Below are 142,132 nucleotides of genomic sequence, written 5' to 3'. Positions count from 1 at the left end.
ATTTGTTTATGGTTTTGAATCATAGCAAGAGCCACTTATGATAAATATGGTTTGGGACTATAAAAGGTGTACTCAAACCCCAGGAGGGGGTGGAAGGGTGTAGACTTGAGCCTACCCTTGGCCCACCAGCTGGTGTATCCGGACTGCCAACTGTGAATACATGTTCCATCTCCTGCTTAAAGATTGACTCGGTGATTTATTGCAATCTCTCCTTAATGCCTTAAAAGAACCATGGAAGATAAGTCATGAGCTAATCTGATATAAATGAGTAAAGGCAAACAAATATGGAACACAGTTATAGAAAAATAACTACAAAAACACTAGAAATGGGAAAAATTGTAAGACTTACCTTTTAAGTATAATGTAGAAAATTAGAGATGGAAAATTTTTTTTTAAAGTGAGAGAGGGAGAGAGAGAGAGAGAGAGAGAGAGAGAGAGAGAGAGAGAGAATTTTTAATATTTTTATTTATTTATTTTTAGTTCTCGGCGGATACAACATCTTTGTTGGTATGCGGTGCTGAGGATCGAACCCGGGCCGCACGCATGCCAGGTGAGTGCGCTACCGCTTGAGCCACATCCCCAGCCCCAGAGATGGAAAATTTTATAAGGAATTATGATTTATCAAAACTGACCAAGTAAAGGTAGAAAATATAAACAGAATATTTCCAGAGAAGACCCAGAGAAAGTTGTCAAGGCACTGCCTCCCCAAAACTCTGGGGCCAGAGAGTTTCTAAAAGGAATTCTACCAGATTTTTAGAGTAGACAACTCCATACCGACAGCCTGGGAGAAAAGGTTAACATCCAAATTCTTTTTGTAAAATGAGCACAACATTGATAGCAACACTCCAAGCCTGCCCAGAAGAAGAAACTAAAGACTGACTAAATTTGCAAATATAGTTAGAAGAATGCTATCTAAAATACGGGCAAACCTAATCCAAAGCACATTAAAAGACACCATGAGCAAAAGATTATTTCAGAGATGAAAATTATTCAATATACTTAATAACATAACTCACTATGTTCTTAAATCTATGGCAATAGATCACAATATCCTCCATAGACAATGAAAAGATGTCTAACAAAATTATAAAAAAAGTTTTTCATGAAATTCCCAATAAAATAGAAATAAGAGGATGCTTCTTCAGCATAATAAATTATATCTCTTTCAAAAACTAGTATCAGTTGTTTAAAATTTTTTTAGTTGTAAATGGATATAATACCTGTATTTTATTTATTAATTTTTAAGTGGTGCTGAGGATCAAACCCAGTGCCTCACACATGCTAGGCAAGTATTCTACCACTGAGCTACAACCACAGCCACACTAGTGTCCATTTTTAGAGTTAGGAACAAAATAAGAAAGCCCATTACTACTAAGCACTACACTAGGGTAGTGGACAATGTAATCAGGAAAAAAAAATAAAGGCTTCAAATTCAAAATACTATCACTATTCGTGCAAGGTACAATTGTATACCTTCAAACCCAATCTCAAACAAGGAATTCACCAGAAAAGCATGATACAAAGTTAGTAATTAGAAATCATCAGCTTTCATATTCACAAACAATAATTAGAAGATTTTCTGGAAGAAAAGGCTCTATTTGCAATGACAACAAAAAAGAATAAATACCTAGACACAAATTTAATAAGAGACAAACAAGATCAATATGCAGGAAACTTGAAAATGTTCTTAAGAAGTACAAAAGAAGAAATTAGCAAGTGGAAATACATTTCCTCTTCTTAGATAGGACAATTCCACTTCAGAAAGCCATCAAGGCTCCCTAACATAAATTATAAATTTCTGTGATCCCAATAAAAATTCCAATCAGACTATATTTGTGGGAGGAATTCTATAATATGGGGGAAAAAAAAGAATAGCCATGATGAAAACTTTGAGAAAAAAAAAAGGTGGAAATATAAAGAAGTACTCATGATGGCTCTTAGGACAGAATAAATCTGTTCTGAAACAACACGGTAGAGCTTGGACAGAGTAATGGAAGAGAAATAAAATGCAAAAAGAAACCCCAGAAAGAGGCCCAAGTGCATGCAGAGGTTCAGAATGTGATAAAGGTCATCGAAAGCCACTGGAAAGGAGGACTCTTCAGTGAATGGAGTTGACACAGCAGGGGACCATCCAACCCCGAGTGACAGCAGTGGCTGGAGTATTTCCCCAGGGCTTAGAGGGCTAAATGTCAGACCTTAAGCCATTGGTGTACTAGAGGACAGCATGGAGCATTTCCTTAGAAACCTGGAGTTGGGATGGCCTTTCTAATCGACCCAAATCCATGACAGTGTTTAGTAGATTTGAGCTTGTGTGTATGAGTCTGTTTTTCACAAAGAAAAAAATTAGAAAATAAACACAATATATATATATATATACACACACACACACATACACACACACACACACACACACACACACACACTACCAAAGTCAAAAGACATGACAAACTGGGAAAAATAATGCAAATTATAATCTCTATTTAAAATATTTTAACCATCGCATGTGTGCTTCCAACGAGCCCAGCATTACAGCCAAGCACTTTATGAAAATTAGGTCAGCTAATTGTATGCCAACCCTGTGACATGCCACTCTCATTAACACCAACTCCAGCTGGAAAGGGAAGCAGGAAGAGGTTAAGTAACACGCCCTGAACATGCTGGAACAAGCCTAAGAGGTAAAAAGGCGTGCCACTCAAAATGACAGCAGGTCATTCGAAACCCAAGCTCTAGGCACAGATCTGCAGGGAATGAATTCTATCAAGGGACACATGAGGCGTGAATAAGACAGGAGAACATCATTTATTGAATCGGAGGCTCAGCGTTGTGAAGATACAAATTCTCTTTGAGTTCATCTTTACATAGAGTTGAATAAAAAAATTAACAGGACATTGAAGGATGTCACTCAGTATTTATAAATATTTTATAGTATTACTTACATGAGATGTTAACTGGGGGGATTTGTTTTGAAGGAAACTCTTCAGATTTCTTTATCAACTCAGCTACTGTCCCAGTAGCCACCAGAGGCCCAGGCAGAAGAGCACAGCAGGACCTGGTGGGGTCATGTACCACCTGCACCTGTAGCAACCAGGGAGAACTCCAGAGAAGGGTGGTGATGGTTCAAGCCCGGCAGAGGGCTGCATGGGACGTGTGGTCAGGATAAACGGAGCATGTGCTCAGAGATGGCAAGGCACGGGGAAATACTTCAAGGCAGAAGAAAGAGGACTGCACAGGCTTTTGACAATTAGCCTTGGCCACAGGACAGAGGGGTGGCGTCAGTCTAGAATGGAACACGCGGCTGGGCGGATGTCCTCGCAGGAGTTTTCTGGTAAGGTGGCCGTGGCTGTGTGCAAGGCTGCGGTCCCGGCAGTCTTCAACAGTTAGTTCTTGTCATCGGGCACTCGTGCCTGAGACCCCCTCCTTCCAACTTCTGGGCTTTATCTATTTGTTTTGATTAGGGCTTGGCACAAGGGACTCCATTTTGATTCTGACCCCTTGCACCCACATAGGACTCAGTGTCCCCTGACAGCCCATCAGGGCGCCTGCCAGGGTGCAGAGAGATGACCTTGAGCTCTCTGACACTGCACCCGAGCCAGGCGCACCCAGGCCTGGGAGCCACCTGGACGTGGCGTGAGCAGAATGGGCACTGAGGGCACAGGAGGAGCAGGCTTTACCCCAGACGGTCCCTCCTGGGCTCCTGGAGGGGTGTCTGAGGGACGCCAGTTACATATTAACACTCACGGCCATCCTCCTGCTCCTCTTGGTGAGGGAAAGAGAGATTAATAAGAAATACTGAACTCAAGAAGCTAGCTGGCCAGTGGATGTGTCCACAGGTGGCCTAGCTGTCTGCTGTCCCTGCAGGGCAGTCCCAGGACCACCTTGTGTCTTCCAAGGTGGACGGTATTAGGTGGTGAGGGGCTGGGAACAATGGGGTTGGAGACAAAGTGTCTCCCAGTCTCAAGGAGGCCCAGGTGCAGGGGAGGGAGAGGAAGCCCAGGAAGCCGCCCAGCTTTGCTCGTTGTCCCTTGCTCTTATCCCCACTTTCAGAGGTCACATAGAAGGTCACACGCAGGGCCTCCCGTTAGCTCTGGCACAGCCAGTGCCTGTGACACACGAGTCACTATGGTAGAGGGTGAAACCACGGACCCTCCTCTTGGGCCTGCGTGGGTGTCCCGTGGGTGACCTGATGCCAGAGGGCCACCACCCGCGAGCACCCTGACACTGCCATGTTCTGCACACATGTCCCAGGAAGGGTCCCAGCACTCAGTTATGCATGGGCAGCCCATTGCTTGCCCTGGTCGTTTATCCTATAAGTCTCCCCAAACCCTGTCCCTGGGAGGTGGACCTGATGCATGGGGCTCCCACCTCCCCGTGCTGGATGTCCTGAATAAACTCTTCTTCTTTTGTAAAACTCTCGTTAGGATGGTCGACACCTGGCCCGGTGGGCAGCACAGGCTCCACTCAGTAGCAGGCCATCTCCAGTCTGGACAGCAGTGGCTGTGGAAGCCAGACTGTACCTCCAGGGGCCGGTGAGGTCCAGTGGTGTGGCAGGACCAGCCGCAGTGCACGAGGAAGCCCGCAGTGGTCTCCGCCTTGCACCTGCATGATCCGGGGTTTTGGGCCACAGGGACCAGGTGATGGTTTTAGGTTCCAGGGCTTTCGAAGTTGCTGAGGGGCCCCACAGGAAGGGAGGAAGTGAAGCCAAAGGTGTGCATGTGGGGAGCCCTGGGGTGCGGGACCCTCCGGTGGCCAGCTCCCTCTCTTGATGTGCAAACATCCCTGTGACAGGCTTGCAAGGCAGACAGGGGTCTGTAAAAAGAGTCATTTCTTCTTATACTTTGAAGCTTTCTGAACTCTGTAGGATGTATGACGTCACTGAATTGCTAGGCCAGTTAACTGCTGTCTAAACTCCAGCCTGGTGGGCTTACTTCTTAGAACTATGGCTCTTAGGGAGGGGAACTCAAGTCAGCTGGAGCTGCTGCCTGTGGTGCAGGACGTGATGGCCTGCTGAGAACACTCACAGGTGTCTCACTGCCTCGATTCTAACACCTGTGAACTACTTACCATGAATTCCCTGTGCAGGTCTTTAGTTACGAAGGCCAGGAATTCTAACCCACCAATGTCGTAATGGCTAAGAAATGATGTCATAGTTCCTATAAAAGCCCCAGGTAACCTCAGCTCAGGGCCCAGAACTTCCGAGCACTGGCTCATCTGGGTCCACCAGTGTAACAAACCTGAGTTCTCCAACCCTCCAATTGGTGCTTGGTCTCTTATTAAGTGTAATTTCTTTTTTCTTTCTTTCTTTTTAAAATAAATGACAGCAGAATGTGTTATAATTCATATTATACATATAGAGCACAATTCTTCATATCTCTGTATATAAAATACATTCACACCAATTCGTGTCTTCATACATGTACTTTGGATCATGATGACCAGTGCATTCCACCATCATTGCTAACTGCATGCCCCCTCCCTTCCCCTCTCACCCCTCTGCCCTATCTAGAGTTCATCTATTCCTCCCATGCTCCCCCTCCCTATCCCACTATAAGTCAATCTCTTTGTATCAGAGGAAACATTCAGCATTTGTTTTTTGGGGATTGGCTAACTTAGCATTATCTTCTCCAATTCCATCCATTTACCTGCAAATGCCATGATTTTATTCTCTTTTATTGCTGAGTAATAGTCCATTGTATGTATATGTCACCTTTGTTTTGTCCAGTTATCCACTGAAGGGCCTCTAGGTTGGTTCCACAATTTAGCTATTGTGAATTGTGCTGCTATAAACATTGATGTGGCTGTGTCCCTGTAGTATGCTGTTTTTAAGTCCTTTGGGTATAGACCGAGAAGAGGGATAGCTGGGTCAAATGGTGGTTCCATTCCAAGTTTTCCAGGAATCTTTATACCGTTACCAAGCGTGATTTCTATAACACAGCAACAATCATAAAAAGGCCCATTGCTATGGAGGCCATGGCCTGTGCCCTGGAGAGGCCCAGGAGGCCATCCTTCCAACAGGCCTTCCAACAGCTCCCCTGCTTGCTGCCCACTCGCAGCCCTCCACTCAGCCAGGAAGAACCCTGTGACACGAGAATCTGTGAGCCCAGGCCACAGGGTCACTGGCTAAACCTCTGCATGAGAGGGGTCCTTTGATCGGCTTACAGCTCAGCCTTCCCCAGGAGCCCTGTCTGTCTGCCTCCAGGGGTCTCCAGCAGGATCCCTTCTAAAGCGAGGAGTCCTGCCCTCAAATCCCGTGCCCAGAAGCACACCTGTGCCTAGTGTGCCGTGTTCACCGAGAGCATGTGCTCGTGTGTGTGCTAGTGTGAGTGTGTTTATGTGTAAGCGTGTGTTACTACAAGTGTGGTTAGTGTACCTGTCAGTGTGTGTTTTTGCATGTTATGTGTCTAATGGTGCATGTTTATGTGTGTTAGCGTGTGTTCATGCGGAAGTGTTAACGTGTGTAGGTCTTAGTCATCTGAGTGCAAAGTAGAAGATTCACATATTGTCTGGGGCAAGGATTTATGCACCTTATGGTCATAAACTTTGTACCCACCAGTACAGGTCACCTAGTGCCACGTACCAAGATACCCATGACTTGGCTCTGAGGCAGTTTAAGACAGCCCCTGTTCTCTCTGACATTTGGGGGTTGGGACTCGGCAGGTGGCCCCGCCACAGGGTCTGTCATGGAGCTGCGTCATCTGAGAGCTCCCCAGGGCCAAGGAACTGCTCCCAGGGGCTCCTTCCTGCAAGGCATGGCAGGAGGCTGTGGCTCCTGACCTGTGACCTCCTCAGAGCTCAGGCATGTCCCTCTGACAGGGCCCGCATGTCCCCCAGGGTGAGCTATCCAAGAGGAAGCAAGAGGAGGCCGCCTCCCCTGGAGCTGGGCTCACACTGTCCCCTCCACTGTCTACGCACTGGAAGCCTGTCCTGTGTCCAGCCCTTGCTCAGGCCTCCACTGTAAGAGAAGGAAACTGAAGAAACTGTGCCCAGGGTTCAAAACCAGCACAAGACCCACCAGGAAACACCGAGCACGGAAGGAGGATGTGGGCCATCCCTGGTCCCCTGTGACACTGCAGTTTGGTTTCCTGCAGGCACTGGAGAGCATGTGTGCCTGCCACCTGCATGTCCTGTTGCTGACTCCGTGGCTTTTGAGGGCTCTCTGCAGGGTCTGTGAAGGCTTGCTCGACCCTGGGCTCCTCTGTGGCACCTGTACCCTGGAGACAAGCAGGTGTATGCTTGGACAGCTGCTTCCTCTGCGATGGGCATGGACTCCGAGTCTCTGTCCTCTGGGCCTCCAAAACCCAGGGTACCACACTGGGAATGGCCCTGGCATCATCCACAAGGCACTAGTGTGTGAGCCATCTCCACTGAGGTTCTGGATCTTCCTGGCGCTGGGAGGGTGGCCATGGGAAGCGAGCACCGGGAATGGGCTGGTAGGGGAGATGGCTGCTGGTGAGAATGAGAATGAGCATCACTGCACCTTGGCGACAGGAAGACTGCAGTGGGGTGACTTCTGAGGTCCTGCAGTGCTTGTGGGTCCCTGCTCCTCCTATCCCCAACTGGCACGGGGCCTTTTAGGCCTCTCCTTGACCTACAGCCCTCCAGGACTCCCCTTGCCCCCTTCCCATCTGGTTTCTGCCCCAACACTGGGTCCTCAGGGCCGCCCTCCCTGACACCTGTGCCCTGCCTGCCCTTCCCAGCCTACTGCCCTCCTCTGTGTTTCTCTGCATTGAGAGCTACAGCTCTGTCCCCTTGCTGGGACAGAAAGCCCTGGGGGTGTTGCCAGATGTCAGTGCGGCCAGGACCTGGGCCCCAGTGACTGTTGGCAGCACAGACAGAACAGCGGTGGTGGCGCCTCCCCTACAGCCAGCATCAGGGAGCGGCGGCCACTCACAGGATCCCGGGAAAGTGTGCGAGTGAGTGTGGGTTTAATACGGGTTAGAGCAAGGCTGTTTACCCCCAGGGCGTCAGCAAGGTCTGGGGACAGTTTTGGTCCTCAGGACCTGGGTGGAGATGGGGTCTCCTCCTGGGATCCAGCCGGAAGAGGCCACAGAGGTCTGAGTCGCTCTGCATCTCACATGACTAGCACAGCCCACAACAGCGTCATCTTCCACAGTGCCAAGGCAGAGAGTGCTGGACGGGGACATTCCCCTGCAGACATGAGCCTGAGGGTCACTTGGAGGAGGCAAAGGGAGAATGATCCAATAAAAAGGTAAGTTCAGCCTAAAGCCATCCACGGTGACACTGCTCAGGAAGGTTGCTTGTGGCTCGACCCAGTTGTCTTTCCTCAGCTGTGGACTCTAGGGACCGGTTACCGTTGTCTGTCTCGTTGACTCCAGTGCTGAAGTCCCCCCAGGGGTGGGTTGTGCTGGTCCACGCAGCGCTGCAGTATGATCTTCTGGGAGAGATTAAGACCGTTACAGGGGACATCATCTGAGTGCACCTGTGTGTGAATGGCACCAGCTACAGAAAGCACGCCCCTGAGTACCAGCCCTTTCCATGTGGTCCACACCTCTCTGTTCCCTTCAAATTCTAAGAAATTTTATCGGATTTCTCTGACTTGAATGAGTTAGACCTCTTCTAAGAATAAACTTTAGATAAAAATAATTAATATGAGGAATGAATGTGTAGAGCTATTACCAAGGTCAGACACTTGAGGACCCTACTGTTAGGAATACGAGGTGGGGAGCCACCACTGCTGTCCTGTTGGGGGCACTGTTCTGGGCTCTCACGGGGACACTCAGATGAATCAGATGTCACCTACAGCCTCGAGGGCACCTCTGGGCCTTCTGGGGAGGAGTCCACAAATCCTCTAGTCAATGCAGAATTTCTGGAGCATCCATAACCAAATTTGGAGGGACAGGAGGGGTGGCCCCTGGCCACAGGAACCAGAGATTGTTCCAGAAGGAAGAAATGCCAGCAAGAGATTTTGCAAGATAGGGAGAAAATCCACAGAAAGCAGTGCAGAGAAAGTGGGGTGTCCTTCCAGGAGAAGGAGACAGGCCAGCAAAACCTTAGGGGTTCTGCCCTGGGCCGCCATTGTTCCCACACTGCGTGTATCCCCTTGGCTGTGCTCATGGGTAACCAGGTGATTCAGGGGTTCTTTCTGTGAGTTTCTATGGCCTCAGATCAAGGCACTCCTCAGGAAGTACATCCAGAGGCAGCAGACCATCAACTGCACGTGGGTCCTGTGCAACAGACTCGTTGCCACCACGGAGGTGTAGAGCATGGTGCAGGAGGTGGACCCTGATGGAGACAGTTTATAGAACAGAAGAAAGACCCAGGCTTCCAGGGGATGGTAGGGGAGGAAGGATGCCCCGTCTCCGTAGAAGCTCCTGGAATATAGCATTCTCAGGAGTGCTCTGCACCCTGCTGTGAATCCAAGTGCTGTCCCATGTTTTCAACAGGGATGTCCTATTAATGACTGACACCATCTGTCCAGTAGACAAATCTATTTGTACACTAACTTTGCTACAGAAATTTAGTACTCCTTCTTTTTAACAGTCAGTTTTCTGGTCTTCTCGTCTTCAACAAAGTTAGAGAGGCTAAAGTTCTCAACAAATATTAACCATAATTATTATATATTTAGTTCATCAATAACGTCACAGAGTATATATAACTTGATCTCAGTATAGCTAAAACAATACTGCAACATAAATGATAATTTTCTAAGCATTCTAGGTCATGTACAGGAATAGAGAAACTTGTGCTAGGTATAAAATAAAAATGGGCTATTTTCATATTCTTTGCAGCACAGCTCACAATACCCAAAGGAAGAAGGAACCCAAGTGTATGTCATGGATATATGAATAAATAAAATATAGAATACCCATAAAATGGAATGTCATTCAGCCTTTAAATGGGAGAAGATTTTGAAACAATACAACATGGATGAACCTCCAAGACATTCAGCTAAATGAAATAAGGACAAGTCCCATATGACTCATTCACATGAGGCAGGTAAAGTAGTCAAACTCATAGGCACAGAAATTTGGATAGTGGGTGCTAGGGGCTGGCAGGGAGGATGGGGATTAGTGTTCATGGGCACAGAGTTTCAGTTTCTGGAGAAGGATAGCAGTGATGGTTGTACATAATATAAATGTGCTTAATACACTGAACTATAAACTTTAAAACAGTTAAAATGGTAACTTTTATGTTCTATATACTTTACCACCATTTTTAAAATAAATATTTTGGAACAGAAGGTTCCTGAAGGCAGAGTGGCAGGAGCAACATGTTTTCATTAGGTGGGTTATTCTCTGCCACAGACAGAGCCTGCCCTTGTCAAGGTCACCACTCTTCACCACACTGAGGGATGGAAAGTCACTTCTTAGTGTTCATCTTGTCTTTATTCTCAGTGGCAGGCCAGGCTGCCCGCTCCCTCTCTTGGCAAACCCTCCCTCTACCCACCCTGCGGCTGAGCTCAGACCAGAGCTCCTTCTCCCCACTGGCTGCATGGAGGGACACCCTCAGCCTCCATGTCTGCTGCCCCTTCAATATGCTGGCCTCTAAGCAGTGGAACCTTGGTCTGGGTTCCCTCCTCTGTCGACACCTTCTCCTCGAGTCATTTTACTCACCCAGGCTTTGGAATCCTGTCTGTGTGCCAGCGACTCCCAGATCTGCACCTTTACCCTGACCTGTCCTAGACCTGACGTCTCCCTGCGGCTGACTGGTGTCCATCTCCATGACCCCTGATTCCCCACTTCATCCCGCTCTCCTCCTCCCCCAGGCTTCCCAGGCGGTGCACAGGAACATGGCCCAGTTCTAAATCCACATCTGAGTCACACCATGGGCTCCCTCCCACCTTTCCTCTGTGTCTCATTTATCTGTAGTCCTGGGACTCTGCCTCCAAAATCATCACCATGTCCACCGTCCCCTGTGTACCCCACAACTGCTCCCGAGTCTCTCTCACCTCCTTCCAGAACAAAGGCCTCAGACCTGCTGCTCTGCAGACCTTTGCCTTGACCACAAAACTCACTCTCCATTGTTCTGTAAATGTGCCTCCCTGTTCCTATCCTTTACTGCTTCTTCTCTCCCGCATGAAACCCCAGACTCCTCTACCTGTCCAGCAAGCCCTGGCTACCTGTCCCTGAGTGCCTCTCCCATCACAGTTCCCAGAGCCCTCTGCCTGGCCCACCCCTAGCGAGGGAGCTCAGTTCAGAAGCTTCTTCTCATCCTACGGCCCAGAGTTCTCTCCCTCTCATTCAGGTCTCTGTCCACCCAGCACACCCAAGGGAACCCCTCTGTCCACCCAGTGGAGACCAACAGCCAGCGCATGCCTCATTTCTCTCACTCCCTGCAGCCCGCTGTTGACACCAGGTCTGCATCTTTGTTCTTGTGTTTCACTTTGCCTGGCTTCTTCCCCTGAGAGGTGGGATGCTCACGAGACCAGGGGCTTCACAGTCTGGCTCCCACCAGCTCTTCCACACCCAGAACAGCGTGCTCCACAAGTATTTGTTTAGCAATAAGGATACAGAATGAAACCATGGATTAATTGAAAAAAAGAGGAGAAATGAAAGGATCTAATGTTTGGGGACAGTGCCCAACACTGGACAGTGGTGGTCCAGTCCAAAGCTGGCCTTATAAGACAGTGCTGCATGACTGATGGTGCAGAGGGAGCCTGGCTGCCTTCTGGGTTGAGTCCTCATTTCAGACAGAAGCACAAGAAGTGCAGAACACTCTCTTCCTGGCCAAGGCGAACCCTAATTGGAAGCTTTGATTTTATGATCCTCTCTTTTTCCCCTTCGAATAACGGGCAGTGATCTAGGGTCTCATGGGTGATGGATGGTCCCAGGAAAGAGACCTCAGGGAGCTTTCTCCCCTCCCAGGGCAAGGTCCTCTCTTTCACTCATGCAAGATGCACAGAGACCTGGTTTCCTTCAGAACTTGTGTGTCTGTGCACATAAAAACCTTCCTGGAGAGTAGGAAGATTTGCTCTCAAATGACAACATTGGGAACAGGAAGAAGAAAGCAGTAAGACCCGAGATAGGCAGGTGGACAGATGGATAGATATATAGACAGATACCACTGTTTAACTAGGTAGCTAGAAAATTTCAAAAAATGTGAGACCAAAGGCCAGGTTTGAAAATTTAAAAAAAGGATCAAAATAGAGAAGACAATATGTTCAATAGGGCCAATATGTTCAATAGGGGTATCTTATTATCAATTAATATCATCAGTCATTAATAACAGTCATTAATGACAAAGAATCTGTCAGAATTCAGACTTCAATCCCATGGGATTGGGAAGCTGTGGGGACAGACAGTGGGAGAAGACAGAGAGGGGAGGTCAGAGCAGCTGTAGGAGGGTCACCCAGCACAGCAGAGCCCGGGCAGGAACCGGGGCTCTCCCCCTGTGGGCCACACGGAGTTCTTCAAACACGGTGGACAGAGCAGCGCTGTGACAACCAGCGCCCTGGTGCCTGGCACCCAGTGGGCACTCAAGACAGTGTGAACTAAACTGTGGGTGGGTGAACGAGGGAGGGTGAGTGGGAGGCGCTGGCCAGGCTCCATCAGGAACCGCAGAGGAAGGCTGCAGTGACCTGGGGTCCCGCCAGAGAAGCTGGTCCTTCCTCGGGAAGTTCTGAACACTCCACCAGCCAGACACGTGCCCGGCCCCGAGGGTAAGAAGTCAGGTTGTGAGACAAGACTCTCTTCTTACCATCTCAAACCCCCGCAGAGTGTCCTGCCAGCACTGTCTGCAGGGCAGGGGCCTCAGGCCGATTGGCAGGAGGGTTCCAGTGCTCGCCTGGACCTTGACAGAGGAAGTGGAGCCCTGGGAAGATTTCAGGGGACCTCAAGCAGAGGTGATCCTGGGCCTGGTGGTGCTGACGGGTGACAGTCACACAGCGTGTGTCCTTGAGGGAGAAACGCTCCTTAAAGGACACTGGGGCCTGTGTCCTTCAGCTCCGTCATTAAGACAGAACACTGGTGCTGAGCCATGTGGAGGGTGAGCCCCACCAGGGACTGATAACATGTTCTTCCTGTGGGGTGAGGGTTCCCTGGAGTCCCAGGAGTCCTCAAACCACTCCTGGGTCACCTGGCCCCTTAGGTGGCCATGTCCTGCCTGGGTGGCCCAACATACCCTTAAGGTGGCCTTCTGTCCCCAGGGCCAGTTCTGCCCTCAGCTACCTTCCTCTCACCGTAAGAGGAGGTGATTGGTGGCATCTCCTTGCAGTCCTGGCCACAAGCACACGGCTGGCCCAGGCCCTGTCTCCTGAGGTGAGGACAGCACAGTGGGTGACTTTCCCTTCTCAGGATTTTCAGGTGGTGGCAGCACACTGAGAAGGTAGTCAGTGCTGGTGCAGGGACACCTGGAGGAAGCAGGGGCTGGTCCCATGCACAGAAGACAAGAGGAAGCCAGCGTGGAAACCAGACCTGGATCCAGCCTAGGAGGGACAGAGGTGGTGCTGGCGGGGCCTCTCCCGAGCCAGGGCAGCTCCAAGGAGGACTCACACTCGGGGGCCCAGAGGAGGATCCAGGTGTGCCCTGCAGTCCCTTGAGCCCCTGGGCATCCACAAAGCACGTCCAAGCCCAGGGCAGCACAGGCAGAGAGCCCGGCTGAGGAGGCTGCCTGGGCTGATCCTTATTGAGGGGGGGACAGGGGGTGGCCTTCCCACCACACCACCCACTCCCTGGTCCCTCCCCCCCCTGGGACTTTGGCTCCTGGCATTTCCCTTGCAGCTGGCTCTTCTTTCTCACAACCAAAGAGGAGAAAGGAAACTGAAAGGGAATGAGAGTTGGGCAAGAAATGGGATGTTGGCGGGGAGCGGGGGACCCAGTGGCTTCCAGTCACCCTGGAGGGCCCAGGAGGAGCACGCTGCTGCTGTTGTCCAGCCTTCCCTTGCCACCCTTCACACCAGGGACACTAGGACTCTTAGGGGCAGGGTGTGCTTTATGCCAAGGACAAGAGCCAACAGCAAGGACCTGGTGGTGTCCCCTGAGGGGGTCCTCAGCCTGGGAGCAGAGGTCAAGATGCTGTGATAGGGCCATGCTGCCTGGGGTGAGGGGCACCTGGCCCCGTGCCGTGCCTGCTCACTGGGCATGTCCTGTGGGAAAGCCTCCATCAGCAAGTGCACTGGGCCTGGAGGAGGACGGCTGAGGTGTCCCGGGCTCAGGGCCTGGGAGAAGGAGTGCCCCTGGGCTAGACCAAGTTCATGTGTGTGTGTGTGGGGGGGGGAGAGGGTGCAGTGAGGAAGTGTGTGGGGGCCCATGGGACCAGCACAGTCAGGGCCTTGTGCACCATGCTGAGCAGAGTGCAGGGGAGCTCTCCCCAGGAGTGGGACACCCTGTGCCGTTTGAACAAGGGCCACCAGCTTGCCACAGGGGTTGGAAGAGTGCATGGGCTTGGAGGAAGGGGGCTGACTTCACAGAGCCCCCTCGAAGGGCTTCCCTGAGTAGCTCCGCTCTCCCCTGTCCCTGGTGAGCCCAGCGCAGCCCAGGCTGAGCAGCCTGTGGAGGGCAAAGGAGGAGCAGAGGAACCACTGCCTCACACCCAGGGCTGCATGGGCTGGAGGATGGCAGAGGGCCAGTGGAGGGTTTGGCCACTACTAAGGTTCCCCTGCAGAGACTGGACAGGCCAGATGTGTTTTACAGGAGGTAGGCAAGCTCCTCAGAGGGCAGGACCCAGCCTGTGCCAGGGTGGAGCCACAGGTCCACACAAGGGAGCATCAAGACAGTAGAGTCACCCGTGACCACGGAGCACCTGCTGCAGGTGTGCCAGGCTCAAGGTAGTCTCTGGGAAATGCAAGTGTGACCAGACCTTGCCCTGTCTCCACAGAGGTGACACCTCATGAAGGAGGTGGGCATATCCCCCACTCTCACCATTGTTCCTCGAGATACAACAGAATCTTGGCCTGAGTTTAGGCCGCTAGGGGCCCAGAAGACACCTGAGCCAGCTTTGGAAGGGCTTCGAGGGACAGCTGCACAGCCAGGCAGACTTTGCATGGGTCTTGCAGGGAGGGGACTTTCCAGGAGTCTGTGAGCCCAGGGCAGCCCAGAAGGAGGACCTTCCTAAACAGATCACAGGAGGCAGAAGCTTATGTGGTGGGCAGTGGGTACTGGGAAAGGAACAGAAGTTCCCGCATGGGCAGGGAGCAGCTCTCCAGGGCTGGGGGTTTGAAGTTCTGTTGATGGAAAAGAGAGACCTGGCATTTATTTAGGAGGGAACACCTCCACAGCAACTTGGGTGGGAGGTGCTGGGGCTCCTGAGGGCAGGCGCTGCCTCTTGATCTGAGCAAAGGGGCAAAGGTGCAGAAGGATGCAGGTGTGGGGGCCACAGCCCTCCCTCCCAGCTAGGGGCCGGCTCCATGGACCTCAGTCTTCTCCTGTGTGAAATGGGAGTGAGAATCTTCCCACTGGGAGTGTGCTCCTGGGGGGAGTGACGGACTCCTATTCCTCTCTGAGGCTGCTGCCTAACATGCTGAGTCAGTACCCATGATCTGGGTCCAGGTGGCGGCCACTTCCCACTCTCTGGCAGGCCCTAAGGTCACTGTCATGGTGTGCTTATACAAGTGATGAGGTTCCCGCACCAGAGACCTGGAGGGACCAGGGCAGTGGGGGAAGCTCAGGGCACAGACTGAAGGAGGCCTGCAGCACCCGCCAGAGGGGGGTTCCTTCAGTTTGGACCCGGGCTCCGTGTGGCCCTCCCTCTCACAGTCCTGGCTCAGCTGAGACTCAGCCCAGCTGTCAGTCGGGGGCTTTGATGAACTTTCCTAAAAACAGTCACTGTGGTTTGTAGGAGCACTGCTGCCCAGCTGCCCAGAGTGAGATCTGGGGATGTCCCAAGGCCTGCATGTTGGCACCTATGTCCTGCAGAGACCTCTGTCACTGTGCTCATGGCCAGAAGAAGGTGAGTCTCTCTTAAGTCTGACTGGAGGTAAGCAGCTCCGTGGGCTGGCAGGCTTCCTGGGTGACCCTGGGAGAGGGAGAGCTTGGGGTCTACCACCTAACACCTAGCACGGGTGGACCCTGGGTAGCCAAAGGACTTCAGCCCAAGCAGATGTGGGCTGCAGAGCTCCCCTGGTTTCCACAGTCATTTGAGTTTCTGGGAACCCCATAAGGAGCAGGGGAAGGTGGTGTGGAGGGGTAGAGGAGTGATGATCCCTAATCACAGCAGACTTTGGGGGACTTGTGGTATGGAACCCTCAGCTGAACTAAGGGGTGTGGAAGAGGGGTTCCTCAGTTCCCCGAGGGAAACGTCATTCCCCTGCACCGGGAGCAGGAACCCCAGAAGGAGGGCCAAGCTTGCTGGGTGCCAGCCCAGGTTCTTCCATCCTTTTCCCACCTGGAGAAGTCAGGGGACAGAGCTGCAGGGAGGCCTCCCAGCCTCCAGAGAGTAAAGGGGCAGGAGGAGATGCACTGGGAGATGCCCAAGGGTCCCGCTACCTGGAACACAGAAAGCTGGACTCCCTGCTGCAGTGGAGTGGCCCCAGGGAGTCTAGTCAAAGGACCATCCATGCTGCCATCAGTGCCGCAGGCAGCTCAGAGCATCAAGGAACAGACAGACATCAGTGGTGGGAACACGAGGTTCAGGGACTAATTCTATGAAACGGATCCACTGTGCTGACCCCCACTGCGCTGACCCCCACGTGCTTTCTTTTCCAAGAAGCCATTTACCTGCAGCCCTGCCTGGCCTCAGTGGACAGGATATGTCACCTTCCTCAGTAAACTACTCTTAACTGTAGGAGAAATGCAGGCCCCAAATAGTGTGGATAAGAGGAACGAAGGTAACCCAAAGGAGGGGACACATGTGACCAGATCCTGAAACTCTGAGAGACAAAGGCAGTTCCTCCTAATCATAAAATCTGTAAGAACGTACCGTTAAGAATCCAATTAGAACCTAGAGTTCCATGACAGTGGGGATCTTGGAGTCACCTTGCTGTCCTATGATTAGTCAAAAGTCAAGAGGAGGACCTGTGCAGGGCTTTTGGAACTCCCCTGGGACGCCCAAACTGAAGTGCAGGAGAGGACCCTTGTCTCTCTCCTCTCTGAGAGCACCCATTCTCTCTCTTGAGAGTGTTCTCTTCTTTCCCCTTCAATATTTGTCCTGTTATTCTAAGGGACACTTAGGAAATCTTTGGGACTTGATCGGTAAGAATCAGGGTTTGAAGAGGGGTTTTTGCAGCTGCCTGTATAGCAAGCCTCCAGCTTCTCCTAAAGATCAAGCTGCCTATCAAGATCCCCACAAGTTTTTCTGAGACACAGCAGGGTGGCCTGGCTGGAGCATCTCCTTTCAGCAAGATGCAGGAGGAGGAGCTCTGCAGGGCAGCAGCCTGATCTGGGTAGGAATCAGTTTCATTTCTGAGCCTGGCTCCACCTCCAGCTCCACCTCCAAGGCTGGGCTGCAGAGGGACTATCTCCCTTGGTTTTCCGGTAAGCAGGCGGGGTTTGTGGGAACCACATAAAGCCTCCCAGCTGGACATCGCCTGCACTGTAGCTGCACAGGGACAGGTAAGTGTCCAGAGAGGCACAGGACAAGCACAGTGCATTCCTGCTGTGGACTGGCGCCCAGGGGAGGCACTGTGGGGACATTGCTGCCTGCAGGGACTTTGCTGCCTGCAGGAATCAGTGATACTGACAGGCGCTGCAGGTGAGCTCAGACCCCCTTTCATTCTAGTTCCCACCAACTAACTCCTGCTGAGGCTCTTGGGTGGAGCTTGAGAAACTGTCCCCTAGGCAGCAGTGGCTTTTCTGCTGGTGTTGGTGGGCAGGCAGAAGGATGGGGAGTGCAGGGATCACAGAGGGACTCAAGATAAGGCTGAGCCCTGAGAAAGTTTCAGACCCAGGGCTGCTGGGGTGCGAGCCCACCCCAGCTGCTGACTATGGTCTCGATGGGTTGTGTTTCCCCACTAAGGAGGTGCAGCCAGCAAGGCCAAGACCAGGAGATCCCTGGAAGGGCAGAGGAGTCCTCAGGATCCTGCAGGAGGTTCCCAGGAAGGGGTGGCAGGGACTGGCTTGTGCACAATGCCCCTGCTCCAGGTCCTCCCCAGCCGAGGACTTGGACTTGGAATCCCTAGGATCGTGGGGTCTTGGGGGTACAGAAGGGTGTCAGTGGCTGGGGCAGACTCAGGTTCAGGGGTCTGACTCAGTTTGCAGAGATGCCTTGGGTGGGCCTGGAGGGGTGGAGAGTGGCAGGAGTCGTGCAGACTGATAGAGGACCCTAGGGGCCTGGGAATCCTGTCCCCCAGGAGGTTGGTGACCACCCACTGCTCAGATGGGGTACTAGGAATGAGTGGTCACATTGTAAGTCAAGGTTTTTCCTGGGAAGCCCATCAAGTGCTGGTAGCCACTAACTGTCAGTCCCAGAGGGTTCTAGAAGAAAAACAAAAAGGGGAAAGTAGCCCTGGGAGGGCTGTTTTCAAGCCTAGACTGACCACCTTGGGAAGGTGGCGGGTTCTCAGTGCCCTAGGCTGTCCCTAGAACTGCTGGGCAGGTGGTCCCTTTAGGCTCCTGAGGGAGGAAGGCTCTGAATCCTCCCTGCGTTCCCTGCTCGCCTTTGGGCTCTGAGCTGAGGATGCTGCCCCACATGGATGAGCACAGCCAGCAGGCTGGATGGCCCCTCACCTGCTGGGGCACTGTGCCCAGCAATGCTGGAAGCTGGCACCTTGGTCTGGGCGATATGTGCAGGCTCCCACAGCCTGAAATCTGGAGTGGAGAGGCAGCAGCCTCCCACCCAACCTCACAGGACAGTCGGTGGCCACAAGGCAGGAACCTGCCCTAGAAAGGAACACAAAGAGCCCTCAGCACCTGGACAGTCGCCCCTCCCTGACCCTGAAGTGTGATGACAACAGAAGTCCAGGCAAAACCCAGTCCTCTGCACAATGTGACCACACTACCCTCGTGGGCCCTGCCCAGTGGGGTCTGCAGTAGTGAGGGAGGAGAGCTAGGGAGGAGAGGGAGGCGGCCCAGCTCCCTTTCAGTCTCCCCCCAAACACAGGGTGCAGTACGTGCACCTCACAAGCAAACGTGGGCTGAGAGCTGCGGGTGATGACCAGGGGACTCTACCAAGACCCATGGTGCTGGGTTTGCTTGGTCCATGTGCACATGGCAGCTGGAGGCCCAGAGCAGAGAGAGTAGAAACAGGTGGAATGACTGAGATTTCCTTTCTGTGAATCCACCCTGATGATCAAATGATCCTAGAAAGGTACAACGTTTGTGGCTTGCAGACAAAACACACAGGACTTAGCTCTCAGGAATCTCCATAGGAAACAAACAGAGGGAGGGAGGATATACCCAACGACCTGCTTTGGTTGCTCAAAGTGAGTCCGTGGTCATGGAGAGCAGGCCAGGGACCCATGATGTCACCTGATGGTGTACTAAGGCCCACTGAGGCCATCCTGGCCCAGTAACATGGTGATCCAGGGGGCAGATGGAGGGGGTCTTCTCTGTGGATCCAGGGACACCACAGGAACCCAAGCTCTCAGCCCACATTTGCTCGTGAGGTGCAGATCCTGTTTCCAAAATAGGTGGAGGGAGGTTGTTTCAAGAAGAGTTCTGTGGATGGACAGACTCCCTAAGTGGCCTCTGACTCCATGACCTTCCTTATCACCCCACTCCCACATACAAAAGGAGCCACCCTCCCTTTCCAGAGGGCCAGGGGTGACTAGATGCTGCTTAGAGGCACACAGTCATGGGCTGGGCAGAGGCTGATGTTCTACAGAGGCCTGGGCTGTGTTCTTTACCAAGGGCCAGGGCTTCTACCTTCCCTGACTGGCACATCTCCTGTGAAGTTCAAGGTGGACAGGAGACAAGGAAGAAGATGATTCCTCCATCAGAAGTCAATTGTGCTAATCCTGCTGCTGTGGAATCCAACCATCTCTTCCCAAATGGAGATGCTTCCACGGCAGAGAGAAATGAGGCATTGGTGAGTGGCTCTGTTCAGAGGGATGCTTTATTTGGGGAATTTTGACACAGTAACAGGGAGATGGCTGTCACAGTGGGTGTGAGTCCTTCCCATCCCCACCCTAAGACTTATCACCCAGCAGGAGGGCCGTCTGGGAGGGAACCCTAAGCAGGTGCTGTAAGGAGAGGAGGCGTCAGGTGGCCTTCTCCTTTGCCTGTGACTTCCACACTGCTGCTGACACCACGGGACAACTGTTGAGTACTGCTGAGAAATGGAGTCCACCAGAGCAGGCGAGAGGCCAGCATTTCAAACCCGGGGTAGCAAAGACCCCAGCCCCTCCCAGGGACTTGGCTTGAGCTGCCCTGACTGCTCCCCAGGGCCTCTAGAGCCAGTCCTGTTGTGATTCCTCCTTAGAGCTGGGAAGCCAGCTCCCGAGGGAGGAGAACCTGTCACATCACCCGGCTGAAAGGGCCAGTGTTGGGATCAGTCTCCAGGGCACCTCAGTCCTCACCCCGTGTCTGCTTCGTCCCCAAACGCTCTCCGTTCTACACTGTGGAGACCACGTGGCTTCCCTAGGGATGGAGTGTCCTGGTGAGACCTCCACACTGAGCCATGGTGACACAGGGGGCAGCACAGTGCGCCCCGGGTGTAGATCCCAGCCCTGTCCCTACACCAGCCCATCTCATCCCCCTGGTCTCCCAGAACAACATGGAGCCCAGCCACATTGAGCTAACCCACTTGGTTGCACCTGGGCCCCAACAGAGCGTGCAGGACCCAGTTGTGCTGCTCCAGGAGGGACAAGACTGACTCAGTTCATGGTGTCAGAGGTTTCAGTTCACGACAACTTACTGTGACCTTGAGATGTGGTGTCAGAGCATGGCAGGGAGCCTTGCCACACACGGTGCTTCCCCCAAAGGCTGGGAGACCAAAGAGAGAGGAAGGACTGCCCCACGTCTCCCAGGCCGCACCTGTTACACTACACACTAGCTCCCAGTCATTCCAAGCTGGGAACTCAGGCTTCAGCACATGTGCCTCCGGGAGACAGGTCCAGATTGTAACCTCTGCTCTCCCCACCTGCCTGGGAAGCATCTGGTCTTTTCTAGTCTGGGTGAGGGTGTATGTCTGTGAACCCCACGTCCACTTCAAGGTAAGAGTGACGCTGGTTCTCAAATGCGTCCCCTGCCACAGCATCCGCAGAGCCTGGAAGGTGCTGAAACTGCAGGTACTCAGGCCCTCTGCAGCTGAGACCTGGAGAATTAGAGACGTAGCATGGGGCCAGGATCAGGTTGATGGCCCGGGGGTTGTCTCTCGCCCTTTGGAACCGTGTGCTCCCGGAGGCCACCTGCACAGCAGTGTTTATCACTTTCCATGGAACCAGCTCAGGGGAGAGTGCAGAGCAGGACGAGGTTGCCTCGTCGGAATCCCACACTGGCCATAACATCCTGGCCAAGACATGCAACTTCTAAAAAAAAAAAAAAAAAAAAAAATAGCATCCTAATGAATCCTCCTTAAAATAGAACAGAGTCACCGGCCTGGTTCCTGCCTGCTTCCAGATGAAGGCCAGGTGTGCTGGCGGGAGCTACGCTGCCCAGCTGTCCCTGGGTCATGGCCACCACCCAAGCCATGCTCATCCCGCTTCTTTTCAAATAGAGGATTTGGTGGGTCTAGAATCCCACGTTCCTGGGGTTTTCTGAGTGTGTTAAGCCTGTCAGAGAAGGAAGGTACAGCCCAGGGGTAGGGCTGTGCTCAGCAGAGTGGGAAGCCTTGGACTGAAACCCAGCACCAAATAAACCAACCCGCACCAAATAAACCAACCCGCACCAGAAGCAGTGTCTCCCCACCTGGTTGGTGGGTGGTAGGAAGCCGCTGTCTAGACCATATTTGGTCCTCTGTAGAGAGTGTTTCATGTGGTGGCCACTTTTAGCATTTTCTCTTTGGCCCTGTGCTACAACAAGTTGACTCTAAGGTGCATGGATGTAGTTTGTTTTGTATTTCCTGTTTTGGGGTCTTCATGAGGGTTTTGGATCTTTGGTTTATGTTTTGCATCCCATTGAGGGGTGCGTGCACGAGTGCTTCAGGTATTTCCCCCTCCCCTTGGTGGGATTCCAGGGACCCTGTATTACTCCTGTCCACAGTGCCACCTTTGGTGGAGCGTGACCTGCACATAACAGAGTGTCCTCTTGGCCTTCTCCAGGGGTCCGAGTTCAACCTCTGCAGGCAGTACGAGGAGAAGGTGCGCCCCTGCATCGACCTCATCGACTCCCTGCGGGCCCTGGGCGTGGAGCGGGATTTGGCCCTGCCTGCCATCGCCGTCATTGGGGACCAGAGCTCGGGCAAGAGCTCTGTGCTGGAGGCTCTGTCGGGAGTGGCTCTCCCCAGGGGCAGTGGTGAGAACTCATTTCTAACTATTGTCCTCGGGCACCTGGTGGCTCCCAGAGCAGTTCTGTATTCTCCAGTCTGGAGGCTGCAGGTGGAAGGTGAACGTGGGTTCTCCTGAGGTCCTTCTGGGCTTGCAGGTGGCCATCTCTTCACTGTGCCCTAACCTCACATGGCCTTTTCTCTGTGCAAGATTCCTGGGGTCTCCACCTACTTTTACAAAGATGCCAATCATATGGGTCAGGACTTTCCTGTTGTGAGCCCTGATGACATCTGTCAACTCTAATTGCGTCTTCAGTGGCCCCATCTGCAAACACAGCCACATCGGGGTGATTGGCTCAGGCTTTTCATTTGGGGTGAAGAGCTCTCTGTCTCTTGCACCGTCTGGTTGCACGCTTTTCTGGATTGTATGGGGTCTGCAGTTGGTGGAGAGTCTGAATGGATAGTGTCCCTGCCCAGAACACTTGAGTGTCTTTCCTGAGCTCAACACACCAGGTTACTGGCCAGCTGGGGGACAGTAATGGGCACTCTGTAGAGTGATGCGTTTGACTTGCATGGACAGGGGTGCCTGTGAGAGCTCAGAGGCTGAGCTCTTAGACAGCCAGGATTCAGAGAGGGCTTATAGAAGCCCCTTCTGTATGGGAATGTGGCCTGGGGGAGCAGTGAGTGGTGGGTGGCTCAGGAGCAGGCAGGGCTCTTTGCCAGTGTTTGGGAGTTTGTCACCTGAGCTGAAGGCAGTACATTGGGTTGAAACCCGAAGTGTTCATGGGTTTAGATAAATGAGAGAAAGTCGCTGGGAGGACTGTTCCAAAGCTCATGTCTGAGGTCACCACAGACCCGGTGCCCAGGTGCACGAGAGGTCACTGCAGGGTTTTGAGACCAGAGGCTTCTGCCTGGGCATCTCCCCTGAGGATGGCATAAACCTTGGAGATCTGTTGGTGCATGGCCCCTCCAGCCTCAAGAGCAGAGCAGAGGACTGACATTAGCGTGGTCTCCTAGGTATCGTCACCAGGTGCCCTCTTGTGCTGAGGATGAAGAAGCTGGGGCAGGAGGATGAGTGGAGGGGCAAGGTCAGTTACCTGGACATGGAGTTGGAGCTCTCAGAGGCTTCACAGGTGGAAGAGGAAATCAAAAAAGGTGAGTGCCATGGTCTTGCCTGGACACCAGGCCCAGCTAGTGCAGAGGGTCCCCGTCTCCCCTGCCTTGGGCCTGCTCCCTCGGGAGCCCTCCCTTCACCCACCCCAGAGCTACTGCACTTCCTCTGCCTCATGTTAGGGTCACCCACACGACTTGGGGACCTGGGTACTGCAGGAGCAGGGAGCTGCCTAGGCCTTGCATGCGGACGTCATTATTTGCAGCCATGTTCTAGACTGTAACAGACATTCCAGAGAGATGGTGTCTATGCTGAGAAGCGCCTGGTGGCCCCCAGGAACCTTGTCCCATTCTAAATGTGTCAATACCGAGAGGGTCCAGAGAAGAGCAGGCTCCTAACAGAACCCACCAGTTCCTGGTGCCCTAACAAGTTTCCAGCTCTGGCCTGGGTCCCCTGTGTCCTCACATTACTCTCTGTGACTCTCCTCCCACACCCAGGGGAGGGTCACGGCATGCCATCAGGAAGGGCTCCAGGCTGGCCCAGTGGAGATGTCCCAGGTGCCTCTATAGACCATCCTGGGCACAGCAGGGAAAGAACCCAGAACCTCTTGAGGAAACATGGGGTCCAATCTCCAAAGGGACGGTGCTCCAAACCTGCTGCCCCAGGACCCCCGAGTCAGAGCTGCTGTGGCAGGCTCCCTAGATGGGCACCGCCCTTCAGCTGCAACCCGGGTCCTCTCCTCTGCACAGCCCAGAACCTCATCGCCGGGACAGGGCTGGGCATCAGCGACGAGCTCATCAGCCTGGAGGTCAGCTCCCCCAGCGTCCCGGATCTGACCCTCATCGACCTTCCTGGCATCACCAGGGTGGCTGTTGGCAATCAGCCCACTGACATCGGGCGCCAGGTGAGACTCCAGCCTCCGTCTGCCTGTGCCCGGGATGAGGGGGCGCTGCATGAGTGCAGCCGGGAGTCCAGGTCCTGGTTGAAGGGGGCGTGTGGAGGTGAGTGGCAGTGGAGAGCCAGTGTCACGATCCCCAGTGGACGGAGATGACCGTGCAGACAGGCAGCTCTGTCCTTCCTGCCTGTGGGAGCACAGCCTGCACTTCTGTAGCCTCCACAGAGAGTGGTCAGGAGCTCTGGACGCTCCTTGAGTATTTCAGACATTGGAGCGTCACCTCGTCCCCTTCCTTAGAGAAGAAGGGACTTTGGGCCTCAAAATGCAGAAAGGCATCATTTCTGTGTGTTCGGCCGAGCCTTGGTTGGGTCACGGTGACGTTTTGTGTGGCACGCACCCTGCCATCTCTTAGAGGGCTCCTAGTGGGCAGAGAGGGTGAAGGCGCAGGGGAGGTCACATCTGGCCTCCGGGGCTCTCACCCCAGGAAGGAAGACTCAGGAAGTGAGTCAGGCACTGGGTCTGACGTCTTGCTCTCCACTGGGACCCTCAGATCTGAGGCCCCAGGGACAGTAGGCAGCCACAGCCTCACGGCCTTCCCTGACCTGGGGCTCCACAGTCTGCAGGCACCACGGCCCTGAGTCTGGCTTGGCAGAGCCATGGGGTTGTGTTTGCTGGTTCACTTGCCCACGGGTCCTCCATTGAGGAACCGGTTGCAGACACTGAGTGCCTCAGTGCAAGTGCATGGTCTGGGCCTGTCCCCTGCTTGTCCACCCCAGTGTGTCCCCTGCTTGTCCACCCCAGTGTGTCCCCTGCTTGTCCACCCCAGTGTGTCTCCTGCTTGTCCACCCCAGTGTGTCTCCTGCTTGTCCACCCCAGTGTGTCTCCTGCTTGTCCACCCCAGTGCTGGGAAGTCACGGCCTCTTGTTTCCTATAGATCAAGCGACTCATCAGGAAGTATATCCAAAAGCAGGAGACCATCAACCTGGTGGTGGTCCCCAGCAACGTGGACATCGCCACCACTGAGGCGCTGAGCATGGCGCAGGAGGAGGACCCTGACGGAGACAGGACCATAGGTGAGAAGCAGGGAGCTGATGGTGGGACCATATCCCTGAGTCCAGGGGAGAGGCTGGATGGCCAAGGGTACCTGCACATGGCTCAGGAACTCCCCCAGGTGTAGGTTACGTGTCCGCTGGGTCTGGAGCAAGGGAGCCACGTTGATCGTTATTGGCCACCTCATGGCCTCCTGACCCATGTCCCTTTTGGAAGGTGCCCTGGGCTCCAAGGGCTGGGCAGGAACAGGAAGGAGAAGCTCCCAGTTGAGATCTCTGGAGGGAAGCCAGGCTGGTCTGTGCATGGTGAAGGATGGACAGAACATGGCCTGTCTTTCCATGGGCCTGGGTGCAGGAGCTGGGGAAGGGCCACCCCTCTAGCATGGCCCCTGTCTCCCTGAGGCCTTCCCTGCAAGTCTTTGTGGACTGGGACTCCAGCTGGCACGTGGGTTCTGTAGGGGCCCTGGTCTGCTGTCACCTGGGCTGGGAGGAGGCCTGGGGGCTGGTTCTTCCCCTCTGCCGTGGGACACTGCACGGTCTCTGATCCCAGTCCCTGGCGGGCAGGAATTCTGACGAAGCCCGACCTGGTGGACAAAGGCACCGAAGACACCGTGGTGGACGTGGTGAGGAACCTCGTGTGCCACCTGAAGAAGGGCTACATGATGGTCAAGTGCCGCGGCCAGCAGGACATCCAGTCGCGGCTGAGCCTGGCTGAGGCCCTGCAGAAGGAGAAGGCCTTCTTCGAGGACCACCCTCAGTTCAGGTTGGTCAGCTGCACTTCCCCAAGGCCAGCCCAAGCAAGGCGGCCGTCCCTGCCGGGGAGAGTGGCTGGGCTAAAGCAGGTGTTGGCAGTGTGTGTGTGTGTGTGTGTGTGTGTGTGTGCATGCACACACACATGGGAGTGAGTGTGCGTCAGCCTGTGTGCCCCCGGCACTGACTGCAGAGCTGTCCTGAGAGGAAAGGGACGCAGAGAGCGTTGCCCCCTAATTTAAGGGAATAAGGAGGCTGCTTGCTGCACTCATCTAAGCAGATGGTGCTGGAACCAGAGTAGAAACATGGATAGAACAGCAGAGAAAAACGGAGAGCCCAGGTCGGACACAGGTGCCCGCTTGTTTGACACTGACCAACGTACAATTCACGGCAAGGAGCCAGAGAGGTCGCTGCCATTCAGGGGCATGGGGTTGTGTTGAACATCTGGGAAGCCTGAGTGGGGTCTTCCCTAACTAGCAGACCAAAACGGACATCAGCTGTAGTTAACTTAGCCATGAAAGGTGGCCTCACAGGTCCCCGAGGACCTCGGCCCTGGCATGTGCAGTCGCAGGTGCAGAAGTGCCCGTGTCCAGTGAGGCCTCTTCAGAAGGCAGGACTGACTGACCCGCTGGTGGGATCTCAAGGAAGAGCCAGGTGGAGTCTCAGCCTTATGGCCTTCAGTTCCTGGGAGGCTTCAGGGCGTCCCATGGAGTGACATGATGCCCCAGGTGCATGCACAGAGTGGCAGCTGCAGTGAGTTCCACAGCAGCCAGAGGGTGAGAGAAACCCAACATCCGAGGAGCAAGGAGCGCAGAAGCCGGTAGCTGTGGGCAGGAGGTGGACGCTCCTGTCCAGGCTCAGAAAGGCAGGAAGCCCCCTCCTGCTGCCACATGGCTGGACCTTGAAGACACTGTGCCAAGGGAAAGACTGTGACACCAGACCAGGCCATGTGTCTGCACTGGACGAGGTCCCTGGAGCCAGGAAACTTACAGCCACAGGAGAGGAACTGGCCAGGCCTTGGAGGAGGTGGGAACGGGGCTTGGCGATTAATGGAGCAACCTTCCAAGACAGAAAAGTTCTGGAGGTGGCCGAGCTGAGCCACAGTGTCAAAGTCTTGGTGTCTCTGAAGTGTGCACTGTAAATAGCTAAAAGTCAAACAACATGGCATGTTTCATACACGTTGGGAAAAATGGATGCTTGTGGACAGTCAGGCTTGGTGAGGGTCTCCAGCCCCTGCCGCCTGCCACCCTCAGGGGCTACAAATGTCAGGGACCTGCAGTACCTCACCCTGTGGGCCCAAGTTTGGCATTACAAGGAGACTCTGTGGCCTCCCCCCTCCACGTGAACATGGTTGCAGTTCTCATCCCAGGGCAGCTGTGTCTCTCGGTTCCCCAGTTGTCATGTGTGTATGAAAATAGGCATCATGTTTGTGTGCAGTCCTGTCCCCAGAGGTGCTGTGTGGTCACGCCTGTTACACACGGAAGGGTGTGTGTGTGCCACGGAAGCGTGTCTGAGGTGAGCATGTGTATGTTTTGGAGACCAAATCTGTAGACACATTTATTTGATGAGCTGGAAGGGACAGTTCCAGCCCCTGCGGACATACCCGAGCTGCCCACAGGTAACCAGGTCTGATCCAGCTCTGAACATTGCTTGGGTACCAGCTGTATGCCCTTGTGTTTGGTTGGAAGTGCCTGAGTCTGTCCCGGCCTCCCATCTGCACATGCAGACTCTGATGTGCTATCCACGTGACCACAGATGTCCCTCTTGCTCTCTCCCAGGGCTCTGCTGGACGAAGGAAAGGCCACGATTCCCTGCCTGGCGGAGAGACTGACCACTGAGCTCATTGCACACATCTGTGTAAGCAGACCCCATGTCCTCTCTGAGGGGTCCCTGGCACCCAGCCGTCCACAGTGCTGGGCAGGTCCTGTACCCAGACCTCTCAAGGCTTCTCGGCACACATCGTGCTGTCTTTGCCGTTGGTGACTCCAGCACGAGAAGCCTTGGTGTGGGGACTCTGCTGCCTCACACAGCAGATGTGGGTGGCACCCTGGCTGTGGGTCCATCTGTCCTGGGGTTTGATGGTGGGTATCCTTAGGAGCTGGGTTCCCAGTGGGTCTCCAGGGAGAAGAGTGTTGGCTGCTGTGGGACCTGGCAGAGTGTCCCGCTCACACCACTGTGATTCTCAGCAGTGGGGGCCCTCAGCCAGTGTGGACCGGGGCAGCAGCCCTGTTGGAGAGCTGCCTCCCGTGTGGGCACAGATTCTCAGTAGAGATCTTGCCATGCTGCCCAGCACCAGCGTTCAAGGTCTTTCCCAAAGTCTCAGGGTGCAGGTGGAGAGCAGGGTGATGTCTGGTGGACCTGGTCAGGAGGGTGGCGCTCTCTGGGCCAGCGTCATGCAGAAAGAGCCCATCCCTTAGCTGACTGCCCACTTAGAGCTGCCTGGGACTTATCTTGGCCCCTGCACTGGGTCACACTCCTAAACCCAAGCTCATTTTTCTTAGCTAGGTCACCGCCCGGGAGGCCCCAGGTGAGTCTGAGGCCCATCAGCTGGCTTCGGACTCTGAGTCTCCCTCCTCACATTGCCAGTCAGGGACGCGTGTGAGGGAGGCTGCTGAGGGCCTGGCTGCACCCTCCAAGCTGCAGGGGCGGGGACCTGGGGGCAGCAGGGCACCTTGTATTTTATTGTATTTATTTTTTATTTTTAAATAGGACTTTTGCATTTATTTCTGATTTTGCTTCAGACGTGAGGTGATTTCTTTACATATGAAGTATATCAAGTATATAGAAAACAGTTAATAGACACTTATGTACAAACTTGGTAGATTTTTTGGTATTTGCTACAGATTCCCCCCCATTTTTAACCAGTCCATTTTTTATGTGTTGTTTTTACATATATATATATGAGGGTGGAGTGCGTTTTGATATATTTTACATACGTGAAGTACAACTTCCCATCCCTGTGGTTGTGATGATGTGGAATTGCACTGGTCGTGTATTTATGTGTATGAATGTAGTAAATTATGTCTGATTCTCTCTAAAGTCGTCCCTATTCTCATCTTTCATTTCTTCCCTTGATTCCCTTTTGTTTAAATCAATGAACTTCTCTTTCCCCCTCCCTCCTCATTTTTTGGGTGTTAGCATCCACATATCAGAATGTTTGGCCTCTGTTTTGTTTTGCTATTTTTTGGATTGCCTTATTTCACTTAGTAGGATAATCTCCAGTTCCATTTCTTTAGTGGTCAATGCCCTGATTGACTCTTCGCTAGGGCTGAGTAATGTTCCACTGTGTACATACACCACATTTTCTTTATCCATTCATCTGTTGAAGGGCACCTGGGTTGATTCATAGTTTAGCTATTGTGAATTGAGCTGCTCCAAACATTGATGTGGCTGTGTCCCTGTAGTGTGCTGATTTTATGTCCCTTGGGTATATACCGGGTAGTGGGATAACTAGCCACCTGTTAGGAACAGAAGTCCCTGCTAGCTTCTCCCTGCTGAGAACAACATCTAAATGTTGAGGAATCTCAAGTTGTTCCAACTGCAGACAGTGGATCTGTCTGCACCCCTGCACCACCAGAGCTGGTGGAACATGATGCAGAAACAGTGGCACCTTGTTGGCTCCTAGGTGGCCAGGAATCACGCTGAGTGGGCGTCTCTGTGCGGCTCCTGGGCTTGTGTGCAGGAGCAGGCTGTGGGCAGCCCTGGTGGAAGGGGATGCCCAGAGTGTCTCTCTGCACAGGAAAGTCTTTAGAGGACATCAGGATGTCACATGTACCTTGCAGCTACTCTGGTGAGCAGGCCTGTGGCCTCATATTTTTTTTCCTAGTCCATATTTGTATATCCCATCGTTTTCCCAGAAATCCCTGCCACTGCTGGAAAATCAAATAAAGGAAAATATCCAGAAAGTAACCGAGGAGTTGAAAAACTTTGGCGTGGACGTCCCAGAGGAGGAGAGCTTGAAAACTTTCTTCCTGATAGACGTGAGTATTGCCCAGGGCCTCGTGGGACAGATTCCCCTGTTGTCCACACGGGGATGCTGAGCCTCCTCTGCTTCTGTCCTCACTCCCATGAGGCTATCCACGGCCCTCTGCCCACTTGGTCCTAACAGGGACAGGGTTGAGGCAGTGGCAGGGAGTGGAGGGTGTGTGCAGGCTGGGTAGCAGGGAGGAGGTCTCAGTCCTCTCCTCCACTGAAGGTGACAAGGGAAAGGTGGGACTTCCTGGTACCTGAAATGCCTCACCCCCTTTAATCCAGAGTCGCCCAGGAGGGGGAAAGGCTCATCCAAGCCCAGCACCAACAGGCCTGCAAACACCCTGGCGTCTGTTATTTGAAGATCTGCTCACACTGATGTTGTCCTTATTTGCAGAAAATCAATGAGTTCAATCAGGAGATCAATGCTATAGTACAAGCCGAGGAAGTTGTAGGGCCGGAAGAAATGCGGCTGTTTACCAGGATGCGAAAAGAGTTCCACAAATGGAGTAATGTGATTGAAGAGAACTTCCAAAAAGGTGAGTGTGCTGGGTGTGTAAAAGCAGTGGAAACCCGCGGCTCACTGTTCTGGGTGTGTGAATGCCAGATCCAGGCGCCAGCTGACTGGGTGTCTGGTTCCAAGATGGCGCTGTCCAGCTGTGTCCTCAGAGGGAAGCAGAGGCCAAGCTCCCCTGACCCTGTTTCTAAGCACAGGCCTCCAGATGTTGGGGTAGAGCCCTCAGGACCTGAAGTCGCACTTTTAATGCCACCACATTGGAGAGCTTCAGCATGAACTGGGGACACGTTTGGCCATGTCAGTGAGCCAAGGCCTGGTCATAGCAGGAGCCTTGGGCTGAGTCTGGGGGGAGGTTCCAGTGGTGGGGATGCTGGAGAGGCAGCTAGGAGACCGCAGCTCATCTGCTCTGCTCCATGCTGCAGGACGAGGCTGTGAGCCTTCATGTCCAAGGTTACCATAGAATAGGGGAAGATCTATTGGCCCCAACACTTCTTAGCCTCTAGAAGAGACGCTGCTCCCCAATAGTGAGTGGAGGGACATGGTGCATCTGGTGTCCTAGAACCCCGTGAGGGTACTGCTGGCACAAGCCTGGCCTCCTGTGGCAGCAGAGAATGAAGATAAACAGCCCACTGGACACCACCAGGAATCCGGGGAGGGAGAGGGCAGTTCTAGAATGATCTACCCAGATTTCAAGAGGCTGAAGGAAGTCATAGATGAGTTGACCAGGGTGTAGCAGCCAAGCACATTCCAAGTGACCTGCTGTCCCTCGAGGACCTTGATGTGGGTCCACTATTCACCTCCACCTTCCAGAGCTTCAGAGCAACAGATTTCCTTGGCTTTGAGTCTCAAGCTGGGAAAGTGGTGCTCCCCTCTGGGTAGGCCACCTGTGGAATCCACGGGCCGACGGCATGGAGGGGGTGGGGACTTGGGGCAGTGCTCTTTGGAGAAGCCCGTGGAAGGCTCATTAGGGGACAGTGACTTACCTCCTCACTGTGTTCTCTGTTCCTACACTGCTCAGCCCTGCCATTCCAGGGAGCAGAGGCTGTCCCCTGCTGTGGGTGCATCGGGGTTAGGGAGGGACACCTGCCCATTTCCCACAGGGAATCCTTTGCACTCTCACGGGGGTGAAACGTGGTGCATGGAGTGTAGAAGACAGAGCTCTTGAGACTCCATAGTAACACCCGAATAACCCAGTGGGAAAATGGGAAGAGACCCGACTTCAGGAAGAAGACCAGAAATGCCCAGGCACCTGAAAACCACAGGGTGACCGCTTCACAGCCAGAGACGGACAAGACCCTCACGAGCTGCTGGTGGAGAGGGAGGTGGCACAGCTGCTTTGGATGATGGCCAGCAGCTCCACCCCTAGGTCCACACTCCAGGGCCCTGAGACCCATGTCCACACAGGAACTGCAGAGCAGGGGTCCCCACAGCAGCCCAGGTGTCCTCACATGGTGGCCTTGGCCCATGTCCTGGTCTCGTCTATGGTGCTCACAGGAGCACCCCTATTTAAATCCCTTGCCTCTTACAGACCCTGCCCACACCACGGTCGCACCATGAGGCCTTAGGTGGTGGGACCCCCACCTGCATTTCCAGGAATTTCCCCAAACCACACACAACTGTGCGACGTGAAATTCTCAGTCCCGGGCCCAACGCGTGACCCATTCTGAACATGGCTGGACCTTGGACACACCCTGTAGGTGCAGGAAGTAGTCCCAACAGGCCACATGCACCTGTGTCAACACCTATGACGTGTCCACAGTGGGCAGAGCTGTCGGTCAGCCAGCAGAGTGGTGGTCGCAGGGACTGGAGAGAGGGACCAACTGGCAGGACAGTGACGGCCTGTGGCGTCTTCCAGGGGGGACTTGTCAGCCTCTAGAAGACATAGTGGTGGGGTCCCAGATCAGGGAGACACGCCGAGAACCAAGGACTGTCCACTTGGCAGAGTGAGTGGTATTGCCTGAGAACTGATCTCAAAAACAATTTCCTGCCAGGAAAATCCCTGAGCAAACAGCCCCCAGAGACCATCCTTCCAGGTGGGAAGCTGGACCCCTCTGAGGATGCACCCGGAACGTCCCCACGGTCAGGCACCCTGGGCACACAGTGTGAAGAGAAGCTGAGCCTTCTGCCTAGTGGACAGTGTCACTGAGCCTCGTTACAGCACCTGAGGTGCCTGTGCCCTCTTGTCCCCTCTATGACGGACACACCTCTGTCACCACAGCCCAAGAACACCTGGTGGGCAGGTGGCTGCAGCTGATGTCAGGGTCCTTGCTGCCCCCAGAGGCCCTGTGGTCCTGGTTGGGGAGGAGAGGTGTCGTCCTCTCTCTGGCAGAAGTGGGGCAGGGGGACACAACGACACAGGCCAGTGCTTTGTCCAGTAGGCCTTCCCTGAGACCCTGCGCCTGCTGTTCCTCTATGTGACCCCTGGGGGGGCCTAGGGACACCACAATGGCCATCTCCTTACTACAGACCAGAGGGTCATCCATTCCCAAATTGAGGTTCCTGGGAATTCGCTTCTCCCACTGAGGTCTGCAGAAGACCAGGAAGGTGGTGTCGCCCACCCGCGGGGGCTTACCCACAGCCCCTTTCCTCCTGTAGGGCATGGAGTTCTGCGTACAGAGATCAGGAAGTTTGAAAACCAGTACCGTGGCCGGGAGCTGCCAGGCTTTGTGAATTACAGGACGTTTGAGACGATCATAAAGGAGCAGCTCAGGTCCCTGGAGGAGCCGGCCGTGGACATGCTGCACACGGTGACAGGTGAGCACCATGTCACTTTCTGGCCTTCACTTCTCAGGCAGGAGGGGGATCGGAGCCGGGCTCGGGTTCACAGCTGTTCCCGGGGTTTTCTCCCAGCAGCCCTCTCTGCTGCCCAGACCCCAGCCTGCTGTGGGGCTCCATTCTGACACTGCCACCCACTGGCTAAGGGCACACTCCCCCAAACTGTCCCCAAGAGTATGCGCCCATCAGGAGCACATCCCTGCCTGTCCCTCAGGCCCTGCCCCGTCCTCAGGTTGGGGCGTCACAGGTGGTCCCAGGAACATGCTGCCTGGCCCCTGCTGTGCCCACATGGTGAGGGTGTGAGGACCCAGGGCTTGTGCCATGGCGGGTGGCCTGGGTCTCAGCTCAGACGCCCAGAGGTTTTCTGGAGGCCTCCCCCCAGGGCCTGGTGATGACTGGAGCCCAGCCCCACTTCCCTCCCCAGAGGATGGGGTGGGGTGGACATTGCAGCTTCTACAGCTGGCTGTCCTCCTGGTGACCCACCTCATCCTGAATCTGTCCGCGCCCACAGAAATGTTTAGTGGGGAGAGACACTCCTATCAGGCAGGAGGTCCCCATGCTCCCAACAGGCATGTCAGGGCTGGAGGCCTGGCTGGGGTGCCCTCTGCCACCCTGCCCCTTGCCCACGGCCCTGAGCGCAGCCCTGGCAAAGCTCTGTGTGTTGGCTCCTCTGAGAAGCGGGGTTGGGGGAACGGCCATGCACCCAGTGAGGGCCTGGCAGTGCGGTGGCATGGCTGTGGTCAGGGAACCAGGTCGGAGCCCTGAGGGCAGACCCGACTTTGTCCTCTCTCACCCCTTCCTGAAACCCTCTCCCCGAGGTTTGGAGAAGGCCTGGTGTCTCCCCTCCTCCGTCCCCGCACACCCTGCCTCTTCATGAAGAGTGGTCAAGAGGTAGCCAGGGGCCAGCTGCTGGGGCAGCCTCCCCGGGCTCAGCAGAGTGAGTCCCAGGAACCTGGCCTGCTGGGTGGCGTCCCCACCAGCATCCTCGTCACTGCAGAGCTCTGGCCTCTGGTGATCCTGTGGTCCTTGCCGCAGACCCCACAGTTACCCAAGAGAAGTGCAGTCAGTCAGCATCTGGGGAGCTACTTGGGTTTCACAAAGCTGAGGTTTGGGGTCAGCTCAGACTATTCAAGGGTGATGATCTGGTGCTCTGGGATCAAGGACGATCCCAGGAATAGGAAGAACGGGAATATGTGCTCCTCACAGGAGAGCAATGGCGGGAATTTCTGTGTAGTGAGAATCGGCTCTTGCATTTCGTTTCAAATGAATATCGTGGTCCTGCAGATTCTCGGGACAACCTTCAGGCTAATGTGACCGTTTTATCATTAAGGATGACTAGAATCCTGGTCCCCACAAGCCACATTCTTTGAAACTGAGCTCAATGAGTGTCTGTGGAGTGGTGGCCAGGGCTACTGAGCGAGGAGACCCTCCAAGGACCTGAGGGCCCACTTCTGCAGGTGCAGGGCGGGGAGCAGGCCTGGCCCCTGGCCTGTCCTGTGTCCTGGGCTCTGTGCAGGCTGCGTGGGCCACCAGGGCCGCCACCACTGTGGAACCTCTTTTCTCTTTGGTCAGATATGGTGCGAGTCGCCTTCACAAATGCTTCAGAAAAGAACTTTGCTGAATTTTTCAACCTCCACAAAACTGCCAAGGTGAGAAGGAGCCGTGGTTTCAAAGGCTGACCCCAGGCTGGCGGGGGACCCTACCTGTTTCCTCAGGCCCTTCCTGGCCTCTCTTGGCTCTGGGAGAAGCAGTTCCTCCATCCAGCGGGTGGATCCTCTGATGAGGCCCCCAGGTCGGGTTGGAGCCAGAGCAGGGCTGGGGAGGGAGAGAGCAGGCAGAATCGCAACCTGTGACTCTCAGGAGAGAGGCCGCCTGGGTCAGGTGGGAGGTCACCAGGTGGGGGTCACCAGCTGTGGCTCTCAGTGAGAAGCTGAATACAGAAATAGCATCTGTGGAGAGTGCGCAGAGAGCCAGGAGTGAAGGAGACCCTCGTGCCCAGAGGACAGGCGTGGCCCAGAGCCCAGCAGGGCCACCTGGGGAGAGGGCTGCTCAGTGGACTCAGGACCCCAGGGCTCTGACCTCAGCTGGGGTCAGGCCTGCATGAGCAGGGGGTGGCCCAGGCTGCCCAGGCAGTGCCTCCTCACCTTGGTGACCCAGGCTGTGGGCATGCTGATGACCTACTACTGCCCGGGTGACTTGGTGGAGGGAGGTTGAGCGTGTCTCTGTCCCCGCAGTCCAAGATTGAGGACATCAGGCTGGAGCAAGAGCAAGGAGCGGAGAGGTGCATCCGGCTGCACTTCCAGATGGAGCAGATCGTGTACTGCCAGGACCAGGTCTACCGGGGCACGCTGCAGGGCGTCAGGGAGAAGGAGGCAGAGGAGGAGAAGAGGAAATCCCATGGCCAGAGCCAGCCTGTCTCTGCAGAGGAGTCGTCCATGGCTGAGATCTTCCAGCACCTCGATGCCTATCACAAGGTGCGTGTGCAGGGTCTCCATCCTCGGGGTTCTGTGGTTTCCCTGCTGCCTGAGCACCTCTCTGTCTATGGCACGGTGGCTGTGAGGTGACCATCAGCCAGCTCCACCTCTCAGCCCTGGGTGAGCCTCCCTGGGGGCAGCTCCACCTCAGGTAGACAGAAGTGGTTGTGGCTTAGAGCACTTGGTAATCTGGCTGCCACTGGCTGTGTGGCTCTGGCCAAGCTGCTTACCCTCTCTGAGACTTGGATTCTTCTCTGTGCAGTGCTGTCTCATGGAGAATGTTCCGTGAGAAGCGTGTGGTCCAGCTCCCTAGCACAGGGTTGGGATGGCTTGGCAGCTCCACAGGGACCCATGTCCTGGAGACGCCTGCTTGGCCTGGCGCGGCCTTTGCTCCCCACGTGAAGTCACAGGTGCAGCTCAGGCAGAGCTTCTGGGGCCTGAGCATCTGCAGAGTGAGGCACTGGCCCTCCTGGTTTCCAGACCCAGCCCTCTCCACTCTGGGCTGCAGTGGGCAGAGTGTCTCTGTGTGCACCTTGTACAGCCTTCAGCTCTGCCTGGATGCCCTGTGCCTGGGGGGCCCAGGGGCACTGTGGCTCATGGCCTGGCGCAGCGCATGGGTCTGGATGGAGAGCACCCACGTAGCACAGGGCTGGCATCCAGGTCCCAGCCCCAGTCCCTGCAGACCCAGGGCTGCAGACCCGGAGTGAGCCAATTGGGGGTGGCAGGAGTGCAGGGCCCATCCCGCAGCCCCTGGCACCTGTGTACTCAGGCTGCCCCAGGGGGCACAGGAGATTTTGGGAGAGGGCAAGGTGTGACAGAGCAGAATGGCTGACCCTGCAAATGCGTGGCCACCACCCACTGGGGGCCTGCAGCCTGCCCCAGGTGCAGCCCTTCTCCAGGGTCTTGTGGCTGCTCCCAGGTAACTTGGTACACTGCAGAGCTGCACTGCACCTGCGCGTTCTCCTCTTCTGCACAAGGGCTCGCAGGCTGCCCACGGCCCTGCACCTGGTCCCTGGCACTGCTCCCTGGAGATGGGTCCACCCAGATGCCAAGAGCAACCTGGCTCCCCCAGTGACTGCCCAGTGTCCCACATTAGGGTGGAGCACAGGAGTCCGTCACCTCTTGACAGCACCATCTCTTTGCAGCCTCTGCTACCACAGGGATGTTGCAGAGGTGACCCTGTCCACAGCCCATGCCTGTGGAAGCCTGCAGTGCCCGAGCCAGGTTCTGCAGGCAGGCAGGACCAGAGGGATATGTCTCAGAAGTCAAAAATTGGCCAATGACTGTGGCCAGTGACTGTGGAGCTGGAAACTGGGGCCAAGTGAGCCGAGCCCACGGCTGGGTTTCCTCTTGCCCTGGGATGTAGGTTTGCCCTGAAGGCCTCTCCCTGACTGGACCAGGCCCACCCACAATGTAGAGAGTCATCTCCTTACTTAGGGCCAGCTGACCCTTGCATGCCCAGGTCCCAGCATGTCCCCCAAGGGCCCCTTGGCCCTCAGCCGTCCCTCCTGCACAGCAGCTGAGGCTCCCCCCGCTCACCCCAGGCGCCCCATGCTCCGCTCCCTCTCAGCCTCCCCTGAGGCAGCCACTGGGTGCTCCTCGCCTGCCTGGCATCTTCTTTGCTGGCATCTGACACACACTTCATCTCCTGGGCCATCCCAGAGGGTCCTGCCCTGCACCCTGCCTCCCAGGGAGGGAGACTGAGCCCCAGAGAGGTCGCAGGACTTGCCAGCTCCAGCACCTGCCGATTTCCTGAGGTCGGCCTGTGCAGAGGAGCCGTCGGGGATGTGGAGATGTGGTTTTGTGCCGAGTGTGTTGCTGCCTGGTTAGGAATGTCTGCCTCTTCCACGAGGACGAGCCGATGGTCAGGGAGGCTGGGAACACTCGCTCCAGCTGGGTCTTGGACACCTGTGGGGTGGTTCTCTGCCCCGTGCAGGGCTACCCCCGTTACCCAGCACAGAAGCCTCTGTCGGGACTGAGCCCAGGCCAGGGCCTGCACCCCTAGTCTGGGTCCATCCAGGGTTCCTGTGGGGAGGTCAGCGTGCCCTGCTGGCCTGGCCCTCGCCTCCTGTGACCTGTCCCTTCCTCCCAGGAAGCTCACAACCGCATCTCCAGCCTCGTACCCTTGATCGTCCAGTTCTTCGTCCTGAAGAAGTTCGGCCAGAAGCTGCAGACGGCCATGCTCCTGCTCCTGCAGGACAAGGACGCCTGTGGCTGGCTGCTGAAGGAGCGCAGCGACACCAGCGACAAGAGGAAGTTCCTGAAGGAGCGGCTCTCGCGCCTGACCCAGGCTCGGCACCGGCTGGCCAAGTTCCCTGGCTAAGGCTGTGTGCACCAGGTCCACGGCACAGGGAGGTGGCCCTGGCCTTTCCTGGTGGCTCTGTGACCACTGTCCCCCAGCAGAGAGGGAGCATGAGCCCGGCTGCCCAGGCAGGGGCTCTGCTGGCCCCTGGATGAGGGTTGGGGCTCTGGGAGCCTGTGATTCCCAGTGGTCAGAGGAGAGCCCCCTGAGCTCGGCCAGAGGGCTCAGCGGCCTGCCAGTTTCCTTCCTGAGTTGTCACGTCCTGTCAGGAGCCTTGTCTTGCTGTCGGGGTGAGGGCTCGTGGTGGGTGTCCACCTGTCCCTAATAAACCCTGCTGCCCGGCACTTCTCGGACAGGCTTTGTACCTGGGGATCCCTGGGTATGGCAGGAGGAGGGGCCTTGTGCCCGACCTGCCCTGAAGCTGCCCTCCCCAGGGTCTGGGAGGACAGAGGACAGCAGCGTCCTGCTGATTCCTAGAGATGGCCGGGGCGGGGCAAGCTTGGGGAGACAGTGACCCCAGGTTGTCACTGGTGCCTGCTGGGCGCCTGGCCTGCAGGTGAGGCTCTCTGGGTCCTGGTGGAGAAGACGCTCTGCCAGTTCTGGCGAGAGGTCCTGGCCGAGAGGGCGGCTGGTGGGGTGTGCAGGACGGAGAGGCCCTGTGTGGCCAGCAGGGAGACCCATGGGCAGCCACCAGCCCCACCCACACCCGAGCCTCCATGCTGCTGCTTGACCTTCATCCCCTGGGGCCACCAGGTTGGAGGGCAGCCGTGCAGCAGTGCCCCAGGGACGGGGCACCAGTGGCCTTGGCCCTCAGAGGAGCAGGGCAGCTCTTGCCTTCAGGAATGCCTGAGCCCACACAGAAGGCAGGGACCACCCCAGGCACGAGGGGCAAGGACCAACTAGCAGAGGGACATGGTCTAGGACACTCAGGCCGACCAGTCCTGCTGTCCTGGGGTCCCTGTGCAGCCACAGCCGAGTGATCTCCTCTAACTCTGCTACCCATTGACAGGGAGGGACTCAGGCCACACTGGACGCTGCCTGTCGGGGGCAGGGTAGGTCTGGGTTATGCCCCTGCCCCTCCCCTGCACACCCCCACCCAGATCTCTTCTGACCATGAAGCTTCTTAATCCCTGGACGGTGTCGGGTTCGCCTCCAAGACGGGATGCAGGAGGACTGTGGGCTGGGCATAGTCCACAGCTATGGCAGGTGTCGCCACGAGGTGGGGGCTGCCTGTGCCCGGGAGCTCCAGAGCTGACCGCCGGCTGCAGTTGGGGAAAGGACTACGCCAGTTCATGAGGCTGGGCAGGCACGGCCACTCCTTGTTTGGCTTTTTGATTTGGTGCTGGGGATTGAACCCAGGGCCTTGTGCATGCGAGACCAGCACGCTACCATCTGACCTGTGTCCCCATCCCAGTGCCACTTCCTAATGGCCCCAAGTCTCTCCCTCCAAAGACACCACTTATCCTCTCCCTCCAGAGACACCCCTGGTCTCTCCCTCCAGAGACACCCCTGGCCTCTCCCTCCAGAGACACCCCCAGCCTCTCCCTCCAGGCACCCCAGGCCTCTCCCCATTCTGCCTGGGATCAGCCCTAAGGCTGACGAGTTCCCAGTGGCTGCTGTCCTCTGGTGGCTACCGCCCTCTGGTGGCTGCTAGAGTCATTGCCCATGGCCAGGTCCCTTGCTGGGCTCTGCCCAATCTTGCAGGGACTTGCAGTTCTGTGGGACAGAAATGGAATCTGAGGTTTCCAACCTGACATGGACTCTGCTCTGCTGAGTGCAGTTTTCCTGGAGATCCCTGGAGGGTCTGGGGGAGGGGAAGTGGAGTCTGGCTCCAGGGAAGGGCAATTTATCTGGAAGCTAAGCCTGCTGGGCCCCCCCATGTCCAAGATGTGCCATAACACACCAGAGTCCCCAGACTTTCCTGACAGGTCATAGGCGGCCAGGGGTAATGTCCTGACCCTTCCCCTGACTCCTCACTGGGTGGGGCCTGTGCTCAGTCCAGGGCTGGACTGTCCTCTGCCACCCCACACGGGGGTGACCCCAGCTGCTGCCCACTCCATGGCAGCTACCTGACGTCCATCTCCTGGGCAGAACATACTAGAACATCAAGGATGCGTCCTCATGCCCTCCCTGAGGGCAGCTCTGGAATGGGCCCCACAGGGTGAGCAGAGGCAGGAAGGGCCAGAGAGAGCTGGACAGAGGAGAGCGGAGCACCTGGTCTCTGGAACCTGGCTGCCCGCTGGAGCTGGACCAGGCTGGGGAGGAGCTGGGGCTGGCGTGACCCTTGCTCCCTGACGCTCTGGACTCGGCTGTCCTCTCCCATGCCAGGGCCTCCGCCCTCAGGACAGTCCTCCTGTGGCACAGAGCTGGTCCCCTACCAGCATGGGGAAGCCCCAGGGCAGGCTCAGTCCCTTGAGGAAGGAATGGATCCCAGGGGCAGACCCTCCCCCAGGCGGCCATGAGCCCCAGAGGCCTGAGGTTGGTCTGCTTCCCCTTTATCCTCCCCCAGACACAGCGCTCCTGGGAGTGCAGGGGTTTCACATGGTCTGAGTCCCCGTCCCAGCGGGGGGCTCCAAGTGGTCTGTGGCTCTTGGGGCTCAAACACCGACCGTGGGTTTGTTACCCCTGAGCGGGTGGCTATGCTAGGGGTGTTCTCCGTGTGACTTTCCAAGTAGTGAAAGTCCCTGCTCCTGCCTCAAACACTGGGCGCAGCCGGTGAGCTTGGTCCCAGCCATGCCATGCTGTCCAGCCCTGTGTGGGCTTGTGGGGCCGTGCAGGGCAGCTCTAGGTCAGCTCTGGTCACAGCCTTGGTTCTGGAATCAGAGCTGGATCCACTGAGCCACGGCAGAACTAGAGCAAAAGGCTCCAAGCTTGCCAGGGACCTGAGCTTTGGGTGACTGTCCCCAGGGACTCTGCCAGAGGTGGACCCAGCCCTCATGCCCAGGCTGGGCTCAGCGCTCAGCCAGCTGCAAGCTGCAGCACCAGCTCAGTCCGCTCCAGCTCCCTGATGGGCAGCTGGGTGGTTCAGGCCAGGCCACTTCCTGTGGGGGAGCAGCGTTCCTATACAGGAAGTCACTCTCCCTTGTCTCTGGCTATTTGTGAGTGTGTGTGACCAAGAGTCTGAGAGCCCTGCCCCTTTGGAAAAAAGTGTGGATCAGTGGCCTCTGAGCTGCTGGATGGCCTGAAAAAATCACAGAAGGCTGGCAGGGACCTCAGGGGTCAGGGAGTGTCACCTGGAGGATGGGATCGCGGGCGCCTTGCCACCTAGCTTTTAGGTGGCTGATCATATCTAGTGACTTCTCAGCGTGCAGAGTGGACCCTGGCTTGGAATACAAGAACCAGCCCTCCACAGGGCACAGTGATGCTGGCCACTTGTAAGGACAGCAGAAACCTCTTCCTTTTTGAGTCTGAGTACGTTGGCAGAGGCCTCAGAGCAGGGGCTGAACACAAACCCAGCCCTCTGACCACTCCAGCCTGGCCTGCCCTTGGCTGGACTCATGTGGGGACGCTCAGCCTGGCTTCTGGCCCCTCTCTACCCTCCCCTGACCCTTCAGATTCTGTTCTAGCCCCATGGCTGGCAACGGGCTGAGCTGGGCACCTCAGGGACACTCTCCAGGTCATCTCCTCCTGTGAATGCTGATGTCCGCAGCTAAGGCCCTGGGCCTAGGTCGGGCCTTCTGAGCACTGCCCCTGGTCCTGGCCCTCCTTCAGCCCCTAGACCTTGGGGACACGAGGAGAGGAAGAGCAGGTCTCTCCCCAGTGCCAGCCTGGAAGGAGTCAGGACCTGAGACTATGGGCGGCCTGCTGCCCCTGAGCTGGGGACACTCAGGGCTCTGCCAGCAGAGGGGCTCAGGATGGCAGGGCAGGATGGCAGGGGCCTGGGGTCACCCTCTCCATGCTCCTTACCCTGCTGCAGGGTCTGGGGACCCAAGGCCCCCAGACACTCCTGCACCCCTTGAGTGTGGGGGCTGCCCGGGGCCCTGGGGAGGTCCCCATGAGGGGGGCGCCCCATCCGACTCTTCCCTCTGCTCCCTGCCCCTCACCACAGGGTTCAGTTGATGTGGGCGGTGGTGACTGGCCAGCTGAGCCGGCTCCAGTGCAGAGGGCAGAGCCCCGAGGAGGGTCCTGCTGGCTTCTGCCACTAGCACCTGCGGGCACCAAGCCTGTAGCAGGAGACATCTGGCCTCGGCTCAGGGAATCAGAGAACTCAGTGGGAAGGGGGTTGACTCCCTTGGGGCCTGGCCCTGCCCACCATCATGGACATCAGGGACCGAGTTCAGGCAAGGGCTCCAGACTGAACGGTCTGTTGGAACCCCAGAGATCCCTCTGGGTGCCAAGTGGCTTCAGAGATGGGTGGCCAGGGATGCCCTGGGGTGGGAGCAGATAACATCCCTGAATGGCTGAAAGGCCATGGCACTACATGCAGGGCCACTCAGGGAACGGGAGAGACAGCAAGGGGGAGGGGAAGGGGCAGGGCAAATGGACTGTGGTTTCCATGGTGGGTGGGGGACAGAGGTGAGGTCAGCAGGCTGAGGACGGGCCGGCTCTGGGGCAGAGGCTGTGCTCATTGTCCAGTACTTGACCTGTGTGTCCAGGGCAGGGCTAGACAGGGGCCTGAGTGTGAGAGCCCACAGAGGTGGTGGCTGTGTTAGGGTTTGTGTTTGAAAGGGAGGCTCCCGGGGGTAGCGTACCATCTCTAGGTATTAGCTAGACTCCAGACCCAGCGTGGCCCAGCTGTCAAGGCAGTTCATACAACCTGCTTATCTGGATGAGATGTGTGTGGTGGGCTGGACGCCTTTTGCTTTCGTGCTTGGTACCTTGGTGTCATGCTTAGGGTCTTGGCTTATGGAAGGTCACCTTGCAGGGTGGCCTCCTCCCAGTCCCTCCTGTTTACCTGGGTCTGCTTCTCTGTGCCCCTGTCTTCTACCCTGCATTAAAAAAAAAAAAAAAAAAAAAAGATTTTTGGTAACAGTGTGACCAACAGGGTTTGTTCTGAAGGTGAAATGTCACAGCATGTGGTCAGAATTTGCTGCTCTCGAACTCTGTTTTTATCTATTCATTTGTTGCAAATATTTTCTCCAGTATTCGAGTCTTGTAGCATTATGGTGTTTGCAAATCTTCAGTTTTTAAAAACAATCTTCCTTTTGATTTCTCACTTTTAATCTTATAAAGGCCCCGAGGAGGGTTGTGATCATGGGTCTGGTCATCAACTGGGCCATCCCAGGAAGGGCCTGGAGACTTTCTGTCGCCACTCTGTGCTTCAGTTTCCCTCAGCCAAGCAGATGCTTCCAGAGAGCATTTGGAGAGTTTGGTCTAAACACCTAGGGACCTTTTGGGAATAGAGATGAGTAATTGGGGGTAACTTTGAAGATTGACTACTTAGCTAGCCAGCTTACTTTTCAGATTCTCTGGTAGCAGAGTTAAAAGCTTGGCATCCTCAGGCACTTTTGGAATATAGCTTACACATACACACACTTGATAAAACCTGCCTGTGAAAACTGTAAAAAAAAAAAAAAAAAAAAAAAAAGAAGGAATTTTAGGAGCACAAACCTGGACCACCACACTTCCCAACAGCGCCACCTCGTGGCAGACATGTGGGATCACGCCTGTGAAGCCGCCTAAGGTTCCACGTTGTATAGAATTCCATGCCTGCGAGGGCAGCTTAGAGAGGGATAGGAAACCCAGCGATCTTCATGGCTCTTAGAAAGTACGTGTCCTATTCGTTTTCTCCAGTAACTCTAGCGACGCCTTCCAATCAGGCCTGAATAGTTTGAAATTGCTTTCCCCCTTTCCCTTGGGCACACAAAGGTGAATAGTGACCCTATTTTGAAGAGCGGTCTTGCAGCGGAATCATAGCTCTGGATGAGGTGGCCTCACTCACCAAGTGTCTCTGCTGTGTCTGAGAGACTAGATCACTAAGCAGGATCCTCATGGCACAAACGAGGCCTCAGGCTCTAGGGGTGGGGTTCAGGGGGCAAGTGTGGGGTGCAGAGGGAGTATGGCTTTGGAGGGGGACAGAGCTGGCTTCTACTCCTGGGGCACACGCTTTTCTAGCTGTTTTCCTGGACAAGTGCCTGAGGGCTGGTTTCCCATTGGTGACCAGGAGAATGCCACCTCCCTGCAGGGGGTTGTGGGAGTAACACCTGCCCAGACATCCCCAGTCCCATCACACCAGCCTCAAGACTAGGTAGGACCATCCTGCCCAATCCCTGAGACCAGTGAGTGGTGTGTCCTCCATTTCTTTTCTGCAGGCACGCCCCCTCCACTCCCTGTGTGGTCTTCGGATCCTAAAGGACCTGATTCTTTCCCCATTTGGGCATGTTCTGCATCTTAGTCATTGAACCTGTGACCGCCCCTCCACTCAGCTCTGTCTTTGCTTTGCAGAAGCCCACGTGGAAGCAGTGGCCATAACAGCCCATGACACACCAGTGATCTCAGAAGTGTGGCCTGAACAACTGAAGTCCGTAAAGAAACAAACCCAAAACACCCCAACCAACCCACCAACCAAACAAACAAAAAACACACACCCAACAAGTTAAAGTATTATTTATTCAAATAAACCAATATATTCTATTTCCTTGTCAATGGTCTATATCTTAAATCAGTGCAGCATAAGTATAAAAATAAGGTCATTTTAGAAAACTCCATGTTTTGCACAGCAATCATTTCTACATTTGTCCACGGCCGCTGAGCCCCTTCAAAGATGGAATGAATATCTTCTTGTTCAAATCACAACTATAATTAAAGTCAGTGTACTGGAAATGGAGGAAAATTCCAAAAGGGAAATATAAAATCATTTTAAGCATTGCCAGAAATACAAGTTACACTTAGGAATCATGTGTTAAAAGATATAAATCTGAGATATGCATAAAATACATTTTGCCAGGCTCTACTTTTGGCATCTGCTTAGAATTCAGTGCAGGCTGGAAGCTCTTCCGCCAGAACCCTAACAGCCACTGCCCACGTGGCAGTGAGCCCGTCACTTTAAGGAGAGATGAGTGGCCCCTCCCAATGCCCCCACACCGGCATTTTAAACCTCAAGAATGGTCAACAGTAAAGATGAACAGAAATGGTAGAAAATACGTCATTTTAGATCCCATGAATCTGTCATTAGCACGTGACAGATCCCGTTCATTCTCCAAGTGCTCACGTGTACCGAGCAATTGCTACACCAAACAGAACTTCCGCCCTTGCTGATGACCATGTGTGACATCGCATCCACAATTAGGAAACTGTGGCGGGGGGAGGTGACCCCCAGTTCCATACCCCTAGCAACAAAGAACACAAAATTGCAAACAATTTGTTAATAAATTTTATTGTGATTTTTAATATTGATTAACAGATCCTTGATTAGCAGTTCCCCCCACCCCCTTGATCTCAAAAGAAGACAGCCTTTGAATGCCCTCTGAACACTTTGCTCTGAGAGCCCAGCTCAGAGACGTGAAACCTGTGGAATTTCTCTTCCGTGGAGCCCCACTATGTAACAGGTGGAAACCCGCTCACATCAGGAGACAGCTCAGAGTCCGCAGCTGGCCTCTACCAGAAAGAAAGAGGCCTGGTCATGGGGGGACACTGGGCTCCTCGTGACACGCCTGTCTGTGCCTGTATTGTGAACAAAAACTTGTCTCCCAGCTCGTTGGAGACCCCGGACACACATCAATGTCAAAGTGGGGCTGGTGGCAAGAGAGGCCCAGGTTGCTGGTCTCCTTCTAGAGGCCCCGCTGTGAGCAGTGCCATGTCACCTGAAACCAAGTCTGCAGCCCACACCCAGCACCTGGGAGGACACAGCAGAGTCACAGATCCACACCAGCAAGGTTCTGTTCGGGCTGTGACGTGTGGGGCTCTGTGGGTGCGTCCTGTGTCCCGGCCACCCTGGCCCCACTCATCCTAAACACGCACACCTGTACCAAGGGAAGGGCCTGGCCCATTCTCAGTGTGGCCCTGCCCCATGCTGATTCTGGATAGGACTGAGGTTCCCTTTGGGGCCTCCTGGACCTGCTAGGGCTGCTGAGGCTGGGGGCCACCCTGGGGGCAGGGCTCGGAGGCGGACAGCAGTGACCTGAGGAAGGATCTGGCTTCCCTCAAGTTCTTCTTTTTGGAAGTGTCTGGGAAAGGAGTGTGGTCAGAGTGGCTGGGCTGGCCCGAGTGACTCTGTTCTCGGGAAGACTATCCAGGCAGCAGCTGCCAGGAGCCCTTCCCAGGAGCTCAGACCCCATAGGTAACCTGGCAAGGTCCCCTGGCCTCAGTCTCTTGACCCTGCCTTCCAAAGTCCTCCGTCGTAGCCCTGGACCTGCAGGCTGAGGCCTGGGTCCTGCTGGGCAGTTTGGGCCTCTCTATTCACTAGAACAGGGTTCTAAATATGGCTATAAAGCCAGTTCCTTCAGTCTCATGGCTCCTCTCCTGCAGTGACCAGTCTGAGAGGACCCTCTGGGACAGTAGCCCACAGTGTCTTGGCACAAATGCAGACTGTGGGTCCACCTCTCTTCTGGCTCCTTCCTGTCCTGCCCTCTTCCCGGAGTCCACCAAACACGGATGACCCTGCACTCTGTCTCTGGAGTGGACATCCCTCCCCAGTGGGCAGCTCCCAGGCTACCAGCCCACCTTGTCTCAGGCCATTAATGCTGATAGGGACACGATCGTGAGTATTCTTGCCATCTGGGGCCTGGATCTCTAAAACAGATCACATCTCCACAGACCCAGCAACTGTGAGAAAGAAACCTGAGGTGGCCAGAATGACAGCACGTTTCCTGAAGGCGTCAAACCTGCTTCCCCGTCAGTCGGTACACTGGGAATACCATCATCCCCTCCCCCACCCCCAAAGAATGTTTCCCGATGGCTTTTGAATTGATAAAGAATCACAAGTTCAAGTCTAAAAAATGTTAAGCCTAACAGAGATTTGTGGAGTTTATCTAGTACTAAAAATCTAGTCTCTCCCTTGGCAGACCCCACCACTGTACCTTTTATGGTGTTGGGCAGTTTTTCTTTAAAAAAAGAAAAAAAATCTTAGGGTAAGTTTTTTTTCCCTGAATGGTTCCATAATCAATTCTAAATAGTTTGTGCAAGAGAAAACATATTGGGTTTCTACCTAATTATCTGATTTCCACTAATAAGGATAAAGGCCGTGAAACCCAATTACTCCTGGTTATGAAATACAGTTTGGCACTGACTTATTCCTGGGGACATGGAGCGGCAGGAAGCCAGAACTCAGGATGGGACCCTGTGTGGCAGATCCACCAAATGGGATGTGGCATGAAGAATTCAACAAACCCCCATTTTTGACTAAATAATTAAATGATTCCTTTTCTTTCTCCTCTTAAGGGAGAGAATGAATCCCCTAATTGCAGCTGAATCCCCAAATCTATGGCCCCAAGCTCCATGGCGTCCTTACTGCTGTCTTGCTGGGAATGGCTCCACAGTTCTGATCACTGACCCCAAGGCTATCTCCAACTCAAACCTCTGGGCTTCAGGATGCGCCGGGAGACGTCCTTCTCCGGGCTCAGAAGCACAGTGTTGAGCTGGAGCAGCCGGGGTGGTGCACAGAGCATGGCTTCTTCAGTGCTAGGCACTTGTTTTGGGCTCAGAAGAAAGGCAATAGGGCGTGGGACATGAGCCAGCGGATCAGATACCAGGCACTCATGGTTCCTTTAAATTCCCAAGGGGGAAACAGACTCAACCCCCACCTCGCTTCTTGCTGTATTTTATAAATAGTTCCAGTTTCTGAATGCCTTCAGGGCTTCACTTCAGACTTCTGAGTAAGTTATCAAGAAGGAAGCAGAACGCTACTTAAAATAAGCTGGTTCATGGAGAACCTGCTCCACCCTGAAGCTGAGGAGGCTTCTAACATGCACTCGCTCAGTTGCTCCTTTCAGGCCAGGGCTATTTTCCAGAACCTTCCATGGTGAATTGCAAGGTAAAAAATGACACCCTCAAAGGGCTGCAGCCTCCCTTGCTGTTCAAAGCAAATCTCTCTGCGGGTGTGTCAGGCAGTCTCAATTTACATAACTTGAGGAGGTGGGTGTCACTATTACAGTTTGGACTCAAAGTCCAATTTTCAGCTGCAATGCATGCCAGGAAAGTGTCCTAAATTCAATTGTCTGTTCCACTCTTGTTGCTAAATTATGCTTTTGTAATTTAAGCATTCCCATTAAAATGTCACATCCAATGGCATCGGAGATGCAAAGGTAGGGAAATTAGATGCGCAGCAAAGAGCATTATTGCAAACTCCATCCAGGGCCTCCGGGGAACCTGATTTGTTAGGCTCCTGTATTCTGAGAGCTGTGCCTGCTGATCTGCCGCGGCAGAACCATCCCCACTCAGAAACCAGGAGAGCAAAGAGGAACAGACGGCACCTGCCCCAGGACCCACAGCCCAGCTGCCGGCCACACCCCGCACCCCTCCTGTTATTTCAGGGGTCAGGTTTTTTTTCAGCAAAGAGGAGGTGCAGTCTAGGATAACTGGCTTCATTTTGATACAAAGAGGCCCACAAAACAGGAATCCATGGAGAAGTCATCGGGATAAGAAGTGAAATCCACTGCCAGAGATGTCTAGCTCTGCAACACATTTTGAAATGGTTAGCAGAGGCCAGCCAAGACCAGAGCAGGCCAGGACACTCCTCTCTTCCCTCTGTGTGCTCAGCGTCCTCTCAGATCCAGCTCAGCTCTCCCCCCTCGGGAATCTCACAGAAGATTCTTTAGCCAGCATCTACGAGCTCACCGTGACCTGCCTGGGTGGCCTGAACGTCCACACGCACAACAAGAACACTCCTGCCGGGGAGGGGGCTGCTTAGCACTGCTGATAGGAATCCTATAATACCCCGAACCCGCCCCAGGAGCACTGCAAAGTGAAGAGAGAAGGGAGACTGGCTCGGGACCTTCTGATTGCATCAGGTCATGTAAGCCGGCTGCAGCGAGTTAAGGCTCCACTTCTCTTTGGCAAAGGCCTCAAATGAGCGACAGCAAGTGGGGATTTCCCCCCAAACAAGGACTCCGCTAAACACCTGCCACCAAAGGCCAAATGCACAAAGGCCGACGGCCAAACAGCTCTGGTTGAGCGCATCCGGGCAGTCACCCTGAGCCCCGCGGTTCTCAGAGGGAAGCACATGGCTTGAGAGCTCAGGGAGAGTCAGAGCTCCTGCGCGTCCCTCCCCTGGCTTCCCCGCAGTGGGTCAGAGCGTGGGCCTTTAGCCACTTCTCTGTTTCCCAGAGAGGGCCAACCCACCCACTGCCAGAGAAGACCTAGAAACAGAAACAACTCTGCCATCAGAGTCGCATTTGTCTAGCTCCTGAAGGCCCTGCTGACTGAGCTGCGCAGGAGGAAGGGTGTGTGGTCCCAGCCAGCGTGGCCGCAGAACCAAGCTCAGAGGACCCTTCTCACCTGGTGGGATGAGGACTCTGGTGGGTGAGGACACAGCTGGCGTCAAGCTGCCCCACCCCACCCAGTCTCAGGACCCTGGGCAAAGTCATAGAGGTAGTACTTTAACTTTCCACCAACAATAGCACAGCGTCATTGGGTACAAAAGAGCAGGTCCCCCTCACCTGTGCCTCAACGGGAAGGAAACTCCGCGTCTCAGGAGAGGCTGGTGAGGGCTGGGGCCACGGCTCCTCCTGCACCATGTTGCAAAGTCTTCCAGTGCCACCCAACCCACGCCAAAGCCTGGTGCAAAATACCCTTAGATACTATTAATACAAAGGCTCCCAGGAAGCTCACAGGGTTATGAGCCCTCTGCACACACATTTTTCAAGAGGTTAGAGAAAGAAAGCCAGTCATGGCTTGCCATTTTTTTTTCTATTTTTTTTTTTTTTTGATGGCACACCTGGTCAGTTTGTAGCTCCGTAAAGCCTGAAGCCCGATCCACTCCATTTTGGTTTAGAATGAGGTGTTTTTTTATTACCATTTTTCTTGGAAGTAGGAAAGAAGAACCGGAAGCTTTAAGATCAAGAATAATCAAGGTACAGTGAATCTGGAAGGCATGTGGGAGCAGGACGAGATTCCCCACCAACGCACAGAGGAAGGAGCCTGGCCCGACCCACGCGGCACCCTGGACGCCGAGTCCTGTGGAGAGCCAAGGTCAAGGTCAGAGAGTCAGACGTGGCTCTTCATTTCCAGCGATGCCTGACGAGAGAGGACTCATCGTTGACGACCTCGGGGTCCCGGGGCGTGTGCCGGCACTGGAAGGGGATGAGCAGCAGGAGGATCAGGATGAGGAGGATGACTCCGCACACGCTCATGAGGGTGTAGGAGACGATCCACAGAATGGGGTCATTCAAAGCCTGGGCGGGGACACAGTTGCTGGCTATGTCTTCGGTGGAGAAGGGCCCCGCGATCTCAGACACTGGAGCACCTGCCATCTCTGAGGAGACAGAAGGGGAGAGATGCACGGCTCTGAGCTCAGCGGTCCCCTCCAGCAGAAAGCGCCCGGAGGACCCCGGCTGCCACCCCTCTGCAGCACATTGGGGTCCCAAAGGCTGGGATGTCCTAGTGCTGGGAGGAGGGAGGCTTTGGGACAGTGAGCCTTCAGGGATCCAGGCCCGCACAGCAAGGGCAGCACCTTCCAAGGTCTGCAGGGGCTAGGGCCACGGAGGGGAGGGGAGCCTGCAGAAGGGCACGCACAGCCACAGCCTACAGTGCCACTGAGGGGACAACACCTGGGCCTGGGCCTGGGAGCCAGCTAAGTGGCGTTGCTGTGTGTCCTCAGAGGAAGAGGAAGGGGGCGGGAATCCTAGTGGAATCTACTCGTGCCTGCCTGGCCCACGGCTGTGTCCTCTGCAGCGCCAGCCGGAGCTCACGTCCCACCCTGGGGTCCGCCTGGCTCAGCACACCCTCCCTGCCCCACTCATGTCCCACGGGTGGATCTTCAGCATCTGGGGGACCCCAACCCAAAGGATGCAGCATCTAATTCACGACACGTGGTGACAAGGAGAACCACAGGGAAGGACACTGCTGTCAAGACTCAGTGACAGAGAGAGTGCCGGAGCCCCGCAGGCGGGTCGGGGCTTGGGAGGCTCTCATCTACCTGTGCTCGGCCACCTCCCCTGTCAGCAGCGCCAGCCCTGAGCTCCACCCTGAGAACGACGAAGGAACAGGCCTTGCTGTCCCTCTTTCCTGTCTAACTGCAGAAACGACTACTCAGCCCCCCAAATAACACCGCCAAGCATCTAATTTTCCTGTGATTAGAGCCCCAAGATCCTGGGGCCGAATATGATCCTCTCAATTGAGGAAAGAACAAATCAAAATAATAATGGAGTAACGGTCTGAAAGAGTGGTTTTAAACAAGGGAAACAGCCCTGGGTCCTTTGTAAAGAAGGTACATTTTCTGCCTAGTGGACTTTTAAGGGCCCAGGCAAAGATGGGCAATGAGGAAGGCCTGTGGGCACGGCCCTCGGTCACCCCAAGGCCTGGGTGCCCACAGCAGCTGTCAGCCAGGACATCCTTGGGCCAATCCCCTGCCACTTCCTTTTGGACATCAAGTTTCACTGGAACACGGCCACATCTGCTCATGTATGAGGTCCACGACCACGGGGTGCTCCGGTGGCTGGGCAGCCACGTGCACCATGAATCAGCAACGCCTAAGGTCATCAGCACCTGGCCCTTCCTGGAGGAGGCTGCCGGTCGTGGCTTGTACCGCCATCAAGACACATATTTACTAAACATTTTAAATAACTGAAAAATAACCCTACTCTTTACTATGAAGACAATATATGTTTATGATAGAAAGATCTGAAAACATAGGGAGATAAAAGCACACTCATCAATTCACCAGTTAGAAATAGCGCTGATATCGTAGGGCGCCATCGTTTTCTACACACTGATTTTTTAAAACCAGGATGGGACTATGTGGTACTTGTTGTTTTGTAAACTCTATTTTTACTTTACATATGATATATATATGTTTAATATATACATTACCTATATTAAAATCACATCTTTTACTTTTTATCCAGGCTATCCTGCTGACCACACACACACAAAAGCTATGGGTGTCTCAGATGGTTGACCAGTTTCCCACTGCGGCCTTCCCTGTGCCCTCAGCATTTGCAGCAGTGTAGACAGGATGCAGGAAAGGTGGAGCCTAAACCGTTGTCCATATTCTCAACTTCAGAAAGAGCGCCTAGAAGTAGACTTGGGGCCGGCAAGCTCACTTTCAAGCCTCTTTATACCTGTTGGCAGAGCGTCCACGGGGAGCCCAGTGGCATGAATGCCTACCTGCGTGGAGTGGAGAGCCCACTCCTCTCCCCACCCAGCACAGGAAACAAGGACGACGGTTCCCACCTGGCTTCACAACACCCACAGCCCTTGGCTTGTGAGGGGTCGCTGTTGGACAAAAACGATCGACCTTTTATGTTTTATCATCGTGGATTTGTAGGAATCCTCCTCCAGTTGCCCGTGTCTTCCTACAGCAGGTCGCCGTGGTGTGTGTGTATGTGTGTGTGTGTGTGTGCGTGCGCGCACACGCGTGTGCTTACTTTACAGATGGAGGAGCTTGGCTAGTAAGATGATGGAAAGGGAACAGGCTCAGTGCAAAGATGAGAGCATCTGAAAACAGTAAAGCATGGAGAGACGAAGGCAGGCTGGAGCCATCTCTGCCTCCAGTGAGAGGTGGAGAGAGTGCGGGCAGCTGTGTTCCTGGACCTGGAACAACCAAAACATTGGGCAAAATAGATGGAAAAAGATGGGTAACAAAGAGCACCCTGAGACTGCCCCAGCACACCCCCTGGTGGCCGCAGGATGGGGATGCAGGCAGAGGCCACTGCCTCCAAAGAGGCCCAGGAAGCCCAGGCCTTAGGAGTTCAGGGCAGAGTCACGTTGAGGGGACAGTATGCCTCGTGGGCCCCCCTTGGGCCTCTGGCTGAGCATAGAGGCCATCCGTGTCTGTGGGTTCTGTCTCCACAGGGACATCCTGCTGCAGACCAAAAGTATTGGGGAAAAAACAGTGTCTGTACTAGGCACATGCAGGCTTTTTTCCTGTTGTTATCCCCAAACGATACAGAACAACATCTATCTACGTGGCATTTATGTTGTCGCAGGTGATTCAAGTCATCTACAGATGATGGAAGTTCATGAGAAGATGTGTGTAGGTTCCATGCAAATCCGCGTCGGAGCTGAGCATCCTTGGGCTTGGTACCAGTGGGGTCCTAGACCAGCCCCTGTGGGCTGAGGGACTGTACTGGTCAGAGAACACAGAAAGTCCATGAAAGAGCCTCTAAAAGGACGTGAAGGAAAGGCCTGGGGTCCAGACCGGGCTGGGAAGAGTGCCTTCTCCCCAGCTTTCTGTTTCCTGTTTGCTCCTTCTTCCCCCGAGTGAAGGGAAAAGCAGCAAGCAGTTCGCAGGATGTTAGCTACAGCACGCAGAATGGCCGTCCTAAAATTCACTCTGATCTCCCTGAGGAAATCAAAGAAGCAAGACAAGAAAGCGCAGGCTGGAGGAGTTTCAAGATGGTGGAAAAGAGGAGGCCGCTTTCCCGGCTGCTCTGTGGAGTGAAACCAAGAAAGCAGACAGGCAGCTCCTCTGCAAGGTGGGTGAACCAAAAAGAAAGGTGGGGGGGACTCCCCTGGAATTTAAAACTGGACATTCAAAGCAGAACGGGAACTCAGGGTGCTGGCAGCTGAGGAAGCCGATTCCTGGCAAACCCGAGTTTGACCCAAAATACAACCAATAAACACACACTGCATGACACAGAGTGTGCTGACGTGACAGCAGAAAACCAAACATGGACAGAAGCTTACACAGGGGACAACTGGTCCTGGAAACCCACCCAGCTCTCCCACTCCCCCACCCTCTGGCTGCTTGCTGACTGGCTGGGAGAGGTGCATCTGGCAGGGAACTTAGAAGGGTAGGAATGGGAGAGATTGAATTTAGAGATTGAACCCAAGACCAGGAAACACAGGGCTGCAGGTGACATAGGTAACTAAGAATTAGGTCCCCCACTATATGTTCACAGGGCATTTGCTACAGCACGCAGAAGGGCCGTCCTAAAAATCATACAGTGTTTCCCTACTATATGAGTGGAACCCAGGGGAGATCTTGGGCTACAGTCTTCCAGCATAGACTGGCAATTACTGGGCCCTGGTGGCCCACAGATTTAAAATCTCCAGACCAATTGGCCCACCTAAGCCTAAACGTTGCCTCCAGGAATTCTGCCTATGAGATTACCTCTCTCACTCCAGCAACCCAGAGGGTGGATCATCACGCTCCAGAGGACCCCACCTAAGACTGCTGAGAAGCTGAGAAACTTCTGAACTCCAACAGAAAGAATTCTTCAACTTTTCATTGGGTTTTTTTCTCTTCTCTTCTCTTCTCTTCTCTTCTCTCTCTCTCTCTCTCTCTCTCTCTCTCTCTCTCTCTCTCTCTCTCTCTCTCTCTCTCTCTTCCCCTTTTCTCTGTTTAATTGTGACCTTAATGGTACATGGACATTCATACATACTGACATTTGTTTTCTTTAAATCTTTCTAGCATTTTTGAAGTCAGTTATTTTCATTGTTTGAGGACTAGGATATTTCATTAGTATAGTTTAGTTTTGTTTTGTATTATTTTATTTTTATTTAAAAAAATTTTAATATATATATATATATATATATATATATATATATATATATTCTCTTAGCTATTTCCTTTGATTCTATTTTTGTCTTCTGCTAATGCTAACAGTCAATCTCTATTGTTCTTTCACTCTTCCTTTAACTTTTTACTTCTTCTTTTCTCCTCCTCCCTCATAATCATCACATCCTGTATCACTTCTGTTCTCTCCTTGTCCACCATTTGAAATTATAAAATCTTTTGCAAACTTGCCATTTTTATTGTAGACAATAACTGAACACATCATTTCTGTGTATTGCAATAATTAACACTGTAGACTTCATATTAGGAACTATTTGGTTTAATGCTATAAAATTGTTTGCATTGGTTGTTATTACTTGTCTTCCTCTAAACAGTGAGGTACTGGAAACCTTCAGGGACAATACAAGTCCACAGGGTAGAAACTCTACTACCTCAGATCTATACTGCTAGATGGGTAGACACAAAAATAACATGAAAAAACAAGGGAACAAACTGCCCCAAACAAAACAAGATACTTCAATAACAGACTCTAACTATATCATAGTGGAAAAAAAATATTAGAGAAGGAATTTAACCAAACTCATCTGTGAAGTAAAGGACAATGTAAGGAGTGAAATCAGAAAGAAAATTCAGGAAGTGAAAGATCACTTTAATAAAGAGAGAGATTCTGAAAATAATCAAGCAGAAATCCTTGAAATGAAGGAATCAATAAACCAAATTAAGAATTCAATGGAAAGCACTGTCAACAGACTAGATCACTTGGAAGACAGCCTATACTACAAAACAGAACTTCCAAGAAATAAGGGATAACCTGAAAAGACCAAATTTAGGATTTATTGGGATAGATGAAGGCATAGAGACACAAACCAAAGGAATGTACAATCTTGTCAATGAAATAATATCAGAAAATTTCCCAAACCTAAAGAATGAAATGGAAAATCAAATACAGGAGGCTTATAGGATCCCAAACATATAAAATTACAATAGACCCAAACCAAGGTACATTATTATGAAAATACCTTACAGAATAAGAAAAAAAAAGTTTAAAGGCTGCCAGAGTTTAAAAAAGGCAGGTAACATTTGAAGGGAAACTAATCCAGATCTCAGCCTTCTCAACCTCAGAGCTAGGAGGTCGTGGAAAAATGTATATCAAGCTCTGAAAGAAAATGAATGCCAGCCAACAACACTGGCTGGCAAAATTACACTTCAGAATTAATGAGGAAATTAAAACCTTCCATGATAAACAAAATTTAAGGGTTTACAACTAGAAAGCCAGCACTATAAAACATGCTCAATAAAAAATTTTGTGAAGAAGAAATGAAAACCAGCAAAGGGAAGAACTACATTACAAGAATAGTCGATCAAATGAGAAACTAATTCAAAGTAAAAACCAGAAAAAATCAAAATAGAAGGGAATAAAAATAATTTCTCAATAATAACATTAAATGTAAATGGCCTAAACCTATCAATCAAAGGACAAAGATTGGCATATTGAATTAAAAAAGAAGACCCAAAAATATGCTGTCTCCAAGAGCATATTGTACTCATAGGCAAAGACATCCACAGACTGAAGATGAAAGGATGGGAAAAACATATCACTCACATGGATTGCATAAACAAGCAGGGATTTCTATCCTCGTATCAGATAATGTGGACTTTAAGCCAAAAGTTAATCAGAAGGGACAGAAGGACATTTCAGAGTCCTTAAGGGAACTATATATCAACAAGATATAACAATTGTAAATATTTAGCCACAAACAATGGAGCATCTACATGCATCAAACAAACCCTTTTTAGTTTCCAGAGTCAAATAGACCACAATACAATGATACTGGGTGACTTTAACATGACTCTGTCACCACTGGATAGATCCTCCAAACAAAAACTAAATAAAGAAGCTATAGAACTAAAAAATACAGTTGATAATTTAGACTTAACAGACATATATAGAATATTTCATCCATCAATGACTGAGTACACTTTCTTCTCAACAGCGCACAAATCCTTCTCTAATATAGACCATGTTGGCATACAATGGTAATATCACCTTAATATATTCTTAGCATCTATGGGGTTATTTTGAGAGCTCCCTTTCCATTGATACTAATTTTGGGATTCTTGCTTTTTTCTTGATTAGACTTGTTTTATTTTTATCAACTTTTAGCAGTACTATTTCTTCTCTATTTCATATATTTATGCTCCTACTTTTATCTTTTCATTCCTACTAATTTCAAAATAATTTGTTATTCTAGCTTCTTTCTGATACAAGTACTTTAAGTAATAAATGTTCATCTGATTACTGTTTCATCCCAGAGATCCTGATATTTTGAGCTTTTATTATCATTTAGTTCAAAGCACTTCTTATTTACTTTTCTTGCACTTTCTTCCTTGACCTCTGAGACATTTATAAGTGTGCCATTTAATTTTGAAATAGTTGACAGGGGGTGGGGGTTCTATATTTCTTTTTTTTTTTTTTAAGAGAGAGTGAGAGAGGAGAGAGAGAGAGAATTTTTTTTTAATATTTATTTTTTAGTTCTCGGCGGACACAACATCTTTGTTGGTATGTGGTGCTGAGGATTGAACCCGGGCCGCACGCATGCCAGGCGAGCGCGCTACCACTTGAGCCACATCCCCAGCCCTCTATATATCTTAAGGTGACTGATTTCTAATGTAACAAAAGATGTAAGAAATACAGTCTGCATGATTTCAAATTTTAAAAAAGTAAAGGAAATGCTTTTTATATGGATTATATTGGTTATATATATGTCAAAACATGTCAAAACTGATCAAATTGCATACTTCACATATGTGCACTTTGATTACTTTAATTTTACCTAAATAAAACTATGGGGGAAAAAAAGAAAGCACAGATTTGTTCTAAGTAACTTAATCACACCCCAGGACAAGTCTTAAGAATATTTTCAAGAATATAAAAACATTTAGCACCCAGCAAGGTAAAAGTCCACCATATCCAGCATCCAACAAATACTGCCAAGTGTCTGAGTCCATTCAGGCTGCTGTACTAGGTATCAGAGACTGGGGGCAGGCTTTCCAACAACAGACATTTATTTCTCACCCTTCTAGATGGGAGAGTCCAAGGTCAAGGCCCCAGCAGACTCTGTGTCAGGTGAGGGCTTCTTGGTCCACACCCAGCTCTGCCTCCTGATTGTGTCCTCATATGCTGGGGGGTCAGGGGCCTCTTTGGGATCACGTTAGCAAGGACATGAGTCTCATCCCCAGGGTCCCCGCCTTCAAGGACCATCATATTGGGAATGAGGTTTCAGCATATGAACTTTGGAAGGTCACATGCAGTCTATGCCACCGAGTATGCAAAGAAGCAGGAAACACCACTTAGAGTTCACAAAAAGAAGCAAGAAAACAATTTATAACCAGAAAACCAATCAGCTGAAATTTAGTAAGAAATGATACAGACGACAGCATCAGAGGACACCACAGCAGTTACTGTCACTGTACCTCCTGGGGAGGCTGGGGAAGCCAGCGACACACCAGAGAGTCCTGAGCCACCTAGCCAGGTGCAGTGAGGATCTGCTTCAGAGGAGACCTACCCACTTAACGACATCACCACGGAAACTAGGCAAAACAAAACACAGAGGACACCGAAAGCTAAATAGAACATCAGTTCACGGGGAGAATTCCAAGGCACTAAATCACATCAGCAGAGAATTCATAGGAAAAGAAGGGATGGGAGACAGAAAAAAATAACTGAAGAAATAATAATAAATAATAATAAAAAGAAATAATAACCAAGAATTTTCCAAATTTGGTGGAAAAAACCATAAACCACCAACAGAAGAGGCTCAAGGAACCCCAAGCCTAAGAACAAGGAAAGAGGACCCTAGTGAATTGCCAAAAACAAGAGATAAGCAGAATATCTTAAAAATGGAAAGAAAATAAATGATACAAGCAAAAAAACAGGATAAGAATGAGAGAAGACTTCAGGTCAGAAACCTGCTGGAAGACCGTGGAGCAGCATCTTTGAAGGACTGGGTGAAAATCAATTCTATTCCCAGCAAAGGAAAAAAAAAAAAAAAAAACTTCCAAAATGAAATGCAATAAGGATGCTGTCAGGTTCACACGAGCTGAAAGAGCTGATCACGAGCAGATCTGCTCCAAGTCCTTCAAGCAGAAGAGAAGGGCACTGGGTGGGAAGCAGGCTCTGTGCGAGGGGATGAAGAAAACCCAAAGTGGTCACTCTCTAGCGTGTTACAAGAATCCTCATTTCTTACTTGGTTTTTGTAATTAGTTGATTTATTTATTGTTGTACTGGGGACAGAACATGTTAGGCAGGTCCTCCACCACTGAGCCACATGCCCCAGCCTGATTTTTATTTTGAGATGGGTCTCACTAAGTTGCCCAGCCTGGCCTCAAACTTGCTATTCTCCTGCCTTGACCTCCAGAGTCGCACACCATCACTCCTGGCTCACTTTAAATATGGAATACTTGAAGATCGTTGGCCCATTAAAGCAAAAACAATGACAATGTCCTGAGTGGTATACAACACACAATAAGAGGGAGGACAGGAGGGGAAGTGGGTCTTAGATCACACGAGGGTTGCACTGTGAGGAGCCAGGGGTGCACCCTGTGAACCTCGGAGCAACTCCTCAAAGAACTTTGGAAGGTCACACGCAGTCTATGCCACGGAGGATGCTAGCACAGGAGCCCGGGAGATACAAAGAAACAAACGACTTGATACAAAGGGCTGTAGCCACATCATAAGAGGGGGAACAAAGATCCAATGACACAGAAAAAACAAATCCAGGTTGAGCACTCCCACTGTGAAGACTAAAAATCTGCAATGCTACAAAATCTGAACCTTTTCAAGTCCCAACATAAAGCCACAGTGGAAATGTGTACACTTGTGCTCACGTGAGAGGTGCGATCCAAAAGCAGGCGCAACAAATACACTGCACATAATGGCCTTTGAGGCGTGCAAATAAGGGGCAGAGGAAATGTGAGTGGATGTCGACTTTAGACTTGGGTCCCATCCTCTGCAGACACTCGAGGTATTCAGAGTATCTTCATATTCCAGAGTATGAAGACCCTAAAATCTGAAGTCCTTCTGGTCTCATGCATTTTGGATATGGAATACTCAGCCTGTAGCAAGAAAGTAGACTGAAACAGCCCTGTCCATCATCCGCGTTACAGAAACAGTCGAAACAGGAGACTGGCAACCTTTTTTCTGTCATGGGCCAGACAGAAAATATGTTAGAGTTTTTTGGGCTACATGTTCTTTTTAATTTTTTTCCCCCTAACTCTTTAAAAATGTAAAAACCATTCTCACACAACAAGCTCCACGTCAGATCTGGCCCACAGGCTGTCATCTGCCAATCTCTTGTCTGAATGCCCCAGTTAAAAAACGGGGAGGTTGTCAAATTAGGTAAAAAGCAAGGCCCAGCCGTACACTGCCAATAAGGAACCACTGTCCATGTAGAAACCCAAATGTGTTAACAGGGAAAGGGTCGAGAAAGAAGGGTGTCCCCTGTGGATGTCACCGAAGGAAGCCCAGAGGGGCTCTGCCTGCCTCAGGCAGCTGGAGCCAGGGAACTGCAGGAGGGAACACAGTGACTCCATGAGTCCTAGCAAAGGTCCTGCTCGTGCACAGGACAGAATCACCCGGAACATTTTTGGACCTAATAACAGAGCTTCGAAGCCCCTGGAACAAGATCGACAGGTCCACAAAAGCAGTCAGAAATGGCAAGGCCCCTTTCTTAGAGGCAGAGCAAGGACATGGAGGTGACAAGTGGTACAGAGGACCTGGGCCACCACCAGCTGAGAGGACCAGCTTGGGACTATGCAAGGGTACAGTCGCAGCAGCAGCATGCGCCTGTTTCCAACAGCACACAGGCACTGACTGTCATGGACCGAGTCCTCAGTCACAAGACAAGCTCCAGAACATTTAAAAGGGTCAATCCATGTAAACCATGTTGTCTGACCACAGTACAATTGAGTGAGATGTCAATGACAGAAAGCTCTCTGGGAAATCTCCAAACATTTGGAAACAAAATGACACATTCCTCAAACTATAAAAACTCCAGAAGGAAACACAGGAGGAATTCTTTGTTTGAGCAAAAATAAATTTCTTACAACACCAAAAAATACAATCGATGAAAGAACTTCTCTTCCAAAGACAGTACTATGAGACTGAAAGGGAATATCTGCAAGTCACATTTCTGATAAAGGACTCATAGCCTCAAAATATAAAGATCTCTGAATAACAAGGAAAAGTACAGAAACGGACAAGAGGATTTTTAAAAACTCTGTATCACAGAAGCTGAGTGAATGGTCAGCAGCACATGAAAAGATGTTCAAGACTATTCTTCATTAGGAAAATGCAAATTAAAACCTCAATAAGATGATGCTAAAGACCTATTAAAATTAAAAAAAAATGGCAATATCTGATGTGGGCCAGGAAGAACGGGGGCCTGCAGGGGGAATGTACTGCGATAAAGCCAGACTTTGGAGACCAGCTGGGCAGGCTCTCAGGAAGTGAGACGCACCTGTCCTGTGGACGACCGCTCTCCTCCTAGGTGTTCCTACAGGAGAAAGGAGATGCACACGCAGGGTTTGCACACAGCCGGTTGAGTCGTTGTCCTTCCAATAAGACTGATGTGTTGGGATTGTGATTGTCCCCATTTTACAGATGAGGACGCTGAGGGTCACACAGACCACAGTTAGGCCAAGGTGCCCGGCTCACAGTGCGGGCTAGGGTCTTTTCCTGGACTGAGCAGGGGTGTGAGGCTCTCCTGACATGCAGGCAGCAGCAGACCACGGCTCCAGTCAGCTCTGGGTCAGGAGGGGACCCTCCGGGCACCCTATGGTGTGCCTGCCACTGAGCTGTGGGGGGTGGGGGGCCAGGTGGGCTCAATGCACTTTTTTTTTAATATTCATTTTTCAGTTGTCATCGGACACGAGACCTTCATGTTATTTATTATTTTCATGTGGTGCTGAGGATCGAAGCCAGGGCCTCGCACTTGCTAGGCGAGTGCTCTACTGCTGAGCCCCGGCCCCAGGCCTCAATGCACTTTTTCTGTATGCTAGTTTCAACTTATTACAGTTTCCTGGGATGTGACCCCTGCCAGTGAGGGGCACAGGCACTGGACATTTTTAACTGAATACCCCAGTTAAAAAACGGAGGTAGTCAAATGAGGTAAAAAAGCAAGGCCCAGCCTGGTCCCAGGCAGCTTTGTTTATAAAGTGAAAACACTCGCACTGGAAACAACTCAGAAGCTCACCAGCAGGTGAAAGGAGGTAAACAAATCGTCGTACATCTCCATAACCCAGCTCTGCTCAGGAATAAGAACGCGTGAGCGGCTGGTGCACTGAGCAACGGGGGCTCGAAGTAACCGCGGAGCGCAGGAGCCAGGCGGAGGGACGCATGCTGTGATTCCATTTATAAAAGGTTCTAGCAAGTGGAAAGTAATCTCCAGAGACAGAAGGTAGGGCCGGGAGGCAGGGAGCACAACCCGGCACCTGGCAGCCTCCTCCACAGGTGACAGTGTGGGGCACACACGCGTGCAGGGCTCATGGAGCTGTACCTGTCAACAGGACCTGTTTTGTTTATACGAATCATGTCTCAATAAGATGGCTGAAAAATCACAAGAAAAAAAGGCAGTCAAAAAATAGATCTTCCGTATGATCAGCCATCACACTTCTGGGATACGTCCCAAGGAGATGGAGTGGGCGTGTCGAGGACGCTCCTGCCTGTGTGGGCTGGCGGCTGCACTGTCCACAGAGCTGGGATGTGGGGCGAACCCCGATGCCCATCCACAGAGCAGCAGATAAAGGACATGCGGGCACAGACGCCAGGGAGCATGACTCAGCCACAAAGGGCAAGGACGTCCTGCTGTCCACAGAAGAAAGACGTCCCGTCAGGTGGAACCAGCCAGGCACAGAAGGACCCGCTCACATGTGCTCTCTCGGGTGGAAGCTAAAACATGTCCACCTGAAGCAAAATAGTGGTCGTTGGGGACTGGGGTGGGTGCAGGGCGGGGCAGGGTGGGAAAGGGAGGCTGTATTTGATCAGCACCTGCTGTAGGCAGGATGGAAATGTTGCACAAACCCCATTAATAGGTACAAACTTTTATAAAAATCATGTCAAAAAATGACACATGGGACCTGATCACATCTGGGTTAAAGAAACAGAACCAGCCTCAGCCAGGCCAGGTCGGGAAGACAGACTTTAGTATCGTTCTTCAAGCTGAAGGCCTGAGTCACACTTTTTGTACATGACGGGTGTGTATAAGAGAAACAAGAAGATCCCAACATGCACTTTTCATCAACACACACACTGTTACTTTTATAGTAGTCATAATGGTTTTGGAAACAGCCCCTGTTTAAGGTTGTCAGACATCAAGCCTCAGCTGCAGACAACCGTCTTCTGCCCTTTGCCACAGAAAGCACAGCCAGGAAGAAGTGGATTTCAAGTCACTTCTAGGGGCAGTTTCTGGAAATGCCGTCACTGATGGTCTGCATATTTCCTACACACCTGCCGATTCTACAACCAAGAGACAGATTTTAACCCTGTCTGTGGGTTTACAGACCAGAGATCCAGGCACACAGTGGGCAGGAGGGCCATGGGCTCTGGGGTTGGCCTTCCGTGATGCAGACCCGAGCTCCCACTGTGAGCTGGGCAGTCCTGGCTTAACTGTGGTCTGTGGGATCTGAACTACCTCCTTCACCCTGTTTCCTCATCTGTAAAACAGGGACAATCACAGCCCCTGCAGGTCAGTGTTGTTGGGAGGAAAACCTTATCAACTGATGCTCAGCGTTGAGCACAAGGTGTGGGGCAGGGTGGGGCTAGGCCACTGCCCGCTGTTACTATTTTGTCATTTTTAATGTCTTGGGTAGAAATTTTGATTCGGGCCCTTTTGTCTGTCATTCCCCAAAGGTCAGGACTGGGTTGATAAGCAGCTCCTGGGAAAGTTCTGTGTCACCAAGCACAGAGATTACAATGGTCAGATGTCCCCCGTAACATGCAGCACCAAGTGAACCGCCCCACGGGGGGGCAGAGAGGGCATGTGCATGGACCTGGTTTACTTGGAAGAATAGGCTGGAATTACCGGGGTTCTGGACCCAGGACCAATTTCCTTTGCCACCATGTGAAAGCCAGGTATCCTCTGCTACAAAATGAGGAACCAGTGTTGCCCCACCTGTCCTTGGGGTCCCCTGGTCTTGGTGCCTTTTGATTACATTCTGTGTGGATTAGCAGAGGCTTAGCTCTGAAACTCTGCTCTTAGCCACTAAGTTCCCTATTTTTAATCACAGGACTGTACCAGACGAGCCACTCCGACCTGCGGCAAGAAAACCTTGCCGTGAAATGACTGCCGCAATCCATGATGCGTTTCAAGCTGGACAAGCTGAAAGCTACACAGTTCTTGGGTGTGAAATGTCTCAATCTATAAAAAGAGATGGATGGTATTTCAGAAGCTTCGAGGCACTGAGATAACAGAGTTGCAGACTTAGCACTGTGACTTGCCCAGCTGCAGCCGCCAGCCCAGGCCGCACTGCCGCTCCTCTCCTCCTCGGGTGGATCTGGGGGAGACTGGATTAGCGGTTCCCTGTGGGAGCAGAGGTGGAGGGCAGGGCGGCAGAAGGGAAGCGTCTGAGAACTTGTCCAAACACTCATGGCTCTTGCACCACCGCTGATACGCCCTGGCTGAAAATGGGGTCGAGGTCAACTGTGTGGTGTGGGAGAGCTTCCAGGGATTTCTAACCAAGGAACCTCCACTGCTCCCTGATCCCAGCCCTTATAGGGAAGCCAGACCCTGTAAACCAAGAGTCCTCTTACAAAACAAAGATAAAACAAAGATAAAAGACACTGGGAGAGAAGGGACGCTCCCAAAGATTGGGGCTCCATCAACTTGATCAGTGTAATGGTGGCACCTGCTCCTATTACAACAAGGATAGAACGTTACCCCCGATTTTTATCTACTTTACTTATTTATTATGGGGTGCTGAGGGTTGAGTGCAGGGTTTCATGCATGCCAAGCATGTGCTCTACCACTGACCTACCCCCCCCCCCGGGATTATTTTAAGAGACAGGGTCTGGCTATGTTGCCTGGGCTGTCCTGAACTCCTGCCTCAGCCTCCTGAGTAGCTAGAAATATAGGAGCATCCACTACCCCCAGCTCTCCCCCAATTTCCAAATAAGTAGCTGAGACCAGAAGTAAAAGCCCTTCCTTGACCAGAAGTAGGTGCTACTGCTGGGATCTCAATGCCCTGAACACTAAGGAGTGCACACCCGGGCTGAGACGCCTGAGAAAGTCTAGCCCATTGGTGGAAGGGGACAGGGGATCTCCACCATCTCGGAAGCTCGAGTCGGCCTGAGGTCTGCAGAAGGTCTTAGGGAGAAGGGCAAGAAAGAATCTCCCATGAGAATTGGAACCCTCAAACCTCCACCTCAAGCATGGTTGGAGTCTAAATTCACACGACTTAGTGTAGAAACCTAGAGGTTCTCATGGTCAGGGGACACTGAGCAGTAACCACCACAAAACGGTTTTATGGTGACCTGCTCACAAACCAAGGCACACTGAACTCTCCCAGGAGGAAAATCAGCACTCCCACCAAAGAGGAGCTCAACAAAACATTACAAAACAACCGAACAAAAATGCCCACCATGAGAGGAAAGTGTCTCCACAAAAGTAAGGCAAACTCTTCATCAATGAAAGAAAAGTAGAAAAATGGATGCAGAATTATACGAAAGCTGCATTCGAAATGGTTAACCACTCAACAAAGTACCAACAAGATCTTCTGTTTAAATAAGTTGATTCAAATGTTCATAAAACAAAAGAAAAATTAAGAAAAAAAGAGAAGAGAAGCTTTACACAAAAGAATAAGGAAAGGGACCAATACTAATCAATGAGCAAGAATAGGAAATCCAGGAGTAAAGATCCATCTTCCAGAATTTACTGGAATTTGATGTGTAATAGTTGTGGGATTTCAAATTAGTAAAGAAAAGACAGACTGTTTGATTAATGTTATAAGGAACAATGGGATAGTCTCCAGAGGGAGGCCGTTTAATCCGTATATCCTACACATATTCTATGCAAGGTAAATTAAACATAAAAGTTGTTGAATAAATTTTAAAAAAACCTTTTAGTGAGAAAAGTTATTTAAAAGGGGACAGTAAACCCAATTGTCTTAAAGCAGAAGACTAAAATGTGTAAATACACAAAGTGAACATTTATTACACTGAAATACATTATATGGAAAATTTTAAAAATTCACGATTGAAATATGAATTCTAGGTTTTCTTAATTCCCCTTCACAGACTTTCATAAGAAAAAATCTTTCTAAGATTCTCTTATGAAAGAGAATTTTCTTCAAGAGAAAGAACTGTAGTGTAGTGTTGTTCCACTGAATGAAAAGTCAACCATTTGTTTAACCCACTCTCCTTTGATGACGTGTTGGCTTTCTCTTTGATGAGAAGGACATGGGAGTACCATTTTGTAATTCCTAAATGATGTATTGCTTTCATTCTCTTATGAACAAAGCTGCTGTGAACCTTCTGGTCAAGACTTTGGGTAGACATCCACATTTCTTTGCATACACCTGGGATTAGAACTGCTGAGTTATGAAACAGGCACATGTCTGATGTTAGAAGAAATCATCAAGCAGTCTTTCTATTCACACCAAACACTTCCAAGAACTATGAATCCCTAAATTTAGGATTAAAAAGGAATCCACAAGCCTTCCCCATTCATCACACTCAATGGCAATACATGGGAAGTATTCCCCTTAAAGACAAAAATGACCATTATTACCATTTCTATTCAATACTGTCTCAGAAGGTATCACATAATAAACATAAATAAAATATGTGAAGATTATAAAAGATTAAAATGTATTATTTTCAGATTATTTGAGTATCTTAGTGGAAAATCCAGTGACTCTAAAATAAAATAGGAACTCTGTGATGTGACTGGATAAAAGATTAATGTAAAAAACTGCATACTTACATAACAACCCACTAGAAAACGCTATTTTAAATCATCCCATCTACAGCAACAGCAGGAACTAAGAGGTGCCTGGTACATATAATTTTTATGGGGGGAAAAAATCACAAAACACTGCAGTACACCATAAAAGAAGAACTAAACAAATGAAGAAATCTAGCACATTCTTGGGGCAAGACTTCATATCATAAAAATAGGTATTCTTCCCAAATTAACCTATAAATTGAAGGCTGTGCTCACCAAAATACCATTAGAACCTCCACCCATCTTGACAAAAGAAACAAAAGGACAATTTTAAATAAGAATAAGGAGAACGGCTGGTTCATGTGACAAAGATGTTCCCTGTAGTACTGTGTGTACTTGCAAATATGAGAAACAACCCAAATGCTAATCTACATGAGATTGGGTGAATAATCTGAGATTATTCACACGCGAAGATATGATATAGCAGTTAAAACAAATGTCCTGGTACTCATATCAATATGGAAAATCTAGAAAATCTAATGTAGAACTGTGAAATCAAGTTAAAGTACATGCACATTACCATAGCATTCACAGAAATTGAAAAACAGAAAGAAAACAAAAACAACCTCTAACCAACCAACATGTTTGCCGTAAGTGTGTGTTAGGCAGCTTTGAGATGCTCCCAAAGAACGCCGCTTCCTGGTGCCTAACCTGTGCAGTCCTCTCCCACACACAATAGGGTTGCTGGCCAATAGTGGGGGTGAAAGTGATGGCATGTCACCACTGAGATTAGGTCATAAAAGGACTGTTTCCACCTTGGGCGTCCAGGTGCACACCTTGGATCACAGGTGCCCTGTCTTGAGAACATTCATGGTGAGGAATGGGGGCTCCTGCCAATCACCGTGTGAGTGAGCCTGGAAGCAGCATCTGCCAACGTCACAACTGCAGCTCGTGAGAGGAAACCCTGAGTGGGAACCAGCCAGCCCAGCACACTTCCCTTCCTGAACCTCAGAACTGTGCAAGAAACGGTGATAAGGAACTGATAAGTCTTGGGGAAAATCATTATGCAGTATATATTCATATATAATGTAAAGTACTTATATATCTAGTAAAATGGTAAATGTGTAGCAATTATATTTATCAATTTCAGGATAAAGGGTAACTCTGGGGAAGGTGTGGGAATGAGGTATTGGCTTTGCTTTTTTTAAAAATTTCTTCACATTTTTGAAGAACATCTGTCACAGGGTCAACATGTTAAATCTGGATGCTCCACAAGTGTGCCCGAGGTGTGTGGGGGTCAACCTTCTGTATATGTGGGTTCTTCCTCTGTGGAGTCAACCAACACAGATTAAAAATATTTGAAATGAATCGAGTCTGGACTGACCAGGTCCAGACTTCTCACCATTGTTCCCTACGCAGTGCAGCACAACAACCACTTATGTGGACTGACACTGTACCAGGAAAGGATGGTTTAGAACATACGAGAGTGTGTGTTCAGGTTCTGGGCAACGGTACACCAAGGGACTGGAGTGCCCACGGGCTGTGGCATCCTGCAGCGGTCCAGGGCTAATCCCCCACAGACACTGTCATTTCCTGACATTTAAAACATCTATCTCCTCCTTAAACATTTTATAATTGAAAATGAAGGATTTTAAAAAAGAAAGGCAGGATAACCATTCCATTTATTAGAGCTCTATAGAGCACCAACAGCTCCTGTAATTGCAGCCCTGAGGGATGCAATTACTTTAATGGCTAAGTAATTTGCATTGAAGAGGGGACATACATCAGGGTATATTCCCACAGCCAGCATAATCAAATGTTTAAGTGCCAAAACCTTCAATCCACTTTAAAAAAGCAACAACACCAAAAATCTTATGTAAGAGCACCTAACAAATAATTCAGGAGAAAAGCAGGAAACAATGTGGTCCTGCCCAGAGACACTCCATATTAAGCCATTTCCAACAGCAATTCACTTGGGAAACTCACCACCGCTCCACTCCGAGGTATTCAGCAAAGTGGACGTGAGGACAGCTGTTGCCCAGTATCCGTATTTAACGAGAGAACAGAAATGGTGTGCAAAACTGCTTTAGTTCTTAAGATTCCCTCAGTCAAAAAGAAGTAAATTATTCACAGTTGTTAAAAATGGTGGCATTTCGGGCCGTGTGGTCCCACTCACCCCCACACTCAGCGACACTCACTCAGTGGCAGCCTAACAGGCGGAAGTTAATGCACACGGAAAAGTGGACGACTGATCTCAAGGGTGGAAAACATGGCCAATCTCGAGGACTTCAGGTCTGCTCACCTGCACCAAGTCGATTAAGTGTGCATTGACACCTAGCAAGGTGCCCCGCCAGGTACCCATGTGTCCCAGGCTGGGGGTTTATCATACAGAATATGAGCTGGCCTATCAGTCCAAAGGTAGCTTTTCCTTTTAATACCGCTCTTCTTGGGGCTGGGGTTGTGGCTCAGTGGTAGAGCACTGGCCTCACACACATGAGGCACTGGGATTGATCCTCAGCACCACAGAAAAAGACATAAAGAAAGATTGTATCCATCTACAACTTAAAATTTTTTTAAAAAAAATATTGCTCTTCTTCCATTCCCCAAATTGTTGAGCACTTTGAGAAACACTGGTGTGCAGTCAGAGGATGGGAAGAACCACTCCCCTGCTCCAGTGACCAGGTTCAGACTATGGTTCAGGTATCAAAACCCAAACTCCCTCCCTGGCAACTCTGCTGTGATCCTGTGGCATTTACCTTCCTGGCCTCTCCACGTGCTTCAGCTGGACTGGAACAGAGTGAAGGTGCCTATGAAGCTCCTGGGGGCCGGTCCAGCATCCCTCCCTGTCCCTCAGCTCTGTCTCATGATTAAGGCTTTTCCCCATTAAGTCAAATTTCCTTTCCCTCCACGACACAGAGATCTCATACTTCACTCTGAGCCCGTCTTTGCCTCTTCTGCTCCTCTCTGTTGTCAGTTGTGGTTCAACCCCAGGGATCTACCATTCCTCTCTCCCTCGGCATCTAACCAGCACAACATCAGCATTTCACTCCGTCTCTGACTCCAAGGCCAAGGCAGCCCTGATTTTTTCAGCCCTTTGAACTCCAGGTCTGATACGCGGCAGCCATCCTGGCCACCTACCTGGGCAGACTGTCAGTCCATGAGTTTCCGGCAGCTCAACTGCGTGCTGGCTCCTTTGGCTGGCCTCCTCCTGGCCAGCCTGGACTGCTAGCCGCTAGTGCCCCATCCGCCCTAAAGCCAGGTGCTGCCTGAACTCCCCGTCAGAGCAGCCTGCTCAGCTTTCATAGGAAGATCTGCCAGTCCTCAAGCTAGACTCTGCAGAGCAACTTGCTGGGTTGCTCCACACCACCCTTCAAATAAGTTTCACAAGAAAAATGGGCTCCTTGGTCTTACTATTTTAGGATTTTGAGAAAAAGCAGTGATAGGTATTTATTTCTTATTTCATAATGAGGATTGTGTTGAGGGAAGAATATACACAGCTTGTATGTGAATGTTCTTCTTTATGTTCCTTTAACTGTCAAAGACCTGTAATTCAGGGCCTGGGTGCATATGGTTCAGTGGCAGAGCATGGGCTTAGCAAGTGTGAGGCCCTGGGTTTCATAGGCAGCACCCCAAAAATAAAACACAAAACCTTGGGACTCCACACCAAGGCCCCAGGGCAGATATGTATTCTGGGTGCATGGCCACTCTCACCTGACCTGAGAGGTAACTATAGTGACTCTCAGTTACTGAGCACTTGCCCTGTGCTGAGCACAGGGCTAACACTGGACATGGATTATCTCACTGCATCTTCCCAACAACCCTGCCACCCATTCTGCTCTCTGGTGAGACCTGGTGACTGAGGACAGGCTTGACCTGCCCTGAAGCCCTGCTTCCCAGCTGGTGCCCTTACACCAAGTGCCCGCTTAACATGAGGAGGGCTCACCTGCGCACGGGCTGGCAGCAAAGCCCACCCTCTTGTGCGCTCTGTCGAAGACCACGTAGAAGCCTTCCATCACGGTGGCACCAATCACCAGCGCGTTGGTGGAGGAGGAGATGCCAAATCGGTAGCACTCGTAGTTCAGGCCAGCCCCCATCATGGGCTGGATGTAAAGCTGTGGGGGAAGAGGAGAGGGAAGAAGAAGAAACGGCACCAGTCGGACGATGTCACAAAACAGTGACGGTCACCGTAGGCTTGGAGGCCCCCCTGGTGAAGGGGAGCCACAGAGAGACAGATGGCAGCATAGTCCCTGCCCCCAGGAGACAAGATCAAAAGCACAGTGACATCCATGCTTATGGAAAGGGTCAGAAACAGGAGGAGACACACACGCCACCTGTAACTTACGCAGCACGTGCTTACAGAAGGAGTCTGTCTGTCTGTCTAATCAGACCAACATGGAGAGGGGGGCCTCACTGCACTTCCCATGTGCAGGGAAGGTGAGGAGAGGCCCCCGAGGCAGGAGGTGACTGTCCTCAGGGTCGTCTGTAGGTGGACATCCCGTGGCTGCTGTTCTGGGGAACCGCCCTGCAGTATGGCCCTGTCATTGTTGGACTGTCTGTCTGCAGACCCTGGCTCAGGGCCACAGGAACCACACCTCCTTCCTAGATGTCACCACCTTGGCAGAGGGTGACTCTGTGGCTGTGTTGAGTGAACGATGGTGCCGAGCCTGACCGAGTCCAAGGACACTGATCTATAGATGCGACCAAGCAGCTCCCTAACACCGAACTTGGATCTTTTACTTGGTCCTTTCTGCGTATGTCTCAGTAGATTTTTCTAAGCCATACATCTTGTAATATAGGGAAGCTTCAGTCTTGCTGGATCTCAGAATAAACTGTCTGCCCTAAACTAAAATAGCACAAATAGAAAAACTAGTAGTATTTAGGCTGAAAGTAAGTACATTTCTAAGGTTATGTTAAAAAAAAAATCAGAATTGCCCTGTCGGCTGACACTAAAGTATGCTATTATTTTTTTTTATTTTATTGGTGCATTACGATTATACATAATAGCAAGATTTATTATGCCCTATTTGCACACATATCATAGATATAACCTGACTCTGCTGCACTGGTGGTCATCTGCCTGCCTATGATTGCTGAGGCCTGAAAGCCCCACCCTGAACCTTTGTGGCAAGAAGCCCTGAGGATGCCCTGGGTGTCAGTACAGGGGCTGGCTGGGCAGGGCCAGCTGCTCAGGGGTGACTCCCCACGTAATCCCTGATGGGCACAGCAGCAAAGGGAGCTTCCTCCCCCAGCAAGGAGGGGGACCAAAGGAATAGTGAGTGACTTGAGTGAGAACCCAGGACAGCAGCAGGGAAAACAGATCTGTACATGAAAATGTGAGTGGGTCAAGGTCAACCCCCAAAGTCTCCCATCTCCAAGAGGGAGTCACGGTGAATTCTCACGAGGACACAGCAAGGGCTCCTTCATGATAGTCCTTTGTGGTCCGAAGCTTGGTCCTCACGGCAGCTTCCCCACTAGCTTCAGCTCTTGTGGCCAGGAGGTGCCGTGGACAGAGAGCTCTCTGCCTGCCTGCGCTCCCCACAGCTGCTTCTCCCGGGTCCTGGGCTCTGTCAATCAACCCTCATGCCCTTATTTACCACTTCTTGCTCACCTTTGTCCTCAGGCTGGCTTTGGACACTGGCTACAAACCACACTGATGAGACAGTGTCCACGTATTGCAGTTTGACTGACCAGTTGTTATAAACAACACATTATTTTAAAGATGCTGAAAATCAATCTTTCTAACAGCTGTCTATGCAGGGCGCTCACCCAAGGTTATCTGGAAACGCCTTTGGTAGGCGTTACTCCCTCTCCTTCACAGTGAGAAAGAAGGGCCGAGCCACCTGCTCCAAGTTACTCGGGATTCAAGGGTGGTGCTGACGGTGTCACTTAAGCCCCCTGCCTGGCCTGTATGTCCTCTGCTGAGCTGCTCACCTGTGGCTTTCTGTCCTGCCTCCCAGGACCCCGGGATCTGAACACAGGAACAAGTGGTATTGCTTTCTCCTTCAGAAGTCAGTCTCCTCCCGATTCTCCAGTCCCAGCCCTTTATCTCCCGTACACAGATCACAACGGGGACACACTCCTGTGTCAGCCAGCAAGCACCTTCCCTCTGCTGCCTACCAGTGTCCAGAGGGAGGCCGTCTCTAAACCTCAAGGTGCTCATCTTCATCCCCCAGGAATTAATAATCAACAGAGAGGAGACACAAGATGACTTTTACAAAGAAAACAGAAGTCAAATGGAAAGAGGAAACAGCACAGAATACATCCTAAATAGATGGCCGCACCCCCGAGGAGTGGACTGGCAAACATGCAGCATGCTTTGAAGGGCAAGATCACAAACGGGTGATTCTGTTCAGCGAGTCTCAACAAAAGCCGGGCTTGTTTGAGCTGGGTCTTAGAAGACGGGAGGAATCTGCACACACGGAGGAGGAGAGATAGGCTCCCAGGGCCGGCGCTGGTGGAACTCGGGCCAGGAGATGGGAGAGGCTGAGGCACCCCATGAGGGCCGGGGTGGTGGGAATCGGCTGCAGAGGAGGAACCAGCCTGCTGGGGGAGCTGGTGGTGAGAGGATCTGGGCTAGGGCTGTGGGTCTGGGGAGGGGTGGAGGGATGCTGTCTACTCAGGCGCTCAAGACAAAGGAGTCTGTCTGTGGCTACTGGAATCACAGTAAAAAATAATGGTGCCTCCATCGCCGAATAAAATGGTGTGTGGCACATGTTACAGAAGTGCTACCCTTCTTCATGGCCACCTCCACAAGGTGTCTCCGTGGCTCCTCCTACTATGAGGGGTCTGATGACCTTGGGGTCCTTTGGAGGGTATTGCAGAGGAGAGGGCTGCCAGTTCTGAGCCCAGAGGTCAGGGGTCACAGCAGGGATCCTCTCCTTAGAACCCAGTTGCAATGTCAAAGTCAGGTATGGAAGGCAGAAAGACACATGGACCCACCATGCTGCCCACCTGGCCCCCAGACTATGCTTAAGGCTACCCTCCAGCCCCCTGTTCTGGGGCCAAGGAAGCCCAGCGCCCGCTACTGACCAGAGACAGGTGAGCCAGCATGGCGGAGACCAGCAGACCTGGGGGCTCAGCACCAGTGTGTGCCTGGGGGACAAGGCTGTCCAGTGGGGGGTGTGGCACCTGTAATGCCCGGGCCTCTGCACAGAGCCCCGGGTTCTGCTCCTTCCTGTAGGAAGCACAGAGGGAGCAGAGGTTCGCGTAGGTACCTGAGGCAGGATGGTGATGCGGAAGGATCGGCTGGAGTTCTCCTCCCTCAGGTAGATGGAGATCTTAGGGAAGTAGGACCAAGGCGTTTCAGAATTCGCCCAGCACGCCAGCTGGGCCCCGCTCCAGAACCCGTCAGAAAATTCTGGAATCTAGACAAAACAAGATCCTGTGAGAAACAGGGAGCAGTCTCGCCGCAGCGCGTCAACAGGAAACAGTGCCCGGCTTGCCTGGTCCCCTCGCCAGACGCCCACGGCACAAAGAGCATTTCATGTGGACAGAGTGGCAGGGACTCGAGCCCCTTGGGGGTGTTGGTAACAATGAAATGATAATCGTAAAAGCTGCTCAGACTCACGGAGCGCTCTTGAGCGGGAGCACTGGGCTGATGCAGCGGTAGCGACTTGGCCTGCAGCCCCAGCCAGGTGGCCACTGGACCCCTTCACTTGGCAGATGAGGCAACCAAAGCACAGAGAGGGGCCGGAACTGCCCCAGGCCACACGGTGGTGGGTGGCAGCCCCTTAGAAGAGAGAAACCCTACTGTGACCCTCAGGGCCCTTTTGGGTGTTGCTGCCCTCTGGATTCCTGACTCCTGCGAGGGCTAGGACCTCGCAGTCCTCCAGATCTTGGCTCGGGTGCCACCTTGTCCCTGATCCTCACGGAGAGCCCACGGCCCCCACCGCACACCTCTCCTGCAGCCTTCCTCCCCGAGGCCCTGAGCCCCGGACACTTCCTGGTGTGGGGCAGCTCTGCTTCCACCCCAGAGCCTAAGCCCTCTCTCCCTGGTCCCCTGAAGTCCTGACGCCTGCGAATGGATGAGGCTCAGGGGTTGGGGGAATGAAGGCACCCAGGGACATCAACATGGCCACCAGCTCAGGGCGCCCCCTTGTGCCTCACTGGGAGCGGTAGGGGCGGAGCCAGGCCCACCTGTGCGGATCCTGCAGGTTCCTGACCCCTGTGTCTCTCCCAGCAGCCTCCCCAGCAGCCTCCCCTCCTCCACCTGGGGCAGGACCAGCACACCCGACTTGTGTTGAGGCAGAGGTAGGAGAGGACAGAGGGAGTGAGGAGGGATGTCTGTCCAGGGAGCTGAGTATGAGCTCTGGGCCAGGTGGACACACCCGGGAGGGGCGACAGGTGGGAGCCACAGCTGGAGTCCTCACCGCTCAGGGAGGAGAGTTTAGGGAAGGAGGACCGAGGTGAGCACATGCAGGCACCTCACCCCACCCCAGACCCCCCCCCCCCCCGGAATACAGACCCACCCAACACTAACTCAGCATCCCAAGGACCCAAGCCTAGGGACAGGGCCCAGTGTTTTTATTTCCTTTAACTCTCTGAATCCAGCCCTCTCCTCACTAGAGAGGAGACAAGGCAGCAGAGCCGGGAACAGGCACCTAGCAGGGGGAGGAGCGGTGGTCCTTGGGCCTGAGCCTCCAGGACGACGATGCACGCTGTGGACTCTCTGCCCGATGGCGCGGAATGAAATCAGAGGATAATTTTAGACAAGGCAAGCAGATGCCGTCAGCTCACTCCTTCTCCCCAAGTCAGTGGCTGCTGAGCACGCGCTGCGTGCTCTCAGGAGGCTTGCGCCCCAGGCCCACAGAGCCCAGGCAGTGGGACGCCTGCTGTGGCCACCCACCGACCCTTCACACTCACCCTGGGGACACTGGTAAACATCAACCATTCAGAGCGCCCAGCCTGAGGGGACCCATGACGGTTCCGCAGGCACGTTCTTGCTGTCTAGGAAACAGGCACAGCCCTCCTGATTTAAGGTGGGTCTCGGGTCCCACAAGCTTCCTGGCTTCTCAGCACTAAAGCCCTGACCTGGTGTTTCTGGATCCCGCGGATGCTGAGCAAGCTGGGCATGGGCTCTGGTCCCTGCTGCAGCTGCCAGGATGCCCCGCCCCCGCCGAGTCACACCAGGCTCCACGTCCTCCCCTCGTCCTTTCTTGCCGTTGTCCTGTGGACTCGCTGCTCTTCCCATGCAGCTTTAGACTTTGGAAGTTTTGGTTCAGGACAATTGGACCCCCTCTTGCTCCCCACGTTTCTGCTATAAGCTCCAACAAAGTGATAGTTATGCATCTTCTTATCAGTCCATCCTGGTTCCATGGCGGGACACCAGCCCCACGTGACCACCAGCACACCGGCTTGGCATGGAAATGCTCACTTTTGGTGATCTTGCAAAGACGGCCTCAAGTGCGCAGATGCCACAAAAAACACCTACAAGGTCAGAAGCGGTGTCCACACAAGTCGTAGTGGTGCCTCGTTGGGCGTTTCACGGAAGCTCTCTCTACCAAGTGCCGAGCGAGCACATACCAGCTCGGGCCGTTTCACCCAAACTCCCTCAACAGCCCCAGAGAGGAGAAGGCGGAGGCTCTCTGAGGGCAGCTCTCTCCAGGCACCCAGCCGCTGAGTGGCAGAGGCCGGACGCCACCAGATTCCGCTGGACCCCAGTGCTATGTTCTGTCCGGTGCTTTTTGGCCCACCCTGATATCCTGACTGTCCAGACAATCGGGGTGACACTGAAAGTTCTAGCATCCAGGTCCCAATTTTAACTGCCCTGCAGAGCCCGGCCATGAAATGATCACTAGTTTGGCCAACTGACCTTTGTCCTCTGTGAAACAAGCCATTCTTCCCCCAGAAGTGGGGGGTGAGATGCCAGCACACGGTGGGCGAAGGCCAAAGAGGGGTGATGTTCAGGGCTATCTGTCCTGGCTTAAAGGCCACACAGGCACCCTCGATTCACCGTCACTTTAACATGCAGTCATGCACCCAGTGACAGCGTCCCAGCCAACAACAGCCTGCACCTACGAGGGAGGTCCCGGGAACCACTTCGGAGCTGCCTCCAAGTGACAGTGTGGTCAGCGTGGCCACCGTGCAACATTTTACTTCTCCCACGTTGGTGCTGAAGCTGGGGTACACCCCCGTCCTATGAAAGCACATGATACTGATAACAGTAAGAAATGACCGTGTACAGGAGCCGCCTCGCAGGGCACGCGGCCACTGTGCTCCTGACTGCCCTGCGCCACCAGGCTCCTCTAGGTACGCGCTACTGCGTCCGCCCGGCCCAGCGAGGCATCTCTCAGAGCACATTCTGTCCTCAAGCCACAGGGGACTGCGGTAGTGTCACGAGTACTGCACCCGCTGCCCTGCGATGGAAACCCCAGACAGAGTCGACCATTCCGGGCCAGCTCCTCGGGGTCAACACAAAGGCGTTACTTACTGGCCAACATCAAGCAGAACGTGAACTTTGTAATAATAGGTTTTAAGAGTCCACCCTTCAAAGCCTTCAGCGCACACAGAGTGATAGCTCTGTCACCGTGCTGCTAGACTCTGTCACAGTGCTACTCCGGGCGTGTGATCAGCACCCAGTGCCCCTGGTGCTGCACGAGCCTGCGGGACTCACCATGGATGTGCAGGACTCACCATGGACGTGCGGGCCACGGCCTCCACCACCGCGTCGAACACCTTCTGGGGCAGGCGCAGCAGCGTGGTGCCACTGTCCACGATGGCCTTGTCCGCGTTGTACTAGAAGGGAGGGGGCATCCGCATCAGGGCACGCTCCCACCAGCATGGCTGGACCTGCCACATAGAGAAGCCCCATGCCCTCTCCCAGGACCCCCGACCCAGTACAGAGGGAACCCCTTACTTTAGAGGCTGATGTGACTTATTAAGGCCACTTCTGCAAGCTGCACAGATCAACTTTCTACTACCTACTCGTGGGCGAGGAGGACCACCCCCCCATAGCTCGCCATTTGAGAGGAGACGGACAGGACAGGACACCCGTGGTGGGCACTGCTGTTGTTTGCGTTTGGAGTGCCCCGAGGCCCACCTGTGAAAGGCGCCCTTGGCAGGTGATGGGAAGTTTAAGAGGTGGCACTTGCAGGAGACACAGGTGACTGGGGTGTGACCTTGCAGGGGATTGTGGGACCCTAGTCTCTTCCTGGCACCCTGCTTCCCAGCTTCCTCTGTTAAATACTCCCACCATAATGTGCTGCATCCCCACAGGCCCGGAAGCAACCGGGCAGTCGGTCATGGACTGGAATCTCCAACCTGTGAGTCAAAATCAACCTTTCCTCTTTTTAAGTTGGTCACCTCAGTTACTGTCATGGGAAACTTACACACACACACACACACGCGCGCACACACACACACACACACACACACACACACACACACACGGCAGCCAGCCCTATCCCCACTGTCACATTCTTGATGTGACAAGAGGAGAAAGGGGATCAGTGGGCCAACCACAGAGAGGCCACTACATCCACTGGGGACCCAGCTGAGTGCAGCTGCCTGGGAAAGGAGGAGGCATGGCCAATTTGCCCTCCTACTTTACACAAGTCTGTGACTCCCATGGCCAGACATGCCAGTGAGGTCAAAGGAAGTGAGCAGGAGGAGTGAAGAATCTGGAGAAAATGAAACGAACCGACTTATTAATATTATTTTCAAACACTTATTTTCAGTTTAAAAACTAATGTGAAAGTCAACTCTGCTTGCTCCTAAAACTATATGTTTTTGTACCTGTATGAAGAATGGATACATGACAGTCCTGTAGGAGGCTGAAATGTGGCATGGCTGGGCGTTGTCACTTGCTCTTTTGAGGGATGGCAGCATGTAGGGCCCGCAGGACAGAGCCCAGGCCTAGGAACCCAGCCTCAAGATAGGTGCTGTGTGCTCTCTCCCTCTCTCTCTCTCTCTCTCTCTCTCTCTCTCACACACACACACACACACACACACACGCCCGCATATGGGTCCGTCGGTGAATTGCTAAGTGTGAATAAGTGCCTCTGACATGAACACAGATTTAGGGCTGGGACTGGAACACGGTCACAACAAAACACAGTTGTGTGAGCCTTGGTCCCGGGGAGTCTGCACGTGAGCACGGGTGGGGGAAGGGCAGGGAGCCTGGCGGGCAGGAGCACAGGAGCCACGGGGTCTTTCACAGGCCATGCTGAAAGGCCACAGCGCTCATGATGTCACACATGCCACGAAAAAAGCCACAGAGCAGTAGAGGGTGCTACACAGAGTCACAGCTGTGTGTCCCTGGGCCTGTCGCGCCTGCCTCGGGCCCCAGCAGGCAGGCTCTTCCTTGAGCAGGAGCTGTGAGCTCAGGGGGGCAGGGCTCGGCCACACAGGGCAGATGAAGTATATGGCTTCTGGGGGTTCGGTTTGGCTGAGTTCTGTCCCCTCCGTCCCCCTTCTGATAACAATCTGCTTGTTTCATCCTCCACAGTGGAGGTCAGGGACCCTCAGGTCAAGGCACGTGCAGAAGGGTATAGTTGGCTCTGGGGCTCTTCACTCCCTGCCTTGTGCTCGCTTTGCCCCATTAAGCCAGGGGGTCTTGGGGGCTGGAATTCATGCACTAAATTACCATCCACGAGGCCCTGTGTCTTTTCCCATAAGAATCTCCGGAACTAGCCTGTGACATAAGGCACCTTCTGACTTCCTGTGCAGGCTCCAGCTGTGAACGCTGAAGCACACCAGGCCCAGGCCCCAGACAGGCACGACAGAGTGGCGGGTGCTCACCTCTTTGCAGTCCAGATTAAGGCTCTGGCCTCCGATTTCCAATTTCAGAATTTCTATCTGATAATACCACTCCTCCTTTATGGGGGTATACCAGATGTCTCCTGTATACAGACTGGGTTCAATTCCACCCAGGACCTGGGGAGGAAAGTACAGGTGTAAGAGGAAGAGCACAGCCAACAGTTTCCACCTAGAAGCCCTCGCTCATGGGTGAAGCCTCACTGGAATTAGCACTTGTTCTTTATTGTGACGTTGGGAAGCAAATACTGATGCTTCAAAGTTAAACGGGGAATGTCTGAGGGCCATAACTGCAAGGTCACATGGAGCCATGCCCTGGTGTAACCAAGACCCCTTGGCAGGGTCCTTATCTAAGGAAAGCACACACGACTCCAGCTTCACAGCATTGAGACCCCCACCCCAAACAGATGCAATAAAATACCTAGCTGCCCTGATGGATGGCAACGAGTCCCCTGGAGGGCAGGGACCAGGAAAGCAGAGCACAGGGGCGTCCTCAGTCACAGCATCAGGCTGCAAGTGCGAGGCTACCCTGTCCCCTGGGAGCAGGGAAAGAAGCGCTGGGAAGCTGGGTGCAGTGGTACACACCTGTAATCCCAGAGACTCAGAAGACTGAGACAGGAGGGTCACAAGTTCAAGACCAACCTCAGCAACTTAGCAAAACCTTGTCTCAAAAAATAAAAAGGAGGGTATAGCTGGGGACACAGCTCAGTGGTAGAGAAACCCTGAGTTCAACTCTTACTTTACACAAGAAAAAAAAAAAGACAAGAGAGGAATATTGGGAGCTGGTGACCATCAGCCAATGACAGTGGCTGGGATGGGTGCTGAGCATGCCTCTCAGGGTCAGGGCAGAGAGGGTGGCCAGCTCTCCCCGAGATGGACCCTCCTTGTGCATCTTCCTGTCCCCTGTACTCTAGATGTCTGGGTGCAGGGTCCCCCAAGGGAAGTTCTGGCTACTATATATCTGTGTGGCTGATAGTCTGGATTGTGTTTCCATAGAAAACACCTGCTCGCTGTGCTGTGTGCACATGTTCCTGTCTCCCAGGGAGTGCATGGCCCCCACCTACAGTAGACCCAGCTGCCACCTCCCCTCTGCTCCTCTGTGCCTTTCCTCTCCCTGAAAGCAGTGTGCTTTCAAAGGTCAATAAGGACAGAGTGAGTGGGATCTGGAGGTGCATATTTCTAGATGGTGGCATGATTAGGAAGGATAAAATCATACCCAAGCTTATCCATTTTTAAAAGCTTCTATAACAAAGAGTATCACAATGTTATAGTACCTGTGTGTGCCTAGGTGTCTAAAATTTCTCATCTAGTTTTTAGTAAAGCCGAAATAACCCCATAAATTTGTGATTTTTTTTTCATCCCTTTAAGACTAAAAGATACCCACAAGACTACCTCCGTTGGTACCAGATCCAGCAATTGGCAGTCCCGCCCCACACATCTGCATGGAGAAGACGTTGGGGATCTTTGCTTGAGTCACCAGGGAATCGAAGAAGGTCTTCAGAGAGCTTGATGGCTGAGGAGGGTGAAAAGAAGGACAGGGCTTCACGAGTCACAGTGGAGGCGAGGGCTGCCCAGTGTGGACACCCAGCACGGTCCACGGTTCTTTGGGTCTTTCAAATTTGGAGTTTTCCAGCTAAACCACAAACATGCCTGTGATCAGGTGCGGAGACCCCCGTGGCGCTTGCGCCTGTGTGGCACGCGCCTTCTGGAAGAGCTCTGCTGTGAAGGAAGACAGCGCTTCTGGGAGTGGCGCACACACCCTCGGGTTGCTCACCGCGGCCTCCAGAGGGGGGCGTGTGTCCACGTGGAGGTGGGTCACGAGGAGGAAGTGGAGTTAGACACTGGAGGGTGGCAGGGAACAGTGTCTCCAGGAGTTACTGCAGCTGCTGAAGCTTGGCCCACCTCCCAGCAACTGCCCTGCATCAAGTGACTGGTGACTGGTCCACCAGGCAGCGAGTCCCCGGCCCAGGCCCGGCCAGCTGGACTCTGGCAGCATCAGGAGAGTGTCCGTGAGCCTCGGAGTTGACAAGGCTGGTGACTGAGGGAAAGGGGAGGTGCTGGGGAGCGAAACTGGGCAAACTATGCTCACACCCGAGTAGGTGACAGGGAAACCCACTCTGAGGTGCAATTACCATGCAGCAATTAGAAAAGGACCTAGAAAGACAAAGCCCGGTGATTCCCATTGCCAAACCGCAGCAGGCCTGGCTTGCTCTGTGTTGTCCTACAGCCTTGGTCCCCACTCATGGCTACGCATGCAGAAGGCACCCCCATTTCTGCAGAAGGTCTCAAAGGGAAGAGGGGTACTCTGCAAACAGCTCCACGTCAGGGAGCCAGGGCACGGGCAGCCAAGCAGAAAGTCACCGACTACAGACCTGAGTTTAGACAGGGGTGGAGGGGTCAGTTTTGGATGCCATCACAACACTGAGCTGCAGAGGCAGAGGCTGAAGGCATCCTCTGACACCTGTAGTCATTCGGCAGGAAGGGTGGCTCACTGAGTGCAGAGCTGAGATCGCAGTTCTGGAGGCGTGAGGGATGAGTTCTGCCTCCCGCTGGCTCAGCCCACCCACATCTGGCCACCAGCTGGCTACCTGCAGCAGAGCTACAAGTCCAGGGACACCAAGTCCCTGCAGGAGGGTGGGGTCTGGTGGACTCTGGCCTGCCTTCCTGAGAGGCAGCAGGGACAACACCACCTGGGACTGAGGCCGGGCTCCACCCTGCTGACCAGGGTCACGCCTTTGTTTCCTGCCTGTGATAGCCATCACCTGCCAGGCCTGTTCTGGGACCTAAGGGGACCCATGATCGAGGCTCTGCTATCGTTCTGCCAAGCCACTCTCCACTGGGACCCTGCCTCAGGATCCCCCAAGGGATTCAAAAACAGGCAGTTGCTCAGGACCAGCCCCAAGGGAACATGGTCTAGTGGGTGTGCAGTGGTAGCTGTCGCACACAGCCTTGGTGGGAGCGCTTGGGGCTGACCGGGGACACCACACACTGTGACCTCCACTGAGCGCTCGACACCCTACTCCAGAAACATTGGGTGCCTGACCCACACCACTGTGCTGGTCCTTCCAGATGGGCCACTTCCCCCGCAGCTCCCATTACTGGCTCCTCCAACTCGGGGGCATGAAGCCAATTGTCAGTCATCTTGCAATTTCACAGATGAAGAGAGCAAAGGTCATGTGGGGGGTCTGAAGAGTCCCCCCAAACCCCAAAGTAGTTTGTTCTCACAGAAGTTTTACACTCTATTAATTGCAGATAATTGAAATCTCCTCTATCATCTAGAATAATTTGCATAAAATCAATCATGCTCACATCTTCCATTTCCAAATAGCCACATAAAGATGAGAAGTTTTGCCCTAGGTCACACTGTCAGTGAAATTGGATCTACTAAGCTTCTACCCGTCTGCAATCTAAGATGTTCACCTCAGGTTACTGAGGCCGCTCTGCAGACAGGGTGAAAGGACACGGGTGGAGGGGTCAAGCCTCTCTGACCTAGCCCCCACAGCTCTAACATGGGAGACCCTGGCCTTACGAGGTGGGCATCACAGGACACAAACCTCGGGTGAATGAGCAGCTTGTGATGTTCTCCCTAGGGCCTGACAGGCACCCAGAACCAGGTCAGCCTTTCTCCTTGGGGAGTCATGGGTTGGCACTACACCTGTCTGCTCCACCACACACCATTTGTGAATGAATGTGAACAGGAGTAACGGTCCCACAGGGTGGGCAAACTGGCCTTCCGCTCTGGATCTCCAAGGGCCCACAGGGTCTGTTGCCAGGATAATGACCCCTCCTTCTCACATGCTGAGCTCCGCCTCCAAGTCTAAGGCTGCACCACGAAGCCAGGTGTGGGGCCCAGGGCCAGCATCACAAGAGATGCCCCCTTCTGCTCTTGGCGAGCCCATGCAGACCCGCCTGTCTCCGGGACCCCAGGGCACACCTCTGCTATCTAGCCCCGATTGTTCTGGTGACACTCCCAGGGAGAAATCCGCCTTCCTCCCTCCCTCTTCTGCACACCATTATTTCCTGGGGGTTGGCCCCAAGTACAAATATTTGCAGACATCCAATTCTGTCCTGCCCCATGATGTGAAGGCCATGATGGCCCTGAGAGCGAGGTCCCCGATCTCCTGGCTCATCACTCCTTGGAGGGGTTGGCCAACCCCAGGGCAACTCAACATGTTCCTGTTCCAATTGTGTCCTGGGAGGCTCCCCCAGAGGGCAGGCGATGGCAGGACAGGAGGGCACCTCCACCTGCTGATGTCCCAGGATGCCCCGCAGGCCCCCTGTCCGTGTGCCTGTGTGAACTGAACACATGCATGTTGTCTTTCAAATCTGTTTTGGTAGAAACTCCTGAACCAACTCCATAATCAACACAATTCAGATTCTGCTGACGCCTTTTAGCATCAGAACTAAAATAATCAAAAACAAAAACAAAAAAGTTCATGTTATGATTAAATCCTGCAGGGAGGTTCCCAAGAAGTGTGCCATTTACCTTTAATTTAAAAGTGCTTGGACCTGAGTGTGGTCTGTTTCAACAGTGGGGGGGCGGGGATTCTCACTGGGTACCCTCAAGGGCAGTCCCCGGCCCTTAGCCCTTTAATGGCTGGTTCTCAGACTCTCATCCAGAGTTTATGAACTTAAATAAATGGCTGAAATCCCTGGATTTGCCTCACCTTGGCCAGGGTGGCATAAGCAAGTCCAAGTATTCCATTCCATTTGATCCCAGGCAGAAAGAAATTCTCTGACTTGAAAATAGTGGCGACGTTGACAAGAAACGAACTATTGAAGCCCTTGGGGATGGTGACCACATCCTCCCCCACGAAGCCAGTCCAGCTGCCCTGTGTGTACTTCACAGTGACTTCATAGCCCTTGAAGCGGTAGGTGCTGGACCTGCAGAAGGAAAAGAAAAGTCCACTGTATTCCGTGCACAGAGCCAGGTTCCCTGATCCACAGAGGAGAGGGTGGTCACTGTGGACAAGTAGCTGTCCCCGTCGCAGCCCACTGTAAGCAGCTCTTCATGATCAGGAGCGCCAGTGCTGACCAGGTGACCCTCCTCCCCAGACACCATCAGCTGCACTCTGATGACAGGGTGTGGTGCCACGTGGAAGGCAGGTCTGGGTTATCCTGTAGTCCTCAAGTGTCCTTCTCCTCTCCTCACCCCAACCCACGAATCCCTTCAGCCTCCAAGAACAGACCAGATCTGGGCACCTGCCTGGCCCACTGGCTTCGAAGGGACCCTGGAGGCTGCTCTGTGACACAGAGGTGCTGGCAGCCCATGAGGAGGCTCTACCAGCTCTTCCAGCAGTGACTGAGGCTCAGATTCACATGACCCAGGTGACAAAGACCAAGCCCCCTCTTGGGAGTCCAGGTCCTTCCTCTTCAGAGCCAGCATTGCCCCTGAAGTCACCAGCCCTTCTCAAGGCTCTCCTAACCCTCAGAGCTGATTACACTCTTGTCTACATGGTGGCACGACCAAGAACCTGGGAGTCATCTGAACCTGAGGACCACAGTTACTGACAATAACATGAACAGGGGCAGGTGATGGGCAAGACAGATGGCAATGCCGTCCTCTTCAGGATCAGCCAGTGATCCGCTCGGCATGTGAGCACAGAGCACTCCAGGTAGCATGACAGTGACCTGGAGCTTCTTCCCAAGATGGTGGGAAAGCCAGGGACTCCTGGTGAGAGAGGCCTCTCTGACACCAGGCACTTACATGAGGACACGGAGTCCTGTAGCTCTCTTGGGGAGAAGAGAGTGGGCGTTAGAGTCCTAGGTGTCCAGCCCTGCAGTCCTTCTTGTATCCACATGAGTCTGAAAACTCTTGGGCTATAGGAAGGAACCCCAGGAATGACTCTGGGCAGATATCTGGACATTCAAGCCAGAAAATGACCAGGTTCCTAAGACAAGTGTCAAATCACCAAACCAACAGCCTTAGAGGGCTCTTCTTCCTGCAGTTCCACTCCACTCTGCTCTTATAAAAAGGCTGCACCACATCAACACAAGCTAACATGTCTTTATGTAGAAGCTAATGCAGTCTTGCTTGGGGTCAGGAAGAAGTTAAGTCAGAGATGACATGATTCTATATTTATGTATATTTATTTTTCATGTATCTTTTATGCTATACAAATGTCAACCATTTTTAAATATTTTTAGTTGTAGATGGACACAATCTCTTTATTTTATTTATTTATTTATTTTTATGGGGGTGCTGAGGATCGAACCCAGTGCCTCACACATGCTAGGCAAGTGCTCTACTACTGAGCCACAACCCCAGCCCAAATCATTTTTAATTTGTTTAATCACAGTTCTGAGAATCTGACCCTGAGGATGTACTCAGGAAACGGAGACGGTCACAACGTTTTATTTATAATAGGAAACAAACCAAAGGCCTAGTAAAAAGGAAATAGTTCAATAAACTATGGTGTATTTGTAAGAGAGATTATTATGCAGCCATAAAAATATGGTTTTTCCTACCATTTAAGTGTCAGGGAAAAATTAAGTTGAAAGAAAAATTTGTTTCTGTGGCAAAATATTCAAAACTACTTATCACAGTCAAATATTAGCAGTGGCTGTCTCTGGGTAATGGGTTTGGTGGAGAGATGCCCATTCTTGTCGTTGAATCCTTTGGCAACTTCTGCATGTGACTTTCAGAATCAGGAAAAAATGTTATTTTAAAAAATGTCTGGCAAAGAAATTTCAGTGCAGTTTAATTTATTCTCACTTTTATGATGGAGAATAAACTCTGACGGGTGTTGAATTTTAACATCAGCTTACCATTTGAGTTCCCTCCACTGTGGCCCTGACGTAAGAGAAACACCTCCTGAGGAGGGGCAGGCGCAGAGACAGAGGGTGAGGACAGCAGAGCTGGGCACCCTGAGTCCCGGCTGCCCCACCAGAAATCGCCATGGAAAGTACAGTTGGACCTTTAGGTGTGAGTATCTGAGGATGGGTGCAGTGCCAAATTCCAGGGTTGGTGCAAATTCAGATGGGCCAGGCACACAGGAGGGCATGCACACAGTCATGTTCAATGCCAAGAAAAACTCTGAATTATTCAGTCCCTTTTGACACTTTGAGGTCATTCCTCAAGGTCAGGAACACCACTGCTGACACTTTGAAAGGCTTTGAGAGCACGGTTTAGAAAGGAGTTAGCCCACTTTGTCCATTGAAGAGCCCACAGAGAAACGTTACAGGCTCTGCATTGTACACGAGGCCCGTCACAGCTACTCAGCTCTGCCACCGTCACGTGGAAGCAGCCACGTGGTATGTGGAAATGGCTGTGTGGCTGGGTGCCAATAAAACTTTAGATTTATAAATGCATCGGCAGGTCAGGTTGGGCCCAACAGTGACAGTTTGCCAACCCCTGGGCTAGCATGTTAGTTATCGTCCCCAAACAGTCTCAATTGCGGTGGCCTCCTGGGAAAGGTGTCCTGTTTTTACTGCCTCTGGTCCGTAAACAACTCCTTGGGCTAGGAACCTGAGCCCTTCTGGACGCTGGGTATTAGGCGTGTCTTCTACAGTTTCCTGCCCAGATTGCTGGCCCCTGACATTGTTCTGGATATTTCAGTGTCATTTGCGGAAAGGGAGTGGCAGCTAGTTACAGCGCCTGGGTTCAGGTACAAGTTCAACCCCCCACCAGCCTCCAGACCTGGGCCAACTCTTCAACCTCTCTGTGCTTCAGATTCCTCAACTGAAACATGGGGTCCTCCTATCAGACCCCCTGGGGTTAATTATGTGGATTACAAGAGTTAACACCACGCAGCATTTAGAAAAAAAAACCCAGAACATGACAGGTACGTAACCAAAATAGCTGCTATTATTATAATTATCTAATCACTTGCTACCTTCTCCAATCTATGAGCTACTATTAGAAAATTCAAGAATTTTTTTCTAGAAAATGTTCCTACAGAACTACTAATACTGAGGACCCCGAATTATCTCATTCTAGGTTCCAATAACCTCATGGGAAGGGGCAGCTCTTGCCCATAGGGGGCCTGGCTTTGCTAAGGAGGTTGGGGTGGTGGAGAAGTGGTCATCCCCCTGAGCAACAGGCTTCTCAGGGGGTGAGTCCCTCTGTGCTCTGCACCAGTGCCAGAACCGGCGGTGGTGACAGTGACGTTCTGCTTTGCCACTGCCCAACATGGGCAAGAGCTTGAAACTTGAAATGTGACAATAGTGTGACTGAAGAACTGAGCCTTTGTTTCATTGAGCGTTAAAGAAGTTAAGCTTAAATGGTTACATGTGATCACTGGGTACTCTTGCAGAAACACAATTCGAGGTAATGTGAGAAAGAAGAGTAGTTCTAAGCCCTTCTCTCTGGGTTTCTTTCACTAAACCTCAAAGAATGGAGTCCTGGAGAAGAATCATAAGCAGCTCTATGGATTATTAGCATAGGATTTCCAGAACTTTAAATTAAATGAAAAATTCTTCTACCTTCATTTTCTAACATCCTAATTCTTGGCACTGAATGGCCAACTGCTCTGTTCATTAATTAAATATAGCCAGAGAGAACGCCGGGTGGGCTTCTCATATGTAATGTCCATTCCAGTGCTCAGAAATAACAATCTGTCAGGGACAATCTGTGGGTGGCAGGAAAAAGTCCAGTCACAGCAACAAACACACTTTGAACCGAACTCAGAAGACAGCATGCCTCCAAGAAGAGAGCTCAGGGGACTCAGCATTAAAAAGCAAGGTCAGTCGAAGAGGAGCGCAGAGCCATAGAGCGTCTTATTGTTTTAAATGATGCCCACCAATGCTTCCAGAAAACAGAAAAGAGAAGCCGGAAGGGCAGATCCAAGGCAGCTGAATCCTTGGGCGGCTCTGGGTCCCCTACACCAGGGAACGCTGGGTCTCCTGAAGAATTCTGCCTGAGCCTCCCTGGGGTTCTCCTGAATCCACCTGTGGGCGGGGTGGCCTGGCCCAGATGACCAGAGGTCCCTCGCTCTCTTCTGTAAGTCTGGAAGTTACCAGAAGGAACAGATGGAACCCGTGAGGTTCAGGGCAGCTCAGCAAGCCTGCCCAGCCTCGTGGGTCCCCAACAGCCCCTCAGCAGTGACCACTCCTCACAGGCCTCTAATAGAGCCAGTCCCTCCAGGAAAGCACAGGCGTAGGAAAGCACCTAAATAATCAGGCAAACAGATCTGTCACTGTTACAGGGAAAGGCATTTGATCCGTGTCCAGTCTGGCCTCTGTAGAGAAGGCACCAGGTGCATCTTCAGTCCCCGAATCCCACTTCCCAGGCATCAATTACAGAGAACAGTTGGCTCCTCGCTACACCCTCTCTGTGGGCTTTGCTTACATGCAGCCCAGGAGCCAGGACATTTTAATGGGAATATATACTTAATTTCCTGACCAAATCAGTAGAGGGTCGAGGGGTGTGTATATTGGCTTTCCCTCAAGCCAACGGGCCAGAGGCTGTTTTATTGGCTAAAAAAAAAGTACATTAAAAAAAAAAAAAACATACACAATTCTTTCCCCACTGCATAGTCATCCACTGGAGCACTCGCGACCGTGGAAGAAGTTCTGTCGGAGACTAGCTATGCCAATGACTCACGGCAGCCCGACCTCTCATCCCATAAATCAAAGCCACCTTGCCCAAAGCGCCAAGCCAAACCTCCAATTACTGTAGAGTGCTTCAGGAGACAATGAACCTGCATGCCCAGAGACTGGGGACTTGAATCAGAGGCTCAAACCCAACCAGAAACCCTATGACAGCTGACATCAGAGGCCCAGGCTCACACTGAAACCTCACAGCGCGGGGGGCCACATTTCAGAAAAGACTCCTTTGTCCAACACGCAGAAGGGAAGAGAACACTCTCCGTGCTCCCGCTGAAGAAGGGCTGAAGGTGCACCGTAGGCCCAGGCCAAAGTCGGGGGGAAGCATCGGACATGCTAGCCTCACAGCAAGTCATCGAGAGAAAACACCGGGATCTTGAAATAATGGACCTGTGTCGGCCACACGCCTCCCAGAAGCTTGGAAAAAGAGAAGGCGAGGTTAACACGAGCCCCAGAGGGGACTGACCTGCAAGGCCAGCCTGGGACAGGCATGTGGCCTGGGGCACAGAGCCCACCAAAGGTCACAAGTGTGAAGCTTCATGTCTGACTCAGCCGAGAAAAGAGGTGGCCTTCGAGCCCTGCTGAGGAGCCGTCTCCTGAAAAGAGGCAGGACCCGGGCAGGAGGCCTGGCCGCAGTGCAGCTTTGAACAAGCAAACTCAGCAGGACCTGCTGGCAGGCAGTGGCCATGGGCCAAAGTGACCACTGGGGCAGTCCAGGGCTCTCCCTGGACATGGGTGTGTCCTTATTCTGTTTTTATCTACTCACAAGAGGAGAAGCAGATCAGAAACTGGAGTGGTCAGAGAGCTGAGGGCAGGTCTGTGTCCTCTGGTGGGATGAGCAGGAGGCTCGGCCATGCAGGGAGCTGTGTGCACCTCAGGAGTTTGCTCCAAGTCAGGGGCAGATGGCCAGAGAAGCCCAGCCTTTAGGTGGGGTAAAGGGAGCCACCTGCCACCTGAACACCAGGCTGGCTGTGTGCACAAAATCCACTTGGACCAGCCAACAGGGAGGTTAGACAGATGTGGCTTCCTGGGGCCTGATGGGAACAAAGAGCACAGCAGAGCCCAGGGGAAGGACGCCCGGTGGTGTGGTTGATTAACCATGGCTCATGTATGGAGGGCGGTGCGTGGTTTGGCGGTGGTGGCTGTTATTTACCCCTGGGTGGAGGCATTGGCACAGGGCCTGGGTGGAGAAGCCCATCTGACTTCTGTGGAGCTGGCAATTGTCAGCTGCCAAAGAACCCCATCTACCTACAGTCTAGAAGTGACCACCACTGTGTGAAGTCTGCACGTTTAAACCCGGAAGTGACCGTGCACACTACCCCGACCTGGCTCTCCAGTCTCTCTACTGTGACTAATGTCAACAGATGTATGATAAGGAATGAACTTATTTGGGATGTGAACCTGCTCAGGCTTGTTCCTCCTGCCTCCGTGTCCTGAGCACCCCACCCAGGGGAACCCAAGTCAGTGTGCAGAACAGACCAAAACCTGCTCAGAATGGACACAGGGCTGGACAACTTTGTTACCAGGAGCAGTTCTCAGTGAGGAGGACACCATCCCCTGTGGGAGAGTGGTGGAAACTCTGGGGGCATTTTTGGCCACTGGTGGGCCAGCATCAGGCACAATGGCTATCCTAGAAGCCCTTGTCCCTCATCCCTGTCCACGTTCTGAGCCCCTCTGGGCATGCACATTGGTGAAACCCCACCTGAGCCCCAGATGTGCCTCCCTTTCACATACACACTGAGTATTTTCTATGTGGGTTTTAACAGAAGTTGGATATTAACTGCTATGTAAATAAGATGGCAGGTGATAACTTTTTCTTTGAATTTCACCAGGATTCTTCACCACGTAAGAAACAACGTCAACAACCCAAGCTGCGCTGCGGGTTGGAGTCTTACTCAATCAACCCTGGTCCGTCTATACTGGGTGATACGCAGCAACAGTGGTCCCCGCACAGCCTCCAGGCCCTGCCCTCATGGTTTCCTAGTGTGCTCGAACCACAGGTGACCTTCAGAGACAATGACTACCTTACAACACATCCCTTTCCTTCCTTCCACCCGCACAGGTGTTTATTTCCTGAAATAAAATAAAGCTACTGGTGTCTTGGATTTTGGAATGTTCACATACCCACAATGAGCTACCTCAGGAATGGGAATCAACTATAAAAGCATAGTTCATTTATTTGCACCTTGGACATGTAGCCTGAGAGTCATTTTATACAGTATTTCTGGTGCACCTGTTTTGACCATGACCTGTCACCTGAGTCCAGGAGTGGACGTTTCCACCTGTAGCATCATGTCAGTGCTCAAGAAGCTGGTGGACTTTGGAGCATGCCAGATTTTGGACTAGGAGTGTTCCACGTGTGAGCTCCATAGGGCCATTCAGAATTATGTACGTAGGTTAAATTATATTTCCTGTTGCTTTCATTTGGGGTGACACAAAGCACTCGTCACGAGGAGGGTGTGGGGTGGAAGGCCCGGGCCTGCTGGGCAGAATCAGGAAGGTGGGTGGGCTGCTGCCTACTTGACTTCCCAGGCTATGTGGATAAACATGGGAGGTTTGGAGCAACCTGGCGTCCCGTCCCATGATGGGGCCACCCAGAATGAGCAGCTGGAGGTGGTAGCTGTTTGTGGGCAGAGGACTTGGATGAACCTGCGTCTGAACGGGAAAGGACAGCCATGGCCCCTTTCGCACCGAGGAACACCACCCACTTCTACGAGTGTTCGTGGTTACAGCACAACTTCTGGCACACGCTGATCTTCTTGTTCCCCAGGCCATCACAGGCCAGCTAGTGTACCCTAGGAAATCTTACAATATGTGGAGACGCGTGCTGCATTCTAAGTTCCTTGAGGGAGGGGTGCCACTTTGTTCTGTGGCTCTGTGGGGCTCCGCATGCACTGGCCACGGCTCCCCCTACAGCCAGCAGCTGCAGCTGCACACCCAGGTCGCTGCGTCATTTCTGCCCCACAGGGGAGCCGCAGCGCAGCCACACAGGACTGTTCTGGGGGCATTTTCTTTCCCACGCCAAAGTCTCACTTTATTAAGTCACCAGGGTCCTCAGAAACCTCGAGCTCTTATTTCCCTGTTTTCTGGCAGCTAAATCTGGGCTTTAGTCCCCGGAATAAAGACTGTGGATAAGGAAAGTGAGAGGGGCGGAGATGCCAAGGGTCCGCCCTCGGGAATCCCGCCAGCAGTTCTCAGGCTATGGGAGTTCGTGACCCTAAGAAGAAAGCCCTTGCATGTCGGCAGGCTTGCTCCACCTGCTCCCTTTGAGCTTCACAAAAACTGACGTGAAGTCCAAATGTGGACAGCATTAGAGCAGCTTCAAGTGCCCAGAGGACGGGACTCCAGATCCAGGGCTCTTGCAGAACTGGAGGGTGACATGAGGCCACTGGGTACCCTCCCTGCACCCACTCAGAGGTCCTCTGGAGCCAGTAGTCCTGGCCCCTGCACTGGGCACAGCTTGCTATTCCAGAGACCTCCACCCTTCTCACAAGTCCATCCCATAGCTGCCCTGTGGAGCCCCTCAGTGCTTAGTGCTTAGTGCTTAGGTCATGTGCTTTGTGCTCAGCACCCTCACTCTTTCCAAATGAGCCACTGACTTCTTTCCCCAGATACCTCCCCACATCGATGTTCCTGTGAACTGTGCCCTAACCGTTCTGAACGACGGGGCAACACAGAGCTGGCTTTGCATGCTTACCCCTGCCTAGAACGGCCCCTGCCTGGAATGGCCACACTCTCACATGGTGCTCCTCTGCCCACACCTCCCCACTCACACTGATGGCTCACAAGCTCTGTGCTCCTGTGTAAGTGCAGAAGTTGTTTCACTTGACAATGCATAAGGTGACCCTCCTGTGGATGCACCGAGGCTACGTAAGGGGGATTGTGTGATGGATTCCCCTGAAGAGAAACACGCACATACATACGTGTGCATCTACACGTATACATGCATGTTTAGGTACACATTCAGACACAAGCACAGATGACGAGTGTGCATGTGTACACATACATGCACACACACACCCTGAAAGTGAGTCAGTCTTCTGGCTGGTTTGTTCCAGTATATTCTACATGCCGATTCATGTGGTGTCCCCACCCAGCCAGGCCCGCTCTGGACCCACCGCTTACCTCTCTGCGTCAAAGTAGGTGTCTACGTAGGAATGGGGGGCACCTGCCACGGCGAAGTTACTGCTTCCAGTGTCGACGAGAATCTGTAGCTTTTATTTTTTTAAGGAGACAAAATAGAAAGTATCATAAGGCAAAAGCTTGTACTGACTGGGGAGGCTGTTGTAAACCGAATCAGACAGAGTCCATGAAGAAGCCTGCAGCAAGGAGCGGCCTCCTCAGGCACACACAGCCTGGGAAACAGCCCTGCAGCCGCTGCATCTCCCTTCAGGCTGCTGGGACTGGCTAACAAGGCCGAGCCTCCGCCAGCCCCCAGCCCCAGCTTGTGCCCTGGTTCCCTGGCTGGGACACCCTCTTCCTGCCTTCCCAGATCTCTGGGAAAACCAGATCCAACATGGCCTCTCTCCTCAGCAGCCTCTTACTGGCCCCCTCGCCCCTCCGCAGATGTCCCCTGCAGAGCGCCCAGGGACATCTGCCCCAGTCCTGCTTTTGTAGCTTGATTACAGTATAATTTCTGTACAATAAAAATGCAAGATCTGAAATGCGTGTGAGACTATGGCCATACCACCCTGAAGGTGCCCAATCTCGCCTGAAATGCTCCGTGAGGGCTGCCACAGTATGTCCTCAAACCAAGATACAGAACTTCTGTTGTCCCTGAAAGGTCCCCTTGGCACCTCTTCCCCAGAAGCTGCCACGCACGTTCTGACTTCTATTACCATGGAACGGCTTCAGGCGCTCCTGAAGGTTCTGTGAGGGCAACGGGGAGGTGCTGGGTTTGCTCTCTTGCTGGGGTCTTTGTTCTTGGAGTCTCCATGGCGGAGGGGCGTTCCTCCACGTGCGCGGCAGTGGGTCTGCTTCTCTAGATGGGGTTGGCTGGTCTCCAGTTGAAGGCTGGTGTGGGTGAGGCTGCTGTGGACGCTCCTGGAAGTCTTTGGACAGATGCTTCCATTTCTCTTAGGTAAATACCCAGGACTGAAACCTACTGGGTCACAGGGTCAAGATGCCTTTCTAGTGTTTTCTAAATCAACTGCTGAGCAGCTCTCCAACACAGACATACCAAGATGCACTCGCGTGGCAATGCGCCACGGTCCACTCTGCTTATTTGCTCCATATCCTCCCGCAAATCTGGTGTGGGTGGCCTTTGTTTTTGCCACCAGTGGAGACAGTGCGTCTTGCTGAGGCTTCCTGCACCTCCCCAGTGACCAATTCTGTTGACCTGCTGCCTGTCCACGGTTTGGCCCATGTTCCCAGTCAACAATGGCATGAGGGGAGGAAGGGTGGGTTGCCCCTCTTTATGCCCAGCACTATCCCAAGTGCAGACACATGGCCAGCTGTTTAGAGAGTGAACAAAGCCTCTAGAACACAGGGTAGGTAGATGAAGCCCAAAGGCTGAACATCAAGTTTAAACAGCTAGAGACAGGAAACAGAACAGGCGAGCTTCTGTCCAGCACTATCTCATGGACAGACTGCTGCCTTGGCCAATACCCTCAGTTTTGCTAAGTCTAGAACTTTCTATGCCCCCAACCCTCACTTATTCGACCCAGCCACAGAGTTTGGCTCAGGTTCAACCCCTCCTCCTGGAAATTCCTCCTTCCCCTTGGACTCTGGAACTCCAGCCTTCCTGAATTCTCCTCCTGCTTCTGCGACTCCCCACGCCCCTGCTGCTGGATGGAGTTGCCCAGGGCTCAGCCTGGCATGGCTTCTGCCCTCTAGACTCACACCCTTGTGTCTGTAAAGGCCTCCTCTCACCCCTGAGCCCCAAGCTCACAGCCAGCCCGTTCCTGGCCCCGGACTCCAGGCTTCACCGACCCAACACCTGCATTTGGTGTTTCACGGCCTTCCGGTGTTGAAACCCCAACCTCACACCCTGAGTGGACGTTGTCGGGAAACAGGGTCTTCCCAGAGCTGGTCGAGTTAAGGTAGCATCCCTAGGGTGGCCATCCAGTCGGACTGCAGGGAGGGGAAGGCCCATGGAAAGACAGAAACACGCAGGAGCTGCATGTGACAATTGAGGCAGGGGTCAGGGCTGCACAGCCCCAGGACACTGGGACTCACAGCCACCACCAGGAGCTGGAAGAGGCAGGGCAGGCTTCTCCAGGGCCTCAGAGGGAGCGAGGTCCAAAGGAGCACCAAACAAATCTGCATTCATGGTTTCCCTTGGTAGCTGGGGGATTGCCTCCAGGACAACCTGCAGGTACCAAACTCCAAGGAAGCTCAAGTCCCATATACAAAGTGGGGGAACCCACACACATCTTCCTGCATGTTCTAAATGCAGATTAAATGACTTATTAGACTGCTTATAATACCCAGCAGGATGTGAATGCATGCAAAGAGTTGTTAAACTGCACCGTGTAGGGAACAACGACAGAGCGTCTGCACATATTCAGTACTCTTTTTTTAAATATTTTTGATCCCTGGTGGTTTGAATCCTCGGATGTGGAACCTAGAAATGCAAAGGGCTGAACTGAACTTGGAGTTGGTGGAGAGGAACTGGTGGATGCTAAGAAATCATGTTATGTATTTTAATCATCAATCAGAGGTTAAAACAAGCGGGTGCGCTGGACCTCATGGTGCACGCCTATAATCCCAGTGGCTCAGGAGGCTGAGGCAAGAGGATCACAAGTTCAAGGCCAGACTTGGCAACTTAACGAGGCCCTGAGCAACTTAGTGAGACCCTGTCTCAAAATAAAAAACAAAAAGGTCTGGGGATGTAGCTCAGTGGGTACAAAATAAACAACAACAATAACAAAAACAAGTGAAGGAGACCCATCTGTAGCTCAGTCTCACTGAACAAATCCCTCCTGTAGGGCCAGGTTCCCTTTCCTTCCTGTTCATAAATACTAAATCTCTAGGGGCTGGGGATATAGCTCAGTTGTCTCCCATGCACAAGGCCCTGGGTTCAATCCCCAGCACCACACACACACACACACACACACACAGACAAGACTAAATTTTCAGAGGCTCACCTCCAGGCATGTCGGACTTGCTGGGCAATTTTTAATCCCTTCATCTTTTAAGAGATGGTTGACTCCACACCCACCCAACCAGACACATTTTTCTTAACCCTATCATTTCCTGTATCTCAGTTTCTGTTTTAATGTTTCTTACTTTATTGTTATTTTTTATATCTTTACTTTGGAATTCCCTGGTTTTTAAGAATTCTTGTAGTTTGCAAGCTCTGTATCCATTTTAACTCGTTTTTTGTCTTACAACTTTACCTGATGCCTTTAACCTCTTGTCTTGATTTCACAACTTAGCATGTCTCTGTGGGCTCCCCACTCTGAGATCTGACAAAATTGGCACACAGCTAAGCCCGTGACGGTGGGTGTTGTAAGATAAGGAGGGACGGGGCACGCGCTGGCTCACACCCTGTTTGTTCTTCTGGGCGGTGCATTTGAGCGCTCCTGCTTTTACCTGTCTGGCATTTTACCCTCCTCTGTCTGCCTGCCTTGTCTTCCTTGGCCCTCCTAGATGGCCGTGGATCTCTGCCCCAGGCGCCTCTCCACGGCTCACGCTGCTGTTTGCGCCCTCTCAAGAGTTGCTTGTGACAATCACCTTTCCCACCACTGCTCAGTGGTCACAGCAGTCGCAGGCCCAGGCTGGCTCCCCCAGGTCCCTCGTGGGAGCTTCTGCTGGGTGTCCTGTGCCCCCCCAAGATAGCCATCTTCTCCTGTCCCTTCCTATTTGGGACACAGCGCCAAGACTCTTACACTTGAAGAAGGGTTGCCTGGGCTCTACACGCCTGAGTCACGTGCTCCTCTGAACAGCATATATATGTTTCTCTAGTGTCTTCAACACCAAGCACTTGAGGGAAATCTGAGGACTGTCTTATTCTTTCCTTTTCCCCTGGCGCCTGGAGATTGCTTCCTTGGCCTTGCAGCTCCACGGTATCCATCCGACTTCCCACTGGTTGGCGGATTCAACTTTCCCGGACAAAGGGGCTCAACTTTCCCATTGGTCTTCTAGGGCTGCCGTAGCACAATCTGCCGGGGAGTCATTAAAACAACACACGCCTACTCTCTCCAGGTTCTGGAGGGGAGAAGTCCAAACTCTAGGTGTCGGCAGGGCTGAGAGCCCCAGAAATGCTCTAAGGAGGGGGTCCCTCCTGCCTCATCTGGCTTCCAGCTTGACCAGCAACCCTTGGCATCCCGTTCACTCTGCGCTGACAGATGCCGTAAATGGATGTGGACACCTGTCAGTGCGTCATACTGTCCATCTTCGAGGTGGGCCTGTCTCTGAGCCTCCTCACCGCCTGCAGAGCTGGCTTCCATGACTCCTTTGTAGCCAGCTCAGGGTGACTCAGGAGCTGAGGCCACATGTGTGGTCCATGCGGAAGAGTGAGGCCTGGGGTCTTACCATTGCAATGGGTTCCAAAGCACCCTGTCTAGTGCCAAGGCTACTGCCTGACCAGCAGACACCAGTGGGCGCTGACACGGACTGACACACTCACGTCACATGGCCCTGTGTCCTCCTCCTCCTGTCCACGTCCTGAGTGTAAATGTTTCCTGGGGGAAGATGAGCTTTGAAGCTGTGGGGTGAAGGGGTTTGGGAGGGTGAAGACCCACAGAGCCCTGAACCACTTGGGATCCCTTCCTGGGGCCAATCCAGGAGTCCCAGCTTTCAAGAGGGCAGTGTGCCTGCGAGGCAAGGGGTGTCGCCACCTCAAGGTTGACTCCTGCACACGGTGGCAGAGATTTTTCTTGGTCATTAAAGCCACAGATAATAAAAGCTCTGGGATCTTGAACAGGAGCAGCTGTCCCCCAGGCCTGCTGTCAGTCTCAGAAGCATGCCATGTCACCCGCGTTTCCCGGGTCTCTCTGGCAACCTCGCACCCAGCAGCTGCAAGACGCAGGCGAAATGCCAGCCTGGCCCGGCCACCCAGCGCCCGCGGGCTCTGCCAGGCAGACGGGCATTCCACGTCCCCCCTGGCGGCTCCCACACCCCAGGCCTGGCTGAGGCGGCAGCAAGACTATTGTCCTCCATACAATAGTCGCGGTGGCCGGGAGCTTTCTGGGCAGACGTTCCGCCCTGCTCTCCTGGGTCTGGAATTCCTGCCTCCCACCTCATAAACAGGCTTGTTGACACCCGTCCTGGGCCTTGCTGCTCCTCTGCAGAGGCAGGGAGCGCAGCACAGAGACAGCCAGACCCAGGCGCGGGCTGCAGAGCTTCACACTGACCATCTCTTCTCATTGCCCAGGAGTTCAGGACAGCCACACCTCCCGAGATTTCCTCAGAAGTCAGTTTTCAAGAGCATTCAGTCCAGAGCTGTGGCCGGGTAAGCAGGCCACCAGGTGACAGGTCATTCTTACATGTTCAATCTGAGGACAGAAGTCGTCCCAAATAAACACAGCAGGCGCCAAGTCAGGAGTGGATGAAAATCCAGGGGCTGACACCCCCAGGCCGTTCCGCAGCGTCAGAGGCAGACACCTTAACACAATCTGTGCTCCCTGAGATGCAGCCCCACCTGTGCAAGGAGCTCAGCGGCAAAGGAAAAAAGACCATCAACGCCCTACAAGTTTCCCAGGATGCACTGAAGTACCTGGCGCTCCAAAACTCAGCCTGTGGGCTTCTTCCAGAACCCTCATCCCGCAAAACTCAGGCTCTGTCACATGGCCCTGTGTCCTCCTCCTCCTATCCATGTCCCAGGGCTTTCTAAAATCACAACCTGCATCTTTGGGTTCACTTCATGTGCATGCACTCCTACTGTACACACACTTGAGTGCACACCAGCCCAGCTCTAGACTACATCATTCAGACTCCTAAATGGATACTGAAGTCACAAATTCAGAAAATGCTTTCACACATTCAAAGCGTGACCTAACCTGAGTCAGAAGCATATAGGACATCATGGCATTGGTACTTTATAAGCAAGAAAACCAGCAACCGGGAGAGGTGGGAAGGTCCAGCGAGATCTGAGGTCTTGCCTCCTGCCTGCTACTCTCCCACACTGTGCAGCCTTCTGCAAAGCCCACCGCTCCACTTCCTCTGACTCAGTGGCCCATGGGGAAACCTGCCTCCACCAGAGATGGGTCTGTTGGTCCCATCCTCGTTGACTTTTTTTTTGGTGGGGAAGGGAGGGGTACCAGGGATTGAACTCAGGGGCACCTGACCACTGAGCCACATCCCAGCCCTATTTTGTATTTTACTTAGAGACAGGGTCTCCCTGAGCTGCTTAGTGCCTCCCTGTTGCTGAGGCTGGCTTTGAACTCATGATCCTCCTGCCTTAGCCTCTGGGATTAACAGGCTCATTGACTTTTCATTCCTTCAATCCCAGCAGGCTCAGAGGGCCTCTGCAGGCAGGGGTGGGTCCTTCCTGTGCAGGGCCCTGGACAGGGAGTCGGAGCAGTAACAGGTTGGGTGTGTGTGTGTGTGTGTGTGTGTGTGTGTGCTGGGGGCGGGGCCGGGTGTCCTGGCCCCTGCGGAAAAAACAACTTTCCCCAGGCACTTGACCTCTGAAGCTGTGATCCAGACAGATTACAAAGGCAGAACTGCAGGAGTTGAGCAAACTCACTTTTTTGTCAACGTCTTAGAAGCAGCAAAATCCAAAGCAAGCTCCCTCCAGCCACTGCTCTCTTTCCGGTGACCGCCAAGCACCCACCAGCGGGCCACCATGGGTCTCAACCTCTCCCTCCTGTTCACGATCCCATGGCTTTTATTATCTCCCTTCTGTTTTGGTCAGCCACCTGCCAAGATGGAGCTTCCGACATACCCTCCAGGGCCGACCAAGCTCACCAGCAACCTCAGGTACCCTGATCCCATGGTGGTCTGGCCTGATGGTGGCCCTGGTCTCCTGTGAAGCTTCAGAAGTACTGCTGTCCTGTTTTCCCTCCTTCTCTGTCGCAGGGACTTCTTCCCCTGCCTTAAGTGGAGAGGGTTCCAGAGGATTCCATACCCCGGGGGCCTACACACCATTACCACACTGGAGCCCAACTTCTCCAATGACAGCCCCTGCACAGGGTGCCCGCTGTGACAGCAGGATGCACACATGGGCATCTCTCTATCCCAGTGCTTTGGACAGTGCCAGGGCCTAGTAGGTACTGAGAAGAGTTGTTGAGTGACTCAGTGAAAGTCAGGGCTGAGAGCCTTCCAGGGAGGGAGACAGCAGGGGGGGGGTGGTCGTAGAGCAGGCAAAGGAAGGCTGTCAGTCCACATGTAAAGCAATCTGCAGGAGCACCTTCCAGGTATGGGCAACATCTGAGAGGGTGGGAGACCTTGGATGGCTGACTCTAGAGGACCAGAAGGAAGACGTGAAGACCCTCCTGCCCCACCATAGCAGTCTGTCCTTATGGTACTTACTTCTCTAATGTGCTCCCTGAATGAGGTTCACATAATCAGGAGGCAGAGCCGACCATTATGCACATGGTATGGCGGGCGGGCCCTGGATGGGTCACACGCACAACATTCCTCCTACGTCTCCAGCCCCTAGAAGTCGGTCTGCCCTGTGTCTCAAGAATTCTACCTCTGCTTCCTGAACCGGAGGGCTGGATGCACACATGCCTTGGGGTCAAACCATGCCCTGCTACCTGGAGCCTGTGCAGGGCAGGTTCCCCCTCACCTCCTCCAGGAAGAGGGTGAAGAGCGTAACAGGTGCAGTTTTAGACCCCCAGGTGGAAATACAGTCAATAAAATTCAGTTGTTGGTGACCACTGTGCAAACTCATGACATCCGAAGGGACATAAATCTCCAGCCAAGGAAACTGGCTTCTCCCAGAGCCATCTGAATCTAAGGGATTCTTCAAGAAGGTTCCTTTAGGGATGTGCTTGGGCACATGCCTGGCCCTGCTAGATAGAGCTTACTCAGCTTTATAAAGGCATGTACTAGGGGCCTGTTTGCTTCTTTTTATACAATCATAAACACCTTGCCTGAGTCTGGGTTTTGCTGCTACTACAGAGTGGGAGAATTATAAGCAAGGGGATTATTTGATGGACATGGCTGTGGAGGCTGAAGTCCTGGATGGAAGGGCTGCCTCTGGTGAGGGCCGTCTTGCTGGGTCACAATCTGGTGGGGGCTTCACACAGCAAGAGAACCCAGTTGCCAGCTAAGTACCCCAGCCCTGGCCTGAATCCATCCCAAGCACAGTGCTCCACACCTCGGCACCTCTGGGAGACCCGCCTCTCAACACCATCGTGAGCTTTAGCAGGAACGTTCGTTCCCAACACGTCTCCCACCCTTTCTGCCCCATGAGGGCTCGGGACAAGGCACACATAGTGCCTGTCTCTGTGACCTGAGAGTCCCATGTCCCACAGACAGCCTCCAAGAGGAATGTGATCCACACGTTCCTGATTTTTGGCACCCCTGAATTCTTTCATCGTCTCTAATTCCTCCAAGTTGCCATGTCTTCCCTCCGTGGGCTTTGAGGGCAAAGCCTTTTCCTTAGTCCATTTTGGATGATCCCCCAAGTCAAAGGGATGGACCTCTTCGACTAACAGGAATTCACTAATCTCTTGTTCCTTCAGATGCAAAGTATTAAGGTTTGGAGGTGATATGTCCCTCAAGAGATCCTTTGTCAATGCAGGAAAGTTCAGAGGTGAAATGACTGTACTGTGAGAGCCATGACCTAATCAGTCCATCCTAGTGTGAATGGGCTGACCAGGGTGGTCACTGTAGCAGGTGGACGTGGCTGGAGGAGTGGTGGCTGGGGGGTGCTCTGGAAGGCTGCATCTTCTGATGGCCCCTTCCCCCTCTCTCTCTGGCTGCTTCCTGACCCCACCCTGACAGGAGCAGCTTCCACCTCTGGGCCCTTCTCCCGCAACGTGCTGCCTCACCTCGGACCCAGAGCTACAGGCTATGACCTTGAAATCATGACCCCAAACAAACCTTTGCACCTTTCACCTGTTCTGTTAGGTATTTTGGTCACAGAAACGAAAAGCTGGATAAAACAGGGGATCTACAGGGGCTGCCCTGGGAGCAGAGGGGACACAGGTAGAGAAAGCCAGCTGGCCACCTCCTGACGTGTGCAAAGAGGGTTTTCGACAATCGGCTAACCTTAGTTAACTTCCCAGTTGCTACACAGATAACCGCAGGCCCCCGTCCTGAACTCCCAGCACAACCCAAGTCAGAAGCAAGAAGAGGCAGAGGTCACGGCTACCATCTTCCTCCACACTCGCCCCAACCTTGGCATCTTCCCGGCTGCAGGACCGAGCCTGTCCAGCACCCAGGGCAGGCCTGGAGTGGCCACGGGTGAATGCTCCTGGGAGCAGCCTTCAGCCCAAAGCAAACTTCTGGTGCAGGAGGACCTTCCTCAGGCAGGCAGCAGCCAGGGTGCCCTGTGTGGTCTCCTGAAGTCCCTGGTGGTGCTGGCTGCACAACCCACACCTCCCTGCCTCCCTGCCCACCCCTGGGTGGAGAAAGCGAGAGCCTTAGGTCTGGCCAGGGTCTGAAGGTGTGTGCCCACCTCACCCCAGCTGGCTGGCTTCAGCAGTGGGCCCCTGGGAGGTGATTGGGTCACTAGGGCCGCACCTGACAAAGGTGCCCAGAGAGCTCTCCCCTGCCACCTGAGGACACAGTGGGAAGAGAGGGTATCATTTCTGTGAACCAGGAAGCAGCCCCCTCCAGAAGGCTGGCCGAAGGCTTCTGGGTAATCTGCCGTAGCACTTCTGAATGAGCTGATATGCTCCCTGAAGACAGGTGTCACCTCACTCAGTCTCCGGCAGAAACAGGCAGACAGTAGTCTGGAAGCCAGGAGCCTCCCAGGGCCAAGAACTCTCACGAGCTGCAGAAACCTGCACATGCCTGCACCTGTATCCCAGGTCCTCCTAATCTCCAGCCGACACACCGAGCAGTGGCCCTAAAGCCATCTGCTGATCGCTGCAATAGGTGAAGTGTGGCATAAGGGACCAGCCGGGTGACTCAGCTGGTTGGTGATCAGCCTGGGATTCTCAGACACCACTCTTTTTCAGCCGGTTAATAGATAGGAAAAGTGGCAGATAATTTAAATAATGGCTCATTTAACACGACGGTTCCTAATTGCATGAGCGGCCCATCTGCTGGAGGCAGGCTGCAGGCCCGGCCCACGGCAGCCAGCGCCTTCCGCCCGCCACACGGGCTGTTTGCCCACAGTCCCTACACGTGACAGTCGGCACTGACTTCCTTCATTGGGTTCTTTCAACACCCGGTTCCAGAAATGAGTCTCATTGACTTAAGCACATTGAAGGAAGCAAAAGCTAATTGCCACATGCCACTTCTCCCCAATCTAAAATTAAGGTTGTGTTTTATCAAGGAGGGGAAAAGATCATTTTCAAGAGCCCCACTTAACATGAACAGCTGTCCCAGAACTGGGCTGCGAGGAAGCTGACGCACTCGATTCCGGCTGGCAGGGCCAGCACGTGCAGGCTCGTGTGTGGCCTCCCGCTGCAGCGGGGCTCCTCCAGAAAAACACACGCTGGGAGACACAGGGTCCCAGCTGCTCTGGGGAAAACCACAACCCCAAGTGGATGCAGAGAGGGACGCAGGCTCAGCTGTGGACTCTGAAACATGGTCACACTTGCCGCTGGGTGCCCAGCATGGGCAGGTGCAGACTGGCTGCAGAAGTTGAGGTTGAGTGCAGGGGCATTTAGGGTGCAGGAGATGCCTCCACCAAGAACCTCCAAGGTCACTCAAAGCCAAAACCAAACCCAGCTCAGAATCCTCTGGGAGCCCTGCTACCCTGATGTTGGGACCCTTCCCAGGTGAGAGGAGAATTAAGGAGCAGGGGAAGAAGATCCTCTGAGTTTGCAAACTTTTCAAACAATTCATCTTGGTCAATAAATGTGTAAATGACAAATCACTAAGGTGGAGGGGGGGCAGTGTGGATTTTCATCCCAATCCTGAAGCTAATGCCCTTAAGTATGCTGGCAACATGTCCGTTCATGGGATTCATAAGATGACAGATTCAAGTTCATTTTCTAGCTCTGGTCCTGGGATATAGCCTGCTAACACTCGCTAAAGAAAGCAGGGTTGTGTGCAAAAACACTGGATTTTTGGTTATGCTAGCTGAATTCAAACCCAAGCTCAATCTGCAGTTGGCTGTGCAACCTTTGAGGTTTATACACCCTACCTGAGTCTCAGTGCTCTCCTGTCAGCTGGGTTAATGATTGTTGCTCTGAGCAGCACCTGAAACCATATATGTGTCATGTCCCTAGAAATCACCTGGCATATGAGGTTTCAATTACTCAAAGAAGGGCAGGTGAGGATGTCTTCCCAGACTGATCTCCTAAATATCTCATTGCTAAACCCAGCCTGGGCCAGAGTATTGTCAGCCCTTCATTCTTCCTCTCCCTGCCACTAGTCTGGTCACAGTGGGAAGGGGTGCGCACAGCACTGCGGACTGGGCACAGGACGTTCAGTGGTCCTGCCACCACCTGGTCCTCATGCAGGTGATGCTGGGATGGACGCATGACCTGGGGGAACAGCTGGGGGTGACCACAGCAGAGTTCCGTCCAGGAGGGTCCAACTGAAGGGCCACACAGACTGCTGTCTCGATGTCTGTTTTTGGCCCTGTCTTAGCCAGTGCCCACAGGATCCCCTAGTGCCCAAGCTCCTCTGATCCCTTTCCCTCAGCCCCCATTTCTGAGAGCCTGTGCATCCTGACTACCCTGATTACAGTGCCTTTGTGGAAGCCACTCCTCCCCTCTACTTCCTGGGTGACCCTGGCAGCTTCCACCAAGGTGAAGATGAATGCATGGGTGGATGAAGGGGTGGGTGGATGGATGGGTGGATGGATGGGTGGGTGGATAGATGGGTGGATGGATGGATGGGTGGATGGATGGGTAGGTAGATGGATGGGTGGGTGGATGGATGTATGAGTGGGTGGATGGCTGAGTGGGTGGATGGATGGATGGATGGATGAGTGAGTGGGTAGATGGATGGATGGATGGATGAGTGAGTGGGTGGATGGATGGATGGATGGATGGATGGATGGATGGATGAGTGAGTGGGTGGATAGATGGATGGATAGATGTATGGGTGGGTGGATGGATGGGAGGGTGGATGGATAGATAGATGGGTGGGTGGATGGATGGACAGATGGGTGACTGGATGGATAGATGGGTGGGTAGGTGGATGGATGGATAGATGGGTGAATGGATGGATAGAAGGGTGGGTGGATTTATAGATGGGTGGGTGGATGAATAAATAGATGGGGAGGGGGTGGATGAATGGATGGATAGATGGGTGGATGAATGGATGGGTGGGTGGATGGATGAATGGGTGGATGGGTAGATGAATGATGGATGGATGGGTGGATGAATGAATGGATGGGTGGATGGGTGGATGGGTAGATGAATGATGGATGAATGGGTGGATGGGTGGATGAATGAATGGATGGGTGGATGGGTGGATGAGTGGATGAATGAATGGATGGGTGGATGGGTAGATGAATGATGGTGGATGGGTGGATGAATGAATGGATGGGTAGATGAATGAATGGATGGGTGGATGGGTGGATGAGTGGATGAATGAATGGATGGGTGGATAGGTAGATGAATGATGGTGGATGGGTGGATGAATGAATGGATGGGTAGATGAATGAATGGATGGGTGGATGGGTGGATGGGTAGATGAATGATGGATGAATGGGTGGATGGGTGGATGAATGAATGGATGGGTGGATGGGTGGATGGGTGGATGAATGTGAGGATATTAACATCACTGAACCCATTTTGCCCAGGACACTCAAGTCCAGGTAGTTGGAACTCTCTGACCTGGGGTTTCTCAGGGCAGGATGCCCTCCTGGGTTTGGTGAGTTCTGGGCCTCACAACAACAGCTTCTTCTTGTGTGGCACCTGCAGCAGCCCTTTCTCCCCTTTGGTTGCCACCGCAGCGTGTGAACTAGGCAGAGGATGAAGTGGTGGAAGCATGAGGTGGAGCAAAGCCCCCATCCTTTCCTCCCTCTGGCACCGGTGCCCCCACTGTGGCCTTGCCGCCTCCCATGCCGCTGTACCCTCCTCCACTGTGGCCACAGCAGTGCCCAGCCCCGCAGCTCTCCTCTGGGAGCAGGGAGTGATGCCTAATGCTGTGGATGATGAAGACATTCCACACAGACTATGGGGACAGCCGCACAACTCTTTGTTCATACGAAAAGCCACCAGGCTGTGCCCTTCAGTGAATTCCAAGTGATATGTGAACTTTATCTCAAGCTTTAAAATAAATTTTAAAAACAAAAATTAGGGCTGGGGCTGTAGCTCAGTGGTTAAGCGCTTGCCTGGCACGGGTGAGGCGCTGGGTTCAATCCTCAGCACCACATAAAAATAAATAAATAAAATAAAGGTATTGTGTTCATCTACAACTAAAAATATTTAAAGGAAAAAAAAAAACAAATTACACACACAAAATCCAAAAACCTCCGTATTGTCTCTGCTGAACAAGGGGCACCGGGGTGGCCTGTGATGCTTTCCCTCCTGGGAGCACAGTCATTTCCCACCCCCCCAAGGAGGCAAGAGTCTCAGAGTCACTAGGGTTTTAAATACCTCTCCACCCCTGAGAAAGTACGAGAGATGCACCCTGCATGTGCCACCCAGTTCCTCCAAGAGTGGGTAGACACATGGAGGGGTGCAGAGAAAGAGAAAGCAAGCTCTAAGTCACCCCCCTTAAAAGCTGTGGCTTCTTCTGGGCACACTGGCACACACCTGTAATTCCAGCAGCTAGGGAGGCTGAGATAGGAGGCTCACAAGTTCAAAGCCAGACTTAGTAACTTAGAGAGGCTCTAAGCAACTCAGCAAGACTCTGTCTCTAAATAAAATATTAAAAAATGGACTGGGGATGTGGCTTAGTTATTAAGCACTTCTGGTTCAATCCCTGATACTAAAACCCAAAACAAAACACACACCTGTGCTTCCCAGGCCTGTCTCCTCCTTCTGTGTAGTGTGCCTCGGGTTGCTTCACTGATATCCCCAGGCCCCCTCATCCACACAGGCTGCGGAGAATGAGGCTGACAGCCATGTGCAAGTCCTCCTCAGCACCAGACCAGCCCCCCAGTGCCCCAGGGTTGGGACTGTGGTGCCAGGCTGCCAGGCCAGTGACCAGCAGAGCAGGGGTAGAACCAGACACAGGGGCCCTCTCACCTTCTCACCAGAGCCCACAGAACCATTTGCATAACTGAGGAGCTGTCCCACCTGGGGAGTGTCCCACCTGGGGAGGTATCTAAGCCAGGGAGCTGTCCCACCCAGGGAGCTGTCCCACCTGAGCAGCTGTAGCACCTGGGGAGCTGTCCCACCTGGGGAGCGTCTCACCTGGGGAGGTACTAACCCAGGGAGCTGTCCCACCCAGGGAGCTGTCCCACCTGAGCAGCTGTAGCACCTGGGGAGCTGTCCCACCTGGGGAGTGTCCCACCTGGGGAGTGTCTCACCTGGGGAGTGTCTCACCTGGGGAGCTGTCCCACCTGAGCAGCTGTCCCACCTGGGGAGTGTCTCACCTGGGGAGGTATCTAACCCAGGGAGCTGTCCCACCTAGGGAGCTGTCCCACCTGAGCAGCTATAACACCTGGGGGGCTGTCCCACTGAGCATCTGTCCCACCTGGGGATCTGTCCCACCTGAGTGGGTATCCCACCTGGGGAGCTGTCCCACCTGGGGAGGTGTCCCACCTGGGGAGCTGTCCCACCTGGGGAATGTCCCACCTGGGGAATATCCCACCTGAGGAGCTGTCCCACCTGGGGAGCTGTCCCACCTGGGGAGCTGACCCACCTGAGTGGGTGTCCCACCTGGACAGTGTCCCACCTGGGGAGCTGTCCCACCTGGGGAGCTGTCTCACCTGGGAAGCTGTCCCACCTGGGGAATGTCCCACCTGAGCAGCTGTCCCACCTGGGGAGTGTCCCATCTGGGGAGCTGTCCCACCTGGGGAGCTGTCCCACCTGAGCAGCTGTCCCACCTGGGGAGCTGACCCACCTGAGTGGGTGTCCCACCTGAGGAGCTGTCTGCACCTGCTGCATCATCCTCGGGGCTTGGTTCCCTCTGGACATGGAAAGACTGAAGCAGGGAGCGAGACTGAAAGCTGCCTCCTGTTTTGAGTTTCCACAGGTGAGAGCCCCAGGTCAGGAGAAGCAGGATCTTACTGCATGACAGGGGGCTGGAGACGTCCACTGCTTGGACAGTGTGCTCAGGGGAGACCAGGCAGCAGCTGGTGGAGGGGAAGAGAACAAGCAGCGTTCTCTCCATGCAGGACGCCAGGCTCCTGCAGATCTGCTGGGCTGTGGAGTTTCCGGAAGCCTCTGAGCTTCCAGTCTGCCTCTGGGCAGGATGTGGGCCCACTGATTACAGTCACGTGCAGTGTCACAGGCTGGACTTCATTCATTTATTCCAGAAAGACAAGGCTCCCTTTCCCAAGGAAAGGACAGGCCCCCCTAGACCACGTCAGATAAAGCAGGCATTAAGAAGAAGCCTGGTCCCCATGGCTGGCAGTGACGGAAGGACATGGAAGCCTTTCCACCAGCCTCCTCCTACCCAGGGACAGCGGAAGCCCTGGGGCCCCAGAGCCTGTCCTGCGTTTTCAGGGCTTGGGGGACCTAGAGTGCACCTAAGGCACAGCTCTGCCTGCACAACTCCCAGGGCCCCCAGATTCCCCTCAGGCGTAAGTCTAAGTCTTCACTCCCCCCAAATCTCTGGAGCGTCACTAAATGTCCCCCTTTGTCAAGAGCTGGAAACTGGTTGAGAAGCCACATCAGACCTGAACTTTCAGTAAAAGGACATGGTCAACTTCACCCTGGTTCCCAACCTCCCAATGTTGCCAATGTTTTTAGTGAGAGTCAGAGAGAGAGAGAGAGAGAGAGAGAGAGAGAGAGAGAGAGAGAGAGAGAGGGGGGGTGGGGGAGGGGGAGAGGGGGAGGAAAAGGGGGGGAGGGAAAGGGGGAGAGGGAGAGGGAGAGGGAGAGGGGCGAGAGGAGGGGGAGGGGAGGGAGAGAAAGCACTTGCTGCGGCAACAGGAGAGACTTCAGGTCACTGTTGTGCACTGGTCACTGGCCCCTATTCTAAGTATTAGATGTCCTTTATCACTTTTTTTAATTGCTGTAAAATACGCACCACAAAACTATCATCTTAACCACTTTAAATGCACAGTTCAGCGTCCTTCAGCCATTTGGTGTGTAGCGGCCACCTCACCTGCAGAGCTCTTCTGACCTAGGGGAGCTGAAGCTCTGCACTACGGCCTGCCCCACCCCACCCCCCAGCAACTGTCCCTCAGTTGACTACTCGAGGGACCTTGTGTAAGTGGAGTCGTGCAGGAGTGGCCTCTGTGGCTGGTTCTGTCACTGGCACCGTGCTTCCAGGGCTCACCCACGTGGTAGCCTGTGAGGGATTTCCCTCTTGAGGTTCAATCCCAGGCTATGGCCTGGGTGTCTCTGTCCCCATAGAGGTGGAATCCTCACCCCTAAACTGATGGTATAAAGAAGTGGGCCACAAATAATGGGATGATTGGTTTTATAAAAAGACCCAAAGAGCTCTCGTGAGGTGCAACAAGAAGTCTGCAGCCTACACCCCTGGGAAAGTGCTCTCTGAGACCTGACCACACTGGCATCTTGACCTGGGACTTGCAGGCTCCAGAAGAGTGAGAAATGCATTCATACTGTTTATAAGCCACACAGTCTAACAGCTGTTACAGCAGCTGAACTAAGACATATACACATCTTGTTACTCAATTGTCGGTGAGTGGACACTTGGGCTGCGCCCACCTATCTGCTATTGTGAAGCATGATGTGAACATGAGTGTGCAAATAGCTGTTTGAGACTAGACTCTCCTTTTGATTCTTTAAGGGAAATTCGTTTTTCAATGAATACTTAGCAGCCGCCAGGTGCCAGGTCACAGGGATGAAGGGAATGTGCTTCTTCCTGGCTTCCATGCCTCCCTTTTCATGACAGGTGCCCATCCCTGTTGCTCTGACTGGGGGACAGTGGGGGACGAAGCACAGTTCACACACAGTCTATCCACGACTGGGGAGTTGAACTTCTAAGCTCTCTCCTCGGCCACTCAACCCCCGTGAAACAGTTAACAATCTGTGTTCATGAAGGTTTCTCCAGGCACCATCACCAATCTGAATACAAGGTAAAACACAAAAGTGGCAGGGGGTAAATGGAGAGGTGGGCTGCCAATCAACCATCCATTATTCTGAATTATGCACAAAGATGAGTGGATAATGACCTCGATGTATTTAAAAATGGCCTGCTGAATGGCCTTGCAGGAGAGCCCTGGGAGTTGATTTTATCTATGAAAATACATTCTCAACTACTGACTATGATTAAGGGCGCTGAAAACAGGAGATGGATGTAAGCTCTCAGGGTCGCAGAGGCAGGGGCACCTCTTAGCATCACGGGGATTACACAGAGTGCTAATGGCCATGGCTGTAACCCAGGGCCACCAGCGTTCACCCCCACGCGGATGCCGGGACCCGCCTTTCAGTGAAACCTTAAGATCTGAATCGTCATCTCCCATCGGACACGCTCCTCACCCCTCTGCTCAGCCCCACCCGGAACGTGTCACACAGAAAGGCTGCTGTCTGTCCTCTTCTCTAATTCCAGACCAGCCACTTAAGAAGCAGGCTATTTCTAAGCAGTTCCTAAGACGCTTTGATGTTTTTTTCTTGTTAAATCCACGAGAAAAAAAAAAAGTATTTTAATGGGCACATGGCAATTAAAGACACCACTCTCTGCCAGGAAGATCTGTTAAAGGCCTTCCCAGTAAATTCTTTTCAGGAAAAACATTAAGTCTCTGCGCACTTTTGCATTTTTACAATGTCGGATACTTTGAAAGGATGCAGACCTTGGAGAGAATGAAAGAAATAGCCCTCTTCTGTGTCTCAGCCAGTGCAACCAGATGTTTTCCTAACCACAGTAAAAAACAGTCACATGGAGATCTTCCAGAACATTCTAGAAACAGAAGAAACCCAGAAATCTCCACAGACCCCCAAACACAGGTGAGAACCCTGTGTGCCAAGTGTCATGTGTCTGACGGGCAGCGGTACCACAGGTCCTGCCCCTCTCCTTGGGCCTGGGCACCCTTGCCCACTAGCACAGCAGACCCCCAATTCCACCTTCTCTGCAGCGGCCATGGTCCCTCCTCTGCCAGGATCGTGCCCACCCACTTGCAAAGAGCATGTTATATCCCCTTAGGAAGGGATCAGGGCAAACTCCACCCACACTTGTCTTCCACTGTAGAAAAACCCCTGGAAACAGCCCACAGGGCTCCCAGCTACCAAATCCTCTGTCCACCACCCCACAAAAATGGCTCTTCTCTCCCTCACGTGCCAAAGCTTACCGCCAGGCCCCCTCTCCCTGGTCATCATGGTTGGTTCATGACCCGCTTCCCTGGCTTCCCTCAGCTCCCAGGAACCCACACATCCTGGCTCTGCTCCAGCCTCCTGGCTGCGCCTTCCCGGGACCCTCCTCCCCACCTCCTCTAGGGTGCAGGAGCCCAGGCCCACCCCCGGCCTCCCCTCCTCTCCACCTAGGCTTGTGCACACGGCGTGCACCTGCTGTCCTGGCTCTAATGCCACCTCCGCACATGGGCTCTCAAGCTGGTGTCTGTCTGGGGCCTCTCGTGTGAATGCCCAGCTGCTCCTGGACAGCTGGTCTGAGTGTTAGGGAAGGCATTTCCAAAACCACAGCCTACCCCTCAACCATGAGACTCCTCCCAACAGGAAACCCACTCCCCTTTCCCAGACCTTCTCGCCCAGGATCTACCTACAGGACTTCCCTCTCCTTGGGGTCCGGGAGGTGAGTGCACGTCTGGCTCAGGGCCTTCTCAGTGGGTGCCCCTTCCCACTCATCTCCCACCCTCCTCTCTGCCCCGGGGCTTCTCATTCCAGAGGCCGTCTCTGGCCTTCTGCACAAATTAGCCACCCTTCCCTGCTCCTGTACTCTGCCCCGCCTGACGATTTCCTCACAGCCCCTGTCCCCGTCCCTACTGTATGTTTACGATATGCCACTCTAACCTGCAAGCTCTGCGCGGGCAAGGACTCCTGGTCACTGTTCACTGCTGTGTGCTCCCTGTCCAGAGCAGGCCAGGTGAAGGCCAAGGGCACATCTGACTCTGTTGAATGCTGTCGTCACGGGCAGACAGAGCTACTGCCTTACGAATCAACAACTAGACTAGGATTTATCCTGAACATGATAATTAAAGACTTGACAGGAGATCGGGGTCGTCATCTTGTCCTGGCTGATAACTGGAATCACCCAGGAACTTAGGGAACGTGTAGAAAAGCATGGAATCCCCAACCCAGGGGGAGCGGTCTGGAATCCAGAATCTGTTCCTCAACGAGGTTCTGGGTGACTGATGACCAGCAGGTGTGGGCACGGCTGACAAGCCCAGGAGGGCCACTCTGCTGTCACTATCACCGACAGGTGACCACAGTTGTCCTCAGTCCTGGGTCACGGGGCCGTACTCACGTATGCCCTAGCATGTTACAGCCTCTTTCACGACACCTTCCTGTTCACTGTAAGTCAACAGTAGGTAATGAGGACTTACCTGAAACAGGGCAATGCTCTTCCTGGGGACAGATACCTCAACAGATATGCCTGGCCAAACACCTGACTGCTCCCAGTGGTTCCCTCTCCCACCTGGCAGCCTACTGGACAGTGACCTGCCCAGAGTCCACAGCACCCCGTCTGGTGGAGGGGCAAGCCGTGAATACCCTGGAGCGCTCCCCATGTTGGGCATGGTGACACTCCTACCCTGCCGCCACCTCAGCACTGTCTCAAGGTCCTATTTGAAGTCAGTGTCCTTCAACACCCCACCCACCAAGCATCTACCTACAGCCACACGCTGTAGGCCTCAGGCAACGAGGGACTCATAGGTGACAGGGGTCCCCTAAGATAATTCATGGAGCTGAGAAGTCCCATCCCAAGACATCAAGTCACTGGGTGCAAAGCCTCGCATGCTGTTGGAGCTGGTGTGGACAAGCCATGCACAGGGTCATGCACATTTCTTGCCATTGATAATGATATATATTAGCTGTTACCAGTTTACTTATTAATAGGCTCTACTTCCATCATTATTGAGCATGACTCTTCCACTTGTAACAGAAAAGTTCACCATAAGACAGTGTGCAGGCAGCAGCCACACCCACCTCGTGTTTGCAGCCTTGCTGGATTGTACCAAGGGCCACTGGAGCGACTGACCTATGCCATCTGAGCTGCATGGGTGGACTCCAGGACGGTCCCACAGTGATGGAATTGCCTAACTAAGCCTTGCTCAGAACTCATCCCTGAGTGACACTCGAGTGCACGGTTCCTGTGCACGTCTACTCAGTGTGATCCACACTACGACACACTCAACAAAATCTGTCACCGTCCTGGCTGGTCACTTAGCATGAAGACCTTTGAAATAATTCATAGTGAAAATCGCATCACGCATTTTAAAATGTCCTAAAACATTAAAAATTATTTAAAAGCTGACCTCAGACAAAGAGGAGATTTGCACGTAGAGACTTCTCAGTGCTCCCCACCCCCTGCCCCAACCAACCCAGCACCTCCACTGGTCAGCATTCAACAGGGTCTTAAAACGACTATATTTGAGTTTTAATCATTGTCAATGATCCTAAAAAATGCTGGGTTTACTAGTTTGAAAAATATTGATTACTGTTTAAAATGGCCAGAATTAACTCAAATTTTATCTCCTCCACTGCAGAATAGATCTTTGGAAAAGGGCATTAAGTGCAGAGTTTGAAATAACGTTTCACCGCAGTTTACTGAACTCTGATTTATACGGGCAGCGTCCTGAGTCTTGCAGAGGGCAGACAGCTCCCGTGAGCCTGCCTTGCTCTCCATCCACCGCCCAGCTCCCGGGCGAATTGGAGGCTTGAGCTGGCCTCTACCCCTTAAATCTTCTCTCCCCCAGGAGGCTGCCAGGTTTGCAGATCAATGACCCGCCAGGCGGAGAGGCAGGTAAGAGTCGCCGCAGAAAGCCCCAGCCTTTAAGTGCTGGATTTTGTACCAAACCCTCCAGTCCTCTTTGTTTTAAGTGTTCAGAAGCGTGGACAGCTCTGGGATAACTGGCTTTAAGCAATGTCATAATTTTCTGATTCACCTGAATCACGATTTTTGCCCTAAGTGGAGGTATCTTGATTTGTGAAAAACAAATTTTGACTTAACCCTCTTGTTCCCCCTAAAATTGGCTCTGGGGTGGCAAGAGCTGGGTTGCTCAGTGAATTCCTATGATGTTAACGTGCAGTTGTTGGAGAACCAGATTCATAGGACACATTTTCTTATGAATCCAGAAAATAAAGCCAGGTGGGACGTCACTGCACGGGACCGGGTGTGCACCCCATCTGTCTTGTCCTTCCTGCCAAAAAGTTGTAATAAGAAGTCTGAGGGACCTAGTCACCCAGCATGGACAGACCCGGTGTGAGAATGTACATATGATGACCACGGCAGCTGCAGGGGGAATGCAGCAGCCCTGAACCTGGACAGCAGCAGGGGAGAGTGAGGGGAGTCAGCTCCAGCCGCACAGACCAGATGGCTTAAACAACAGAAGTTCTATGCTTTCCAGTTCTAGGGCTGAGAGTCCAACACCAAGGCAGGGGCAGGTGGCCTTTCCCTGTGGCTCACGGAAGGCCGTCTTCTTGCTGCCTATCGACACGGCTGTGCCCTGTGTGCATGAGCCCCGTGTCTCTCAGTGCATCCTAGTTTCCTCTTATGCGAACACAAGACAGACTGGAGTGGAGCCCACCCCCTGAGGACCTCATTTTGCCTTAGTCACCTCTGTAAAGACACCACTGTGTCCAAACAGTCACTCCCGAGGCACTGGGGGTTAGGACTTCAACTTGGGAAATTCAAGCATGATGGGGTGAGGGGTGGGGGCTGACCTGGTGCAGGGATGAGGCCCGAGACCTGGCAGCCCACGTGGTTCCAATCACTCCAAGACCCCAGGGGCACGCACACTCTGACATCCAACCCAGAGAGAAAAGAGGCGATGAAGAGTGTGGATTCCAGTTTCTTTGACTTCTCGCTGCTTGAAGTGTCTACAAACCAACAGAGGCAAACTGAGGCCTGGGCTTAAGGATCCACAGTCCTGGACAGACTCCTCCCCGTAGCAGTGCCCACCAGAGAGACAGGAGCTCCCAAGTTACTCAAGAGGCCTTCAGGAAGGGGCCATTCATACAGGTGTGGCTGGGGCAGTGGTGGGGACCATCCCCATCACCTCCAGAGGGGTAGGGCAGAACAAATGGCCTTGGACTCGCTGGGCCAGGAGAGAACTGGCAGGAGCTTGGAGGGACTTCCATCAGAGATTGGGGTCATGAAGGGACATGCAGGCTGCCAAAGTGGGGAGAGCAGGGGAGTAGGATCTACATCACCTTTTCTCTGGCCCCAGTGTAACCAATCAGAGGCCAGAAGAGAGACCCTGGCCACACTGTGAAATCCGGCAGCTTAGCATGCTATCCAGAGGTCACAGCTAGGTCCAGCCAACCTTTCCAAATCCTGGCTCTGCTCCCACGGACTGTGCCACCTCAGCAATGTAACCCAGGGGTGCCTCAGTTTCCCCACCTGTGAGATGGAGATGAAGACTTGCTAACTCTCATCCCCCCAACGCCCACCAGAAGGTAGCCCCAGAGAATTCATCAGAAGATAATACTTTTCTCCAGTTTGTGGGTTAAAAAATAAATAAATAAATAAATAACCTGAAATTGTTTGGAAGATTTTTACATAGTTAGACGTTATGTTTCCATGTTAAGAATTTAAGGTGTTTTTTAAGGCAGCAAACAGACACTGCCGTTGGTATAAGTGGAGTCACAGCGACGTTCACAGATCTGCTCGGGACTTGCAGAGGGTGGCCTTGCTGTGCTCAACACCCTTGTGCGCTCTCACCACTGCCCACCAAGTGCCCACCAAGGAGCGGCGCTGCTGGCAGTTCGTCACCACAGTAACAGCAGGTCTGGGGTCCAGGGGACTCTTCTGTTCTGCACTCAGCGAGCCAAGCTGCTGTCCCCTGGATGCCTTTGGTGTAGCCTGTCCCTGGCTTCCATTCCAGCCTTCAGCATGTCACCGATCTGGTTTGTTTTTTAAAATAAGATCTCTGAAGGTGAGTTACATGCTCTCAGTTCCCAGAAAGTCAGCTCTAGGTTTTCTGAGTGCATGCATACAGCCGCTGGTGGCCTGGCTCCCAGCAGGTGGGCCTCCGGAAGCCATGGGTGTCCACTAGGACTTAGTAAAGCCTCGTTCCTGATTATCTTGGGTAAAAACAGATGCAGACATATGTTCCTCCTGCACCCCAGTGGCTCATTGGGTGCTCCCTGGGATATGTCCACCCCAAGTTTGGGGACTTCTGTCCTAGGAATTCCCCTTCCTTGATCAAAGCTCCTACTTGTGCCACAGGGCACGCTCCTGGATGAATGGCAGGACAGTGCCCTCTTCCTCCACCTCTCTCTTCCCCTGGAGTGTATAGAGAGTCCTCGTTCCTTCCCGGGGTGCTCCGTGCTGTCAGTGAACTGGTTAGCTCACTCAGTTCCCTCTTGTTAAACATGTGGACTGTTCCCATCTCTTCTGTTACCTGTAGTAATGGGGAAAAACCTTGCAAACTGCTTTTAGTATCCTTTCTGCTTTAACTTTTGTATAAACTTAAAGAAGTAGATTTCTAATTCAAAGGACAAATGCATACATACTTCTGCTACACATTTCCAAATCTCTGTCCATGGGTATGCATGATAGGGCATTTCAACAAAACTCTCTCTTGCCAAATAACTGTCTTCGAACATGCTCTGTAAATCACTCTTCTCCACCCTTGAATGAAATCTTTGGCGAATACTATATTGTCACAATAGCTTTGTGAAAATATATATTTTTTTAGGCATTGCAAGTCCAGTCCTAACTACTACCAAAACTTCTTTTTGACATCATCTTAGTTCATTTTGTGTTGTTTTAACTGAATACCTGAGGCTGGATAACATGCAAAGAAAAGAGGTTTATTTGGCTCACGATTCTGGGAGCTGAGAAGTCCAAACACAAGGTGCCAGAATCTTGTTGCAGGAACAGGATGGAGAGGAGGAAAGGGAGCCAGCTGCAGGCAGAAGAGGCATGTGCTCAAGCCAGGAAGCAAGAGCCTCGGCAGGGCCAGGCTTGCTTGTTCATAGTCCACTCACTCCACAGGCACTAATCCACTGCGGGGAGATCAAACTCACTGTGGGCCCACATCAATTCCTCCACCAGGGTGGTCCAGACCCCACCATCTGCTGCTAGGTTCCCCTCTTTCGAGACCATTATGATGGGGACCAAGCTTCCAGCTCAGAGTTTCTCGGGTACCCAAACCACAGCAGGAATCCAAGGTGACGGGCCTGATTCAGGCTGCAGGTCTGCAGTAGGGAGGGGGTAGGTGGCTGTGCCACTGCCTCCCCACCTGGCTCCCACGGGGCCCTGGGCCTCCAGCACAGGCACCGGAACAGGGAGGTGCAGGCTCAGCACTCCCACAAGTGCCTTGCATGGTGTGACACTGGGTGAGGCTAGTGTCATGACCCGAGCACCCTAGGACATTCAGTGGGTGCTTCTGAGCCACCACCTGGCCGACACTTCCACCTGCAGCTTCCTGGTGTGGACAAGGCCTGCTGGGCTGAGTGGCCACCTCCCTCCCTACTCACTGGCACCTGCCAGTCAACTGAGCCAACAAGCACTTTCTGTGTAAGCCCAGGTGGAAACACCTGGGGGTCCCCTCTGCTGCAGCTGGGTGACAGCAGCTGCTATGGTCGTGTCCCCAGAAGAGCAGGTGTTGGAAACCTAACCCTCAAAGCCACATGCTGAGGGTGTTCAGAGGTGGGTCTTGGGGATCATGAGGTAGGGCCCCCACGATGGCATCAGAGGCTTTATAAGAAGAGGGAGAGTCTGAGCTGGCATGCCTGTCTATCTCCCATGTGACACCTGGGTGCTGACACAAGGTTCTCGGACCTCCCAGCCTCCAGAAACAAATTAAATAACCCGTATTCTTTACAAATCACCCAGACGGTGGTGTTCTGTTACAATTGATGGTACCACTGAGCCGTGAATAAGACCAGGACATAACCTCAGACAATATGAAAGCAAATGAGCACAGCTGTGTCCTAATAAAACTTTATTTACACAAACAGGCAGTGGCCATATTCAGTCCTGGTCTTATTCTCCCCACCTCCCGTCTGTCCCTTACAAGCTCCCTGGGTGTTCTTCTCATGTGAGGTCCTTTTAGTGATGATCAAAGTCTAGATCCTTCTAACAGGATCCACACTTTCCCCACGGGAAATAATGCCTTACGAAGAAAGACTATAGCAGCAAGTTTTGAGATGTGTCCTTCCGTACTTGGGAAATTTTGAGAACAGAAAAAGAATAGCACATTTCCTCTTTGTTAGTTTTCCCCCAGAGTTATGAGGGTGCATCAACTGGAATTTTTTTTTGGCTAAAAATAAACAAACAAAAAAATGTAGATTGAGTGACTAGAACATGCAGGGATTTATTTTTCTCCCAGAGATGCTGGTGTGGGATCAACATCTCAGAGGCTCGGCATCTCGACTGTCCTGACCTCTCCCTTAAGGTCAGATGTGGCTGTTCCTGACAGAAGCCTGTGTTTTCACTAAAGGCAGAGAGTGGGAGGAGCATCACCTGGCATCCCTGCTCCTGGAACAGGAAAGCCAGCTTCCCTAAGTCCCCAGGAGAGCGCCACTCAGGCCCACAGTCCACAGCCACTGTAAAAAGTCCCAGGTCTGCAAGAAAAGCTGGGAAGGTGTTTCTGTCAAGTCACCCACTAACAAGGCAAGGTCATATTCGATGAGCATCACGGCGTGGGTCCACAGGACACGTGCTCGAGGCCCTGTCCGCACACTGCCCTGAATCCCAGCCTCTCAACGCCACTCTTTCCAACGTGAAGGGCCAGCCAGTAACCAGGTTAGAAACCATGGCAGGTGCAGAGAAGTGGCACTCAGAAGAGGCAGATGAGAGACAGGCAGCTGGAAGAAATGTCGCACAAAATCATCACTCGTTTCCTCGGACACAGAGAAGATAAGCAACTCTGAGCTGTGAGATGGACAAAAAGGGGCTCTCAGGGAAGAAGAAAGTGCCCTTGAAAACTCAAACCACGGCGGCTGAAATGAGAGAGCAGAACCCAAGAGACAGAGAGGAGAGTGGGAGAGGGAGGCGAGAAGGCCCGGCGTCCACACCCAGGAGGCCGACAGGAGAGGACGGGGAGCTCCAGGCTCTGCACCAAGCCTCCTGCATTTCTACACAGCAAAGACTCCCCGAGCGCCCAGCACAGAAGACAAAACAGAAGAAAAACCCAGGCTCAGACGGTGGAGAACGTTCCCAACGCCAGGTCCAAGAGCGTCTCAGATGTTCCCAGAGGGCCAGGAGCCAGTTGAGACCATGTGAGAAGAGCTTCCAAACGGAGGAGATGCTGTATCAGAGAACCAGGACTGCTGGGCTCCTGGGGCCCAGTGGCTCCCCCAGGGGGTGGGGACCTGAGCTGGTGACAGACCTGAGGGATGGCAGGACGTGGGTCACTGGCTGTGCCACGCCCCTGCACCCACGAGGAGCCCCCACAAAGCTGGGTTGGAGCGTGAGGCTTGACCTGGAGGTCCTGGAGGTCCTGGAGGTCCTGCAGTGATGCTGAGGGCTTCCACTCCTGACCCCCAACCCAGGACAGCGAGCGAGCGTGTGTCTGCAGAGACAGAGACAAGCAGCCCCGTGAGGTACCAGCTCAGGGGAGGAGCCCAGCACATCGCCGGACTCCACAAGCATGGAAGTCTCTCCTAGGGACACAGGAGCAAGGAGGTGGACGACAGAAGATGCATGTGCCCAAATGCTCGTGTATCTACTAATCAAAGGAGGGCGACAAGGATGGCAAATGCTTGTAAAATCCGTGCATACGGCCAGTGTCACTGAACGATGGGGATATACTGAGCAATGCATTGTCAGTCGATTGCATCATTATGGGGACGTCAGGGAGCACCTGCACAGACCTAGACGACAGCCCACGGCACACCTGGGCTAAGTGGCCCAGCAGTCTCTCTACTGAACACAGAGGCCACTGTGGCACCATGGGAGGTAGGTGTAAATCTAAACAGAGACTCAGGAAAGACAGTAACACAGTATTAGAGATAAAAAATGGTACACCAGGGCTGGGGATGTGGCTCAAGCGGTAGCGCGCTCGCCTGGCATGCGTGCGGCCCGGGTTCGATCCTCAGCACCACATACAAATAAAGATGTTGTGTCCGCTGAGAACTAAAAAATAAATATTAAAATTCTCTCTCTCTCTCTCTCCTCTCTCACTCTCTCTTAAAAAAAAAAAAACAAACAAAAACTATCATTCTTTTAAAAAAAAAAAATGGTACACCAGTGTAGGGCTTTCACCTGAACGGAGCCTGCGGGGCTGCGTGGCTGTGGGGAGGTCCTCCGTGAGCCGTGAGGCGTGGCAGGGCCTGTGTGCCACCACAGACTGCTACCACTGCACACGCGAGCTACACCCAGGAACAGGGTAAAGGGATCCTTCCCTCGGCATCCGCTCCAGCATTTATTATTAGTTGTGTTCTTGATGACGGCCATTCTAGCTGGAGTGAGATGGGATCTCAGTGTAGTTTTGATTTGCATTTCTCTAATTACTAATGAAGTTGAACATTTTTTCATGCATTTGTTAGCATTTGATTGCTTCTTTTGAGAAGTGTCTGTTTAATTCACTTGCCTATCTATTAATTGGCTTATTTAATTTCTTGCTGTAAAGTTTTTTTGAGCTCTTTGTATATTCTTGATATTAATCCTCTTTCAGAAGAGTAGCTCCCATTCGATAGGTGCTCTCTTCACATTCCTCATTCTTTCCTTCGTTATGCAGAAGCTTGTTAACGTGAAGGCATCCCATTTACTAGCTCTTGGTATTATTTCCTGAGCTTTAGGGTCCTACTGAGAAAGTCACGCCTGTGTCTAGGAGGTGCATGGTTTGTGGTCTAATTCCGAGGCTGTGAGCTGACTTTTGTGCAGGGTTAGAAGTAAGCGTCCAGTTTCGTTCTTCTAGACGTGAGTAACCAGTTTTCCCAGCACCATTTGCTAAACAGGCTGTCTCTTCTCCACTGTATCCTTTGGCACCTTTTCAAGGATCAGATGACTATGCTTGTGTGGGTTGTGCTACACTTTTATACGACTGGCGGTGCAATAGGTTTGTTTCTACTAGCACCACTGTGAACGCTGAGTAACACGTTGCTGTGTCACACAGAGTGGTGACAATGTCACCAGGCAACAGGAATCCTTCAGCCCCATTCTCACTCTACAGGACAAGCATTGTATGCAGACTGCCATTGATCACGCTGTCATTCTGTGGAGCGAGACTGTACTTAAGAACCCATGTTACGGAGAGTACAATAAAACCAGGGCATAGTGAATTCTCATGTGCAAAATGCTCTGGGGCCATCCTTTGGTAAACGTGTGCGTGGATCACAGGATGCTCACGGATCTGGGACTTGCCACCTGTTTGTGAACACGCAGCTGTTCCAGAGGTTTTGAAAGTCCTTATGGTCCCAACATTCAATTTTCAAAAGCGATTTTGTGGTTGTTTTAACCTCAAGCCCGGTCTCCCTTTGCCCCACCCCCGTCTCCTGCTTGGTACCATACACTGAAGAAGCCCAATGCATGACACAGCCCTGAGAGGCGCGCTTCCCAAGAGGCGCTCCGGGTTAGAGACTGAATCCCACAAGCAGGTCGTGATTTTGAAGGACAGTTTTAAGGCTACTTCATGACAATGGGGCTGCAGTGATGCTCCTGAGTCACTCAGCAGTGGACAGCAACTGCTGTTTCCATTCCTCAAACGTGGGCCTCGCCTGCACCAGCCATGCAGGCACCGGGAACCCAACATGCCTGTGTGCCGTGCCCTGCAGAAGCACCATGCTGAAGGGTTAAGCCTCCTCCTCACACCGTGGCCTCCCAGACTGTGACAGGAGGGGGTGACAGTGCCCCACAGCTATCTCCTCAGCAAAGCCCCTCACAGAGCCTAGCTGAATTCATCTCTCAGAAACCCCTAGGGATGAGCCCCTGCTACCCCCACCTATTACTGTCTCTATCCTACCCGGTCCCTACCCATGACTCCTTAGGTCTTCTCCCAAATACACCACTCACACTCATACCCTCATGCCTTATAGGCAGGGGAGCATAATGTCTGCATACTCTATTCTCACAGAACCCCATCTCAGAGCACACTTTAAAACAGACGAAGACGAGCTCCTGCCAAGGCAGGTGTCTCAGAGGGGCCCCGCACATGCGCCCACACTGAGCGCCTCCTGGGCATGGTCTGCATTTCCAGACTCGTCCTGGAGCTGGTTGCCCCCAGCTTCCTGGGCCTGGGCCTTGTCTGAGTCTGACTGCACCTCTCAGTGACGTCTCCCCAGCACCCATTCTAACTCTTGACGTACAACCCCCGTGGCCAGGCTGTGCTGTGACATGGCACTTAACCAGAAATGCTGTGTGCTTTCTTCACAATCCATCTTCCTCCCAAAGACCATCTTTGTCTGGTTAACTGCTGTATCCCTCAGCTCAGAATGGGCTTGGTATACAGTAGGTACTTAATAGACATGCTGAATAAAGGAATGAAAGCAAGCCCAGGCTTTGGAACTAGTTCAAAATTCTTTTTCCTCTCTGGTCCCCAATCACTTCAGTTAGCAGGCACTGCCAAGCCTTTCAGGATCTTGCTGTCAGGAACAAGGAAGGACAGGACAAAGATGGCAGCCATCAGCAGGTGTCCCCTCTGCACCTCCCTGTGCCTGTGCAGTGGCTCCCAGTGGGCATTCCGCCCCTGCTCCTTGGGCATGTGTGCCAGGCACTAGTGGGGGCTTCTCACTCCTCACGGCTTTCACTTTGACCAGATCCTTCTCTGGTGGGGGCATCATATGTGCCGCAGAATGCTGAGCGGCACCCCTGACCTTCACCTGTCCAGGTGGCATCACGCTATTGGTGAAGACTCAGATGTCTCCAGGCAATGCCAGTGTCCCCTGGGCAGGCCGTGCTGGCCTCGGGCTGAGGACCACTCTTAGGCCTGTCTGCACGGAGGTGAAGCTCTATTCTCACCTCTGCAAGAGGGCAAGGAGGTGCAGGTGGGGCGACAGAAGTCTTGGCTTTGGGATGAGCAAGCAAGACTGAGGTTCCTTGGGGACACAGACCCGGAATGTGAGTGCCTAGCCCTGTTCCGTTTTGTGTGTTCTGCTTGTCTCCCCAGCTTTGTTTCCCGGCTCTTGCTTTTTGCTGAGCTAAGATCTGGGAAGCCCGTACCATGCGGCATACCACCCCAGCATATCTACCCAGTGCACGCCTCACAGTAGCAGTGGAGTGCATGTTGCTTTATCTGTACAATATCTGCCTTCTTGGAAACCACTAGGGAAACGAGGAGGCAGAGGCCTGGCATGGCTGGCCTCAATGCAGACACTGGCAGACTAACCCCCTGGAGCCCTCTCCTCATTGCTGTGACTGATCTGCTCTGAGACCCTGGGAAGCAGGCTCAACACTGCTGGACGGGCTCTGAGGGACGGCATGATGTATGTGGGAACACAGGTGTCTGCAACAGTTGTTTTGCCAGGTGAGATGATCTGCCCTCCTCCGCCTGCTGACTCTCAACCTCTACTTGGGATCCCACACAAGTGGCTGATAGACCCACAACTCACAAGGTGCTGGGCATATGGCCAGCCCTGCAACACAAGATTTAAATGGGCTCTACCTGCATATCCAGGGGCAGCCCTCAATTTTCCCCAGGAAGGACACTACAGAGAGCACAACACCTGCTCTTACCACATTTCCTTTTTTGCTTAGCAAAAAAAGACAAGACCAGACCAGACCACCCTCTAATTAAAGGGAGGAGGCGGCACAACAATGTGTTTCTGGAGTTTTTGTAACAATTTCCAGTTGGCAGCTGAGATGGCTTCCTCAGGGTAACAGGGTAACCACTGCCCGGCTGCTCCCAGGTCCCATCTGGTCTGCAGAGGGATGTCTGTTACATTTCACAGTGAAAAGAACCACGCTGTGTTGAGCACCTCTGGTTCATGTTCACTTTGCTTCCTGAAAATTCATTTTTCTGGATTCACAAACTTTTGCTCTGAGACAGGTTGGAAATTTCAAAAGGTAGCCTTCAGCCCCGAGACTTGGAGACTCTGAGCGGCACTGCCTCAGGACTTGAGCCTGGAGAAAGCCTTCCTTGTTTCCAACCTGCCCAACACCAGGAAGCTTCTGGAGCAGTCCACCTGGGAAAAGATTCTCAAAGGGCAGAGAGGGAACCCCCCGCCAAATCACATGTCTAAGAAGGTGACAGAACAGAACTCTGTGTACAGGCCCCACTGGCAAGGGCTCTGGCCTCTGTCACAGCCCCCAAATAGTGTTCAAGTGCAGCCCTGGACGCTGCTCTGGGGGCTTGAGGATTGCTCCTAGGTCAGAGCTGGAATATGCAGCTTCTCAGCCCAGGTGCGGAACCTCATCCTTTAAGTGTGGACTGGGTCTCAGGAACCTCTGTTTTTAACCAGCTCTGCAAAGTATTCCTCATCCTCCCATGGTCAGTTGATCTGGGGCAGCAGTGTCCCCAGACGTGACCATGAGCCAGCAGCAGGCCCCTCCCCACACCAGGACGCTGACTGAGATGACTGCCCTTCAGCAGACCCTGGGTTCCCTTCTGCAGAAAGTCAAAGCAGCACTCATCTGGGGGTGAAGAATGAGGGCTCAAAAATGTTCTCCAGTAGAACAGAGCACAGCAGTGGGGTCTTGGAGCTTCTAGAAGAGATCTCAGGTTGTCTGGTCATGTACCTGAACTTACAGGTGAGGATAACAGCAAGCAGATTTGGGATCTGCACCCAAAGCCCCGGATTCCTAACCACTGCGCACACCACAGTTGCTTCTGCTTCCTGATGGATTTTCTGATGGAGAAACACCTATGCGTTTCCTTGGAAGGCGCAGCATGCAGTGGAGAGGGCCCAGGAGCTCCATGCAGGCCTCTGGAAGCCACCCCCGCCCTAGAAGAAGCTTTCCTTCCAGCAACCAACCCTCCCTCCGGTCAGAGCTCCCGAGGTCCGACAGCCCGACCGGGAAAACTTGGATTCCATCCTTCACCTTTTCCTCCAGGGTGTGTCTTCCAGAGGCTGCCTCAGAGGTCTTCTCTGGGTTCTGGCAGTCACACAGACCTGCTGGGTCTCCCTGGGTCTCTGCCCACTGCCAAGGCCCTTTCCGGAGCTCTCATTTTGGAGGAGCAAGTAGTCTGCAGTGGGAGCATGAGGCTGTCCTGGCAGCCAGGATAAGTCCTCCTCCTGCCACCCTCCGTGGCGTGAGGTGGCAGAAGTGTGCTCTCCCTGGCCTTTTACGGCTCCCTGGAATGATGAAGCTGGCCCGGGCAGCCCCACTTGCCAGGCAGACAGTCCTCTTCGTCTTCCCCAAATGGCAGAGCTGGGAGCGTGCACTTCTAGGTACAGGTATATGATGTGCCACATAATAAAAATCTGAACACATCCACCCTGAAGCCCGTGTTGGATAGCAAGTACCAACTCAAAGACGACCAGCTCCGTTTGTTTCCCTAATGTGGTTATGTCTGCACTCCCAGAGCGCTTTTTCTTCTTTTGAGAATTCTAAGAACAAAGAAGTGTCCATTTTTTATTGAGTAGCAATAGGCAAAATAGCAAATAGTCCAGTTGGGCCAGGAAGGCACCCAGGGGAGCCACGTGACAGCCTATCCAACCATCCTGCCCTCGTGTATGCCTGCGTGCACGCGCGCGCGCGCGCGCGCGCGCGCACACACACACACACACACAATCTTACAGAATATGTGACACACTCTCTGCCTCACACTTCACCTGTAAGTGTGCATTCACAGCCAGAGAAGTTACAGAAGCCATTATGAGCCATGTACCTGCCTCACAGGTAGGTTATTTTCCAGGTGGTATCCACTGTTACAAAGGAACAAAGAACCCCAGTGTTTACCGAGGCTGGGTAGCAGAGCAAGGTGACCAGGAGGTGGGAGCCATGGCAGACAGCAAAGGAGCAAAGAAGGGGCAGAAGGCCATCATTAGTCATAGACAAGAGACTCGTGGATGGGATGCAATAGTACCCTGCTCATCTGTAGGTCGGACTACCCAGCTCCTGCTGCACTCTGCAGGAAGGTGGTGCAGGAATCAGCAGCCACCAGGCCATCCACTGCCTCAGCCTGGGTGGACCTTCCAGGGGATAAGACTTGACCTGCTCTGAGATACAAAATACATCCTGCTCTGAGATACAAAATACTGTCAGATGGCTTGAGGGAGAGAGAAATGAACTGCTCCTCACAGGTGCAGTATAGTTGCGTACCTCCACCATAAGGAGGAACCACTAGCCCGATTGTTACAGTTTTATATGATGTGCCCCCTCCAAAACTCATGTTGGAATTTAATCCCCTCTAGGAGACAGGAAGACGTGGGACTTTAAAAGGTGTTCAGGGCTCTGCTGTTGTAAATGAGTTAATCCAATTCTTGTGATTAACAGAGAGGTTGACATGTTCTCTCGTTTTTACTTTGGTTTTGCAGTGTTGGGGACTGAACCCAAGACCTTCCACATGCTAGGCAAATGTCCCACTCTAGCCCTACCCCACTGAGTTATCCGGAGCGAGTCTGCTAGAGCAGCCATTTGGTTAGGTCTCTTGCTCTGTGACACATGTGCTGCCCTGAGACTCTGCCAGCAAGAAGGCCATCACCAAGATGTGGCCCCTTGATCCAGGGCTACAGATGTGAGCCAAAATAAATCTCTTTTCTTTACAATTTGCCCAATCTGTGATATTGTGGGTGAAAGCACAGAAAACAGACTAAGACAGGAATAGCTAAACTTATCCTTCCCCTTTTGGTTTTCAGTAAGCAGCGATCAGCAATCGTTGCTGGAGGAAGCAGGCTGGAGGAGCAGAGCGCCCAGCGCAGGACGATGGGCTCAGTCAGCCCACCTGCGACACAGGGAAGCGGGCAGTAAGACCACGGGAGAAGTCCTGGAGGGGCCGGGCTGTCTATTTCATACTAAATATATCCTGATTTAGCAGGTGCCTCACAAAGTCTTTAAAACATGAAATACACAAGCTTCAAAAATCTGTGTTGTTCCTAACAAGAGTGTTTTATTAGTCAGAGGTATTTAAATATTGCTGACCCAAGATTGCACAAGTTGGATATATTTCTGCCATCATGCACTAATTTCAGCAATTCTAGAATGAGGTGGCAACATGATAAGAGACATATTAAAATTTTAAGCGATTACTCTCTAATGGGGAAACCAATACAGAAACAAAGAAAAGCCGCAGAAACCCTCTCTCCTCCTTTCCCATCCCCCAGCGCACCTCCTTGCCGTGGGCTCCACATCAGTCCCACACCAAAACCACCATTTGCTCACTGCTGCTAATGAACATTACACTTGAAAGACTGAGTGAAGTTACTGGCAATTAAAAAGTGTGAGAGAATAAAACCTACTACAGAAAGGTAAACTCATAATGAACTTGTGGGCTAAATTGTGTCCTCCAACATGACACAGATCCCACGGCACTTAGCAGTAGGAGACGTTCTAAGACATGCATCATTAGACAGTTTTTTTACTGCGCAAGTATCATGGAGTGTGCTTACACCAACTAAGACAGCTACAACGTCACCACACCGCACAGGGTCATAGGACCACCATAGTATATGCCATCTGTGGTTGTCCATGGGGCAACTGCACGTGCTGAAGAACGTCCCTGGAAGCTCTTCTGCAAAGTGGGTCCGTTCAGATGCCTAAGATAAAGTCAGGTAGTCTGATGGCTAGGTCCCTAAAAAAATAGAGGAATTTGGACACAGAGACACAGAGGGGAAAATGTCACAGAAAGATGGAGGCAGAGGTTGGAGCAGTGCAGCTATGAGCTAAGGACCCCTGACAGCCATTGACACCCAGAACTAAGAAAGGCACCTCCTCTGGGGCCCTGGAAGGAGAATGTCCCTGAGGATACCTTGGCTGAGAGAATAAACTTCCGACTGGTCCAGTCTCCAGGGGTTTCTCAGGGCAGCCTGGGTGGGGACGGGAAGCTTGGGAAGATTCACCACTTGCCCACAGGCACAGGTGTGACAGAGCCACACCCAGGCATTCCCAGAAAGATGAAGGTGATTCTTTTAAAAGGTTACTGTAACTAAAATCATACAGAGCAGTGGCACAGGCTGCAGACTGGAACAGGCAGTGTTCTTGGATGAGCACGCCCGCTCTCTTCCTCCCTAGGACACAGTCCTGGCTCGGAATCTCAGATTTCCCATCTGAAAGCAATTCAAATAATTGCGTGGACGCGCAGGATGTCATGAGAGTTCACTGAGGTGAGCTGGGCAAAACCCTTAGTGTGAGGGGCTGAGCACAGCTTGGTGGCAGAGTCCAGAGCCCTGGCAGGTGCCTGGAGCTCCATCCCCATCCCCTGCAGCACCAACCAACCAACCAACCAACCAACCAAAGGTCCATCATGGTGCTGCACACTCGATGGGCAAGAAGGGAGGCAGCTCTAATACTGCAGTGACAGTTCCTCCAGATCTGCACCCCCCCACCCTGCCACCGCTCCATTGCTCTGAGCTGATTCCTGGGCCTGCCTTTCACATCCTCTGTAATTGAGCCTTTGATAAATTCCTCTGCCAAAGCCCTGAAGGAGCCAATGTCAGACTAGCTGTGACTTTCTTGCCATCTGTACCTCTGTATCTTGTACATTTGTATCTTGCTTTTTGTCTTTAAGAGTTTACCACCTTAGATATTTGTTCCACCTTCCTTTCCCTCCGTCAGCTTTGTGTTTCGGGGACCCTGGATGAATTACTGGGAAAAATCCGAACTTCATTTCTATAAGCTTGGAACAAACTTTCAATCCAAAGTCTCCCAAACAGTTATCAACTAAGAGGCTGATATCCGAACACATGCCCCCAAATGATTCCTTGGCTGTTTATATTTGAGTGCTTAAATATGAAAACAGATTTCCCTGCTGTTCATCCATCTTAGTGGAGACAACAGAAAATCTTTCAACAGAAGCCCCAAATGCTTTCATGAAGCCTCTACAAAGTGTATGGCTGCAGACCTTTCCTATCTTCATCTGGATTTACTGTGTTAGCATGAAAGATTTTTTTAAATAATGGAAATTGCTATAATTATAATCACTTTAGAACACCATTATTATTATTAAGACCAAATTGCATGGTTCCAGCAGATGCTGGTTCTCCTGTTGGAAAGAAGTCACATAATGGTATCAGTGTGCAACCCGGCTCTCATCTCCATGCCAACGTGGGCCAGCGCACGGCTGTGCCGCTCTCACTTGGGTTTCTGGGCAGATGTCTATGACTCCTCACAGAGTGGCGGCAGAACAATGGACCCCCAGTTGTTGATTAAAGCCTTCAGGGAACAAGCACACTCCCAAGGGCTGGCTTTCCCACAGGAGACAGGGATCTGCAAGGCTCAGCTCCCATCAAACTCCTCCCTCCGTTCCTTTGGCACTCGTTCCTGGATCCAACTATGCACTGTGTTCTTCTTCAAGCTTTGCCCTAAAGGAAGGAGGCGATGGGGCAGCTGGGGGGTGGGGAGCCCAACTGCAGTTACACATTAAGTCACTAACACCTTGAGGTGTGAGCTTGCGGGACCTCTGGCTGGAAAGGCTAGTTCAAAACCACAACCCAAGAAGTCAGGAGGTGCGAGGGGGGGAAGGAACAGGATGTAGCTGGTGGCTGGGAAGCTGGGTTCTGGAGTCCAGCTCCCTGGGTTCTACTTCAGCTCTCTCTCTCTTTCTTCCCCTGTTGCCCTTGCAAGTCACTCAGCCTCTCCAAGTTCCAGATTTCTCGTCTCCCTGATGCACATAAGAACTTCAGGGGTAAGAGGTTGTGAGGATTCCCAGGAAAAACACACTTGGAATATTCCGCACTGTCTGTCAGGCACGGTGCCCTCGGACACTATCCATGTTATGAACTCCTGAAAGTCCTGGTTATTTATTGCTTGAATTTATAATCCTATTCTTCTTTCCACCTAAGCAATTTTTATTTAGGCTTCAGAGAATCAGCATGACTCTTGACCATTAACAGAGTGGGAGGTGGCTGGAGGGCAGGGAGGATGAGACCACAGTCAGCTGAGGAGGCTTAGTGGCCCATGAGTGGTATTTCAGAAGCCACCCCACTGCTGCCCTCTTCGGCCAGCTGCGAATGCCCTGCTGGTGGTCAGGACATCTCAGGGCAGGACAGGAGTGAACAGGATGTATGTCACCAACACCTAAGGGTTTACAGTAGGCCTGCAGAAAATGATGTACGTGGATTTTTGCTATAAAGCAGCTTATCAGTAAATCAAGCCAGGAAAGAGGTCCCAGATATTTCACTCCCCATCAATTTAAAAGTTATATCTGTCTTTATAAAACAGCCTGCCCTGAAAACATGCTCCTGTTTGAGAAATAACCTTGATCCAATCACCTCTTTGGCTATGGTAAAGATATGAGCACAGGTGCCCAATGTGTTACATTCTGTTAATTAAATTAATTAAACTTCATTTTGAAAGAAAGGTCATTGAATTAATTAACAAAAGCAAGCTATTACTTATGAAATCTTTTTATTTTTTTATTGAGAGAGAGCCCAAGAAGTATTTTTTATTTCTTCTCAAGACTTTCTCTTGCACTTTGCTCTGGAAGGAGGGCTTCCAAGCTTCCTTCATCTCAGCCCTAGAACTGCCAGCATTCACTGGATCTCAGTGAGAAGTCCCTTCTAAAGCCAATGCTAGCTTTCCCCCCCCCCCCCTAAAAAAGGTATAAGTTTCTCAAACAGGGAATCATTCAGGGCTTGTTCCAAGAGATTTCACAGGACACAAAAAAGTCTATCCCATGTCCCGTGGGATCTTGTGAGAAGCAATTCACAAGGTTCCCACCGCCACGTGGTGTCCTCATGGGCCACTAAGCCTCCTCAGCTGACTGTGGTCCCATCCCCCCTGCCCTCCAGCCACCTCCCACTCCTGCAGCCACAGAGAAGGCTCACCCCATTCCAAACAAGCAGCTAGAATGGGGGCTGAGAAAAAAATAATGCATTTTGAAGGTTATTTTTCTTTGTTAAACTAATTAAACAACTACAGAAGTTGTTCAGTCATATTTCCTTTTTTTAAAAAAAGAACTAGCATGGCATATCTTTCCTCTTTAAGTCTTGAATAATTTAATTAGAATTATACAAAAGTCATGAATATGTTCTATTTATGGGCAATCATAGCAGAATTAAAACCCAAATGACAATGTTAAAAATAAAAATAAAGTATCTTTACAGCATATGCAATGAGGAGAAAACTCGACTTCACCTGTGCACTGGGGGCTCTGAAGGGAACAAGAGGTCAGATCAACTCCTGGTAGGCTTCTTCCTTTCTATTTTCTTAAGATGTCCCTTACTACCAAAATATATTAATAAATGAACATCCAAGGAAGAGAAAAGGAAAGCTGTTGGACTGGAGTCTTGTTCTGTCACCGCCTCGCTCAGCCTGCACTTCACACCTCCCAGCCACGCGCGGGGAGACGCGGCTCCGTGCGCAGGGGCAGCCAAGGAGCCAACAGACCAACTCACAGAGAAAAGCGGGCCAGAGGCAACGCAGCTCGCTCCGCAGGCGACAGCGAACCACTTCGGAACCTGGCTGCTTTTAGCTGAGCTCATGTACAAATCCCTTTAAAGGGTACTGCAGCTTGGATGCCGGCCATGAGCCTCTTTAAGCAGCATGTGAGACAGCGTGGGGGGCAGGGGACAGTAACACGAGGTGATTTCTCCCAAGGCCCCTGCTACCTATCCTGCTGGAAGGAGGTGTCATTCGCGTGAAGGAAATCGCGCCGGAGGCGCATTACAGGTCTCTCGCGGGCCAGCCACACCGGAGGGCGGGGGGTGGGGTGCTAACAAGTTCCACTCAGCGGCACCTAGGGCACGGCCAGCCATCCCTCGCCTCGCCAGCGCGCGGGCCCGCTCCCCGACCCCCATGCCCCTTTGAGCTCCCCACTCTTCTCTCCCCTCCAGCTGCCGCTTTAGGGGCGACGTTAGGCGCACGAAGACATCTCTGGGCACCTCCCCACTCTGCCCCGAGCCCCTGAAAAGCCCGCGGTTGCAGCCAGGAGGACTCCAGGGACCGCGGGCGCCGGGTCCGTAGGGCGGGCGGGAGCCTACTGACCTACCTTCTGCGGGGGAGTCCCAATCAGCATCTCCAGGTAGTAGCCGCGGCCAGAGTCCCCCTGCAGATTGTCCACCATGGCCAAGAAGTTGGCATTGACTCCAGCGGGTTCCAAGGCGAGCGCCAGGCCATTGGCGCGGGCCAGTGCGGAGGTCACGGGCTCTGGGGCGGGCGAAGCCGGGTGGCGGGTGGCCGAGGCCACTTGGAGGGGCAGCGTGAAGGGCGCGGGGGCCAGCACGGGGTCCGCGCGAAGGAGCCACTGGGCCAGCAGCGGCAGCAGCAGCGCCCTGGCCAGCGCGCCCATAGCGGCGGCGGAGCCGGGAGGAGAGCCTGCCGGTGCGGCGCGGGCGGCTCAGCAACTTGGCGGGCACGCGAGGCTGAGGGGCGGCGGGGCAGGGCTGGCCGCGCACCGGGCCGGCGGCGGCGGCGCAGGAGGGGCGGAGGAGCCGGGGAGGAGGCTCACAGGCGGCGGCGGCGCCGGAGCCGCCCCAACCCGCGCCTCCAACTTGAGCAAGTTCTTCGCCGCTGCCCCCTCTGGCGGGCGCTGGCTGCCCCGCAGGGGCCCCTCCCCGTGCCCAAGGTCAAAGCGGGGCGCGAGGGCCCCTGCGCGGGTCCTGCCCACTCGCTGGTCTCGGGCCGCGCCTCTTCCCCGGGAAACTGGAGTCCTGAATTTCCTCGGAACGCGCTCGGGAGGCTGCGGCCAACGGATGTGACGAGGCTCATCTGATATCAGAGGGAAAGTTTCAGGAACCCTTAAAGGGGCAGCGAGGGCCCGAAATACCCCCGGGGTCCCGCGCGCGAGCGAGCCCGCCCTGTCCCCTTACCCTTCTGCGGCGGGGGCTGCTGGGGTGACTTGGGGGTCAAGGAAGAGAGCAGGGAATTGTGAAAGAGCCGCGAGGCTCCCAGCGAGTTGGAGCCTGCGCTCCCCCTCGCCAAGTGCATCTCCACCGGCGCCGGCTGCTTCCCGGGGCATTTCCCGAGCGCGGACTCCCCCGCCCCCATTCCTACCCATTCCTCTTTCCTCCTCGCGGCGCGTGAGCGGGGTGTGCGGGAGCGGAGGCTGGGAGAGCGGAGCGCTGGGGGAAGCAGGCGAGGACGCGAGAGTTTTGCAATCCTTTGGGGTGGGGGGCTGGGCTGCCGTTTGCTGCCTATCGGAGCCTTGCCTCTCCTAGAGCGCCTTGCACTACCCGCTGGGGAGCTGGCGCCCGCCACTGGCTTTGAGTCTGGGTTTCGGTCCCAAGCTCGTCCTCAGGCAGAGGAGATCCTACTGAGGAGTGCTCTCCCACTTCCCCCAGGGGTCCCTTCAATTCATTTAGTAAGTTGGTATCAGAATCCAAAATCTATGCCCTGCCATTGAAACCCCATGCCTCCTGCCGCCTGGCCTGGCAGATTACCTAATTTATAACTTGTTCAGCCCTAGATGCCAAATCTGCAGAAATGCTCTCATACAAGCAATGAGGCTTATTTTATTTTAGATACTGAACGCAGAGGGTACAGTTACACTAACTAAAGCCATTGATTTCTACCGAAACAAGGAATAGAAAAGTCTTTCTGCCTCCTCCACCTGAATTATGTTGGCTGTTTTCAAAAAACACACAAGCCCATCTTCAAACAGTGGGGAGGTGGAAGCCAAGCTACCGCCCCAGGGCAACTTGCAGCCACTCTGCTCTAGCTTCCATATTAATTCCTGTCTTCCCAATGTTAGCATCACATCTTGCTCTGCAAAGGACCCTTATGTCAGAAATCTTCAACTGTATTGATTTTTAGATAACTTTAACTATAAATCACATTTTCCCCAAACTATAGCCCCACTGTAACAAATCTCCAGCTATACAAAGAACAGCCAAGTTGGAGCCTGTGATATAACCTAAATTGAAATTCCCCATAAATCTGCATAGTTATTCCAGACCTTTATATTCATATATTCACATTTCAAATTCAAGGTTGTAAAGGAGGTACAATTTTAAAGAAATGATTATTTATGCTCCCTGGTGTCCAGTCTTGAGGGTTGAGCAAGACATCCAGAGAGCTCTCGGAAGACTATAAACCTTGTGAAAATCACATGGAATTTATTAAGGACATTGATATAAGGGTTACGTGATGTATAAGCCCAATATTAAAGACATTTGCTTTCTAATAGTTGAAAAGCACAAGGGAAATCTGTGAGAAATCAAGTGTAATTAGAGTTTGTACTTGAAACTCCAGAGTCCATGGAGCACGAACATTCCTGAGCCCTTGATGGCAGGGGATGACTGAGGTGTGCAGGTGGACAGGCCCTTGAAGATGTGGGGAAGGAGCAGCACAGGCAGTGTGGATGAGCAGAGCTGCCTTGTCAGGGGAGAAGACAAGCCAAAGCCACCGTCTATTGGGTCTCCTCAACTGACTGCTTTTAGGAAGGTGTCAGAATTCTTGGTCCCTGTTGGGGACTAGCGTGCTGGCGGGATTTGAGAAACAGTAGTTGTACCTTCCAGGTGGGAGCATCGAGGGGTATTTGGCAGTCCTTTCATGAGGGAGCATTGGTTTTCCTTCATCAACCTTTTCCTTTCCCAAGAAAGAATTCTCTTCCCATAGTATTGATGGACAGACAGTGCAGGACAGAGCAGTTGCCCCTCCCCTCCTGGCAGTACCCCAGACTCCTCCTCCTCCTTTCCTCCTCCTCTCAGCCTCTGGGAGCAGCAGACCTCCCTGCTCCATTCGGGAAAACAAGTCTACAGTTAGAAGCCCTCCCTCCTTGGAAGGAGAACATTTGGACTTCAGTATGTCTGTGGAAGGCATTGGGTAGGGAGGGTCTCCCCTCCATCCTGAGGGGGAAACCACGGACTCCCGGGAGGAATACCTAGCTGTCGGCCAGAGGAGCTGGCATCTGGTAGCATTGGGGTGTTCTGTGGGTGTTCATTGGCTCTTACCACTTGCCCCAAGTTCCTGTCATAGGAGCTCTTTGCAAACTCGGTGTCAGGACTTCTTGACATTCTTAAACATTATCAAAGGCCCCAAAGAGCTTTGGTTTACATGATCCTAACTAGGCATTCAAACTAGGAATTCAAACAGAAATTTTAACAATGTGTCATAATTCATTTAAAATAACAATAATAGAGGGGCATAGAGGTGCATGCCTGTAATCCCAGTGGCTCAGGAGGCTGAAGCAGGAGGATTGAGAGTTCAAAGCCAGCCCCAGCAACAGCGAGGTGCTAAACAACTCAGTGAGACCCTGTCTCTAAATAAAATACAAAAGAGGGCTGGGGATGTGGCTTAGTGGTTGAGTGCCCCTGAGTTCAATCCCTGGTAACTCCACCCCCTACCCCTGCAAAATAACCCCAATAAAATAACAATAATAAACCATTACACAGAGACACAACAAACATTTTAATGGACACTATTTTCCAAAGAATAACTGAAAAGAGTGGCATTATTTTACATTTTGGCAAATCTCTTCTGTGTCTGACCGCTTCTGCATCTAGGCTTGGTGTCCTCAGCTGTCCTGAAGCCTGGGAGAATGAGAGTAAAAAGGCCCATATTTCAGTGTAATCATGAAAATAAGTTTGAGATAAAGGACCCCCCAGAAGGGCCAGATCCAGCTCTTTGAGAACGACAGTTTTATACTGTCTTTCTGTTGTGTCTTATATCATTGGTGACATAATGGACGAAACCTTTGTATCAGGCACTGTCCCTCTGACTGGTAGGAAGAGGTAAACAGGGTCTGGTCCTGGTTCTGACATTGGCAGACTAACTCAAGGCTTCTTGCTTCTTGGTCTAATCCAGTAGCTCCCTACTTTCCAAAAGGACCCCAACCCCTGCCAGCCAGTGAAACTTATCAAATTGCTCTCTACCTTCTGAAACTCCATTTTCTGCCTGCCTTGTAGATTCTTCTCTGAGCCTCTGAACATGTGAAAGTTCTCACTTCTTATTTCGTTTAAACCTGTCTTAATCTTACTCCTCTCCTCCCTTTTTAGTCACTGTTCCTGAAAGTGCCCTCAACATTCCTTATCAACTTCCTCCTCCCCCTCAAAAGCTCCACCCACAAGTCCACAGGAGACAAGGACATTTCTCAATCTTTGTTCTTACCCAATCAGTCCACCTCAGAAGAATACGTCTTGTAAAAGGTACATGGAATTTATCAAGATTGAGTCCCTGGTACATGGTGATATCACTCATTTTGTGACCATATTAGAACAGGTTCTGTGCTACTTTTGCAACTTCTTGTCTGTTAAGCATTACTGGGGGTGGGGGGTCTTGCCTGCAACAATTCCCTAGATATTCCAGTTCCCATTCTCCTGGTTTGGGGCAGGGGTCCAGAACTGCCATATGTTGATGTGCCCCAGGTGAAGTAGGAATCTGAGAGAAATGAGCTACCACTGTCAGACTGAAGAGACTTGTTTGAGGTCCTGAATTGATTTGGAGGTCTCAGTATGTGTCCTTGAGGTCTTTCATATTGTAAGAAAGCTGGTCTTCTCTTCACTGTGTCTCCTGAGAAATTTCAGAAACTATGAACATCCCTAGTACTGAAATGAGGGTTGCTTTGCGGGGAGGGGCACTCAACCACTGAGCCACATCCCCAGCCCTCTTTTGTATTTTATTTAGAGACAGGGTCTCACTGAATTGCTTAGAGCCTTGCTTTTGCTGAGGCTGCCTTTGAACTCACAATCCTCCTGCCTCAGACTCCAGAGCTACTGGGATTACAGGTGTGCACCACTGCACCTGGCTGAAATGAGGGTTTTTAAACTTCATTTCCCACCAGAAGGAAGCTAGGTTCCTTGGACAAGGCTGGGTTCCTAAGCGGAGTGAGCAGACCCTAGAACATCTCTTTACAGCAGGAATCAAGGATGCTACCAGAGACTCTGTCAAGAGCTCAGGCAAAACCAGGACAATGTACCCATCACTAAAGCAGTAACTGCAATGGCTCAAAACACGTCCGTTATATTGAAATGTATTTGTTCATAATGTTCTTTTTAAAAGTACATTGATTATCTTTGAGAATGCTTGGGAACCAACTCATTATTTTTAAAAGCTGGCGAAGAAAGAGGAAGAATGGAACATTTATTTTCTTGACTTTGCTGTACAAGCTACACCTTCACGTAACCAGATAATTGACAACAGCAAAGTTCCCTTTACTAAGTGAAAAAGGAAGGCTAGAATTAGAGTACTGCCATTGCAGACCCTAATGGATCTAGGTACTGAGCATCAGAGAGAGGCCAGGGGAGGAGGGACCTACCCAAGATGGAAATTCACAGTGCTACCTGTGACGTGTTCTTGCCCCCAAAATCAAACCTGAGTCTGGCCAAGCCTGTACATCAGGATGGCAGTATGTCTCCCGGGGCCTGAATCTGGCCTGTTGCTTGTGCTCGTGACTGAAGTTTTATGGATACACAGCACACTCAGGGGTTTAAGGAATTGTGACAGGGACTGCATGACCCCCAAAGCCTAAAATGCTTAATGTCTAGTTTCTCAATGAAAGTTTGCCAACCACTGCTCTGGGTCAGAAGGGTCCCAATACCCCCTCAGTCACAGAGACCTTATGTGGATGATGTTCAGAACAAAAACTGACAAAGTATTTATGAGACAATTAGAGATTTAAACAGTGTTTGGATGATGTTATGATATTATAGTTAACATTGTAAAGTGTGTTATAATGGTGTGTGTGCGCGTGTGTGAGCAGGTGTGTAAGAGTTCTGAGGCGGTGGAGGCACGTGCTACTGTTTTGGGGTGAAGTAGGTGGCTTCACAGTCGCCAGTTGGTGGGAGTCCCAGCAGTGTGCCCTGTGAACCTTTTAACCCTGATGACCTTGTCGGCCCCTCGTTGTTCCCATTTTTGAACCAAGGCATAGAGTCAATATTTGGTGAGTTGTAGGAACAGAATCCTGGGTCTGATTTCAGTTCCTCTGCTGTTTGACACGGGGCTGGGCCACTCCTTTGATGTAACCTTTAGGGCAGTCCCAGAATAGTTCTGTGGGAGAGAACCCAGGGCACTTCCTGCGGACAGGAGACACAGGGGGAGAGGGCCAGGTGCTCTTGCAGACAGCATCCCCCGGCACTAGTTGAACAGACTTGTGGAGTCCCCCGAGGCAGGCACGTGCCAGAGTCAGGCCCACAGGGGCGAACAACACCCAGGAAGTCCCTCACCAGAGATTGCAGTCCAGCAGGAGACAGGCAGAAGGGCATTTCCTCTTTAGAAACCCCACCCTGACTTCCACGTGAAAGAGCTGGATGGAATAGTCAGAGAGGGGACCCCTTAGAAAGTGACCGGGAGGATCTGGGAGGCTGGTGGCGATGGGGGACCTAGCATCAAGTGTTTAGAAGGCTGGATTGGCCTGACAAGGGGAGAAGCAGCAAGGGACTGTCCTGCTTTGGGAGTGTAACAGGGCCACTTTACGCTTTAAACACATCCTTGCTGCTTTGCCACTGCGACTGGTTTTTTAAAGAGACATGTTTCTTTCTCTTTTTCTCTCTCTGCTCCTCCCTAATCTCAGGGGAAACAGGATTACCTTTCCTCCCCATCCTAGGCAGAGTTATCTGTCCCTGAGCACCCACCCTCCATAGCAATGAAGGAATCCAGACTTGGGGGAAGATCTCAGAAATGACTGTCCCCCAAATTAACAAGTGAATGACAACCCTGGACGGAGAACAGGTGGGATGTAGCCTAACAACCTCCTGCTCCTGCTGAGGGGCAGAATCACAGACTCTGTGTTTTTCTTTTGCTACCAAAGCAATAAACCTTCTTTTTCCTTTAACTCAAAACTAGGTTGGCATTGGGGACAAGAACTGAGCATCCTGTCTTGAGATATCTGGTGGTGGCCAGTTATCAGAGCAGTGTCACAATCCTGTCTCGTTCTGTTCTCAAGCAGTGGGAGGTGACACTGGTGTCCCCATTTTTTTATTTATTTATTTATTTTTTTTTAGTTTTCGGCAGGCACAACATCCCTATTTGTATGTGGTGCTGAGGATCGAACCTGGGCCGCACGCATGCCAGGAGAGCGCGCTACCACTTGAGCCACATCCCCAGCCCTGGTGTCCCCATTTTTAAACAGAAAATGAGGCACTTGAGTCGGTCCTCCCACCCCACCCCAGGGTCCAGTGCTTCCTGTCCTTTTCCACTGGTTCTCCGAAACTCTGAGGCAGCCTTCGGTGTCAGCTTCCCATCATGGTGACAAAACACCTGAGGTTATCAGCTTGGAGGAGGAAAGATTTATTTGGGCTCCTGGTTTCAGAGGTTTTGGTTCGAGGTCAGCTGGCTCCTGGGCAGAAACATCATGACAGAAGAGCGTGGTGGAGAAGAGCTTCTCAGCTTGTGCCTCCAGGAAGAGGATCAGGAAGGTGCTGGACAGTGAAGTCCTCCACCCAAGGACCCACTGCCTCAACCAGGTCCTCCTCCTGCAGTTTCCACCACCCCAGGAGTCCGTCCAGCTAGGAGTGTCCCTCTGTGGAGGAACCCACTGCTGAGGCAGAACCCTTGGTCAGGCACCTCCCTGAGCCCTACTTCTTCATGCTGCAGGCTGCCCTGGGGACCAAGCCCTCAACACATGAGCCTCTGGGGTTGTTCCAGATCCAGACCCTAAGAGCACCACAGGCCCACATCACGGGAGGACACTGAGGCACAGAGAGTGACAGCTTGTCTAAGACCACAGCACGTAAATGACCGACCCAGATTTGAACCTGGTCAGCGGGGTTCTGAAGCCTGTGTTCTTTTTCTAATCCATGTGGCCTTCTTAAAATGACTAATTAAGCACATTTCGGGATAGAGGGAAGTAAGCACTCACCTCTGACTTCTAAATAACAACCTTCCCTTGTGCTTTTCAAATGGATTCCCATTTACAAAAAGCCATGCTCTCTTTCCAGACACATGGGTTGAAATAAATAGGGCACTGGTCTTAGAGTGCATCAGCTGGGTCCCCTGCTGGGCAAGCGCTGCCCTCCCACAGCACCCAGAACATTTCCACCTCTCCTGCAGCTGAGAGCCACTTGCCCAGGACCTCCAGGTGAGAGTGGAATCACCTTTGGAACCAACCGTCAGCATCCTCCTGGAACTGGCTGCTATCTCTAGTTGTGTGACGTTAAAATCATGGGGACTAATTAACACAAACACCAATGTCAGCAGAGAAGGAGGCCCAGGTGGTGGATTCCCGGCCTTGGGGTCCAGCCGCAGACTGCCTCACTGGGCTGCTGGGCATCTTCCCAAGAAAGACAAATTCATGCCTGTGCCTGTGAAAATCTGTTTTGACAGGGACCAGTTGGAGAATGGGACTGTCCCTCTGTATGGATTTATGACTTCATTGGAGCGGGGAGGGAGTGAAGGAGGAGGAAGTGAGGGAAGAAAGGCAGGAGCAATGCCAGTCACCAGACCTGCACCCCACATGCGCTGCCCAGCAGGTCCGGTCTCAGCAGGTCTCAGCTCCCTCTGGAGAAAGAAGCAATGTAGGCCCTAGAAACAGCCTTCTATAAGCTCAAGGCCCAGAACTGTGCTTCCCACCAAGTGCAGGGCCCAGCAGCTTCAAGGTCTTGGGGTGGGAGCTTAAGGAGGGGAGGGAAGGACCTCCATAGACAATTAGGCAGGGTCCTGTCTGTGCGTGGAGCAGCCACTGTTGCCTTTGACCTCAGATTCCTTCCATGGGTCGCTGCTAGGTGGCAGAGGGCACAGGGCCTGGCAGGGCCTTCTCAGACAGCAGGGCCAAAGGGCACCTAGGTGCTGTATTCCACTTTAGGAAGGAAGTCCAGGAGCAGCAAATTGTCCAAGCATGCCCAGCCCCGTGTCCCTTCCCTTGACCTTTCAGAGATGCTGCTAAGGTCCCACCAGCAGCGAGAGGCTGGAAAGATGGTGGGTGGCCCCTGCAGCAGCTGCGGAGAGCTGATGGAAGTCCTTCTATAATTCCACCAGAGCCTCCCAAGGAATCTGTTGTTGAAAACTCAGTCCTTGTCCCTGATGTCAACCCAATAACGAGGACACAGTTTTGGGAAAAAGGAAAAAGAAGGTTCATTGCTTTGGTTGCAAAAGAGAAACCTAGGGGATCCTGTCCCAGAGGCTGTGATTGGGCCCCTCAGCAGGAGCAGGGGGCTTTTAAAGAGGTGATTCAAAGGCGGCATTCCTCTGGTTCTAGGTCTGGAGCTGTACCTCACTTGTTAATTTGGGAGACTGTCATTTCTGAGATCTTCTGGTGCCCTCCCCACAGTCTGAATTCCTCTGTTCCTCTGGTGGGTGTGTACTCAGGGACAGATAATTCTGCCTAGGGTGGGGAAGAAAGGTCATCCTGTTCCTCTGAGATTAGGGAGGAGGAAAGATCAGAGAGGAACAGGGAGTGAGGAAGATACAGAAACCTGTCCATTTTATTTTATTTTATTTTTTTTAGAGACAAAATTCTCTTGAAAAGTTTATTTAACATTCCTAATAATAAACCATTCAACTTTCCAGTCTGTATGAAGTTTTGTCTTGAGATTAAATTTATTTGCAAACCCTCATGTAATCCAATTGGATATGAATAAAGTTTTTAATATCAAGTTTTTAAATAAGTCATTTGAATATCTGCCTTTTCCTATGGGATAACAATAATATTACTATCATATTTTTCTTATTTTTATTACAATTAGTTCTTCAGAAGATTATTACTAACAAATCCTGATTTTTAGTACAGGTTGAGAATTCCTTATCAAAAATGCTTGAGCCCACAAGTATTTTGGAATATTTATACATATATAATGAGATATTTTAGGGATGAGACGTAAGTCTAAACATGAAATTCATTGATGTTTCCTATATTTTTACACATAACCTGAAGGTAATTTTATACCTTTTTATTTTAAAAATCAGTTGTGCTGGCAGAGCAGCAAGGACCAAGTCAAAGCATAAAGTGGGCACTGTTACAAGTTTGTCCAGCCTCTACAGAGCCACCCATTGGTTCAGAGTGGCGGGCACAGAGTTGGGTGACAGCTTTTATGATGCCCTGTCCTCCCTCCCACCTTTGCCCCACACCCCAAGGAAACTCCACTTCCCGCAGAGAGCCTCGCTGACTGACTCTGGATCACCCAGAGCTTCCACTCACCCCATGGGCAGTCACCAAAAAGCCCGGCAGCTGAGCCTCAAACAATTCCAATATTTTGCCCCTTGAGAAACTTCATAAGCTATTGTACCACAAAATAAAACATTTGCTGTTAAAATGAACAATTGTGGCATTTGCAGGTAAA

The 142,132-nt window shown here is 52.3% G+C and overlaps 2 protein-coding genes across 4 annotated transcripts; one reads left to right on the top strand and one right to left on the bottom strand.

The window, feature by feature from the left end:
• The first annotated feature begins 17,486 nt into the window (after positions 1-17,486).
• LOC144253268 (interferon-induced GTP-binding protein Mx1-like) lies at positions 17,487-38,136 on the top strand. Its single transcript, XM_077795054.1, has 14 exons — positions 17,487-17,583; positions 19,724-19,857; positions 22,031-22,223; positions 23,212-23,349; positions 24,055-24,209; positions 25,135-25,273; positions 25,814-26,012; positions 27,778-27,856; positions 29,857-29,979; positions 30,366-30,507; positions 33,081-33,239; positions 34,833-34,909; positions 35,495-35,734; positions 37,827-38,136. The coding sequence occupies exons 2-14, from the start codon at positions 19,753-19,755 to the stop codon at positions 38,055-38,057; spliced, it is 1,980 nt and encodes a 659-aa protein (XP_077651180.1). The 5' UTR covers positions 17,487-17,583; positions 19,724-19,752; the 3' UTR covers positions 38,058-38,136.
• Positions 38,137-44,632: 6,496 nt separating this feature from the next.
• On the bottom strand, positions 44,633-132,343 carry Bace2 (beta-secretase 2). 3 transcript variants are annotated; one of them, XM_077795418.1, is made up of 10 exons: positions 131,971-132,343; positions 114,716-114,871; positions 92,955-93,043; positions 83,951-84,167; positions 80,668-80,796; positions 79,269-79,403; positions 77,163-77,264; positions 73,745-73,894; positions 70,474-70,642; positions 44,633-50,385 (listed from the first exon to the last, which is right to left on the bottom strand). In XM_077795418.1, the coding sequence occupies exons 1-10, from the start codon at positions 132,268-132,270 to the stop codon at positions 50,132-50,134; spliced, it is 1,701 nt and encodes a 566-aa protein (XP_077651544.1). In that variant the 5' UTR covers positions 132,271-132,343; the 3' UTR covers positions 44,633-50,131. The 3 variants fall into 3 exon arrangements, with proteins under 3 accessions (XP_077651544.1, XP_077651545.1, XP_077651547.1); XM_077795419.1 differs by lacking the exon at positions 114,716-114,871; XM_077795421.1 differs by lacking the exons at positions 114,716-114,871; positions 131,971-132,343 and adding an exon at positions 93,668-93,714.
• Between the last annotated feature and the right edge of the window lie 9,789 nt (positions 132,344-142,132).

This window comes from Urocitellus parryii, chromosome 2 (genome assembly GCF_045843805.1).
Source record: "Urocitellus parryii isolate mUroPar1 chromosome 2, mUroPar1.hap1, whole genome shotgun sequence".
In the NCBI taxonomy this organism is placed as follows: Eukaryota; Metazoa; Chordata; class Mammalia; order Rodentia; family Sciuridae; genus Urocitellus; species Urocitellus parryii.
Note: the sequence above shows the minus strand (reverse complement) of the source record. Positions and strands in the feature narration are given on the sequence as shown.

Excerpts from the sequence above, each read along its gene's own strand:
- LOC144253268 (XM_077795054.1), top strand. The coding sequence starts at position 19,753 with ATGATTCCTCCATCAGAAGTCAATTGTGCTAATCCTGCTGCTGTGGAA. Across the intron at positions 29,980-30,365 it reads AAACTTTCTTCCTGATAGAC|AAAATCAATGAGTTCAATCA; the intron begins GTGAGTATTGCC and ends CCTTATTTGCAG. Across the intron at positions 35,735-37,826 it reads ACCTCGATGCCTATCACAAG|GAAGCTCACAACCGCATCTC; the intron begins GTGCGTGTGCAG and ends CCTTCCTCCCAG.
- Bace2 (XM_077795418.1), bottom strand. The coding sequence starts at position 132,270 with ATGGGCGCGCTGGCCAGGGCGCTGCTGCTGCCGCTGCTGGCCCAGTGG. Across the intron at positions 79,404-80,667 it reads GTACCAACGGAGGTAGTCTT|GTCCTGGGTGGAATTGAACC; the intron begins GTGGGTATCTTT and ends TTTCCTCCCCAG. Across the intron at positions 73,895-77,162 it reads CCGTGGCCCGCACGTCCATG|ATTCCAGAATTTTCTGACGG; the intron begins GTGAGTCCTGCA and ends TGTTTTGTCTAG.